This window comes from Apis mellifera, linkage group LG2 (assembly GCF_003254395.2).
Source record: "Apis mellifera strain DH4 linkage group LG2, Amel_HAv3.1, whole genome shotgun sequence".
NCBI lineage: Eukaryota > Metazoa > Arthropoda > Insecta > Hymenoptera > Apidae > Apis > Apis mellifera.
This window is the reverse complement of record NC_037639.1, coordinates 10,707,037-10,828,307: the sequence shown is the minus strand read 5'-3', so window position 1 is coordinate 10,828,307 and position 121,271 is coordinate 10,707,037. Positions and strand designations below refer to the sequence as shown.

At 45.7% G+C, this 121,271-nt stretch overlaps 1 protein-coding gene across 11 annotated transcripts; it reads left to right on the top strand.

The window, feature by feature from the left end:
- Window positions 1–19,481: 19,481 nt before the first annotated feature.
- On the top strand, window positions 19,482–100,186 carry LOC100577827. 11 transcript variants are annotated; one of them, XR_003304112.1, is made up of 4 exons: window positions 19,482–19,677; window positions 29,709–40,446; window positions 62,621–62,854; window positions 90,060–99,884. XR_003304112.1 is itself a non-coding variant. In XM_026438846.1 (3 exons), the coding sequence occupies exons 1-3, from the start codon at window positions 21,237–21,239 to the stop codon at window positions 62,627–62,629; spliced, it is 405 nt and encodes a 134-aa protein (XP_026294631.1). In that variant the 5' UTR covers window positions 21,151–21,236; the 3' UTR covers window positions 62,630–62,853. The 11 variants fall into 11 exon arrangements, 1 of the variants encoding a protein (XP_026294631.1); XR_003304107.1 differs by having other exon boundaries at window positions 19,483–19,677; window positions 27,144–40,446; window positions 90,060–99,881; XR_003304113.1 differs by having other exon boundaries at window positions 19,499–19,677; window positions 40,169–40,446; window positions 90,060–100,186.
- The last annotated feature ends 21,085 nt before the right edge of the window (window positions 100,187–121,271 follow it).

Genomic DNA, 121,271 nt, shown 5'->3' with positions numbered 1-121,271 from the left:
ATTCTCCTGTACACGAAAAAAGAAAAAAACTTATGTTATAAAACTTGTACGACTACGCAATCGTAATATCCCACGTAAGAATAATGACTTTCTGGCGACTCGGCATTTTTCAAATCTCGTCCAACTGGCTACTCGTAAGACCAGCAAGAATGCACATTGCATAAATCGGATTCATCGTCCAATAACGCGATCCAACAATGTACAATTTGAGATTAATTAACGAACAATAACCGCGATACTTAAAATCCATTTAATCATCGAACCCAAATTACTTCAAGAAAAACTTCAAAATACAGTTAAATATCCTCGAGGATACCGGGCTAGAAATTCTTCCACCGATTATTCGTTTATCAGCCATCAAACACCCTCCGTACGCCCCTCATAAATCCCTCAGCTCCTCGCGCCGATTATCCGGCCAATAAACGAATCGACCGGCACGGAATTCCTTCGAAATCGGCAAATTCACTTTCGCAGCCGGAGGAGGAGGTATTTCCTTCGAGGAGGGGAGAAGAAGGATGAGGATTTACAGGCGAGTGGTTGGCGGCATTCGAATAAATTTGGCGAGCGAGATGGTGAAAGAAATTTCGAAGGGATCCTGAGAAGGGAAAATCGTGGCTGGCTAATTGCGAGGCCCCTCGACGAGAGCTGGAAAATCCTCGCCCGCATTCCACACGTGTGGACACGCGTCCTTACCCGGAATGTAATTTCGTGTCGGGCGAAATTCTGGCGCGAGACGCGGCCGGCTCGCCTTATTGGCCCCTTGCGCGGCTGCTGCTGCACCTATAAAACTCGGCCGAGGCCGTTATTGCGACGGGACCTGCCACCACCTAGACGAGGCATTCTGTTTCCCTTGGGCCGAGGAGACAGGGATTAAGGAAAGATGAGTGGAAGATGAGAATTCGAGAGGGGTGGTTTATGAGAAGTCGCAGCGTCCTCCTCCTCCGTTTCTTTCGAGGACGTTGAAAATTTATTGCGGACAAACTCGAAGATGGGAGGAACAGTGTGTGATGATCATCGAGCAGAGATGATCATCGTTGCTTTCGCCGATGTTTGTTGTTGGATCGATGGCAGATGTTCCTTGGAGAGATGATTCCTTGTTCTTTTTTCTAGGAGAGAATCGTTTCGAGAGAATCGATTATAGGATCCGTTATGCGAGATTGCATGTGTAACGATCCAATTATAACGTACAAGGGAACTCGTTTAACCGTATCACTTATCCTTTATTTCCTCTCCCCATCCATTCTTCCTGTTGATTAGAATTTTTCGCACGACTAAATATCCACGATGTTGAGAACGATTACGAGATCGTTTAATCTTTAGGCGGTCTTTAGATAACGAGATTCTGAAATTATTAAGAATTATCGACTTCTTAATGATTCTTCGTCCGTTCGAAATAGATGAAAAGTGTCTAGATTTTGCCCAATGAGCTTTCTCACCGATCACGTTCGTTATCGAGAACGCGAAGTAATCCAGCACGTTGAATTTCAGGGTTGAATCAAGAGCGACGACCCTCGAGGGCGACCTTTTAAGCGCGATGGGGGAGGAGGGGGGGAGCGGTGCGCACGGTTATTTGGCCGCGTCGTCTGGTCATTTCATCAGGGCGAGGCGCGGGGAGGGCCGCGATGACGGGCCACGATGATGACTTTGATTCGCAAACACGCACCCCAATTACACACCGGCTGCTATCCGCGGCTGACGTCCGCCTCGCTGAGCTGACCGTGCATTAGCTCCACCAACAATGCATTATTCAGTGCATACAACGTTCTGTTGACGTATTTGCCTGTTTCGTAATATGATTGCCGCGATATTATTCCCTGTGTATCCTCCACGTGGATGGATAAGTTGCCGTTTTATTACCGATCCCAAATATTAATCCTGCCCGTCTATCCGCTCCTCTGCCCGATCCTTGCCCCCGACCCTCCCCCTCCCCCTCGCCAGATTCTCGTTTACACGAAACATCGTGCGCGGATTACTACATCGATCGCGGAAAATTTATGCTATTATCCGATCGATCGTTGAAATTCTGCTTCTGTGACTCTTGGCCGGCTACTTGTTTGTTTACATAATGGATTATGCAAGCGAGACGAAGAAGAAACTTACGCGCGTGTAATAATTTCTACTATTAATTTCCAAGTACTCGCGCTTACGACTTTCTAGGTTTTCTATTTTCGTGTCTCTCGTTAAAGAGCTCAATTTTTATCCAACCTTGTCGAAGAATAATTCCTGCGTGCTTGTATATCTCTATTTATATATATATATAAATATACACAATCTTCGTATACGCGTTCGTATATATATTCTTCGATCGATCATAAATATTTATCGAAAACACAATGTTCATTTACACGACAATGCGACGCGTACGTACACAGGTGTAATAAAACACACGAAACAAACACATAGGCGGATCGTTAAATCCGCTCGTCAAAGGCCGGAAGAAAATTCGATTAACCCGTTGATGGCTTCGATTCGATCGGCCAACCGTGAGAGAAAAAAGGGGGGAAAAAAGAAACAAACGAACAAACAAACAAACAAATCGTCGAAAACAGAAATGGTCGGGCGGTTCGCAACCGGTTCGAAAACGATCATTGACAGAATTTCTATAACGCGGCCACGACGGCGAGGGGAGGGGAGGAGAGGGAACGCGAACGAACGATTCGCACGTATCCGATCCGTGACCGTCCTACAGATGTACACGTCTCTATTGTATTTTTGCTGCATGTGCCATTTAGCTTGCTATTCTTGGCTGAACTTCCGCGTACCTGCCTTGATTGACACACGCCGCGGAGGCGAGCCACCGAGTGTCTTCTTCTGTCCGCTAAACCGATGCGCCCACCTCTTGCACCGATCGATTCTCCATTTCTTGCCCGCGTCGATTAGACATCCCCCTCCCCCTCCGTGGATGCCGTTACGAGCAGGGATAATCGATCAACTTGTTGTTCGATCGTGAAAGCGGGGAAATTGGCGAATTCGATGGGCGAGTTTCGATCGATCGAGCTTTCCTTTCTCGATTTTTTTCTCTTTCTTTTGATTTGTAGAATTTTAGAATACTTCACTTCACGTTGAGACGAAACGAATTTCTTTTTGAATTCTCGTTTCTTTACGCCGATGATGGTGAGGAAAAAAATCGAAACCCACGTGTCGAGCGTTATCGATATAATTAAATTCGCCGATCTCTCGAGAAAATATTTTCACAGGCTATAAAAAGAGGCATTAAAATGAATCACTGCGTAAAAGACATTAATTTATATCGCGAAACGTATAAATTATTATTAATATAACCGGCACACTCGATTTAACATTGTGATATTTAACGCACGCTTATTGTTGTCGTGCAACGGATATTTATCGCGATTAGAATTTTTCTAGGAGCCGTTAACTAATTCAGAGAGCCTCCCCCCATCAAGCTCATCGAAGGCATCGAATATTCGATTCGAAACGCGATAAAGCTGGGCGGAGATGGAGAAAAAAATTGAGACATGAAAATTGCAAATGGAGCGTGCGCGGTTTTTCGCCCGTCAGAACGCATCGATTCCCATCGGTTAATGCGATTCGAGATCGCGAATCCACCGGTTCGCTCGAGCTTTTCATTTTTCCCTCCCCCACCCCCCGCGTAATTACTTTAGAACGTTCAGTGCGAGAGGATTGCCGGCGAAACGTCGAAATATCGGCGAAATTTCGCATCAGGGGGCGCGACCCCTGATGGTATGAATTTCCCCCCCCCCCCCTCGAATCTGCGACAAACAAATGCGAAAAAAAAGGGAAAAAAAGGAAAAGAGAGAAAAAAGAGGCGTTGGACGCGATGATATTTGCGGGGCCCGGCCGCAAATATTTGCGTTGCGGAGTGGTGGCGTCCCGGCGTGGTAATAACAAAGGAAAATAACACTACGAGTTCGCGCATTCTCGTGACACGCAGAGAGTACGCCCTTTCGATCAAACCACGGCCACGCTTCTCCCAGTTTTTCAGACGACGTGCCACGCGATTACAAACTGGTCGCCGGATACATTGCACGCGAGACATATTTCGCATTTGTTTTTTCTTTTGCGCGTCTCTCTGTTGCGCGTGAAAGAGGAAAAGGAAAAATTAACGCGAGGAAATCGAGGAGATTTATGATTTTTTTTTTTGTGTATTTCGAATTCGGATTGCTCCGTATTTCATTTCATTTTATTTCAAAGAAAATTATTATTGAAAAGAACTACATTTTGATTTTTTAACATTTCGAATTTAATACACGTAATCGTCCACGTTGATTGAACAACCCAACTCGATTCCAAAAAATGGCTATGATCAACGGAGAGAAATTTAATCAATTATGAAAGTAATTTGGAAACAGTTGAAAAAAATGTAGTTAAACTCGCGTGCCTCGAAGCCAGGTCTATTTGCAGCGGTGGTCGCCGCGCGGTCGATTTAAATTAATAAAGCTAATCGAGCCATAATCTATCCGGCAGAGAGAGAAACGGAAAGAGAGAGAGAGAGAGCGCCTAGAGCAGCCGGATCCATTGTTGATCACGCGTGCTTCGAAATATGCAAATGAACGGGGGATGAAAGCGTCCCGACGCGATGTCATCACTCAGCGGAGCGACGACGCCACCGTCCGTCCATGCGTGGGTGTGCGGGCGCGGACACGCCGGTGATAATGAAAATACCGCGATGCCAGCGGGCCCCGGCTATCATTACGGTGATCAGCGGGGACGAGCGGCTCGATAGTCGATCAATTAAATAACCGTGGCCGAGGCGAAATCGATGCCATGCCTGGCTCCGTTCCACGCCCGACAATCCGAGCCCATAACCGGGTTTCTATGGGATTGGGAAATATTTTCCGCTCGCCGATGGGATAATGGGAGAGTAGTTGTTTGCAGGGGGTATTAGCATAGAGACGGAACAGATCTGGGTATGGGACTTTATGCGCTGGAAATTGAAATACGCAACGATCGTGGTGAAAGAAATTTATAGAGTTATAACGCGGTGTTTTATTCGTGGATTTCGCTACCGTAATCTCCAATAAGATAATATCTACAATCTTGGAAGAAAAACTGGTCAAATCTAATTAAAATACTGTAATAGTTTGATCAAATTTCTCGACGAATGGAACGGTTGTAATTCCAACGATTGTTAAAATCGTAAAAAGTAACAAGTTTTTGATTTCGCGGTAATACGGTTCTCGTCCGGGGCGAGGGCCCCGCCTATTCTCGTTAAAGTGGCTTCTTCTATCATTTTCGACGATGATAAGCCGTTCTTACCGTTTCGCCCGCGGAAATCGTGGTAGCGCTTGAACACGATCGAACGCGATACGAACGCTTGTCCGTGAGGAGAGGAGGTTTGCTTGATTTTTATTTAACGACTGGTTGCGAAACCTCGTTGCGAGCGACGATAAATTACCAACCCGACCCGAGCCGAGCTTCCAGTAAATAATGCTTCTTCGAACGTTCGTTTCCATTATAGCGTGGCGCGCGCGCGCGCGTATACTTTTTCGGTGTAAATTATTACGCCCCCCTCCCCTCCACGTAGCCGTGGCTCGATCCTAGGCCATCGGGCCGATTGTAAAAACGGGCAATAAGGGGGCCGGCCAACAGCTATCGCGCTCGTTTCTATGCAACTTCTTCGAGGCATTACCTTGAAATACGAGCGAGCGAAGAAAGAGGAGGAGGAGGAGGGAAGGAGAGGCGAGAAAGCGCCGCAGCGATTGTAACGGGCCACGTGGCCTCTCCTCGCCGTAAATATTACACCCGGTAGGCAAACGGGGCTCGCCTTCCTTCCGCGAATATTCGCCCGTGGAACGCGTCCGTGGATCACCGCGAATTTCGTTCCTTCTCTTTCGCTCTTCTTCATTTAATCCTCCTCTTCAATCTTTAATCCTTCTTCCGCTTTAATCCTACTCCCTTCTTTACGCGTTTTAGACGATTGGCTGGAAGGAAGGGCGATCGAACGAAATAATTACGCGGCCACTCGGAACAGGAATCTTTACGATAAGATCGTTTTATCGCTATGGTTAAATTAAGCTTGGAGATTTACGTTATCGATGTTTATCGCTGTATATCATCCGAATATCGTATATTTCACCCGAGGAAAGTGGAGTTGAGAGCAATCGACGTCTAATAAATTATAATGTCGATACATACACGTATATATATATATATAAAGCGAACGGTAAACCAACTGTACCGCGCGTATTTTCTAAGAGGGAGGAATGTAAACTTCCTCTATGGAAACCGCGCTATTACGAGAAACCTTTCATCCTCGATCTACGCGCATCGAGCTCGGCGTCATTTCATCGCTGAAATTTCCTCGAGAATCGAGGGGAGCAGGTTGGTTATCGCTACGAGGATCCATTCTGTCGTTCGAAGAGCGACGGTTTATCTGGATCGACGTCTAGGCAGGATGTGGATTCCCTCGTCCGGACGAGGGAAATTCGCGGGAAAAGGGATCCGCGTGAAAATCGTCTCTGATGGCGACTACTCCTTCTTTATTCGCCTAATTTAAATAAACCGACGGGAGGGTGGGGGGAAGGGAAAGGGTGGCTGCTACACGCCTCTCTTTCCTATTCGAATATCACGCCGTTTCTTCTCCCCCCCTTTCGCTCGCCTTTTCCCCGGCTGCGCGATGAGCGAAGGATTTACGGTGTTTTATTGCGGCGAGCGTTCATCTCGAGCGAATGCAAATTAAGATCTCGCTGCCCTCCGAGCTCGTAGACACGTACCGTGGCTGGAACGGTGAAAAGGAGCTTTTGTCTTCGGCCCTGGCCCGTTCTTACGTGTACAATGCTCCTCTTTGTGGCGGGTTGTTACCGAGATCTATCCTCCTCCTCCTCCTCCTCTCTTCTCGCGTCTCGCGTTCGTCGATCTTTTGTGGCTTTTTACCCTCGCGTGTGTACTTTCTCTTCGGTAATTTCCAGCTACCGAATCATTCGTCTCTTTCTCTTCTTCTTCTTCTTTTTGTTTATTGACTAGGAGAGTAGTCGAGTCGATCTGCTTCGTTTATCCTTTTTTTAATTTGATGTTGTTTGGTTTATCGTTTATTGATGTATACATAGAAGTTTTGTTTTCGAAGAATTAAAGAATCTTCGTAATAAACGAGGATCTGTCTCGATTTAGAAAACAAAAGTTTTTATATCTTTAAGGATTAATTTCTTTTAAATTTGAAGGATCGTTTGGATTTAGAAAACAATACAATCACGACTTAAGAAAGACAAAGCAAATTTTATCAACGTTGATTGAAGATTAAAAATGTGAGGCTTGTATTTTTTCTTCGAAAAAAAAAGAAAGGAAAAACGAGTTGGACCGAGGTAAAAGCGAATTGAACAGCGGTGAAAAGAGCGTAATATGGTGTGCATATTTCTGGAATCTCCGCCGGCTGAACATCGACCAACCCACTAAACTACGCCCGAGGAAGCAACGGTGCAACGAGTTTCTGCGTTTCTGCGAGATAGACGAATAATTCAGGCTGCAATTTTAGGCTCGACCGAGCCGCGTAATAAACCAGTTTATACGCGTATTAAAGTCGCGCTTTTTCGCCGGCCAAGAATCGCAATATGATAATTGCACGCGAAACGTGCACGCGCGCGCTACCCGACTAGCCTACTTTCTAATTCCGCAACGCCGCGTGCAGAAGCCTCTCAAATTTCCTCTTCGAAGGAAAAAGGAGATTTTCCAAAAATCTCGAGATAAATCTCTCTTATCGAATCGTTTCCAAGATACGAGGGGGAAAAAGAATCGCGAAAATTAATGATCGCGGAGATGAAAGAGGATCTTTGCTCGAGAGAGTTGCTCAGGGAGGAAATTGGAGGTTAAAAAATGTAGAAGGGGTGGATTAAAAAGTCGTGGAAGAGGATGATCGAGGCGTGTGTACACGAAGAATGTAGATTTTTCAAAGAGCCGAGAGAAATTCTGGAGAGGATGTTTAGAGAAGATTACTCGCGAGATCTTCAAAAAAGAAAAAAAAGAAAAACTGAGATGGAAAGGAAGACCTTTTCGGGACGAGAAGCAGAATTTTAAAGACGAGAAAGATCTCCAGGCGTTTTCTTGAAAGATTGAAGAAAAATCTTCCGGGCAAAGGGGCGGGGAAAAGCAGTGGAACTGTCAAGGTTGAGATTCTAGAAAAAAAAACAAGAAAAGAAAAAAATCCTAGAGCGAATCTCCGCAATATCTGTGCAAAAATTGAAAGAAAAAAAAAGAAAACCGGGATCTGGACGATAGAATCGCGGGCGGCGAAAGCGTAAAAAAAGTTTGTCGCGTCGTTTCGATTTCATCAGAAAGCCACTCTTGAAAGGCAGGAATTAGGCCCGTAATTACCCGGTTTCCAGGCGCATGACAATCATAATATATGCATCGCGGTGTTTTTTTTTTTTTCGTGACGCGCTCGTCATGTGTGTTTCCCCGGTTTTTTCGATTCGCGAACTGTGCGCGCACGCCATATGTGCGAAGCCACGGGGCGAGACTCTCTCTATAAATACGGGTGGAACTACGGTGGCCTGCCACTACTACGCTTCGGCACCCTATATTTTCCAAAGGAATGCGTTTCCCAAGTGGCACGTGGCCTCGATTAATCGACGTCGCTGCATATGGAACGAAAGGATTGGCCTAGGAAAATTAAACGCAACTGTCGCGGTGGTGGGCCAGAGGCGGAGGTAATTCGTAGGCCTGGCCCACCGCGGCTCTGTCAACGATCACGTCAGTTTGCCCGGTTTTTCGAAGGGTCGATACGGCATCATACGGAGGATAAATACTCTGGAAAAGGGGTGTCGCGATTAGGGATCGAAGCGAATGTGTCATTCTCGTGCTCGAAACCTTTCGGAGGGATTCTCGACGCTGACCGATCGCTCTTCATGCCCTGATAATCCTGAGCCGGGGACCGAGGGGAGGGTTGAACGGAGCTTCGATTAATGCGTTTCCGTGAACGGCCTGTTGTAATTCCTCGCGACTTAAACTCGTCAAACATCGGTTTAATTAACGGTGGGGAACCTTTCTTGTTTTCGGGGAAATAGTTTTCCAGATGATCTCCGGGGGTCGGTTGTTGTGGGGGATCATCCTGGTCGAGGTTGTTGAATAGTCTTGGAAACGAAGCGACTTTATCGAAATGAATATTTCTATTTTTCTTTTTTTTTAAACTTCTAAAAATTCTGTTAAATACGTTTCCTCAAAAGCAAGAGTAAAAGTTATCCGGATTAAAATTCATATTACTTAGGATTAAAACGCGCAAGTATTAAACTTTACCTGTTTCCATAAATGACGAAAGAAAGGATCCATCCGTTGATCCATCGAGCGGAAATCCTGTTTCGCGATCTTGAAACCCAACACGATTACAACCGTCTCTGACAGTCTCTTCGCTTTTCCCATCAAGTTTTCCCGTCAAGTTGAACACGATCCAAGATACGTTATTTGGAAATCCACGGGCATCGGGCGCGCAATTATCGCGATCGTCGTGGAATTGATAAGCGAGTGCGTGGCGCGAGTTTCGCGGAGGCACGCAATTAACGGGTCCCTTTCCCCCGTGAAACGATTCGCAATAAGAAGGTGGAAGTTACGAGCGTTGCACGCTGAAACAGTTCCACGGAATTCATTGGCTCACCGTCCAGTGTGCTAATGGCTCTAATCCTCCCAACGTGGAGGATTATTACGCGTAGGAAGCGTTGGACCGCGGCGCAACGATCATCTTGGATCGGATGTTAACTGGTGGCGATTAACGTCGCAACAGGGACGTGCGTGCGCGCTTGTTGCTCGTAGGAGGAGGAGGAAACGAGACTCGAAACGAATGACGATTGCACCGGATAACGAACAACGGGGTTTGGAAACGACGACGAAACACGGTTGGTGGAAACGCGATGATTGAGTTGTCGGGGGAAGCGTTGCGGTTTTTTCGACGGTGAAGAAAAAGAGTCGTGAGCCGTACGGCAAGCGTACTTTGAAATCGTACTACTGTAATTTGCATTTATAGTGGTATAATTGGTGTAGGAAAGAAGATGTATGTGTATGTGGAACGTGTCGGAATTACACTTAATACGCTTGAATAATACGAACAATAAGAAAGTGATTTTGTTGATGAAGTTACAGCAAGTGTTTTTTCAAAGCTGTGATTGTAATGACGTAGCGAAAAATGTATATGGAGCGCGTTAATATTATTGTATTAATATTTAAAGAGAGCGATTAAAATGGGAATAAATTTGTATAAAATTATATACGTACGGGAATGAAATTTGGAATTCGGATCGTTTAAATAAATAAATAATTATCGGCATAAATGGAACGGGGAAATGAATTCTCGTGAGGCAAGTGGGTCATTTTATTGTGTTTTCATTATATGGTTAATTTATTCGTACGAGGAGAATTATTCGATCTGTACGTATGCATTTAACACGATTAAATTAACAGAGGCCGGATACGGTGGTGTCGGGTATATCATTAACCGATTTGCACGACCGTGTTCGTGCAAATTTAATATTCACACACGACACACACGCGTGCGACATACGTATTCAATCGCGAATAAAGAATCCCACTCGATGGCTGCTTGTTCGTCAAAGCCATCGATTGAAACCTTCATCGACTTATCAAACCCCCTCCCCCTCCACGGTGGTTAACCCTTTCAGTCTGGCCAAACACAACAGAGAAATCGGTAAGTTAAATCGTTAATTTATATTCATCGGATACAAATTGAATATTGCGTTACACCGCGATAGGGTGGAACGATCCCCGAGGCTCATCCCTCCTCTCTCTCCCCCAACTATCATTTCCATCGCGTGAAATTCTGCCACGAACGACGGACCACAGGAGAGGTTCATCGAGGTGACGAATAGACCGTGTCGCTTCGATAATGCGTTCCACCAGAGAATGGTCGTTTATCGACATTGCGACATCTAAATTGTCATGATAATATATATATATATTACGTATAGAGAATCTGGTCAAATTCTCTCGTCGAAGAGAGGAAAAAATTGCAGACTCTTTTGCAGACAATTGATGTTTATCATTGGGGAAGTTTCAGAGAGTTTCGAAACGATGGAGCGTTTGTCCCTGTCGAACGATTTCTTGCGGTTGTCGTTCCCTTGGGAACGCGTTAAAAAAGAAACGATACCGGCGATATTGTTGTTCGTAGTTTATCGTAATGACGTATCTTTTATGTTCCTTTTCTTTTCTTTTTTTTTTTTTTATAGGAAAGAGATATCGCATGAATCATAATAATAACGTCGTCGTAATATTTTTTTTAAACAACATCCAGCGAATACCTGTTTATCGAGAATCCTCAAGGGTGAGGGAGCCAAAAGAATTATACTTTTGACTCATCGCTCGAATAATTTACCAATTTTCTAAAGATCAATAACAACGAGTACAATTTTTAGGAGATCTCCTTTCGCAAATGTTAAGAAGCTAAATTAAAAAAAAGAAAAAAAGGTTCAAAGATCCTTCTTTTCCATCTTCAACGGATCCCAATACCATAAACCTTATTATACCTTCCGTCGACTTCTGATCGATGACAGACCCCTAATACCACCTCTCTCCACGGTAATCCAATGTCGTAAAACTCAAACAGTAGCTTCAAAGGCAAAACCGGCTCTTCACAACCTCTCTCTTCTCTCTCCCTCTCTCTTTCATTCTCGAGGAACCATCGAGGAGACACGCGAAACGAATCGAAACCAACCCAGAGCCAGAGACCTCGAGGAGAAAGGTGGACGACTTCCTCCTCCTCCTCCTCCTCCCAACGTAAAAAAATGCGATGCTATCAGCCACTGACCCGAGCATCGCGCTTTGATTATACGTTCCTCGACCAAAGAGATCGTAGCACCGATGTTCCAGAAGAGGATGGATCCTCCGCTCTCTCTCTTCCTGGAGTGAAAATTACGGCAATGTACGCGCGAGCGCCTCCCACCTCTTCTCCCCCAATCGTCTTTTGTTGCGGCGAAGGAAAGAAGACGACGGTCGAGTCGTCCACGGATGAGCATAGAGTTCCCGGATAATTTCAGCCCTTTTGTAAGTCGTTGCGTACGGCTTGGTGGGCGTGCGTCACCCTGGCAAGAAGCCACGCGAAGAAGAAGAAGAAGAAGAAGAAGAGACACGCTTGTCGCGTGTGCCCATCCGTGCGACGCAACGTGTTATGAAACGCGGAACGTCACTGCCCTCGCGGACTATCTTGCTAATGAGGGGTTCTTCCGCCTCCTAGCGGCCTCTCTTTCTCTCTTTCTCGTTCGCTTCGAGCCTGGAGCGCGCTTTGTTACGTTTCCTTTTGCTCGCGTTCGACGAATGCAATGGCCGTTTCGCGAAGAATTAAAATGTTCGAAGGGGGAAAAAGTTGGATTAGGAAACGATGATGGTCGAGAGAACTGAAGAATTGTTTCTGAGCTTCGAATGAAGGAATTGTGGGAAACGAGTCGGGACGATGATGATAATTCTTTGATATTCGTATAATATTCGTACGTTATTAGGGTAGATTCTTTTCCAAGGGGAAGAGAAGAATTTGGGAGAAGAGGAATCGTGTTGTACGAACGTTTTTTCGAACGGAGTCGTATTATTTCCCCTGGGAATGAATGTTAAATTCCTGTTTCCTGGTTCTCGAAAGAGGATATACTTCAGGATATACTTCAAAGAATGTTTCGCTGCCTTTGGCGGAGGCAATGCCCTTTTGTTCTGGTTTTCGTCCCATTCAGCGGGGGTCGATGAAAGGATTGAAAGAAAAGAAAGGGCACTGACAAAGGTGGTGGGCGTGCACGGGTCGTATCCGCGTCTTCGTTTTCAATAAGAGCGTAATCAACATTCGTAAACATGCAATCGAAACGAGCGCATTCTGATTCCGTCTCGCGGTCAATGCCCGAAAATCGTGGAACGTGTTCATCACGCGAAATCCATCGCCACCCCTCCTCCTCCCCGATCGTTTAACTTCAACATCGAACGAAAGTACTCGAGTAAAATTTCTACAAAAATTTCAAACAAATTTTCCCATTCGTATCACTCTCTTTCCAATCCAGATCATCCTTTCTAATTAACTTAACCTCAGCTTAAGGTCTCGTCTAAAGAAAGAAGGAAGGAAGAGGAAGAGGAGGAGGAGGAGGAAAGAGGAATTCGATAAAGGAAAAAGCTTTCGTCTTCGCGAAACGAATCGAGATGGTTTACCCAGGTGGCCGTCCAACCTCGAGCCAACCCTAATTGAAGGGAAGTTGCAACCATTGTGGAAATGATTAAACTCTTACCGAGGCGAGTGGAAATACGTGCCACTCCGCTTAATGGAACCACGATGACGTGTTTCCACCTATCCGCTGTAATAATTATCCGACCTTGATGATACCTGTACTCGTCACGCGTTACTGGACGATGACACTCCGCTCTCTCCCTCCCCCTCCACTTCCCTCCCCTGTGTAACGTTAATTACAATGGGTGGCCGGAGTTGTTCTTCGCAGTTTATTCGCGCTCGAAACGATAAACTGTGCGCGCATTGTCGAGCGGCAAATTGTTGTGCATCGATGATGAGAGAGATTCCTTCGTTTGTTTGCGAATAACCGTGACACTTGTCGACGGGGAATTAATGGGAAATTAGGCGTGACGGAAACTGTAATGATTGGATTATTTTGTTCGATTAGTTCGAAGGTCGTGCGAAGTAATTATTATAGAATCATAGAATTCTCTTGGGAAAATTGGCGTTGATTCTATTAGAATCTCTATATCTTCGTTGAGATGGAGAATGAAAAGGAAGGAGGAAGTGGAACGGAGAGAATAGAGACAATTTGATCGAGAATTGATTGTAATATTTCTCTCGGTTAAGGAAAAAGAGGAAATCGTGGAATGTCAAAGAAGGAACGATTATTTAATTTCGCGAGAAAAAACTGTGTCTATAGAATACAAACAGGATACATCCCCGTTTGGGAACACGGATACAAACAGCGGAGGAGAAGGGAGCAAAGGAAGGTAGGAGCGAGATAGATTTTGGATCGACACATCCTATCGTGTTACGATACCAAGTAACGAGATCATCCTTGATCTCGCATCGGCAGGTTGGAGTGAAAGAGAGAGAGAGAAAAGGCCGGAGGCGTCGTCAGTTTCCAGTTGCCAGCTCCGAAGACGAACGACCCCCACGGGAGAGGCGTAATTTCTCCGGATCCGGGGTTGGAAAACGCTACTAATTATAATCGCATTAGGATGGTTGGCGCCGCTACTCGAGTCGAACCGTGTATCCCCCCCGTTCCTCTCTCCGCGTTTCGTACGCCGTGTTTGCTTTATCCGTCTCCCCTCCCTCCAACGCTCTTCGTCTCCTTTCCACGTACCAATTACGTATCACGCGTTCCCGTTTCAAGCAAACACCAGCGGGCTTCTTCCTAGGATTTAACGATTAATGGTAAAACGATCGATATCGGTTGACCAAGAACGATCTCTTCTCGAGCTAAGTCGGTAGAGAGGGGAGGGGAAATGCTTTTGAGGAAGATGGAGCGTTTGCAAATGGATTCTTTTCTTTTTATTTTTTTTTTTTATCGTTGAAAAAATTCAATCGTTCGAGATTCGAGAAATTCTATTCGTTCGTTCCATCTTCCAAAGATAGATTCTCCTCTCCCTCCCCCCTTTATCCTAATAATCTCGAAGCGGCAAACCCCAGGCCGCAAGTAATCCTTCGAGGATCGTTCCGATTTTATTTCACCTTTGCCGTGAAACTCAATCTCGGCCGATTCCCGGCCGATCGAAATCGAAGAAGCAGGCATCCGCGTCTTCTCGCCATCCTCGAGCCCGCTCCGTTTACAGGAGCAACCGAACCGTGTCCCGCGTCCCACCGGCGTCGTTAGTGTTTCGCGTGCGCTTTGACCGTGACCACGAAGCGTGGCGGCCGTGCGTGTGTCACTCGTGGTGACTCCCGGGCCCTGCGGATCGTTCTCCTACTCCGCCCAGAACGTGCACGCTTCGGCTTTGTCCCTACGCGGCCACCGCGGCTTTCCCTCGCGCGGACCACGAAGCGCGCGCTCGCTCCGACCACGTCACAACTGCACCACCACCATCGTTGCTCGCCCGCCTCTCTATCTCTTTCTCTCTCCATCCTGCTCTTCTCCTCGTTTCTCTTTGTCTTCGCCGGGGACAGGTCAGTGGAACGAGGAGGAGCGTTCCTAGTGCGGAGAAAGCTGTATCGTTGTACGAGGACGCGTTCCCTCTAATCTCTTTGTTCGCGCAGCAAGATCCTTTGTGAGATTTCGTTCGTTTCTCGTTCGTTGGTTAATCGAGAGGCGATGACTCGATCGTTTTTCCTTTTTTTCCTATCCTCGCGAGAGAGTGGAATAAATAATCTATCTACACGTATAGTGTAAAAGATACAGCATATTCTTTCTATCTCTCTCTCTCTCTCGAAACGTCCAAACAAATCCGAATAAAAGCATCGCGTTCGATTCGAAGTGGAACACACTTCGAGGGGGAGTCGGAGCGGCGAAGAAAATTAGCTGTCGATTCGTTACTCCCGTTCTTACCGCACCCAATGTTTCTCTTTCGCGGGGCCGCTATTACTACGTGACGCGCCGTCCCTCCCCTCCCCTCCCCTCCTCTCTCGCTCTCGCTTTCTTCCTTTTGCATGGTGCATCAGCTGCACCACGCCGTGTAGCTTTACAGCAGTGTAGCGGTACTGCTAACAGCTACTGACGATTTATTCAAGAGTGAAAATTAGGGTCGGCCTCCCGTCCCTGGCCGAAAGCCCATTACCACCGACGATTCCCGGTCGTCATTAGCCCACCTCCCCCCTCCGCTTCTATCCACAAACTTCACCCGAACCTTCCAACGAATTATTAGGTTTACAATAGCTAGAGAAGGGTTCGAGCGATAACGACACCCCGTTTCTTCTTCGAGAATCTTTTACGAGGAATCCTGGTCAAAACGGATTTTTCCACTTCCACGAGAAATATTCTTCGAACCAAAATCACTGCTAAAAAGAAAGGAGGAAGGAAGAAGAATGTTTCCATCGGCGGAAATCTGGAAGCGAAACAATCCCCAAGTTGGTTCTTGAAGGAAACGGCGGTTACGACACGGCCGGTCGTAACGAGATCGAATTAAAAACGGAGCGAGCTCGGCTCAGAGTCGAGAGATTAGATCTCGACGAGGAAACCTCCTAACCGAGCGGTCGCCTATCATTTAATTTACCATCCAATCCCCTCTGCGAAGTCGCGGCGTTTAACAACCGGTGCATCGACCACAGTGAGAGCGCGCGGCCTGGAGGATGGAGAGGATGGCCGTAACCACGGGTGGGACGAGGAGAACGAAAGGGAAGCAGGCGCGGGTAGAAACGGTAGCAACGACCACGACAAAGACGGCCCGCTGCAACATTTACCGTCGACTTCTATCCTTCCAGGGGTGGATGACTCGAGAGGTCGCCTCCTCCTCGATGCTCGACTACTGTTCGCCACATGGCCTCTCTTCTCTCTATCTTTCTTTCTCTCTCGTACACTCCTACGGTTCTTTTTCCCTTCTTCTGCCTCTTCTTCTTCTTCTTCTTATTCTTCTTCTTCTTCTTCTTCTTCTTCTTCTTCTTCCTCCGCTCGTTCTCGTGTTTTCCATCGTCCCGGCTCGGTGCCGCGAGAGCCGCAATTATTGCCAGTATTCCCGGGCTGACGTGACGTGACACGCTCGGCCCATGTGCGCGGGGTCAGGCGCACGGGGTTAGCTGAAATTACCAGCGACCAGGCGCCTCCAAAGGAGGAACGACGTTGCGTGTACGCGTGCCGCTCTTTCCCGCTACTGCCAAGGACGAGCAATGATTGCTTGCTTGCTTTCTCCATCTCTCGATTTATTATTTTTTTTCTTTTTTTTAAATTGAATTTGTTTATTCGATTCTTGAATCTCTGAATTTTAGATGAGCGAGATATTAAAATGATGAGGTATTTGGTTTTATTTAAAATATTTGGTATTTGGTGATGTAGATAGATAATTTTACTTTTATTATTTTTTCTAATCGATTTATGATAACGTGTTCACTCACTTGACAATTCTTTTCTTAATTTCACTTGATATCATTCGATAATTATCTAGCCAAATTCGATAATAAACTGAATCGAACCGTTGAAAGGAAGGAAAGGAAAGAGGAGATTCTCGGGGCGAAAAAGGTAACGCGAGGCAGGTAAAAAGGGCGGAGGGGGAGAGGGAGCAAGGAAAAGCTGGGAAGCTCGCGGTTTATTTGCCGCGGCGGGAGGGGAAGCGAAGGAGATGGTAGCAGAAGAGGAGGGGACGTCGAGAGGGGTAGAGGACCGTGACTCGGCCGTGACATCGCGATTACGCTCGCACACCTGTGCCCGACCCCGCTTTGACTCCGAGCCCGCCACTTACTTTAGCAATCGTCACGTGCTCCAAGCAGCCAGCCACGCGTCTCCACTCTAAATGCATCGCCAATTAACTTTCTCTTGATATCTCGCCCGGCCTCGGCTTGAACTATGCATGCAATTAACAAAATCGAGGATCAATCGGCGCGAATGAATTAATAAATATCGACACGCAGAAATTATAAATCGTATAAATCTCCTCTTGTCTCCGAACGATAAATATAATATATTACATTTCATGCGAAATCCATTCATCCATCCATCAGAAAAATTGAAACGTTCGAGAGGAAATTTTTCTAAAATAAAATCAACGGAAAACATTGGCAAAGGAACAACTGCATTATATCCCGGCCGCAGAGCGAAACCTCTAAGCGCACCGTGTATCCCGGCATTCTATTAAATTACACACGGTCTCGACTTCATCGTGGAGGCCACGTGGCAGCCGATGTACACGCTAACAGCATCGCGGCGCAACGATTCAATCGGTTTCCCATACAGAGCCGCGACAGAGTCGTTGCAGCAACACGCGTCGTCGTCGTCGTCGTCGTCCACCCTGGTTCTCGCGAGCCGCGGTATAAATTATCCTCCACCCCTCCCCCTCTATTGATTAATTCCAACCGTTAGCAGAGATTAAATCTCGCCATTCGCGGCTCCTTCGTTGTATACACGAGTTGATGCTTATGATCGGCGAGTATCTTTGTTCTCTCGATATCGGGCTCCTTTTTTGAGTTTCGAGTCGAATCACGCGCGCACAAACACGTTCAAAGTAGATTTTTGTAATATTTAAAATATGAATATGATTGAGGAAATGAGATTTAAGTAAAGAGATTTTTCTTTAAATATATGTATAATACTTGTATTATGTTTGAGTACTTTTTGTATTTCTTTTTCTTTTTCTTTGTACATTTTGTAGATTAAAATTTTAATATTGGCAACGAAATGTTAAAAATTGCGGTATTTAAACGTAAATAAAATCTTTGATTTTATTACAGGATCGAGAAGGGTTTAAGGGAACTTTTAATCTACTTGTTTTGAAGACTGTTGTTTGCGTCGCTTGATTTGATACTTTGCACGCTTTTTTGCAGCTTGCCCCAGTTCGTCTGACTAAACTCGTTAATATTCTTGGACAAAGTGTCATTTACTTACTTGTGACGAAATTAAGAGAATCACCACTTTAGCGCGGTCCGGAGACTACAAGCCTTAATCGAGTTAAGGGTTAATTGGCGTTAAAACTCGTCTCAATTTCCCCAAAGACCTTTAATCGAAACGAAACGAAATGGATAAAATATAAAAAAAGAATAACAAAATTATACTTTAAAATTTATAAACGTTAAAAAGATAATTGATAATCAAATTCAACAAACGATTCCAACGTACGAAGCGTCCTCGTCGTCGTCTTCGTCTTCGTCGAGAAGAAAAAACGACGAACGAGGGGTTGGAAGCAAAGAGGGAGAAGGGAGCAGAAGCTGGCGCATGCCACAAGTGTGCCCAGCATCGTATCCTATTGGGTTACAACTCGACAATGTGCTCCTCTTGGTCGGCCGGTTTAGTGTTACAACTTCTACAAGCGAGAAGTTGCGCTATGGAAGCCCTAGGCCCACTGCGAAATGGGTGCACATTCCTGCTACCCTCGAGGGCTTGGGACGCGATCGAACGAGACACCTCGAGACGAATTAATCTCGCTACAACTCGTTCCACCTCGTTGCAGCGCTAATTAACGGCAGCCTTAAAATCCGGGCTCGGGGAAGCGAAAGAACCGAGAGGAGCTTGTGGAAAAAGCTCCTTTTTTCCTTTCTTTCCTGAAAGAAGAAGGAGCGATGCTTGTTGTACGTGGTTGATGAAAAGCGTTCGAGTTGTTGTGATCTGACTAGGGATGGTTTAGTGTTTAAGATTGTAATTTGAAAAGACATAGGTAATTTTTGACGATGTGGTTGATTTTGAGGGTAAAGTCGTGATAAAATTTTAGTTAGATTTGTTTTGTAAAGTTTTTTTTTATGATTCGTTTAAAAAATAAAAGAAAAAAAAATCATATATGTAATAATTTATAATAATTAAAAAAGTATTTTAAAAAAATGTAATAAATAATAAATTTGGCTTTAACAAAATTAAAATTGTTAATAGAAAAAAATTTGTAAAAAAATTGTTCTTTATTAGTAACCGCAATATAAAAATTTATTAGGAAATAATATTAATTAAAGTAGTTAAGAATGATTGAATAAATTACGTATATTTAAACGGAAACATTTGTTCGAACGTAAACATCGATACTGTTCTGTTTACAATGAGTTTAGGCAAGCTATTCTCGGAAATGTTATTCGTTTAGGAAAATATACGCTCGAGGCACAAGAATGTGACGCAGTTTCGTTTCGATTGTCGTACGAATAACATCGCGCTATAATTGCTCCGTAATTATTTCAAAGTACGTATTTTATTTAATATTCTAAATTTTTATCGCGTATGCGTGTGCGTGCGTGTGTGTATGCGTGTGTGCATGTGTGTATGCGTGTGTGTGCGCGTGTGTATGTGTTTCATTAAACTAAATATGCAAATGTATCTTTAAAATGGTATTTTCTTGATCGAAAAAAACACATCAAATAATAATAATTTTGCTATACGTTTTTTCGATTTCTCTTTTCCTTTCGCTTTCCATTCGAGGAATTGTAAATCGATAATACTCTTCAAAGAATCGCCTATATAATAAAATGTTAATTCTCGAATCGTTAATTACAGTCGAGTCACTTTCGATCCATCCATATTTGAATTGATACGTATCATTTTTATCGTAAGAAACACGGATCAGAAAACTTGATCGAGTCGAGAATTAATAATATTTTCTAACGAGACGTCAGAAAAAACGAAAAGAGAAATTTCGAAAAATCGTAATTACATCGAAATTGATCTCGATCTAAATCCAAATGCCTCTCCCCCAATCCGTGTTCCACGGTTAATCGAATTTCGTGAAAAATCATCGTTGCGCCACTCTCCCTTTCAAAACGATCTTGGCTCGATTTCGCGGCGTTACCGTATTATTTCGCCGGTGCTTTAATGCCTCCTGCATCCGTACAATGCAAGTTGGTTACGCAACCGGCCATAAGATAAGAAATCCCGTAGGGCAGTAAAACTCGTAACGTTCCCGATCGCTTTTAGTTTTCCGTTCTTTGGGTTTGCTCGTTTACTACACGCTCGCAAGCACGCTCGACCTCTCTCTCTCTCTCTCTCTCTCTTCTCTCTCAAGGCTTTCGTCGTGAGAGCGTGCCAAAGAGGAGGAGGAAAGGAGGAAAGTCGAAAAAGTGAAAAAGAGAGGGAAAAGGCTATCTAACCTCGCGATATATATGTATATATACGTACGTGGACAAAGACGCGAGAACAATGAAAGAGAAAGATAGAGAGAGAGAGAGAAGGCGTGTTCTTCGGTTCCTATCAGATCACACCGAGTTTGCCTCTCGTAGACGGATAATAGATAGTAGTAGCCAGCGGGAAAAAAGATGGAGCGGAACGAAAAATTTCGACCATTTTTAAGGGTTCTTGATAAGGAAAGTAAGGAAAAGAATTCGTGTCGGGGCAGGGGAGAGGAAAAGGGGGAGAGAAGGACGCAAAAAAAAGAAAACAAAACGAAGAACGAATCTTTTGAAACAGAAACACAGTAGAACGATATAGGTTGAAAAGGATCGAATTTTATTTATTCTCGAAGACAAAGAAAAAGGAAAAGGAAGAAGGGAGATTCGATTTTATATCCGTGATTGAGTTTACTTAGACACTTGTTGTTCGATGAGACGTTCGGATAATCGAAAGCCTGGGAACTTTTTCCTTCTTCTTTTTCCATTATAATATTTCCTTCGATAATTTTCTTCAACTTTTAACGTTTGTAAAAAAAAAATTCATAGGAGGACGATCCACGAAAGAGAAAGAAAAGAGAGAGAGAGAGGAAGGGTCAAGTTATATTTCTCGAAACGGAGAAAAGAAAAGGGAGGAAGGAGGATGGGGATTGGATGGATCTGGACGGCGTGTCGCGTGCAATTGTTACCGAACGGAGGCAGCGTGGCTGCCCTCAACAGAATCGGATCCAATGAAGTCAATACGGACAATAGCCCGATAAGTAGATAATAATGCATAATATAATAAGAGAGCACCGACTGGTTGGTAGCGTACGCGAGCCGTTGTGTTGGTAGCACGCGCCACATTGAGCCGGCAATTCAAGTTGCTTGAGAGCGGTCTTTAACGACTCCTTTCTACGCGGCTAAGACTCCGCCTGCCGCACAATGCCGTTTCTTAAATTTTATCGTTACTCTCGTTGACCGACCGGTGCCAGTGGATTTATGTAACGCGCGGCCTTAACTACGTTTGATAAGCCTAATCGACTCTCGACCTCTGAACCCATTTTCTTTTCTTCCTAATTTCCTTTTCTTTCCTTTCCTTTTTCTTTTTCTTATTCCTCGTTCCCTTTGTTTGACCTTCTTTCGAAAACTTTGAACACTCGATATCTGGGTAATGCAAAAGTAGAAATTTTTCTTCTCTAGTTTTCTCTTTTTTTGCTTTTCATTCGAAAATTTTAACTCGATTTTTCACGAATTCTTTTTGATAAATTTTTCTTTTTTTATTTCTTCGTTTTCGCTTGGAATAATCGTTTCTGAACACACGAATTCTTTCAAGTATTCTCTTTCCATAGAAATTTTCGGATTGTATCACAGTGTAAAGATACGCGAGTGTCCACGAAAGCGTAAACAGTTATTTTTTTAAGCCTCGAGGAGACGAATTTTGGTTAATGAAGGAAGCTTTGACGTGCAGAGTGCGTTAACGGGTAGTTTAATTGGATCATAATCGCGTCTCGTTTGATCACCGAAGTTAAGCTGCGTTCGACACGGCTTTAGCGCTTGCCTTGTGTTGTAAGCTAGTGTCGGATAATTCGTAAGCTTCCTGCAACGGTATCGAGTTTCATCCGGCATCGTAGATACCTGTCTCAATTACCTGAAAATAATTGCATCGAATAGAAATGATGAATTGTTATTCGTAGATTGAAAGAGACGCGGAAAAAATTTATACGCGCTCTGGAAAGAATTCTTGTGTGCCGAAACGAAATGGGACGAGGCTCGAGTTAGATACAAATTCATATAGAAAACGAGGAGTTTCGTTATCGATAGACACGTTCCAGCTCGTCTATCCTCCGTAGACCAGTTCAGTCGCCTCTAACAACCCATAACTCGTCACCCTCGTGTTCTCCTATGTACCGACTTTATTTACATTGCTCCCAGTACATCCATACCCTGTATCTCGTGTATTTTCCCTTCCCTTTCTGCTTGTCCTTCCTCCCACTACGCTCCTCCCTCCTTTTCCTCCACCTTCGCCTTCTTCCTTCGTGTCGCATTATACCGATCGTGTTTCCTTTAAAATCGTACAACCCCTTATCTACTCGAATAAACCTTACTTCGATAGAAATAAATAAATCTTACATATTCTTCTATTTTTATCTCGATGCATCTTCGTATAATTACGTGAATACCTCCGTCAATTTCTTCGTCCCAACCAATCCAAACCGAGATTACTTCGATTGATTGGCCCAATCAATTTTTCCATCTTCGACCTCCTCTCGATCCGAGCAAAGAAATCAGAGTACCAAAAAATAGATCGATGAGACGCGAAAAAACGTGGTGGCAGCCAAGGAAGAAACGCGGAAACGAAAAAAATCGTAGAGAAAGAGAAAAAGGTGATGAAAAGCACGATTAGGGAAAATAGCCAGTAGTCAACTTTTGGATAAGGGATGAAATACGGAAGAAAAGAAGTGGAAGGAAATAAAAAAGAAACGAAACACAGACGGAGAGAGAAACGAAGCTAGATAGATAGAAGGAAAAACGAATAGACTCGGTGGTTGTTCGGAACTAGGCGAGAGGGAAGGAAGGAGATGCAGAGATTACCATATAATGGTGGCCCGAGGGCGCATAAGCTGCGCCACGACGTAATTCCTTCGTCCCTTTTCAACGAACAGTGGCAACCGTACACACGCGTACGTTACACGTAAGAGGATCGTCCCATCCTCGTCCCTCGAGCACGATCATCCCGATTCCCTTATCCCCCTTCCCTGGAGAACTTGTTGCGAGCGTTGCGTTGTCAAGTCAGTCAAACGTAATCCACCTACTTACCCTCCCCCTCTGAGAGATAATTTTCCTACTACGCCGCGTGGGCCACGAATCGAATCGCTACGCATAATCGAGCGCGATATAATATAATCGATTGTGAAGTCGAATCGTTCTTCTCGAAAATTTCGGAAGCGAATGGCGGAAGACGATGAGCATGCAAAGGTGAAGCTCGCGGATACGGATTCCAAGAAGCAGATGATGGACTCGAAGAGGGGAGGGACGAGTGTTATAGTACGCAGCGATCACCGATCGGAGGATCCCGATCGCGTGGGAGTGCAGGCCGGTGCGTCCCCTCCTCGGAGGAGCTTGAGTTACGTCTCACATTTTGACGTGTTGAGGCAGCACGTGACTCGTGTATTTACGAACGGTGGGCAGAGGCGGGCGGAGGCGCGCGAGGAGAGGAAGCCGCGCACACGCACGTGCACGCACATCGGTCGCGAAACGGCGAGGATGCGGCGGTGGCCGGTGCGCCGCGCCACGCATACGAGGAGGCAATGAACTTCACCTCTGTTCGCGTACGACGACGGGCAACGACGACGACGACAACGGCAACGAGGACGATGCGGCTTTTACGTGTGTATAATGGGCCATGTTTATGCCCCTCCGAGCGGTATATACTCCGGTGCACGTGAATATATATATGTGTGTATGTATGTATACGCGTCGCGCGTATCCTGAACGTCGTATACGCGCACTCTTCAACGTTTAACCTGCCCACGAACTTACTATCGACCTGCTATCGAAAGTCTCTTGCGAGATTCTTTCTCCCCTCCTTTCTCTGAAAAGAGTCTCGTTGTAATTTATCTCGAATTAGAAGTACGCGTAATTCGACGGTAATCTTTGTAAAAATCGACGTTTCTTCTCTCGGCGCGAATTGCTTTCGTTCTTTAATTACGCATAGCCCTGGCCACGGATCGGCACCGATTTCGTCGAAATCCTCGAAACCGTGACGAAAATTTTAGGAAGAGGAAGTTGGATTGATTAATTCGCGTCGATCGATTAACCGTCTCTAAAGCGGCGAGCGAACGGTTACAGAGAGAACTCGGTGACTCGGTTGAAATCCATCGAGCGGATGGAAAAGCGCGGGAGGAGGAGGGGGGCGTCGGTCGATCGATCGATAAGAAAAAACAATCGATCAGCTCGTAACTCGCGATCCACCGCGGAACGGTCAGTGGAGCGAGCGTGTTCGCGCACGGTCACACTGCACCGTGCAATTTTCTTAAGTCCGGCCACTTATTCTCATTTACGTTCACGTTTACATCATCGAGGCAGTAAAGTGTTACTGCTAGCGCACAGGTGCGCCCTGCTTTTTCTTTTTATCCTCTCCGTTGGTTGGTTGGTCGGCCGACCGGTCGGTCGATCGGTCGGTCGGTCGGTCGGTGGTTGCTCGCCTCGGTTGCTCGGGCCTTTTTGTTCGTGGTCTACGGGCACCTAACGAGTCAGGGGCCTGTCATTATCCGCTCTTGCTACCTCCCTGGCCCCTAGCTCCTGCTCTCTATCTCTACGCGAGCAGATTATCCTGGAAACTTATTGCGGTAAACTCGGACAATAACGATGGAATCGAATGCGTTTGCTCCATCAGGCCACTGCTCTCTCTCTCTCTCTCTTTCTCTCTCTCTCGGCCTTTTTCGATTCTTCCCGTGCCAATTGCCTCCCTGCGAGGCTCGATTTGTCGCGTGGCCATTCGGGATCCTCGCTCCTTCCCTCCCTTCCCCACGCCCGGTTACCGGGAAACGTTTCAAGAAAGAAGGTAGCAACACGAGAAAGTTCTCCTTCTCAATTTCTTCATCCAGCTTCTGATCGATCCTAGAAACGGTTTCTTCTTCCTCTTCTCTACTCGACCGCGGGCAAAATACGAGTCAATTACGGTTCTTGGATCATCGAATTATAGGATCGTCTAAAATTTACGATTTTTTTTTCCTTTTTTTTTTTTTTAACAATAAAATTTTACGTGCCTTTTGAATACTCGAGAAATCCAATTAAATAATCCGCACATCTGATCACACGCGTCTATTACGAGTCTGTCGAAAAAGATTGATAAGATATACGGAACGATCGGAGCAAGATTACAACGACGTTCAATGATAAAATTTAATCGCCGCTCGTCATCGAACAAGTTTCACGCCTCGTCGCGCGACCGGACCTTGCTCAACATCGAACCTACGTCGAATAAAAGTACAACGTCATCGTGCAACCACTTTTTTTCGCCTCCCCCTTTTTAACGCTAACGCTTTTATTTTACTTTTATTTCTTTTTTCTCTTTTCTCTTTTCTTTTTTCTCTCCTTTTTTTTTTTTTGATCACGGCCGATCGGCTACGCGGAAATAATTACGGTTCGATAAAGCGCGCCGATAAAAATGCACGGTAATAGCCCTAGCTCTCATCTCTAACGGGAACTAGTTTACCAGAGAGGTGTATTTTCCTCGGTGTACCGCGTTATTAATCGGCGCAACTCTGGTACGCGCCAACTCGCCCCTCCCTCCCTCCCTTCGCTCGAGGGAAAAAGGAAAAAAAGAGAAGACGGACGGTTCCTATTTTGCTGAACGTCGTGTAACGTGGAATCGTCGTCCACGGCCGCCTGTCCTTTTTAACGATCTATTAACGTTCGACCCTCGATCGTGGCTTATTTCACAGAAAATTACACGCGACCGGCCGCGCTTCCGCGTGCGCGCTCTTACGCAACGCCGCAGTAAATCCGAATAAATTGCATCGAGAAGGGGAGGGGAGGAGGGGAGGGAGTATCGAGCTCTCGTTTGAAAAGTGGAGAGAGAGAGAGGAGGGGAGGAAAAAGTTAGTACCAATTACTAATCGCTGCTCGGATGTGCACGCACGCGTTCGACCTGTGGCTAATTGTAAATATCATTATCGAGCACCCTTCTTGTTCCCCCTCAGCCGAGGGGGTTATCTAAGGTGGAAACGATCATCGTTGAAGAAAGAAACGGTGAATGGGCTCGTAATTTCGAAAAGTCAGACCCGTTGGATTGAGGCGATGTTGAACTCGTGTACGCGCCTCGAGCGAATCACGACGTCTCTCTCTCTCTCTCTCTGCTTTCTCGTCGTCCAATTATCGCGGCCAAGCGCCAACGTATTCGCGACCAATGGTAAATAATAGTAAATAATGGGAAGGACGGGCATCCACGTGGATCCGATGGAATCACGGTTAGGATTAGACAGGGTTATCTCTGGCTGTCAATCTTCGACAATGGCCAGTCTGTCCAAGGATGTGCGTTTATTGCGTGTTTTCTGCTCGTGGGATAAAGAGCGATGGTTTAAATGGACGCGTTTTTAAGATGGAGATCCAGGGACAGTGTTTAAGTGGAAATTTGAAAGTGAATTGGAGGAGCGTTTGGGGAATTAGTTTGGGGAGAGTGACGTAACGATTATCGAGTAACGTTGCAAAATAGAAGTTCGTTTTATATAAATATCGACGAGGAAGTAGCAATTGGTGTAATTGGTAGGTTTATACGGTAGAAATCCATCAATCATTCCAGCCATTTTTAAATTTCCCTTCAAATAATTCAGATAAATTAACCCGATCATACTCGTGTAACTCTTTCTCATTTATTATTCCTAATGATTGGTTACATTGTACATGTTTTCGTTCTTTTTCTTTGTCATCTTAATTTAACGAGAATCCGTCCCAAATAAACGTTTACGCGTTTAAATGCGTGTATAAAGAGAAGCACGAGATTGTTCGAGGTTAAAATTTTTATTCGATGTTGCTCGTTTATTAACGTTATTAATTAATTAAACAGCAGGCGAGATCCGTTGGGCAACGTTTGAATTTTTGAATCTTGGGTTCTCCGGGAAGGCGAAGAGGATCGGAAGGCCCGCTATTTTTACGGCGAAAACAACATCGAGTCATCGAACCCCGACGTGTACGAAGCAGCCTTGAGACTTTCGTCACCGGGGGGCACGGCCTCTTAATACCTGACGTAACCGCACGAACCGCATCGGAAGGGGGAGGAGGGGCGGCGTGGGTGCACGGTCTGTGCGCGTACACGTGCACGCATACGCGTATTCGAGCGATATTTATGGCGCGAGCGACACGCGGATGGAAACGAATGCCCAGGATTCTCCGATGTTTCCCCGATAATCGTCCATTCGTTGCGTCGAGTCCGCAACGCGCACGTGCGTTCTTACACTCGGATTATCCTCGATCGTAGAAATTTTCCAAGACAAACTTGGTCTCGATATGTTAGATAACATTATCGAACGAGATTTAAGGATTCCACGATGGATTGAAAGTAAAGGGAAAATTTTCTTTTCATCAAAGTTGATCCGAATAAATCGTACGATAAATACATCACGATTACTGAACAAACAGCTTTCCTCAAGCTTTGAAATTCTATTTTATTTTAAAAATCCAAATCCAAACGGGCCAAATTTCCAATCATCCAAGATCGTTCGATAATCTTCATAGAAGCATAAATTTTTGGTCAATCGAAATTTCGTTTCAACGAAAAATCAAACAAAGTTCAAATTGAATCGCAGTCCAAATCGCCTATCATTACATCACGATATTTAAATTATTTAAATCAATAATAATCCACGATCGTTTGATAATCTTCATACAAGCATAAATTTTTGGTGAATCGAAATTTCATTTTCACAAAAAATCAAACAAAGTTCAAATTGAATCGCAGCCCAAGTCATTCAAGATCGCCTATTATTCGTCCAATAATCTCGATACAAATTTTTCGATCGATCAAAATTTCCTTTCGACGGAGAGAAACTAAGTGAACTAACGAATCGAGATGAAAATCGCGGTCCAAAATTGCATCCAAGTGCATCGTCCTCGAAGCGACACCGTACACCTCGCGAGGAGAGATCCGAATCGCGGTTTCGAATCGTCGTGGCGCGATGGGTCGGTCGATAGGTGTGTGATGCGCGCGCGCGTGTGTGTGTGCGTGTGTAACCTCTGCGTTGGATCGCGCGTAACCCCTGCGTGTCCGCGCGGCGGAGAGGCGGGGGAAAGATGGACGAAGAACGAAGGACAGAAGAGCCGCGGTGTTCCCGCCCGGACGATGCGAAGAGGGAGAAGAGGAGGAGGAGGAGGTCTCCTCCTCCCCTCCCCCTGCCCCCGTTCGGTGTTGGAGTCGGTGTCACGGTGTGGTGTTGGTGTCGACGAGCCGCGTGGGTAACCGGTTTGGCGGGTCCTGCAGTTGCAACGCACGCACGTGTACGTATCGGCGCGAGTCGTACACGCACGCACACACACGCACACCTGTAAGGGCAGCAGCGTGTGTCCAGCGGCGGAGAGGATCCACCGAACCCAACGTATTATACAGGCCGAGATACTGGTCTAAATATAGCGACGCATTTACATACCTAAAGACCAGGGCTGGATTAATGTGTAGGCGAAACGGACAGCTGTCCCCTTTCTCCTCGTCTTCACGTCTCCTCCCTCCCTCCTTCGAGAGGGAGGCCGGATCGGGTTTTCGACAATCGAACTGGAGGAGGGGACCATTTTCTTCCTGGCGACAGGTAATTCTGAGTTTCGAAACACGGGTTACTCGATAGGATATAACAGATTTTTAACTTTAGTTAGTTTAATTTTTAAGTTGAGAGCGTAAAAGAAGTTGAGAAGTTAGGGGGAAGATAATATTATTGGTATCGTATTTTGAAGTTATCGTACGACAGAGTTGTTTGGGAATGTAGGGGGAACAGATGGCGATAAGATGCGTAACAAGATTCGTGACGATCGTATCGAATTGAATTTGACGTTGTCGTTTCGTATTCAATTTCTTTCGAATTCGAGGAAACAAGAAGAATATTCTTTTCCTTTCCTTTTTTTTTCTAATATTCGTGATAACTATCGAGCCAAAGCTCGAAATCGAACGATCCATCCGTGTTTCAGACGGATCCTGGTCGGACACGGGATGATCCGGGACGAAACGAGAGATTCTCGAGAGAGATTAGAAGTTCGAGCGATGCTTCTGGAGTTCGGGACCGATCCCTCCCCCCTCGGAACCGGCCCTGTCCATGTCGATACGCCACGCTTCATCCCCCGCGGATAATCGTTCTTGCACGGCCGGATAGAACCGGACGCGCGGCTACCGAATCCATCGATCGGGCCAATCTCTAACGATCGACGCTAAAAACAAAACAAAAAACAAAATCGATATCGAGTCGAAAGATCGAACGAATAATAGTAACCGAATAATTCCCTTGCTAAACAATTTACAATCAACGTCCTCCTCGATCGTCTTTTCTCTCTGATATAAAATCAAATCTCCTCTCGCTCCCTAAAACTATCCCACTTTTCCATTAACCTTCTCCTTAACACAACTTGGTGTGACTCGTACAATTTTCCCCAGATCGAGATGGTGCGCGACACGAACAAGTCTAAGTGGAAGCGGGCTAAGGATTCACTTTCTCGGCCCTCGGAGTCGGGGGAAATAAATGATGAGCTTGACAGGTCCGCTCGTAACAGAGGAGGAGAAGGAGGAAGGAGAGAGGGACGAGAGAGAAGAAGAAGGAAGGCGAGAAGGAAGGTGAGATCGGGACGAGGCGGGCTTCGAACGAGGAGAGCCAGATATCCTCCCTTCCCCACCCTCTCCTTCTTCCCTCCGCCATCCCTCTTCCCATCTCGAAACAAATTATCAACGCATCAAATATAACTTAGCTCGGCTACCGTATTCTTAAGCCGTCCCCCTACCCTCTACCCTCCTACCCCCAACTTCTCCGAGGCCGTCTTTATTATTTCTTATTTACTCGTCAGGTTTTATTGGCGGGAACCAGAGCCCTCTCTCCTCTTTGGCCCGCCACTTTTAATTGGCCGTTCGTACGTGCCACCGATGATTCGGTGCTTCAACGAGTTTACACGCGACTCGATCGTTAACGACATCCTTTCTGCTATTTCGTTCGAACTCGGATATCTTGCAACGGTCTCGGAACAGTTCTCTTCTCCTTCTCCTTCTTTTATCTTTTATCTTTCTTTTTTTCTCTCTCTCTATAGCAAGATCGATCGCAAGAATATTCTATTAGCCTCTGACCCTAAAAAAAACTATTCAAGAAAGTCTTCCTAGAAGTCTCGTCTTGTGATGCACGCGTTGCTCGTTTAACCGATGGCCGCGATCGTTCCACCGTAGGTATACGATCCTAGGTATATACCTTCCTACCGCATCAGTATTCCAGTCCCATTTCTCGTTAACGAATGCTTATCCAGCAGCGATTTTATTTATAACGCGCGGCCGCCATCGAAGCGACCCTGATCTTTGAGCGACAATGAAAATTATCCGCGCACGACTCGCGGATTCCCTGCCTCGTTTTCCCTGTTGCAACCAGATTTATTCGACGCGCGTTGGAAATTAGCCGAGGCAAATCTCGATCCTCCATCCTTTAATAAACCTTCGATCCCCTTTCATCGATCGAACCTGTCCGCTTTCCAGCCGAACGAATACGGAACGAGTCGAGTCGTCGAATTCCCATTCGTGGCGCGCAACGACGGCACCGTTATTTACACCTCCTCCACAACTCGGAACGACAAACGCGCCACGCTTCTCCTCGAGGATGATAATTAAATTTTCCTCCAAGTCGGAAGAAATTATTCCCCGTCGATCGATCCTTCTCGAAGATCTCTTCGACTCATCTTTCCATTCCTCTCTTCCTCCTCCTTCCCTCTTGCGATGCCGTGGAAGAAGGCATCGTGGAAAGATCTTTCGACCGGAGTTGCACGACTCGAGACGGCGATTTCCGCGCCAATAAAAACCTCGCTCGCGCATAATTTAACGCTCTGTAGGGTAATAGCAACCCCACCCAGAGCGGAACCACCGTGCTGCTGCCGCATGCAACCCCGCGCCGTGAAACGCGGCCGAGGAGCAACGATAAACGCTAACTCTATGGATACACTCTGGAACGATGCCAGCCGTGCCTTCGTTCATAAATCCGGGCACGTCTCGCGCCACTACTCAGTCACCGAATGCAATCGTGATTTCGCCTCTCTAAAAAAAAAGAAAAAGAAAAAAAGAAAGAAAGAAAAAAGAGGGAGAAGAGGCGCAACTTGTCGCTTTGGAGTCGGAGTTATAACCTTGGTGTTCCAGGTGACGGTGGAGAGAGATTTTACACAAGTTTAGAGAAGAGATTAGGTGGTTGGAATCGGAGAAAGTTTCGGGCAAAGATTCGGCAGGGAAACGGTGGGGTTTGGGTCTTTTTGGAGATATTTCGGGCGAGAGAAAGGAAGGAAGGGGGAGAACGGGTGCTGGGAGGATGATGGATTAGCAGGCGGATTTAGGGAGAAGATTGTGGCAGGGGGGGAGGGACGAGGGAAAGTTTTGCTATTCGTCGTGTCGTGGCTGAGGAATGGGATTATATTTGGGGATTAGGGTTAACGTGCAGTTATTAACTTTGATATGTAGCTTATTTGTAGTGTGCGCTATTGTTCGTGAATTGCCAAGGTCATTTGTAATCTGAAACACGGCGAATATCGAGTCGAGGGGTTGAGATTTTTGAGAATGATGATATCAGATTGACAATTCTCTTGAAATTCTTTTTATTCTATCCATTGATTTTAAAAATAATTCACTCGCAAAACGCAACGAGATAGCTTTTTATTATCATTCAGAGAACCGATTTTATTATATGGAAATTCGTTGAGTCATTCTATTTATCGTACGAGAATAATCAACTTAATTAAGAAACAACAAGGAACTCTTGGAAAAAGAGAAACCGAGTGTTTCGATTTAACATCGATCGGTCAAACGATTCTCAAAGATTCTCATCTCCATAAAATCGTCGAAAATCTCGAGAAAAAGAGAAAGAAATCGATCTTCGAAAGACAGATCAGATCAACAGAACGCCAAAAAAAAGAAAATCAAGATGAGAGGATTCTCCAGGGGATATTTGGCACGAGGCAAACGATGTCAAGAGCAGAGACGCAGGGCGGTGCGAGAGGAAATTTTCCAGTGGAAATCTTGCTCCGCTCTTGGCAGCCGACCTTTACGAGATTCCTTGCAGCGCGCGAGGTTAATGGCGCAGGAAAGACGCTATAGTCGCCGGCGTCTCCGGCCTCTTTCACGAAGTGGATTACAAGTTCGACGGACACGTTTGGTCGGAACGAAAGCGTGGGCCACGTTTGGCCAACGTCCAAACCCGTATCGCGACGTAGACCTCTCCTTATCTCGATAGCGTTATCGTGGCTCGGCTCGAAAAGTTTGCTTTGCGACGCGCCTTCCACGGAATCGTGTTGGCTTGTCGGGCAAGGCCGAGGTGACGATCGTTTCCGATCCATACGTCGCGTTATTGCGGCCTGCCTAACTGTGCATGGAATATTAAAAGTCCTGTCCCCCGCGTTAGAGCCGCCTTAGAGACGCATGAGACGCATCCTTCGTGGAAGGATTAAACAAGCGGCGGCCATGAACGCTCGACGAACGAGATATTGCGTCTCCCATCTCTGAACAAGTCGCACCGTTCGTTTGCTCGATCGTACGGTGGAAAGTCGATTCGATCGATGTTAGAATGATTGATGAGATATTTTTTTACCCAGAATTGTATTGGATAAATTTGGGGAAAAATTCTTGGAATATTATTTCGACCGAATAAATTTATAAAGAATCTATAATATCGAAAGTAATAGGAATAAGATTTGGAAAAGATCAATTATACATTAAATTTAATTTGTGACAAGACGTTTGTATACATCACTGCATATGGAGATAATAAATTGGCTCGCTTTTTATTTCACCTCAAAACTATTCGAATCAAAATTTTCATACGTACGTACACAATCGTAACGCCGAAAGTTTTGCATTGTAGCAAGAGGATCTTTTCGCCCGACCGCCGCATGGGGTTCCGGTTCTTACGCAATCCGCGCGTGTAGTTTCGCATGCATAAGTCGCGGTGCTCGAACCAGCGCGTGAGAAGGAGGGGAAAGAGGAAAAGGAGGACGGAGGAAGGAAGGAAAGAAAGAAGGAAAGAAAGAAAGAAAGAATCGCATGCACGCACGCGTACCGACGCCAGAAAAGTTTTAATGACGACGGATCTTCTTCCCCATTATGCACGCGATAGTCGCGTTTTTTTTTTCCCCCCCTCTCCACCTCCTTCCCCCTCCCTCCTTACCGATGCTCCTCAAATAGAGAGGGACGCGCAAGAAAAACGATCGAGCTTCTTCATCTTCCCCTTCGTTTCTATTCTCGGACGAAAAATCGGGGGCTACGTTTCGTTCGGGATCGCACTCGTGCATTTCGAAACTCGCAGCGATTATCAGAGCTCGATTGGGACTCGAGAGAGAAAGAGAGAGTTTCGGCTCAATCTTTTTTTTTAATTCAGAAATTTTAATTAATAAATTTTCGTACCGATAATCGATCAATGCCACCGCAAAATACTCGCGGTCCATCGACTCTGCTCCCCCCTCTCTTCCTCCTCCCTCGCAAAGCGAATCTCCGCAACCCCGCATCGTAAACAAAACAATCGAGCCTCGACCAAACCACAATTCGATCGTTCCGCGTCATGGTTGGTGAATCGCGCGACAATATTTGTCCTGGCGCGAAATCCCGGCTTGGGGGGGAGGAGAGGAGGAGAGAGAGAGAAGCGTAATTTTAATCGCGGCCTCGTTTTGTCATCTAATGCCCACCGCGTCTAATTGGTCGATCGGTTTGGGCAAATCGGTTGGTAATCCGGCCGCGTAAGCTCCTTTTCCTCCGCAAAAAAAAAAAAAAAAAAAACGCTTTCCCTCCCTCCCTTCCGAGCATTTGTCCGCGATAAAAATCGCGTCGCGTCGCGTGCGCGTGTTTTTTTTTTACGATTTCCACGATTTCACCGACTTCGAAAAAAACACGCTCGATTCGCGGATTTTGGAAGGGTGGCCGCCCTCCAAATTCCCCGGAACTGTCCACGACGTAATTGTAGAAAAAAGGGGCGAAAAAAAAGGGAGGCAAGGATTGCCGGCGGAAAGAAAAAAAGAGGAAAAAGAAAGGGAGGGCGAGGCGATATCGTCCTCGATCACGATACTCTAGCCAGACGTGCCATCTGATATCCGTCGATCGCGATAAAACAGCGGGCGAACGAAACGAGATCGAATCTCGGATATCGCGCGATTTAATAGCAATTACCGGGCGGGCGTAGCCGACAAATTGGAACAAATACGGGCGAGGGCCGCGGGGGAGAAGGTGTGTACGCGCGTGTGAGACGGCGGCGGGCCGTAATTATGGCGTACGCCGGGGGAGGGGGAAGGGCCTTGAAATTTTTCGATAGCCACCGCCGGTGCCACCGGTAACTCTGGTTTCTGGCTCCCACCCTCCCCTCCTCCCTCCCTCCCTCCCTCCCTCCAGAAGGAGCACGAGACTAGGTCAAGTCTACGTGACTTGACCGCACGAAGGACAAGTCGTACTTGTCCCGCGGCCGACCGCCGACTTACGACTTGCCGCGTTACGACGGCCACGAAAGTAAAAGCCGGGCGGGCGAACGGGCCACCGATCATCTCTCGCGCGACGCGCACCGCCGCCGTCTCCTTCGAGACACCTTTCTCGGGTCGGTCCCTCCCCTCGGTCGTGCGGGACAGGTTCTTGGCGAGGCTCGCGATCGCGATACCGGTCCTCCGGATGGATGAAATATCGAGGCGAACGACGTTGAGCGTCGATTTCGTTTGATAAAATTATGTAAATGGGGGGAGCAGGGGGATGAGGGAGAGAATGAAGAAGAGAATCACGGTTTATGTCGAGAAAGTTTTTTTTTAGAATTGTACCGATAGAATCAAGATAGATTGTTCTTTATCTCGGAAGGCAATTTTCGAGTACAATGCATTTTTAAAAATCGTTCGGATGGATTATTGAAAATAGTTTTCGAGTAGAGATCGAGAAATTGGAATAATTGGTTCATATGATGCTTTTTATTATATATATACGATAATTTCACGTTGGCCTGTTACGTCAGAATGAAAAGAAGTTTTATTATACGTAGTGTGCGTGTATATAGTTGATGCTGAGTTATTCTCGATGACACTGCATAAAAGAAAGATCTTTTCTCGAAAGATTCCGAGTAGCACTTGAGACGTAGTGCAAGTGGACAATGGACTGGAATATGGTTGGATACGAGGAAGAAGTTTGTCGCATTTACGTATGTTCTCTACGTCCAACGGGATCAATTATTCAGCGCGCGTAAACCGTCTCCCACGAAGGTTTCAATTACACGACGATTCGTAACGATATTACACTTAACGTTGGCGAGCAGAACAAAATGCCAGACTGATCTTTTACGAGGACAAGGAGAGCGACGCAACGACGATCGAACGGCATCGTGACTCGATTCGAGCGCGTTTAACAGGTCTAATGAACACTTAGCGTTTAACATAAAACAACAAACGACTCGTGCCTAGATTAGACAAGCAGACCTATACGGCAAATTGCGTTCCCTTGTCTCCCTTCCTCTCCACCACCTGATCTTTTGTTTACGCGGCCTAATGCGATCGGAATGCGAAACTTGTCTATATCCGTTGCCAAAAGTTTTTTACTGCGCGATTTATTTTTCTTTTCTTTTTTTTTCAAATCATCGCGGTTTTTCAAATCTCTTCTTACTCGAGGATTATTCCAAAATCCGATACGATATTTTTCGGAAACGAAATTGACGGAAAATATTAAGAAAAGAATATATACGCGTGTAGAACGAAAAATTTATTAAATATGAAACAAATTTTACCTGGAAGACGGGCGAATCTATGTCAAATAACCTAATTAGAATTTAATAAAGTGTACGTGCAATTATTCGAGTAGAATTAATATCTATCCCGAAGAAACCGGACGATTTATCTCTCGTTGAAGTTGATTAATTCGTCTTCTGCGTGATTTCTGATCTTTCGACTCACTCGATTTCGAAGGGGAGAAAAGAGAAAAAAGAGAAAAAAAAAAATTGAAAGATTTCAAATTCAGATCAATGTTGAAGTTCTTCTATTCAGAATGGAACACGTCGAGGTATCGAAACCTCGGAGGCAGTTAATTAAGATTAGCTCAATTATACGCGTTTAACCCACTTTCGCCTTGGTTGCGCAAAATCGTTCAACGATCTGAAACACTGCGACAGATGCTAATAACGATTTCCACCGGTTTTATAATAAGAGCGGCGGGCAAAAAGCGCGCGCAACCGACGACCGGCTTCGCCGCACACGAACGCTCTCGCGCGGTCTGCCTAATGAGCCGCAATTAATCTCACAATTCGAACGTATATGTATTTATTAAACACAACCTCGGTGACGATCTCGGCGAGGGATCGTTCGTGGCGTTGCGATGACTCATCATCGTGACTTTTATTCCTTTAACGATCCGTCTTATTAACAATCCGTGTTTTCAACCCTTTCGACCGCTTACTCGTATCTCCGACCAATGTTTATTTAACCATCGTGCGGATCGTTTTAATTTCCTCCTCGCCCGTTCGAACGGAATTATTTCGCTTACTTGCAATGCGTACGGAACGTTTGTTTATCGACGCAAGTAGCCAAGTTGTACAATAGAAATGTTATTCTAAAGAAATGATTTGACGAGTGGTAAACAAATGGAAGGATTAATATTTCTTTTCAGATATATATTGTTGCGATAATTACGATCAATCCCCTTTGATTCGAAACTTAACGTTTAATATCGAGCCGCTCGTGAGTGGTCGCAATTTTCAAATGCAGTCAGTCGAAAAAAAAGAAGAAGAAGATGGCCGCGAAAGAGTTGAGAAGGAAGGGACGGTCACGAATCAGCGTGAGAACGCGTTCATTGGAAATGGGGAAGATTACGAAGTGCGGTTCGAGGGCTCGTTGAAATCCCTTCCGAGATCGATGATAGAGAGAGAGAGCAGCGCTGCTTAAAAATAGTCGTTCGAACGCGATAGTCGTTTAAACGAAACAGCAGGGAAGGCTGAAATGAGCCAAGATAACGGTGCATCGGAGACAGTATCTGGTTCAAGGGCTGTGCGCAGTGCGCGCTTTTAAGAAAGTCTTCGACCTCGCGGGCGAGATCGACGAACGTAGAAAGTTCAACGAGACGATACAGCGTGATTCGATCGATCTTTCGCGAGATTTTAATTTTTCACTATCGATTGTTAAGATATTTATTTCCGTTCGAAGAGAGATTAAGAATATTCGAAACTCCAATTCTCTTCCCGTTAAAAGTCGATGACATCTCGAGGAATTATTGCCGAGTCAACGAACGGAGATTGAACGGATAAAAATGGAAGAATTAAATAAAATCGAATCGCGATAACGATCGAAACAAAGCAAAATCGGGATCGAGCGTGATTTTTCTGAAGCAAAAAAAAAAAAAAAGGAAAGGGGAAAAAAAAGAATAAGAAAGAAAGGATCACGTGACTGGTGAAACAAAAACGAAGGCGCATAACCTCGCGACACGAGCACCTCGATGGCACGAGTCCGGCGATCTCGGGTTGGGAGAGGGTGGGAGGACATTGGAGAGGGCACACACGACGTGCAAGCAGGGAAGGAGGAGGAAGGAGGGGCGGCAAGCCCCGACCATACGTTTGAGTTGGTTGACCCGGCTCGGCCACGTTCCTACCTTCATCTCAACTTCGTCCTAAGGAATAGCCTTCACGCTTGCGATTTCATTCCACGCGACCGCGCTGCTTTTATTCCTGAATTGACCCCGCTCGGCCCCCGCTCGTCTCCATTAATTGATAGATCGAAAATAGGGGAAGGGAAATAGGAATCGATCTGTCTCAATCATGAAAATTTATTTATTTATTTATTTATTCATCTTTCTCTCATCCATCCATTCGATTCGCATACAAATACCAAAGCATCGATTATTTTAATAATCGCTATTAATAAAATCTACAAAATAGGATCGATCTTTCACGATTCGCAACGAGAGAAGTTTATGTAAATAATAAAGTTACGAAAGTTTAAACTTTCGAGCGGAGGAGTATCCAAGACGATCGCACGCTTCGATAAAGCTATGACCCTGACACGACGATGATGTAACGAAAGAAACATTATCGAAGGGTTGTGGCCAATCTCGGACTTGGCATAATTCACGGGGAACGGGACATTTTCCGGTTTTCGAGGATCCCGGAGGAAGCGCGTCTTTCGTGCAGTTGTTGGAGAGGCATCGAACGGAACCGTGGATCCGAGTAAAGCCGGTATTACGGAGAGGTAGCGGATCGAAATAGTGCGGGAAAGGGTGGGGAGGGGGGCGGATGGGCCGTTTGCGAGTGACGGAGAAGGAGGGAGAGATTAACAACGGGAGACGGGAGGGGGAAAGAAGAAAGCAAAGGACAAGAAGGGGGGGGAGAGAGAGGGAGGAGAGGGAAGCTCGAGGATTGTGTGCCTCTGGCGCGATGTTCAGCTCGTGGAGGATTACTACCTCTCGAACCGGCGAGGAGGAGGAGAAAAGAGCGGTGGAGGAAGGAAGAGGGGAAGAGGGTAAAGGGAGGGGCAGACATCACGTCGTCAATCATGGTCCAGTTGCTCCTATGTACTACATATCCCCGGCGAGAGGAGGGCGGAGAGGAGGGCAGGGAGGGAGGGCATGTACACGCTACTGCATTGTGGCGCACAATGTTCAATCATCTCTCCGTCGATTCCTTCGGCTTTAATTGAAGAAAGGGTCCCTCGAAACCGCGCGGCCGCGCGGGGAGGAATCTCTCGTCCGTAAGAAGAAGAAGGAGCGCGAGAGGAAGAGTGTGGGGCCGGCGGGGAGAGGAGGAAGAGAGAAAGAGAGAGGAGAGAAAGAAACGGAACGGAAGAGGGGAAAAAAAGAAAGCGCCGCGGGGGTGTCGTTGACCCCACGACGACGACGACGACGACGACGACGACGACGAGGACGACGAGGACGAGGACGAGGACGACGACGATATTGTGTACCACTCGAGTGTTTAAGTCGAGGCGAACTCGAAGGACCCGGGCCTCGAAGGAACAAGGACCTCCTCAGCCACACTCAGCCGAGTCCTTGGGGCCATGGATCATTAACCAGGGCGAACCGCGAAATACGAGATCGCGCCGAAAATCACGGACCTTTTGAATCGTGTGCACGCTCCATCGCCCTATCGTTCCTATCCCTCGTGCCCATCCCTCCCCTCCTCCCTCATTTTTATTTCTCTCGAGGAAGGTTCGAGTGGCGATCCGAGTCGGAGCGAAAGTGCGCGGAACCGAAGGGAAATAAAGAAGAAAGGAGAGAGAGAGAGAGGGAAACGCGAAATTTCACCAATTTGTTGCGAAAAACGCGCTATCGATTCCCGGTGCTCGACCTTTCTTTTTCGAAGTAGGAAATAGGAAGGGGATAGGAGGGAATTCCTCGAGTGTTCCTCTCTGCCGAGAACGACAATGAATTCTCTCCTTCTCTCTCTCTCTCTCTCCTTTTTCTCTTTTTCTGCAGCCTCAATTATGATCCCGCAATAAGGAGAAAAAAATATCACCTAACGACCGCGACATTACTCGTAACAATTAACCCTCTAGAACCTGCGAAGCTGTTCAAGAGATCGGGGACACTTCCTTCTTTCCCTTTTCCCTTTTTTTCTCCCCCCCTCCCTTCCTTAGATATTGCGTCGTTCCGCTCTTTCCACCGATTGCTCCTCGATACTCCCCTTTCTCCACCGTAATGAACCGAGGAAAATTGATCTCGTCGTGCTTGTTACTGTTAGACTTGCTTTATTCGCAATCGACTCGGTGGCGAATTCAATCGTATCTGCATTCCCAATCGTTCGTTCCAATATATCCATATAATACCTGTATAAAAAATCCTTTCCACTCGAGATACAACCGTGTAACCGCAACGAAATCCCCTACGAAATGCAACGTTCCAAAACGGGTAGGCCACGCGTTTCCTATTCCCCGCTCAAATTCCCTTGCTTGCAGGGAGAAAGCGAAGAGGAGGAGGATTTCTGTCTGGAAACAACAGAATCGACGACCAAAAGCAAACTCGGCGTCCATGTTCCGCCACCTTGAGACTTGAGGCGACTTCCGTGCCCTTCGGGTTGCGCGAAATGGGATCCATTTCGCGATTTCCTGCGAACACGATCCGCGGAGTAGAAAAGCTTGGAGGCTGGAGGAAGAGGCTGGAGGAGGAGGAGGATGGAATACAATGGCGCGGATCGTGGCTGCCGCTTATGCCCTTCGGTTATGGGGAACGCACGGTAAGTCGAGGATACGGTGCGTACAGGTATACGCCCTGAGCCGCTTAGGTTACAAAACAGAGGCGGTAATTAGCTCGGTGGCGCCGGCTCATCCCACTTCGCCTCTCCGTTGCGTTTCTTTGTAACGCTTGTGCGCGATGAAACGTGCGCATATGGGGGGATGCACTGTTGCTTGCACGCGGGATACGTTGATGGACAGGGATGGAGGAAAAGAGGATATTCGTGTAATTCCAGCGAGCATCTTTTCATCTTTTCGAATTCGATTCGCATATGCAAGAATAAAATTAGATCCTCTTTTCTTTTCTTTTTTTTGAATATCCCGTAAATTTTATCGTTGCATTCTTCGAAAGAAATATGAATCTTTTAATACAATTTCTCTCCTTCGATAAGGTTAGTTAAAAAATTAATGGGGATAAATAGTAACTAATCGGAATAATAACGAATGTAAATTCAAATGAACGTTTATAATTTTAGCGTAAAATTAAATCGAACCCTCTCGAATATTCGCTTCCCTTTCCCACGTTTCTTTCCTTTCCTTTCCTTTAGCGATCGTAAACGATGTTTATACAAACGTCCATGTTTCTTTCTGTATATCTTTCCTCGCACCTCCCCCTTTTTCTCCGTCTGTTTCTTCTCTCCGCTGTTTACCCTGGAAGTCATACACCGAGCGCGGAATTCGCTCGGCCATATTCCACGGGAGGGGGAACGTTTTCAACCGCCGAAACCACCTTTTAACATCCGCCAGTGACCATAATGGCGAACCACTCCTCTAGGAACGCATCATCGGGCTTTCCAAAAGCATCCACCCTCTTCGATCCACCTCCTCGTATCCATTCTTCCACTCTTCTTCTCGACCACCACCTCCGCACCGTTTACTTTCCATTCTCCTACAGAAAATTTCTATAAAAGTTTCCTCTCGTCTTTAGGAAAAAGAGAGCAACGTATAACGAACAAAGAACGCGAGTCCACATCGCGCGAACATTCGAAAAGGAAACATTCAGAAACGGTCAGTTTGCATTTCCGAGGGTTGGACATCTGAAAACGCTCGCGTTCGAGTATCTTATTAGAGAGTTTGGATGGAAATTCGCTCCCTTGTTCGCGCGTGCACGCACTTTATTTCTCGAAACTGTCCAAGTCCCGAAGCTCTGGCTGCGATGGGCAGCCAAAGTGGATTGCATCGAGGATTATCCCCGTGCATCGTTGACCCTCGGTTCACCTCGGTGCATCGTGAAATCCTGTTTCCACCGGGCCACTGCATTAGGATAATGAACCTCGTAAAGCCATCGAGAAGTTCCAACTTGATGATGCCGAATCGTCGGATGCCGCGGTACACGAATCGGGGGAAGGCGACGCGCCACGTTGCTCGAGCCACGGATTCGAACCGTGCGCATTATCGTACGAGTATTAAGAGTATGGCTCGATCGCGATGGTACTTAAGAGAATACTCGAGTGGAAAATTTTTCGATCGGATACGATGTTTTAAGCTTCCCCCGGATGATAATGCAAAGTGGAATGCTATCTTTTGCCCGGAGTCGGATTGCATTAATATTTTCGATCGAGGATAAAAATTTGTATCTTTGTAATTACGCGAGAGGAATGCTCTCGAGGTAGAAGTTGTACGAGTGATTGTAAATAATCTCTCGTTTGCGTCCCGATCAATTTTAAATACAATCCTTTCGATGGCAAGATGTCATTATCGCAACTCTTACTTTTAATAGAGTCGAAACGTTAGAAGAAACGTTTGCATAAGAGATATAAGGGATCGCCATTAGCCCGTTTACACATTACCGAATCGAAGAAGCGGATCGATCACGAAAACTCATCACGTCGTATCCTATGTCACGTAATTGTCCGCTTCCTCAACCGTGCATCGTAACTCGATAACTCTGCTCCGAATACTAAAGCGAGTTAACTCGTTAATAAATCAAACGAAACATCCCGAGTTCGACAGTTGATGCGCACGGTTCCCACCGAGGAAAATAACGACAAACTTCCCCTTCGATTCCTCCCCTCGTTCGACTCGAATGTTGTCGCCTCGAACGACGCAATGCAGGATACTTCGTTTCCTTTCGATTCTTTTATCCGTTTCGACCAATGTTTTTCTAAAAACATTCAAAATCCCTTTTTTTTTGCGCGCGAATCCCAGTTCGCGCCCTTCGCTCGCTGCGAAGGGAAGAGGCTCTCGCTCCTCGAAAGGAAAGACAATCGAGGAGCGTACGCGCGACGCGTATACGTGACGCGAGGTTGGAAGCTCGTCGCGAGGTACCGTTACGCCGAGTCGTCACGCGCCTCTCGATACGTCACGCCGCCGCGACGAAACCCAGCCGATCATAATGATTCCTCCGGCCGAAGAAAGCTAATCGAGCGGATCGATGAAGCGTGGATCGGCCGCGAAAAACGTTGATGCGAAGTTGTCGCGAAGAAGGAAGATTTTTGCGAAAGAAAGAAGAAAGAGGAACTGATGCTTCGCGATGTACGTGACTCGTTCTAGACTGTCGTCGTCGTAGAGGATGACAAAAATGATTGATACCCGGGTCGAGAAACGTCTTTCTCTTCCGTTGAGAGAAATCTGGAAACGCTCAACATCAACTGTATTACGTGAGAGGAAATAAACGATGAAGCCGCAAACAACAACTCGTTATCGCGGATATAATGATAAACGACAAGCTCGCGAAAGAGATGATTGATCTATTCTTTGTTTCAACAAATATATATATATACGAATTATCGAAATCTTCCTTCCTCCCTTTCTCTTAGTCCGTCACTCCGACGGATCTCTCGATGATCGAAGATTCTCGATCGACAGTTACGTTCGCTACCGAGCGTGCAGAGCGTCGTCGAGATAAAGGCCGCGAGCAGATCGAGCCGTGATAGCGGGCCGCTGCACAACCTCGCAGCGAATGATCCCGTGATGCGAGCGCGCGATCTCTGGATAGACGAGAAGAGAAAGGGAGCGGGGAGACGGGAGGGGAAGGAGAGATAAAGAGACGGCGAGGAGGCACGCTTTGCGCGGATGGGGAATGGAGGGGAAAGGGAGGGAGGGGAAGGATCGGGGAAGCCGAACGAAAGGCGAAGGAAGAGGGAGAGGCGAGAAAAAAGGAGAAGGAGCATCTACGGTCGGCGTCACGCTGTCGGGTACACCGGTTTCTCTCTCTCCCCTCCCCTCTGCGCTCTCCACGGGCAGCGCAGCACACGCAACACACACGCATATACACGCATGTACGTGTACACGTACAGCCGAGAGAAAAGTTCGTGCGTATACGCCGCGCAATATCGCGAAACGCCGCACAGCCACTACCGCGCACTGCGTGTCGGATAATTGTACGTAATTGCCGGCTAAGATAATTAGCGATCAACAATAAACCTCTCTGCCTCTCCCTCCCTCCTCCCGCCTCTTGAACCCGGCAACCGAAGCCGTGCTTCCAGTTGCACGTGTGCACAGGACGGCCGGAATCGGCCTCTTCGTGGCACCTACGCGTTAAACGCTTCCCTCTTCCCACTCCCCGTGTCCACCTCCCTGTCCTTCCCTCTCCTCCTGCCTCTTTCGATCCGAGTCTACCTGCCCGTCCGTTTATCTATTTATCTATTTCTTCGACTCCTCGGAACATTGGTGGACGTTCGGGGGAAGGAGGGGAAGGAGGGGAGTGGGAAGGAGACGGATGGCTGTGCACGGTAGCCTACAGGGTCGATCGGGGATGCTTGCTAATAATATGCTACGCGAGTAGACGCGTTACTCGGCACTGCTACCGGCCACGCTCGAGACTTGGAACGGAGATGGACACGGAGGGAAACGGGAGCTTCAACGTTGAGGAGCTTGGCATTGAGGGGATTGGAACCTTGGCTATCGATCGGAGGAAACGCGATTTTGATCGTCAGAGGAAAGGAAGGTCTGGACGGAGTCTTGGTCGTCAAATTGGAATCCCTTTGTATGCGTGATTTAATTAATCGATCAACAATCGACGAGAAATCTTTTAAAGATTTTGAAAGAAAATTATCGATATTGTCGATGATTTATTCTTTTGGATAAATATAGAGATGCCTTAGCTCGTGAATATTTCTTAATTAACGCCCGACAATGACACGAAAAAGACTTTTTAAAGATCTCGGGAGGAAATGCAGAGCGTTGTGATTCACTTTTCGGATGGATGCACGAGGGAATTTCGTTTCGACGATGGGAAAATCGTTATTTTGGACGATGGTTGGGAGGATGATGGTTCGCGTGGATAGAGGCTAATCGAGGCTGGCACGAGTAGTTTCGAGAGGATCTCGAGGAGAGGGCTCGTGGGAACACGAGACAGTTCGCCTGGATTGTCTGAACACGCCGCGGTTAAGTAGCTACAAGTGCAACAGGAGCTCGGATGATACAATGGTGTCCCAGTTTTTAGAAGTCTGCTCGAGATTCGAGTCGCGACACGTGCGAACGAAATAACTCTCTACATAAATGCACTTTGATCCGCAATATCGTATCTGGCGAATTCTTTAAAAAAGTCATCAAAGAATCCTCCTATAACTCTCATCATCGATCCTTAATTTGATTCGCTTCTACGAAATATCTAATTCGAATAAAACTCTCAATTCTCATGTTGTAACCCTGCGTATCAAAATTGTACAATTTACATTTGTACAATCGACGCTTCCACGATCGTATTCAAAATTGTAATACAAACTTGCAATACCTACGTCATCGGCCATTCCATATTTTCTCATCCAAATTCGACCAAAATTCGACGGTATCGCATTCGTATCAATCCCGTGTACGAGAGTAACTCTCGCCATCGTTTGCCCCGGATCCCCGAGGACAGGAGTCGAAGACGAGCGGATTTCGATCGACTAATCTATCCCCGACGGATACCGAGGCGAGGCGGCCCGTGTTCGCAAGGTATTACGGCCGCGCGTGACTAATCTCCGTCGAGATCCTGTATTGACAAATCGAGCCGAAGATTTTTTTCCCCCCTTTTTTCTTTTCCTTTTTTCCTTTTTCCCCTCCACCGTTTCGATTGTTCCGCGCGCGCACGAGAGAGAGAGAGAGAGAGAGAGAGAGAGAGACACGTCATGGGAGTGCACAGGTGCGCGGCTCGATCGCCTAATTACGCAGACGGCCGCCGCGGCACGTTTAAGACGTCGCTGTCGTGACTGACGTGCAGCGGGGAATTCTACGGCTCGCCTCGAATATTCTACGTTCCTACCACTAGCGGATAATTGGTAGGAATCGGTATAGGTTTAGGGTTTCGAAGTTTGATCCCGTGATTAGAGCGTGTGCAGGCATTCGCGAGAGGGAAAGGGAACGATCCACGTACGAGCGAATGACAAGTTGGCAAGTCGAGGTTGCAACGACGAGGAGGTTGTTGATCGGGAAAACGGAATCGAGATGCGAGAATACGCGTTTGAATATTCGCGTAATCGCGTTACCGGATCGAGAAAGAGACGAACGTGGAACGAATTATGCTTCCGCGCTACCGTACGTTATTAATCGCAACGGCCATCGATTATGGAACGCCGATGCGGGCCGAGATAATCGAACGGTATCGGTGCGAGAGACCGCGAAGAGGGACGAGCGATCCTCGAAGCGAATAGAGCGATCCGTGTATTGGATGTAATTAAAAAATGGAAAAAGGAAAAAAATACTGTTTCAAAGGAAAAAGAAAGAAAGAGATTGGAAATGATAATAGGAAATAGGAAACGGAAGAAAGGACGACAAAAGAGTGGATGGTGTCGGATCACGACCTACGAAGCTTTTCGAGGCGGGCCGGAGCGTGGGTAGCCAGAAATAGAAGGGAAGATACGCGAATTCGTAACCGGCCGGTTCTTAGTCCGGCTCCGGAAAGAAGAAGACGAAGAAGACGAAGAAGAAGAAGAAGAAGAGGACGACACAAGGGCGGAGAGGGAGGGAGAGGGAGGGAGAAGAAGAAGAAGAAAGGAGGACGCGCGGAGCCGGCCCCGCGCGCGGTTTATCAACCTTATCTCCCTCCTTCTCTCGCCCTCCTGCTTCCTCGTGCGCGTCCCGCAGGCGAAAAACAAAGTCAGTAAAGTTACGGCGAAACGCAAGCAACACGAAACAAGGGTCAAAATCCTTGCGCTTCGAAGGATGCTGCTGCCGTTGCCGCTGCTGCTGCTGCTGCTGCTGCCGCCGTACGCTCGAGGGACCGTACGCTCGCTTCGGAAGAAAGGAGAAACGGAGAAGGAGGAGGAGGAGGAGGAGGAGAGGTGGTGATGTTTGCGCCTAGAAGGAGAAAGACGGACGGAGACGAAACGAAGCGCGGGAGAAGAGGAGAGAAGAAAGCGAGTCGAGAGAGAGAAAGAGAGAGATAGGATCGCGAGCGAAAGCGGGATAAATATGTATATACAGAAAGAGAGAGGGAAACGGACGAGGAGGCGAAGGAAGCGAGAGGAGTGTAAAGAGGAGGAGACGGAGAGAGGGAGGCCAAGAGGGAGGGAGCAAAGCTACTGCGCGTTAGCTGTGCCTGTAGTACTCTACCTTCGCGGCCTCTGCCACCTCCACCTCGACCGGCTCACCTGAAGACAAGTTACCCCGCAATAAAAACACCGAGAAAATTATATGCCTCCCGGCCGCGCGCGCCAGCATCGAGCAAAAGGACCACTTGGCTTTCCTACTAACGCGGGGAAAAGGAGAGCAGAGGACAGAGCGGAGGGAGAGGTGGTGGTAGAGGCGAGCGTGCTCTCTGCGAGGGACCCCGGGTATGGAAGGAGAGACGAAAAGGATACGAAAGGGACGAACGGACGGCCGCTATCGGGAAGAGCAGAAAGAGCGAGACGAACGGCCGAGGGAGGAGGGAGGGGAGGGGGAGGGGAGAGAGAGAAATAAAAAAATGGAAAAGAATTAAAAGAAAAAAAAATGGCGACGCGGAGCGAAAGAGAGACGAGGGAGGAGGGAAAAGAAAAGGAAGAACGTTGGATGGAGATGATCGAGACGGGTATATATACGATTCTTCCCTCTTGCTCTCTCGGCCGGGCCCTAAGGCTCGGGGGGCCGGTGAAGGAAAGGAAGGACTGTATAAAGGAAGAAACCGTGCATCGCCACGGAAGCCTCGATCAAGCCACTAGGAGGCTGCTGGCGTCTCCTCTAATACACTGGGTGTTCCAACTCCGGTTGATGCGATCTCCTAAGATCTCTTAAGTTGAGGAACGGTCTATTGTGCCTGGAACCGAGTCTTTTTTACTCGCTCGCCGTCCTGGAAGGATCTCCTCCTTCCGCGTCGCGATGACGTCGCGCGCACCATCATCCTTTCGATCCGCTCGCTTTGCACGCTCGCTCGTTCGCGTGTCACGGGAAGAAGGCGTTATTTCTGGGAAACAAGGGGCAGGACATCGGTTATCCTTGGCCACGATTTATAATCTATTTTTCGCGATTACGATATAATAATAATTCTGTTCAACGTTATCGTTTATCGCTCTCTCTCTCTATCTCTTTGTATCTTTGTATCCCTGTCTTTGCAAAGTATCGATCGAGTCAATACGAGTCAATCGTACGAAAACGCGAACGATCGTTCCAGCATGGATTAAGGCAAGCCCGTTATAAACGATTATTGCACGGGGCGTGAAAGAAGAAGGATGGAGGAACGATAGGCGAGTTCGATCGAGGATCGAGGAAATCAATGGTCGTTTTTACGCGCGAGACGCATCGTCGGGTAAAATCGATACGCGGCCACGATCCGGCCAAGCTGCTCGCCCGTATTCCGAATAAAATTCAGGCCAGTAACAATCTCTCGGTGACGAAGAGAGAAGGAAGGAGCCGTCCGATCGGGAGAGAGCGAGACCCCGACACAACAGACCAGTTCGGCCAGCTGATGAGCCGGTTCTCCGATATACTTTTGTTTCCTCTTATTTCCTCGCTTCTTCTTCTGCCCCCTCCTTTTCCTCTCCTTTTTTTCTCTCCTCCTCCCCCTCTCTCTTTCTCTCTCTCTCTCTTTTTCCTCTTATTGCTAAGGTTCTGGTTCGAGAAGGGACCCGTTCGCGGTATATTTATACCCAACTCTCACTGCTTCTTCCTCCGTTCGCCCGTTTATACGTGACTCCGAATTTAAGGGTCTGCGGCCACCAGTTCCCCGCGGGAGGCGACGCGTACACGCCTCGCGACTTAACGAGCTTTTTGTATATTTCCAATGTATACGAAATGGGCATTTCGAAAAGATGGACGATACTCGTTTATTCCAGACTCGTTCCTCGTCTAATTTCCTTCTCTCTTCTTTCTTCTCCCTTCTCTTTCTTCTTTTCTCTGTCTCTCTTCGAACGGCGAATATCAAGGTAATAACGAGGGTATCGAACACTTGCAATCAAAATATCAATACAAATCGATACAAAGTATTGTACGCGTGCATCTCGATATTCCTCGCCCATCATTTTCCCTCGAATCGCGCGTTTTGTCTTTTCTGGAACTGGGACAACCCAGTAGTGACGAGGCGTAGCGATCGAGCGAAGAAATTACAGGTTTATCGAGGCGAAATGATCTCCTTCGAGCGAGAAACGGGCCAAGTCGAGAAATCTGCCATCTTATCCGGCGATAATTTTCGAAGGAGAAAACACGGCGAAAATCCTTCCTCTGCTGATCGACCAGGTCTCCCCCTTCCCCTTGATCGACGCCCCGATATCAGGCGTAGAGCCGGCAATGAGATCATTGCCTGGAATAAACGAGGCAATAATTTTATGCCACCGCGGCGGCTCAGGCGCGTAGCAGCACCCTCGCGCTCTATCGCCTGTCTCGGCCACGGAGAGCGGTTGCGCAACCATTTATTTTCCGTTGCGATATACGCGCTATACAGCCGAGGACTGTAGTACAACTGGCCTTGGATGAGATAGGCATTACACGATGGCATAATGCACGAGACACGACCAGCCAGCCAGCCAGCCAGCCAGCTGCGTGCTCGAGGGCCCTGCATCATCATCGTCATCCACGTCGTTGTCGTCCTCCTCCTCCTCCTCTTCTTCTTCTTTTCATTTTCTTCCCCACCACGCCAAACTTCTTCTTCTTCTTCTTTCTCCTCCTCCTCCTCCCTTCCCTTTCATTCCTCTTTTTCTCCATCCTCCTCCCGTCCCCCCGTTCATTTCCAGAACGCTACCGTTACACGGTGTAAACGCAGATTGGTGAGACGTCAGAGGGACCGGGCGCAAGATTGCTTCCCCTCGTCGCCGCCGCTCGATTAATCCACGTGCGCCCTCGCTCCGCGCCACAGTTTCGGACGGGAAGAGGGAAAGGGACGGGACGAGAAGGCGAGGCAGAGGCGATGCTATCGGTTATTAGTAACTCGTTTCGCGAGAGGAGGCCCTCTAGCCGCCGGCTACTCGCGCGATCCGCGCGAACGGGAATTAATATCCGACCGCGGCTAAGCGAGGAAACCTCATCCTCTCCTCCTTCCTTCCCTCTCTCTCTCTCTCGTCGTGTTTTATATACTCGTTAGATCGAGAGAAGACGCGGGTACTCGAGGGGAAAACGCGTTGTTTTGCGCGGAACCACGATCGTTGCACCGCGGCGATCATTCGTCTTGGGTCGGGGGGGATTTTTTTTTTTTCGTCCAGCTTCCTCCCAGAAGAAACAGAAGCGGCAACCCGTTAACCCATGCTTCTCCCATTTTTGTTCAACGGACAGCGTTCAAAGAAAATCGCACACATCTGAATACGACCAACCTCGCAATAACGAGGATCGGTCAAGCTTATCAACCTCGAGGAAACCAGGTCACTCACCAGTCTTATTGCTCAATAAGATTCCGATATTTAGATACTAGACAAGCCGGTGGTGGAGCAGCCCGCGCGATCGTAATTACCCAGCCTTATACTCTCTTACGGTAGTCTCTTTACGATCGTACGCCGGGTACCGTACCATAAAATCCGACAACCTGACATTTCTATCCGCAACGCAACCGTTCCCCGTTTCCACCACCGCGTAATTCCATCGGTTAACAAGCATATATATATATATATATATATACCGTTCCACGATTTACCTTGATCCAATTAACCGGCGATTAATCGGGCATCATCGATCCGATAGCCCGAGGTTAGATCGATCGAGATCCTCCTTGGAGAAGTCGACTTTCGGCCGACGGTGATCGCCCCCCCCCATCCACGCGAGGATTGCTCGGTGCTCCTCTGTGTACCTACCATTTGCTACCTAGAAACTACACTGTTTGCTTCGCTAATTAGACACGTAGTACGTACGCATTCTCCATGCTCACGAGACCACACGGGGAAGAGAAGGACAGAAGAGGTGTAGAATCGTGCTGTGAAGAGGAGGGAGAGAGAGAGAGAGTGTGCGTGTACGGTGGTGGGTAAGAGGGAACGGCGAGAAAGACGCGTATCTAACACGGGCTACCAGTATTTGCACGCATTCGAACACGTACACGGAATATTGATCCAGCTACGTGACTCCATAGATCAAGTCAAACATCTCGCGGGATAACTGGCCGCGGCCGGGACGATTACCTTGGTCCATTGCCTTACTGGCTGGCTAAGCGCGAACCAGGAGGGCCGCGTGCTTTGGACCTGTTATCAAAACCCGCTGCGTTTACACTTTAACCGATCTTGCCGGTGCAACGATCGCGTTATCAAGCCTATGTTTCTGCCCTGGATTCCGGGAAGAGAACTGTCTCTATTATGGTCTCTGTCTCTCCGTTAGGATTCACGACACCCAGCTTTTTCATTTTTCAAGTTTTGTTATCGTCGGATGCTTGATTAATTTTAATTCGTCGGAGGAAAAGAGAGAGTAAATCTAGAGATCCATCTGGAGAAGTATTCCACGCTTCTTTTGTTATCGTTTGGAATCTCTGGAAGGCCATTCCAGAGAGGAATGGGAACGCGGAAGCCCCGGGACTCGAATTGCGTCATTTGTCTTAAGTAAAACTCGATCCTCCTCTCCCTCCGCGGGCAAAGGGAAACATTGTATCGTCGCATCGTTTCTCTAAGTAAAACTCAATCTCACCCGGCGTGATTCAACAATCGAGCGATTGGACGATTACAGTTTTGGCGGCTACGTGATGCACCGGCGCGCACCTGCGCCGCCGACATAATCACGCACTTTCCTCTTCCGTGAGAATGGAAGAGACACTTCGTCGGACGGGACGTATATCCTTCTCGAAAGAGAAGCCTGGGAAGATTTCTTCGCGACGCGTGGATCGTTTTCGCAACGAAACGAAATGGTATGAACGGAAAATGGAGTTTCCGCGACGTTTTTTTCCATTTTCTTTTCCTACGACACGCTATTTCCATTTGGGTCCTTCTTGCATTTCGCAAGCTGGCCGATTCAACGATCGTTTCTTCTTTGCTCTTTGTAATTCCCTAGTTTGTAGTTTGTACTAAGGACTTTGTAGTTATCGCAAAACGACGAGCTGGTTAACTGGAACGAACCAGTCCATTTGTCAGTTGCTCTTGAAGATTGATTTTCCGCCGGTGGACACTTCGTTAGGGAGCGACTTTCATTCTCAATGGAACGTCCATTAAGGGAAAATGAGAAGTAGCTCTCGATTATGTTGTCTTCGATGTATATTTGTATCGCTCCGGATATAGTGGATTAAAAAAAATACAAAAATTTCATCCAAATTAACTTTTCCTTCGACAAAGATTTCGAAAAATTTAAATAAATATCGATATCTGATATTTATAATTGAATTTCGTACATCGAAGAATAAGAATCTTTTAATTACGAGTCAAAGTAAAGTCAATTTTCCTGTATTTTACGAACGTTAAATTATTTTATTCTAAATCTTTAATTGCTCGTTTAAGCAATTTATCGTTTACAATGTATAACATTTGACATTTGTTTTCGTTTTATATCCACTCGTAACAAGCTATTAAGAATCAACAACGGGTGAAAGTCAGAATATCCTACCTGTAATCATCATTACGCATCGGCAAGCCATCAGCGAACGACGATCTCACGCACGATAGCCGTACTTACATATACTTCATTCACAACTCGGTTACGATAAATCCATCGATACAGAAGAATTAACATCCAATTTGTTGAAAGAAGAAAAAATTCCTCCCCCATCTTCCATATTTCTCGCGTAACGTAAACGATAGATGATCGTTATTACGAGGACTTTTTATTTAGAATCCGCTTCCATTTTATTCGATAACAACCGTCGCAGTCAATTTCGCGCGGGGAGAGGCGGCGCAACCCGTTTCGAGTATAAGAAGAAAAAAAAAGAAGAAAAGGAGAGAGAGAACACCGCCGTCAACACGCCGCTCTCAGATTTACAACTGCATGTCCGTACAACTGCACGGCTACCGAATTTACCGAATTGCTTTTTTCTCTGGGAGCAACTTTGTTCTTGGCCTGGTTGCGGTCCGCTCCCCGCCCGGTTCCGGGAGCAGCGTTTTGAAAAAAATGATTGGGATGTGATTGCGTTTGGTAACTTGTTCGAATCGGTTTTTGCGCGTGAGATTTATGGAGGGGAAACTGTCATGCTTCATTTTTTCTTTTTTCTTCGTATTCTCCCCCGAATTTCAATCGAGATCTACGGATTTCGAGTTGTTGCATCGAATTATATCTTTATCAGAGTTTAATAAATTTAATAAGGGAAGGATTTGTCGATCTCGAAAGAAAATTCGAAGATCGGTATATGAATACGTAATTGAATCGAGGAGTTGTTGAAATCGTGCAACGGATCTTCGCTCAATCCTTCGAAATGGGTTCAAATACGACGAACGAGACACCGCGTGACACGAAATCGTGACAGGAATTACATCTTATCTATATCGAGAACCAGTTTTATTATACGATTACGCTGCTTGCCGCGTCGCGGCAATTTCAGAAGAAAAAGGGAAGAGAGAGAACATCTTCACGGAAAACCCAGAAACATCTTAACATCGATCGTCAGCGTGGTATATAAATCGAGTCCAGCTCGAAGCTGTAGTAAAACTTGAACTTGGCGTCGAACGGAACCGGCACTAAACCGGCACAATTTTTACACAGATTTCACACGCACAATGTTTATCGTCGGTTATAAGGAGCGGCTGCTCGGGGCGTAACACGGGCCGATACAATCGTCGGTTAAGCAAATCCAAGGTTCGTGACGGAATGGAAACGACGTTGGTCGCCGGCATAAACCGGGTGGACCATCGGCGGAGGCGTAAAAAGTACATTAACGCGGTCGTAGAAGTTTACAAGTATATTCTTTGTACAGGGCGTATTCGTCAGACTGACAGGCATCGATTTACAGAGGAGTGGAGGAAGCTTTCGAGTTATGCGCGTTTAAACGGCCGTTAAGCAGGGCCCCATGCTCGATTTTTTAATGGCCATCGCGCAACTTCACCGTAAAACGAACCGCTTCTCTCTCTCTCTTTCTTCCCTCTTTCTCTCTTTCTCTTCCCACGTGTTACCCTGTTAATGACGTTTCAACGGGCCGTTTGCGGCTACACGAGAATTTCCTAGGAAGTCCACGCAAACTTACCTCCTCGTAATCGTTACTCGGAATACTTTGATATTCCATCGTCGTTTGTTCTTTGTATCTCTTCTTTGTAACATATTTCCAACAGTTGAAAATCTCGCTTTTATAAATCTCGTGTTTTCGAATAATTTTTCTTTTTTCCTTTTTCTTTGATTTATACAAAAATTTCTTAATAAAATCAAATACTAATTCTTCCATCGGATTCTTCAGATTCCAAGATAAAATTGCGAGATAGAAATGGCGTACGTAATATATCTCACGATGCGAGGAGTTAAACGAGAGCCAAATCTCTCCGCAACTCTCCTAAACGCTTCTTCCCTTCGCTTCTGAAAAACCATCCACGACGGTATCGATTTCTTCTTCATAAAATGCATCGATAAAAGATTCCGAGAACCTCACCTCACGCATTCCCCCGACACCTTCTTCTTTCATTTCTCGTCTCCGGGAACAATAAAACGAGGCACAGTATCTCAAAGCTGGGGAAGAGAGAGAGAGAGAGAGGGAGAGAGAGAAAGAGAGAGAGACGATCCATCGAGGCGCATTTTGTCACGCCTCCTCGTCACGTTCGGATCGACAAATTTCGGTCGAAGAGAGGAGACGACGAGAATAAGAGAGAGAGAAAGAGAGATTCGTCGGTTACCACAGGAGTTTCGAATCCTTTCCTTTTGATCGTTTCTCCAGAGAGAGAAAGAGAAAGATAAAGAGAGAAACGGCACGGGGCAAAACGAAACGGGCTGACAAGGGTCCGAACCTTTTTCTCGAATTTCTTCTCCTCCGCTCCTCTTTCTCCGTCTCCGTGTTCGCGTTCTCGTTCGCCCCACAGGCGCATGATTTATTTTCACTGGTACCACGCGACACGTGTTGCCCTGTAACACGTGGCCGTGCTTACATTTCTCGCAGCTCGCGCGTACACGCGCGCGCGCATGTTATATACCCTCATGACACAGGCCGGCTGTTATCTCCCGATGTTATTATTTTAAGGTCACTCAGGCAAGATGCTAAGTGTCGCCTCGCTAAGCTGTCGTGAAATTTTGGGTCGAACGAGATCGTCTCGAGTGCCTCTTCTATCGTCTTCCGTCCACTTAACCTTATTTGAATCGTAGGGGGGAAAAAAAAATGAGAAACGTTCCCTTTGGAACGAAGATTTCGTTGGACGAGAGAGAGAGAGAGAAAGAGAGACAAACAGATTTGAGGTTATCAATTTTTGAATCAAGAATCCGATACAAGATTCATCGACGACTACATCGAGAAGAAGTTTTGTTTGCTGAAGTTTATGATGAGGAAATAACCGTAGTATTGGTCGAGGTATGAAAAGTAAAATAATTTGAATAATTTTATTCGAAATTTTTAACCAGTTACTTCTTCAACAGGTTAATCAACCCAATCTATGATTAATTCTATAATATAATATATGTATAATACACGTGTACTTGGATATAAAAAAGAACACGTTGCTGCGCTTGAAAAATCACAATACGTGTATTAAGTTTATCATAAAACATTGTCGAAAGCAGCATATCTTATAAAATATTGACATCCAAACAACCAATCCACGAATCGACTCGACAGACTTACATCCCCTTCTTAGAAAATCGAGGAATCCTGCGATTCCTTTCGATTCTAATACTTTTCACCTCGAAAATGCTACGTTTCTCACTTTACTCGAAATATTCGAAACGCTGAAACATCGAAGAGCGCGTTAAAATCGTACGTCGGATACGCGGAAATCGATCGTTGTTCCCCGAACCTGAAATTCGAATGAAATTCCCCGAACAGGCTGTGCAAAGCGGAACGCGTTATCGATCGAAGATCGTATCGAGAGACGTATTGTTTCCTCCAACGAGCGCAATCATCGCTCGTTAATTGCGCGTCTCTTAAAATATTATCTCATTCCCGCTCGCTCGGAACATCTGGCGATCGTCCAACGTAACCTCCATCGTCTCCTTCTTCTCCTTTCCCCTTCCCCTCTTCTCTCTCTCTCTGTTCGATCGAGACACGGTCGTCGATTTCGCCGTTTCCATCATAAAACCTAATCATCGATCCTGGAGGAACGAGCGAGGAGGAAGGACGCGCGAGCCTCGTTACGCAATGGCACGCGTGGCTTAGCGTCGAGGGGGTGGGAGGGAGGAAGGAGAAAATAGGCGAGGGGAGGGGAAAAATGCTAATACTCGGTATAATCACTGTAATTTCGAGAACGAATAAGAGGAGAGATAGAGAGAGAAAGAAGGGGAGAACCGCGGAGAGAGGTCTTAATTAAAAAATTACACATCCTTCGCGGCTAATCGCTACAATTTTCTCCGCAGAGGCGTGCATAATGCGACCGATTACGGCCTCTTAATCGCCTCTGAATCATTCCGTGAGATGCACCCCGAGATGATCCCGCCACGTCGATCGTCGCAACTACGACTTTCGCGCGGACGCGTTCCTTTTAGCGTACCCGTTATTATTAACAACCGATCGAGCTCCTTCCAACCGATCCCAGAGACTTGGGTCTAAGATTCTCGAGATCTAGATGCAGCGTGTGGTGGATCCTTGAGCGAGAAGGAGGGGATTCGAGGAGAGGAGAAGGGAAAGGAATAAACAAGTTGCAACTTGTTCGTCGCCTCGTCGCAATATTGTAGAATCCGATTAATTATTTTCACGGTGCACTTGGCGTAATGTATTCAGATCGAGGAGATATAAAAGGGGTTCTTTTAAAATTATTTTTTATATAAAATAATACTATACTATACCATGAACCGCGAATATATTTAATCAAAATGATAATCTGAAAACGGAGAGAAAAAGGAATTACGAATTGTAAAATGGCGACCAGAGACACGGATCCTCCAAGAATTGCCTTCCTCTTCCTCACCCAAAAAAAAGGAATCATCGAGGAAGAGAAATCTCCGTAGATGTTAATGCGGTTACGCAAGGGAATCTAACGAATCGGATCGGTCGAAGGGAATCGTCGTCTTTCCTCGTCCACGCTCGTGCCGCGCGGCATACTCCAGATAAATAATTGCGCGCCATTATGCAAACGAGTCCGGCGAAGGGGGATGATCGCAGGGCGCGTAGCATAAACGAAGCTAATGACACTAGATGGCTGACGATCGTGACGATCGTGGCGAGGATAATCAAACCGTTGGGTAAGGTTACGGTGTCATGGCCGGCGGTGTTTGTATCCCTCCCATCAGCAGCGTGGCGAGAAAGATCCTGGAAGGAAAAAAAAGGACGGAGCGGCCGGGTGCAGCCGCGTTGCTGCCGTTCCTGTTGCACGAACAGCCTCGACACTCGGACAACCTGTAATCTTGGAATTATCTGTTCTCTCTCGGCCCGCGGGGCCAGACAGAGACAGATGGATAGATAGATAGATAGATAGATAGAGAGAGAGAGAGAGAGAGAGACTCGGCAAGGCCAAGTTTAGATCATCGACGAGCGAACATCTCTCGAGAGATGTGGCTATCGTACCGTTTCAAACGCTCGTTCGAAGCGAGGGAGAGATCGCAGGCGATAAAGATGGATCGATCTTTGCTCGCCAGCTTGATGATAACTATTTCATCGCATTACCATCGTATTGACGGATACGTCGGTTGGGATCGGGAGAGATTGAAAGGTGGTTTTAAATATCGTTGTTTAAGCAGGTTTGTTTGACGATGATGATGAGTAACGATCTCCCTTGTTTCGATTGAAATGTTGCGATCGACAGGAGGGATTTAGAAGTTTAATAAAAGAGAGGTTAATAATAGAATTCCATCGTAAGTAACGAATCGTGAATTATTTTTATTCCTTTATTATATATAGATGTTTCCAAGAGATATTGTTGTTCGAACGAGATTTGTTCGCTCGAAACGGGAAATTGCATCTCTGAAACGAATCCTTGTATATACTTTGCCTGGTGAAAAACGTGAAGTTTCAATTATATACGTGGAAATATTATCGTAATATTAAGTTGGAATTCTATGAAGTACGTGTTCCGCGGAATTATGTACGTCACGAGAGGCATCGGTGAGAGGCGCGAGGTGGGAAACGGTTGGATGCGGTTCGAGTACGTATGATCGGCGAACGGCGCAGCGTGATAATGAGCGAATCGTGGACGGGTTATCTATGAGGCGGCCGGCAGGCGAGCGTCGCGGATTATCATTCGCCTAACGAGCGTGCAATGTAAACTGGATCGGGCGGATTGGCTCGATACCGCGAGGATAAGCCACTCGCCACGAGGATGCCTATCATTTGTCATGGTTGGATCGTTGAGAAATTGATCGGGCTCGTTCGAAGTTTCAGCCAGAAAAACTTGGGGCTGCTCCTTCACCTTTCTTTGCCTTGGAACAAGGAGAGCGTAATTAGTTATTGCGTTTCTTTTTTTTTTTTTTGTTTTGTCGTCGTTTAACCGCCTCGTGCTACGATCGTGCCTCGGTTCTAGTATTTAGTTTTCTTCCTTTCTTTTCTTCTTCTGGACGACGGTACAGTTGGAATTCCAGATTTGGGTTGGAAAATAGCGTAACGAGGAGTGGAGGAATTGCGCAAGAAAACTGGCCGGTAATCGTTGAATAATCACCGGTAAATAACTTTTCCGAGAAACGTATGAGCTCCTCCGAGAATTATTTTCTGCTTTGTTGTTCTTGCTTCTTTTGCCCGTTCGCATTCCATTTCTGTTTACGTTGCGTTTCCCCTTTGTTTACATCTCTTTCTTTCGAAATATTCTTTCTTTCCGAATATTTTCCGCGATATTGTATAATTTGTGCCGCAAGAAAGGAACGTATCGGATATCAAACGCAATAACGATCCTCCCTAAGCTAAAAACCATCCGATTTCGATCATTCACCATTCGAAATCATTTACCTAAAGGAAAGGGAAAAAGCACTTAGCAAAGGTCGTGCACGAACCGATCCATCCGCCGATCTCTCTTCCCTCGCGCCACGACTTGCTAGATTTTTGCCCGCCACCGTAATTTCCACGTTCTGCTGGACGATTCCGCGCGGCACCAGTCGGATAATAATTCAACAAAACATCGCTGCTTCGAACGCTCGTGGTGTAAACGTGATTGGCCTACATTACATCGCGGCTTCTGGTTCCAAGAAGATGCGGATCTCTCTCCCTTTCTGCACGGTGTTCCTCCCAACGCTGATGGAGCAACGCAACAACAATCGTAATTCATTCGACGATTACTCTGCGACAAACGTGATGGCGCGTTATTTCTCGATGATTGCAATATAGTTATGAAAAAGTCTTGATCAATTAAAAGCGATTGTTGCACAAATATTTGACAATTCCATCGATGATAAAAATACGAAGATTGAAGTTGTCGAAAGATAAAAAGTTAATGATACACCGAAAAGGATTAATCTTAATGAAAAATATATATGGCCAAGCATAGATGCGCAAGTATGATAAAATACATCTCGTTTGAATGGATAGAAAAAGGCCTTTTCTCGCGTCGTAGAATTTACTTAAAAAAGTCGCCTAATCACCAGTTCCTATCCAAGTTCCTATCAAATTTAATTTATACGCAATTTCGAATCTCTTTCTCTCTCTCTTTCTCTCCACGCTTATTATTACTTTAAATTGCAAATAAAGAAAGGGAGAAGAAGAGGCAAGGAAGAGAAACGGGGACGATTGCGGAGAAAACTCGAGGAGAGTCTCCGGCCGATAAACGGGGAGCACGCGCGCGTGTGTGTCCGTCTTTCCACCATTATTACCATTATGCGAGGCTGAAAGCAGTGGAAGAAGCGTACGTGGGCGAAGCGCGCGCGGCCCCGTTGTAAACCCGTGATTAAAACATAAATCACGCGTAAGTTGGTGGAGCCGTTCCTTACGATCCGGCCATTATGCGGATTTGCCGCGGCGGATCCTACCGTTCCGCGCCGTTTAAGTGATTTCTTGGCGCGGAAGAGACACGCACACAGGCCCTTTTCTCTCCGACCCCTCCCTCCCTCCACTCTTGCTCGCCAATGCTCGGATGATGGATCGTTGAACGCGTCACAAATGGAAGGCTTCCGCGGCAGGTTGTCCCATTGAAAAATCCATTGGAACGCTTTAACCGGGAGGATATACTTGTGAATATACGAGCGAGGGCAGGGCCGAACGAACCATCTTCTCTGGTTGGATCCGCGGCTAATTACGTCGTCCTCTTTGGATCGAATGCGATGAGGAGGACACAAGAAGTCGCAAGAAAAAGAGAGGCAAGGGAAAGTTAAATCTCGATCGACGAGTTTCTTTTTACGTTTGTAAAGTGCGATATCCTTGGTGTTTACGAAAAAGGAAAAAAATGTTTGTATCTCGTTCGATCTGCCTGTCAAAATCTGTCGATCTTTGATCCTTTTAATGAAACTGAAAGGTTCGAGGTCGAAAGTCGTTGAAAATAATCGATGGATGGTGACGTAACATCTATGGTGAGCAATTCGATATTGGAAAAAGTTTCTTCAGTGTAAAGAAGAAAAGAGAGAAGAATATCGGGCGAGGATAGAGTAAGTTCCTCCGTTAATCATCCTGGCTGATTTTTCCTGAAACGGTGACTCAAGTAATAGATAATTGTTGCGGATTAACAGACCGCGACGCGACGTTTCGATCCCTTTCCATTCGTAGTGGGATTTATAGGGATACGGTTTATAGGAATGTTGTTTTGCCGCTCTTTGCTTTTTTCTTTTTTTTCCTCGAAGTGAAAAAGCAACGAGACGATGAATTTTTCTCGATGGGATTACGTGGTGTTTCGCGTCGATAATGTACAATTAAGGTTAACCCTTTCAGCCGAACCAGAGGCACGACATCCCTAGAGAAATTGACATACCTATTCCGCGCGCGTCCATCAAACGTCATCGGCATGACCTATGAATTCGCGTGCCTCAGACACGCAATATCCCGATCCCATATCACGATCAACCAAAGTTTATCGATCTCGCCAAGAAAGGCGACCTACTTCCTGCTAATCCTTCCTCTCGATCAAGATTCTCAAACAATTCTTCTCACTCTGCGTAGATATTTATCTATGCAAGAATAAATCTATATCGGGACAAATATTATCCTCGATTTTTCCTAATTTTTATCCTCGAATTCAGGAAATAAAGTTAACAGAGAAGATCATCGAAGATCTCGAGGAAACGAAAATAACTCGAGTGATTTTTAACTCGATTTCCTAATCTTCAAATTGATTCAGACTAAAGTTAACAGAAAAGATCATTGAAAATCTCAAAGAAATAAAGGATCTTTAATAACTCGATTTCGATAATTGATTCAGATTAAAATTAACAAAGATCATTAAAAATCTCGAAGAAACAAAGGATCCTAGATAACTCGAGTCATTTTTAATTCGATTTCCTAATCTTCAAATTGATTTACATTAAAGTTAACAGGAAGAATCTCAAAGAAAATCTCGAAGAAAAAAGGATTCTTAATAATTCAAATCATTTTTAACTCGATTTCTTAATCTTCAAATTCAGACTAAAATTAACAGAGATCTCAAAGAAACAAAGTATCCTAGATAATTCGAGTCATTTTTAACTCGATTTCCTAATCTTCAAACTGATTCAGACTAAAATTAACAAAAAAAATCATTGAAAATCTCGAAGAAACAAAGGATCCTAGATAACTCGAGTGAATTTTTTAACTCGATCGCGAATCGTTTACGAGGCGGGGAAACAATTGCGCAACGGCATGCAGCGTGGAACAGTGGACGAGTGCAATGAAACGAACTAATCCGGAGACGTCGATTACGCGGGCCGATACGAACGGGTGGAGATTACAGAAGGAGGAGGAGGAGGAGGGGATGGCGGGCGGTGAATAATGCAATTAGCGGCCGCGAAATACATTAATTCCGAATGAACGTGGCGCGTTCCTCTCGCGGCTTTTACTTCCGGCACGGCTCGGTATTAAAGCGGGCGATATTGAGCCGCAATTATCGGACAGAGGGTCGCGATCGACGGCCGCGGCGATCCTGGCCGACTTAATTATTGGCCGGCTCGATCGTTGGCAAGTAGATCGAGCCGCTAATTAGCCGTAAACCTGGCAAAACCCGAGACACGTACCGGCCTATGAATAACGAAAAGGGAAATTAGGCTCTGATCCCGATCAGAAAGCTGTGTCTTTGATTTCATCGCTGCGTAACTCGGTGACGTGATTCGTTACGCAAAGCGAGATAGAATAGAGAAGAATCTTTGTTTCGAAATACTTAATTTAATACCTTCTTTAAACGATATTTATAAAACCGAATTAATTACATCGAGAGACTGTTTACAAAATTTTCCTATAAAAAGTATATCGTTAAAGCATCTTTATATCTGGTGCAAATGTATCTAACTAACTGAATTGCATTGTAAGGAAAATTCGAGCAGACCGTACAATTCCCTGTGAACTAACTTTACGACAGGCACTTGGTCCTTTCGCAACGATCTCCTCGCGAATCCGGAGCCAATCGGTGACATTCAATTTCCCCGGCCACGTTTAACCATCCCCCTGTTCCAGTATATCTCGTATCGGTATCTATTCCGTGGCACAACAGGCGTTAATTATTCATTTCCTAGAACAGCTCTCCGCGAGTAACCTCGTAAGGTCTCTCTCTCTCTCTCTCTTTCTCTCGCTTCGTCGATTGAAAGAGAGAGAGGGAGCTCGGTCGAATCGTCGACTTAATGCGAGAGACACTGACAACGAGGTCTATTGTAGCCGCGCACGCGAGAGGAGCTATTATGGCACGGTGACAGTGTAACGCGTTACACGCACGCACGTACACACTCTTACATATATATATATACGCGAACACGAGTCCGTGGAATAGGTTTGAATACGTTTGAATCGATTTGCAGAATTGTTAGAAACCGTCGTCGCCCTGCTAGGTGCAGCCGAAGGTTCAGCTGGAACCGGGCCAGCGGCAATTCCGGATGGAAATCTCATTCCGAGGCGGATATCTTCGTTGCGTCGAGATTGTATCGACCACGGTAGACAAGGACTAAGGTCGCGTCCGACTCCTACGGATATCGTTTTATACAGGGTGTCCAAGAAGGAATAAATTCAACTTTAATTTCATTTAGTTTGAAAAGGTTGGTCCGAATCAAAAATTCCAATTACATATAGACTTTTTTCATCTATGCGTAATTTAAATGTACTAATAACTCTCTATTTTTCTTTTCTTTCTTTTTTAAATATACGACTAATATTTATGCAACGCGAGTGAGACAGAAGTCAAGAGTGAAATTAGCGAAATATCCAAACAAGGATTGTTTAAAAAGAATTCTCCTCATATAAAAGAAGACTACGTGAAAAATAAAGAGGAACACCCTGTACACCACCTCGATCCTCTCCCTCCCTTATTCTTCTCGAAGAGTCTCATCCTCCAGATCCCTCGATTCGATTCCTTCGATTCCTTCCTCGATTTCGAGCGTTACGTTAAGAGGCCACCGGTCCATTTGTATTCATCGGTTGGTACGCGGGCGCATCTCACGAGCGATGGTTAAGAGGAAATCGTGGCTACCGAGTCGCGAGCGAGCGGTAACTGTTGTTTCGAGAGGTCGAGCCACCGCTCGGGTCCACCCACATATTATTTCGTGTACCGTATATACGCGTGATGAGCGAGAATCGACGAGCCGATAACGGGCCGAATCGCCCGAGGAACACGCGTTTAGATTTATAGGAAACCGAGTATAGAGTCTGCCCTCTCTCTCTCTCTCTCTTTGTTTCTCTTCCTCCCTCCTCCCCTGGTCACACCTTCGAGCGTAAATCCACTCCTCCGTGATGATGTACGGGCCGCGTCTATACGATATTCATCCTGGCTTCTATTGGATATCGAGGAAGATAGAGGATAGGAGGAACTCGTTGTTCCATCTCTCGTCTCTGTCCTTCCTCCCCCCACTCTTCGTGTCTTTAAATCGAATTACGTTCGATTCCGTCCAAGTGGCCGATCGATTTGCATTCTCCCGCTTCTTCCTGGATACTCCAGGTCCCGGTGGATGTCGTCGATAATAATGGAAGCGCGATAAATCGCGGAGTCTTGGAGATAAGATGAAAAGAAGAAAAAAAAATATGTTACACACGGTTTGTTATTTATTCAACGACCTCGAAATCAACGATCCGGGGAATCTTCCGCTTTTTTCCACGATTCGAGAATTTTTTCGCTTCAGGATGCATCTCGATCTCTGATCCGTTCGAAAATTTACAATATTACGATCTTGGAAGAATTCGATTAGAGAAACGTCCTCGAAGAGTTTCAAAAGAAAAAAAAGAAAAAAGAAACGAAACGAGAAAGTTGAAAAAGCTTTCGTTCGAGAATCAAAAATGCGAGAAAAAAGGAAAAAAAAGTAATCAAAGTTCCACCATTGAACTCTATTCTTTTGATCGAAAAGGAGATCAATTCGAAAACGCGAGAAAGTCCGAGCAAGTTGGTCCGGTGGAAGAGGTCTGTAACCCCACGATAGCCGCAAAATAAAGATTGAGAAAGGAGGGGGGGAGGGAGGGTTAGTTTAAAAACACATCGGCTTGGACTATCGTCGCTCGGTCGTCGTGGGGTTTGTGTGGGCAGAAACCTAAGGTTCAGGTTAGTCAACAGGTGGCTAACCTGCCAGGGGAGGCAACCTACACAAACAATACGTCGAATGCACAAATACAAATCTCCCCTTTCGAATATAACTTAGGGGCACACCGGGGTCCGGAGGGTGGCGGAGGAGGGAGAAGGAAGAAGGAAGGCCCGGCTCTGTGCAGGAGGAGGAGGAGGAGGAGGAGGAGGAGGAGGAAGGGAGGAGAGGGAGAGGGAGGGAGCCTCCTATATCTCAACTCACACAAGCGTACGGTACCATCTGAACACGAACACGTTTACAGGGGGGACCTGGACCGTTCGAGACTGCACGTGTTCCTAACGTACCCGAACCCCTGGCTATCGTCGGCCGGTTCTCAGCCGTTGCCTTTCCTTCGGTTATCTCCCGATGGGTGTATATATACGCGCTAACAGTTGCGAGCAGTTGGATCGTGAGATTCGTGTGGCTGTCAACACGGTCAAATATTTGCTTTTCTTCTTAATGGGATGCTTTCTCTTCTCGCGGAGGGACGCATTATCTCGCGGGGATCGTTCGGGATGAATGTAACGACGAAACGACTTTTTCGAGGAAAATCGGAATTTTACGGTTAGTCTTACGTTTTACACGTAAAAGAATACAATTTTTTTTTCCCACATATGTACATATATATATGTACATATATCGAACCGTTATTATTTCGAGATTATTTCGAAAAGATTTCGACGAGGGTGTGGGTGATAGAAGAAGGCTCGTAGATTTGATAAAAGATTTTATTTTATATCGAGAGACGCATTAAAAGTTCGTAAAGTTGGAGAGGTTGAGAACCGGCGGGACCCTCGCCGCGGGGCACCGTCCGTGACTCATCAGGCCCCTCGATTCCCTCTTGTACAGGAGCAGGGCCCAAAAACGAACAAAACCTCATCCACAGCGAGGCGAAGCCAGTGTCTGATCGATTTACGTCCCACTCGCGCTTTGGGGAAATTTACAACGGAAAACGTTGGCTATCGCGCCTCGCCTGGACGAAGAAGGGGGGGTGGGGTTGTCCCTACCGTATTTCCGGCACCTGAGATCACCGCCCACCCTCTCCACCTTTTCCATCCTCTTCCCCCTCCCCTCTCCCCCTTTTAATTCGACCCGGCCCGATCGAGGGAGCTGAAAGGAGCGAGGAGCGTCGCGAGCAAAACTCTCAATCGGGCAAAGTAGAGACTGGCAGGACTCTGTTCTCAAGGTTAAAGCTGTTCTCGTTTCTCTCCTTCGCCACGTAGAGAGAGACTCGTCCCTTCTCCATATATATATATATATATACGCGCTACCAGAACTAAGTGGTCAAGGTCAGAGGAGGCTAAGATCGCTGTCCGATCGGGATCATATCTTGGAAGATATACGGGGGGATCGATCGAGGGATATGCACACGCCGGGGGGATGTATACCTGGCGAGCTTAGAGGGAAAAAGGTTCATCGGCCTCGACTGTGCGACGACTAACTCCCTCCCCTTTATCGTCCCCTTGCATCGTGGCCTTTGGGGAACCCTGTTTTTCGGCAGCAAATTGACGCCCTTTTATTTTCAGAGGATCCGCGCTCCCTTCGCCTCGGAGTATCATTGTATTCGAATGGAGGAAAAATTTGACACGGTCGCTCGCTCTTTCTCAACTTTCGATCCGTGATGCAAGTTACTACAGGGTAATAAGTCGCGTCGAATCGAAGGGAGAACAGAAGAGATTTATATATCGGTACGGAGTCTTGAATTATTCTTGAATTATTTATACGCGTTATCTTTCGCAAATAGGACGTTGAATCGCATCTTATCTCGACCGCCGTTCGATAACTTTGATATATATTTCGAATAATCGTGTCACAATTTTCAAAAGATAAAAATCATTCGGAGTGTTGTACTCTCGCGATCTTCAATTTGCGGCGTCGTATACGCGCTGTATTCGCGTAAGCATCTGATAACGAAGATATATAAAAAAAGAAAAGAAAAAGAGAACCTACGTATAAAAATAGATATGCAAAAGCGTCTAATACTGTTGCTTCGAGGTCGACGAGGAATGAATATTCAACGGAATCGAGCGTGCGTATCCAGAAGAATTTTTAACGCGGTGGCATACCACTCTATCGTTCGTTAATTCGAAATGGATGATCGAGGATCCCGATGACCCATAGGCACGGAAATATCTCGTGATGATAAGGAATCCGGCAAACCTTGTACGGATTTTATGGCGACACTTTTGACCCAAAACACGTTAACTGGCGAGTTCACTGGCCTTCCCATCCACTCGCCATCCTGCGTTCATCCTTCTCCCTCGTCCACAAATCATTCGGGCTATCGGCCCGAATCTCCATTATCGTCGGCTCGATCGTTCGAAAAAATTATCCGATTAAAAATTCGGATCTCTTCCCTCCCTCCCTCTCTCTCTCTCTCTCTATCTTCTATCTTCCTCGACAGAAAAAAAAGAGAAGGAAAAAAAAGAAAATGCACGGTGAGTTGAAGCAACTTTAACACTTTGTGTACAAGCATAGAGCCTTTCACTTCTTTATAGCTCGCCATAATGGTCCCTTTTTCCCTCCCCTCACCCTCTCGCTCACAAGGGAAGAAGGGACTAGAAGACTCGACACAAATAGGCAACCTCTCGACACGTATTTTATCGACGGATGACGCGCGAAGGGATCGATTGAATTTTCTGAACAGTCCGCTCCTGCTTTCGATCCCCGACCCGTGGGACTTTACGATCACGCTACTCTTGACCCATCCATCCTATATATATGGAGAATAGAGTTTCTCGTCCACGCGGTATATTACTCGACCCGGTGAATATATATCGAATTCCCATGCACGTGCGTTCGAGCACTGTCATCACCATCATCGAGCGCAACCATCCTCCCCCCAACCTCTCCTCCAACTTTTTTTCCTCCCGTACGATATTGTGTTTTAATATCACTATTACGGTCAGACAGGCATCCACCTCGTAGAAGAATCACCCTCGAGCAACGAACGAACGAACGAACGATTCATCCAGAAACGAACTTCTCCTCCTCCTCTTCTTTTTTCTTCTCTCTTTCTCTCTTTCTCTTGGAAAACCATACACCTGTGAGATTCCCATACACGAATTCCCCTTCGATAATGCACGCAGACTCTCCCTTCCTCCCTCTCTCTCCCTTTCTCTCTCCCTCTCCTCGTTCCACCCGGTGGACTAAAGGTAACTAAAAAAGAAAAAGAAAAAGAAAAGGAGACGATAGGGTTGGTGGAGAAGAAGAGGTGACGAGGAGGAGGAGGGGAGGGATGCGGAATTATGCGGTGTAACCGTTTCTAGCGGGGCGGCCAGCAGTAACACACTTGTCCCAAAGGTTTGTTCTTTTGTCGTGAATAGGGTGGTACACCTGCGAGCCTGGTAGGGGAGCTATTGATACGGAGATCGGCGGTGTTACGCTACACCGTGGCCGTTCTATGAAAATAAGAAGGGAAAAAAAGACACGGCTTTGTCGGCCCTTTTGGCATGGATTCTCCCTTCCCCTGCTATATGGTCGCTACTCCTTTTTTGCGATCACGTCGGGGATCATTATGAACGCGACACTTGACCGAGGGTAAGCGTAACACGAAAGCTCGTCTTCCCTTCCTTGTGCGCTACGCTTGGGTGTTGTGTTTCGTTTTTTTCTTTTTCTTTTTTCTTTCTTTTTTTTTTTTCTCTTCTTCTTGACGACGATGCGATCAAGACGGTGAATCGCCCCGTGGCGGCGGCGGCGAAGGGAAAGGATTCATTCGAGATATTTTTAGATCTAAATTTGAAACTTAGTAGCGGTTGTCTCCGCTTAAACATCTTCGTCGAACATATTTTTTTCAGAGTTGGCCGGCAAATTGGGTCATTTATTTTCGACCCCTGTTTTTTAGGGTTGTAGGAAAATCTCAGGATATTCTGGGACACTTGTAAACGTCTCTAATATATCGTAGTCTTAAATTGTACATTTATATTGCTTACCATGCGTATTAAATAACATGTTTTTTTTTTTTTTTAATTTCTGTACGTGTCATCTTGTAAAATCGTATCGATCGTTGCACGCGACACTCAAAAGAAAGAAGACAGATCCAGATGTATTTTCGATAAAATTTTGCAAAAAGTACAAATATTGTTCAAAGTTGCATTCCGAAGGGAAAACAAGAAAATAAACGTAGAACGAATTAAAATTCATTTTTAAAAAAGACTTCAAATTATCCATCTTCCCAAAAACGAAAGTTTCGAAACAAAATCCGATTAAAATAAAAAATTATCCAATTATCTATCAATCTCTATCTCTTTCGAATCGAAGTGCAAACGCGATTCGAAATTCCTCTTCGGAACGATTATCCACACCGTCCGATCGATCGATCGATGGAACCGGAACCGCGTTTCGGGTTACGTAACACGCGTGATCCAAGAGACACGTCGAAACACGGGTCTCGATGCTGCCACGGTGATATTTAAAACCGGCACGACCCCCGCTGGCAACGAGAACAAAAGAAAGTGAAGACGAGTGACTCAGGTGGAGTAGCCTCGGGGCCTCGGTGTGCGTAATTATGTCACCGGTCCCCCTTCTCTCTCCCCCTCCCCGTTGGTGGGACGAGGAGGAGGAGAGGAGGTCGATCGTGCGGAAAGAGGAAGAGGATTCCGCTGCGGCGTTGCGAGGGAAAGAGGGAAAAGGGTCGAGGAAGGGTGGCCAGGGGGGAGGGAGGTCCTCTGCAAATAACGTGAATCACACACCGGAGGGGGAGAGGGGAGGCCTGTGTGCCCGGTCTCCTCCGTGTCGGGTAACTTTAGAAGCGGCGAAACAGAGAGAGAGAGAGAGAAGGAGAGAGCTTGAAAGATGAAAAAGCTGCGGAAAGAGGAAGGGGGGAAGTCGAGGCGGCGTAGAGTGAGTTTAGTGAAGGAAGAGGGAAGAAGAGAAAGAGGTGAAAAAGAGGAGGGAAAAAAAAGAGGGAAATACTACTCGACTGTTTGCAAGTTGGCGAGGCGAAATTTTCTCGAGATCCCTGGGCCGGAGAGAGAGCCGGAAATATTTATTAATTATATCGCTAATTGGAGGGTCGACAGAGGTCGGGAGAAAAGACGGGGAGAGAGGGGTTAAAGAGAGAGAGAAAGGAGGCGAAGTTTGTGAAAGGTTGGTGGTGCGTTGGCTCGCGGAGATGGAAGGAAGAGAGAGAGAAAAAACGGAGGCTTTTTACCGTTTACCGATGCCGGTTACGCGTCGCAGCAAAGAAAGCCGCGCGCCGCGTGTTGGGAAAAGCTGTTAAACCCTGGCCTGACAACGTCAAACGTTTTCTGGCGTGCAAACGTTTTCTTTCTCTTTGCTCGCGGAGAAACTACCGCTGTCGGTTTCGTTTGTCGGGAAAATTAACCGGCGAGAGTACGACGAGTACGAGGAGCGGAGAACGAAAATTGGAAAGAAAGAAACAAAGATCGGGAGGGGAGAAGGATTGGCGACGAGCACGGTGGTCGGCGGTGGCCAACTATTCTGTCGTCGCGTTTTAAGACACACGCGGCCCTCGTTTCGTGTGCCCACAAATCGTGTGCTTGCTTAGGACGACCCGGCTAATCCTAGCCACGCATGCACGGACACATTGGCCGACGATCGGCGTTCCCTGGATGGAACATGTTGTTCAATGGGAAACGAGAAACATCTTCCCTATTTCGTGGTCGTAGACCACGCTCGTCCCCCGTTAAAATTCGCCTCGACTCCGGCCGACAGCCGGGCGGATAATTATCGAGCGGTTGGAATATGGGTCGGCCAAGAGGCGCAGCACGGGTCCGAGGGAACGGGCGTGGATTTTGTTTCGAACGGGTAGGTGAAAGAGGAAAGCCGTAAACGCCGTGGTTGGCGACTATTCCTCTTCTGCTATTCCCTCTCCTCGAACAGAATTAGAAGGGCTTTCTACGACGGAATGACGGATCGCTTCCTGCGATTCAGCCTGTTCGAGTCGTGTCGAACACAGTGAAATCGTGGAGCGTGAGCTGCGTCCGTTCCGCGTGGGGACCTCGCCGGGCGAGGGTGCGCTTCGAATTAACGAAGGGCTACCTGAGCCACGATTGATTTAAGAGTGAAAGGTTGCGCGGAAGGTGAGACGGGGTTGCGTGGACAGGTGGCGATGAATTTTCAAGCGACTCCGATGCTAATTCTGCTCACTCTGTCGTTCGCGCAAGTATTCTCGAAATACTCTTGTAAATAAAAGTTTTGCAACAAGTGGTGGCGTCACGCGAAGAAATATAGAAATATTGATGAAAAATGAACGATTCTGATGCCCTATATAAAAGTTTATCGACTATTTTTATGGATCATTAAGAAAATTTTTTCATTTCAAATTAAATTCCATCGATGTCATTTCGATACGAGATCCTGTCGATATTAAAATCGAAGGAGATCGATAATGAAAAATGACAAGCTGGAATCAAAGTGATATGACAATAAAAAAACAACATTACGTTTTCAACACTATATATTATTTACATCCAATAATAATTACAATCATATCGATAATATTATCTTTCGCATATATATGTACATCAAATCACACAAGAAGTACAATTAAAAACGAGAAACTGGAAACCGGATCGATATCCAATCACTTTCCTCCGCGTTGCTCGCCTTCGCCACCTCTGCGCGCAAAAAATCCCGGCGAGATCCCGTTGCAGGCGAAATTAAACTGTCAATTAACAGTCGTCAGGCATCGAGACCAGTTGCACGCGTGTTTTAAGGCGCGAACTCGGTGCACACCCCGAAAACCATCATTCCGACTGCTCGATTTCCGGTTGTAAATCTCCGCGGATCCAAGCGATCTGATTCGAGGATCGTTAACTAGCGCGATTAAGCGTTCGCCACTCCGCTTATCTATCTACTCGCCGCTCTCAATCTCTCTCGCTGACAACATTGACGTTCGACACGGTAGCACGGTAAACCACTCTTTCTCTCGATCCTTCTGTCGATCGGTATCGCGCAGCGTTATCACGGATCGTTATCTGGCCAACCAGCCAGTTCAGAATAACCGATCGAATCAGATCAATAACGGATCATTTACTCGCTTTTGAAACTTTCCTCATTTGTTCGAGACGCTTATATTTTTGTAATGGAAAGAGTTTTGGGAATTTTTTTGCTTCGATCATCGATTCCAGATTGGTTCGGTTTTATTTACGCATACGGAATATTGGAATAAGAGGATCGACTGCTCTCCACTGCGCTCTATCTTATTTGAACTATCATGGTATAGGAATGCTGGAACACGTATCACCGAACGTGATGTCGTTCCCTTCGAGGGGCTGCACACGTGGAGGGCACACTGTTTTAGGCAAACAGCGCCAGATTTTATCAGCGATGAGTAATAATACCAGGAAAATTTCAGGTATTCAAACTCTCTGAGAAGCTGCAACGGCTTTTGTCGTCCGTATCACAATTAAAAAAAACACTTACTTTGGATACAACCTTGTAAAACTATTCCTTCTACGCGAAAAAAAGAAGGAAAAAAAGAAGAATAAGAATAACAAAGAAAACACTTACCGCATGCTTACCTTCTTGCCACTTTGTCACGAATCGGTGAACCGGTGAAAATCAGCGTCCGTCAAACAACCTCGACAATGGATGCTAATGAAACTAGTGCGACTCTCAGTCGAAACGGGTCGATCGATCAGCCTTAATATCCCCTAAATACCGGGACAAGTGACACGCGAGGAGATGGAAAATCTGCTGTTGTTATCGGACGATCGAACCGGTTAGGTTAGCCATGTGCTGAGCGGCTGTAAAAATGACTAACCGACCGGTTAGCCCATCGAAGCGGCGTGCTCGCGAGCTCGAGAGGGAAGCACGCGATATGGGTTCTAGAAAACGGCGCGAGTTTGTCATACTACCACGGCTATGGCCGAGAGGGTCGCGACATCGCTCACCTCTATGACTATTTTATGGTTCGGCCGGTGACTCATACGCACACACGGGCAGGGAGACAATGGTTGGAAGCCCTTCATCATGCGCGAAGCCGCCGCTTCCCCGTATATAATCCCGCCGGTTTGTGTGTATGTGTGTGTGTACGTGCGCGCGTTTCCGTGTGGAAAGCACAGCGGCCCCCGTACCTGTTGAACGTGTCCGCGCATGTACCGAGGACTTGGGTGGACGTGGCGGCGCGCGTATTTCACGCACACCGATCGCACGGGAGCACAGCTCCGCGCAGTAACACGACAGAAGGTGATTCACGTCAAACAAAAGGCCGAACACGGGACAGGCTTAGAACACGTGTACGGGAATTTCAGATAGGGACGGTGCATGTGTACGACACACGTCGGCGCGGGGCTTAGGGGCCGCGCGGGACACGTTGCCTCGATTCTAATGAGAAAGTAACCTTAGCCGGCCTCCAAAACGTCACGCGCTTTTACGCGGAACGCGTGAGAAGATATAGGGGGAAGGATGGGGGGGATGAATCTTTTTGTCACCGCGGGGGTGAGTTTTCCGGAGGAGAAGATGTCTTTCTTCGAGTTCTTCGAGTGTAACAAGTTTTTTCGAGTTTCAGTCGCGTTCATTTGAAATGATTTTGCATCGTAACTGGAATTTTCTTGTCGAGTAATCTCTTCAAGGGAGAAAAATCAATTTGGTATTTTTTTCAATTTTTCGTATAAATTTATTTATTCTGGGAATTCTTTCGAATATTTTTTTTAATTTGGAATTTTGTTTCAAGGAACGAAAATTCATTGATTGATTTTATTATTGATTTTATATTATTGATTTTATCCCCTTAAAAGCAGTTACTTTTATTTTTGCAATTACGAAGAAAAAAGAGTTCTAGTTAAGTACAAACAGCGAAGATATTGTACGTAATTTGTATTTACCGATCCTTATCGTTTGATTGAATACGAATATAATACGTATCAATCTCGGACGAGATCAAGAATCCGAGATTAGTTCGATGAAATTGCAAGAAACCTGTACGGAGAATACGTACGAGTGAAGCAGCTATCTCGTCATTCTTAAAATCTCTCTAATCGTTTCTACAGGATATTCCGCGAAACGTAAAATAACCGTATCGTGAAGATCTTTCAAAGAATACTTATGAAAAAAACAATCGCGACTCTTCTGTACGCGAGTACAGAGGAGAAGGCAGAGAAAAACAGACAGAACAAAATCCGCACGACAATGCGAAACGTTGACGTCTGACAACTAAACGAAGCGGTTTTCGCCAATCGCGTACGCCCGATCTTAAGTAGCTTTTTCGCGAGACGCGAGAGTGCATTCATCGAAATATCGTGGCTCATTCGTACGAAACGAGCGAATACGAGATTGGATACGATCCAGTGAGTCGTCTTCGTCGTCGTCGTAGGTGCTATCTCGCACGATCTTCGAAGCCGCACGTTGAAAAGGTGGCGGCGTACCAAGATTTTTTTACAGTTTACTTACACGCGATACTCCTCCGGTGTGTCGCCGTCCGCTTACGTTTCAGATCCCTGGCTACGCGTAAAACGTCGTCAATTGCCCTTCGTTCCTCCTCCTCCTCCTCCTCCTTCTCCTCGTTCGCTCCCTCTCCTTTTCTCTCTCTCTTTCTCCGGCTGGACCCGGCCGTTTCATTACGCGTAATTGCTATGGTCTGCGGTCTGTCCCCTTGGCTACACAGGTACAGTATCATTTTCATAATGACGCCAGCCATCCCTCGCCTCGTCTCCTCCGCCACCCCTTCCCGCTCCCTCTCTTTTTCTCTCGCTTTGGGACAAGGAGATTAACCCGAAAGAGGTCTCTTCGAAGAAAAAAGAAAAAAGAAAAAAAGAAGGAAAGAAAGGAGGAAGGAACAAAAGAGAGAGAGAGAGAGAGAGAGAGGAAAAAAAAGAGAATGGAAAGAAGTAGCGAACCGTGGCGAGGAGGAAAGGTCGCGATCGACGAAGGAAAAAAAAAAAAAAAGAGAGGGGGCGGTCGAAGAGAAACAATGGAAGATGAGGATCCGACGTGCGAGAAACGTGGCGAAAACGTGGCGGGAGCGTGAGCGGGGCAAAAAAAAAAAAAAAAAAGAAAAAAAAGAAAAGAAAAATACGATCAACCACTTCGGCGTGACCCAGTTCGACGGCGACCGGGGACCGTTGGGACCTACATACAAGAGTCCCTCGCCCGTCCCGGACTAGAAGACCGCCTATTCAAGGGCTGACTTGCACACGCTGCACAATAGACCTGGCCGGGCATTATTCAAGCTGGAAAAAGCGGCATCCTCCTCCCTTCTACGCGCCACTGCAACTATAGGATCGCTATAGGGTGCACGGAGAGATGCACACGTGCATTTCTTTTTTTCTTCCTCTCTCCCTCTTTCCATCTTTCTCTCGCCCCCTTTCATCGGGGAAATTGCCGGCTACTTTTCGCAACAATGGCTCGTCCCGGACCGGCCGCGCCATTCGTTAGCACGCGGATTTAACGAGACGGTTCTCGTGTAACGGTCGAGCGTGTTAATTTGAACGGTTGCGCGTATATATACTGTACGATTCGCGCAACAAGTAGAGGAGCGTGGCGTGTAAGAGTGGCAGCTTCGCCTCGAATTAAAACGATTAAAACTGTATGGAAGATATATATCTTTCTCTAGCGTAACTCTTTTCGGATTAAAAAAAATCCGATCCAGATCGAGGGTCCGCCTCTGCTTCTGTCGACGCACGAAGATCGGGAGAAGCGGTCTCGGATCTCGAGGCAGTGCGTGGCTACGCCAATGGGGCTCAGCTGCACTTTGCCTCCCTCGTGTTTCACTTTTTTTCTCCCTTTGCTCGTTTCGTTTGTATCTCGGCTCGGTCTGGTTCGCCTCGACTCGGCGTTGCTCGGGCCCCAACCGTCTCTCTCTCTCTCTCTATTTCTCTTCCTTCGCTACTCTCCACTACTCCGCCCGTCATCGGTCTTAGCATCGCGAGAGCCCCGTCCCTCCAGCTCTGTCCCTCTTGCACGGGTCCTCCCGCCCCTTCACCCCCCCGCAGGGCCCCGCGGCTATCAGCCACTCGTGTTTACATCGGGCCAGCTCGGTGGGGATTTCGACAAAACGACGAGCAAGTTAAACCCACCCGCCCGCCCCCTCCCCCCGCAAATCCCTCTCGAACCCGCGCTCACGCTCGCAACCGCGACATCGGCCCCGGCCCCGTGCGTGGAAAGAGGACGGAGCGAGCGCAGGGAGCGGCGGGGAGTGCGGAGGGTCGAGGGATCTCCACTCGATCTCCTCTCGCACACAGGGAAGGAGGAAGGCAGAAAAGAAGGTCCATCGACGAGTCGACGCACACGTACAGGAGGATTTGTCAAAACAAAAGCCCGGTCTTTCGTCGAGTCACGTTCTAGGGGCAAGGAGAAAGAGCGGCGAGGGAGGGGGAACGTGGCGGGGAACGTCCGTGGCGGCTGACGGTGGGGCGAGGGAGGGGGCGAAGAGAGAAGGAGATGGATCTATCGTAGCCCTCTCGAAACAAGGAGGTGGAACAAGGAAGACGAAGCTCGTGTTCGTTTCTCCGTTTCTCCGTTTCTTCGTCCCCTTCGTTCGGTTGCCTAGTAATAAACCTCTCCTCGGGGAGAGGAAAAAAAGTGACCTCTCTCTCTCCGGTCCTCCTACACTTCCTTCGATCTTCCGTCTCCACGGATCAAAATCCAAGCAATTACCCGGGGCCGGGGTCTCCGTGGCTGGAAAGGGTTCCTCTCCTAGTCGGCCGAGCGGGACGATCGAGCGAGACCGGCTGTGAGACTCGGGAAAAGAGGAGGGGCAGGGGAGGAGAAGGAGGAAGAAGAAGTGGAGGAGGAGGAGAGAGAGAGAGGAGGTGAAACTTATAGAGTCTCTCCCTCGGATCCACTATCCAGGATTACTCGTTATCCTTGAGAGGAGGTTGCGCTCGCGCGCGACGGCCCTCGATGCGCTCGAGGAATATAAGACGAGGGGGAGTTGGGTGACTACCGCTCTTTCTCTCTTTCCTCCCCCACCCTTCCTCTCCCTCATCGCGAGTCTACGTCTCCCTCTTCCTCCTCTCCCTCCCTCCGCCTATCCACCGCCTCGCTCGATCTATCTTTCTCCCCCTCCCTCCCCACCGGTTGCCTCTTGACACCTGTTCCTCACCGTGGATCCGAATCCTTTTGGGGATTCAGGTATATATCTACGCAGCATAAAGGAGGGTTCGACGTACTTGGAACGATCGCCGGATCCCCGCGTAGTATACCCGAACAGTTTCGATGACGTGAGGAGGATGTGTGCGTGTGTGTGTGTGTATGTGTGTGTGTGTGGAGGATATGTATACACAAAATGACCGCCTCGACCTCGCTTAGTTACGCTCTTAGAAATTGGCTGTTACGTGGCTGGGTTTCGCGAGCGTGCAGTTTCCTATCGGGATCCGCTATTAAGGGCCAACCACTGTGTTGGCTTCTGCCACTTTCCACCGAAGAATTGCCTCGATAGGGGAGGGGAAGGGGGGAGAGGGAGGGAGGGAAGAAGAGAGGTTTGATGTTTTTCCGCAACCGTGGTTGCAATTATCCTTTACCACCGCCGTTTATCGAATTTCCTCTTCCTCCCGTTCGTTAAGCGAACGAGATCCCAGATATCGTCTCGAATCAATCGCGCGATACGTAAGTTCGATCGTTTAGAGATAAAGCTTCATCGAGATAGGCAAATTTCTGTCCCGTTTAATTCATAATCCAATTTATGATCCATTTTTACGAAAAAAGTAGTGACGAGAATCAAAATCGAACGAGAGGGAATTAATCCACCGTTCGATCCATCTTTCGATTTTTCAAATTTAAATCTATTCCGATCTATTCGAGAAAAGAGAAGCTAAAAATTCGAATCCTACTTGTATTGACGCACGTACAAAGAAAAAGAAAGAAAGAAATTTAAAAGACTTCGAAACGTCGAAAAACGTTTAAAATTCCGATCCGAAGCGAGGTAAAGAGCGACCTTGGATGGTATCGGTTCTCGATGCTAATCCCCGGACAATTAACTCGATCGAGCAGCAGGAAAAAGGCATCGGTGGAAAAAAGAAGCGGAACATCTGTCGGCGGAGCGGAGAAAGAAGTGGACGGGCAAGAGAGGAACGCGCGCGCGTTGGCGCCGAGAGACGCGCTACCGACAACTCATTCTTCGATTCGGAGAACCGCGGCCTCAGATTGGACGCGGATTAAACTGGTCCCGGGGTTCACGGAACCGAATTGCACGGGCAACACCGCGACCAGCCACCTATAGCGCACGTCCACGGTTCAAGGAACCCGATCACCCGATTTCTGCGCCGTTCCTCTCCGCGAGATGCCCGCCGTCCTCTCTCTCTCTGCCCACGTGAGGGGAACAGGTCCGCCCCGATACGCCGCGTTTGTTCCGTTAAATCAACACGTCCTCGTGGCGAGGGCCCCCGTGGCGGGAAACAGGATTCGTGTTTTTCGACCGATTTTTCAGCCTCCTCTGTTACGCGAGAACGGAGCCCATTGTTTTGCAAACGGGACGAAGAAAAATCGAATCTTTTCAGAATCTTATTACTCTTCGATAAATACGTAGGAGAACAAATAAGAGATACTATTTCGATTGTTTTTCTTTTTTTTTTTCTCTCTCCGATTCTTGTTGCGTCGTATTTCGACGAATATTCGCACTGTTCGAATTCGTTTTGCTTCAGAATAACATTGCACGAATTTGAATACGAATCAGAAACGGAATCAGAAGAGAATCGAAGCGATGTTGCACGGAGCATTATCAAAATGATGCGAAACAAAGCAGAATTTGTGCAACGCGGAGCGGAACAATATCGATACAGATCGATCTTTGCAATTTCCTCCTCGGATAAAGACGAGTCTCTCGCGGAGAGTTTCGTGCTCGGGGGGGTCGAGAAACAAGTGGATCGAACAGGCCCGTGGAACACGGCCTCGTAAATAAGGATGGTGAAACACGGCCGCGAAATAAATTCACCACCGACTAGGCGAAGCGGTTCGATAAGGGGCCCCGATAATAGATGTGTGGCGATCCTCGGGACGCGGGCCCCGATATAATTCACGCTGCGAAACGTCTTTTGAAAAATCTGTTGATTTACGACTGCGAGTTGACTCGTGGGGGGGGATGCATAATGAATAGAAGTTGTCGAGGCGAGATCAAATTACGATAGTAGGATCGTATTTAACGCGACGATGCTCCAGATATCGATATCCAGGAATTTGAGGATGCCTATGATTTTGCGCTTAGGATTCTCTGAGTGAATCTGGTTTTTCAAGGATGAAAGTCTCGAGACTACTTTATCGATCGTTGAAAGCTATCATGCAAATGGGATAACGGAGCAGCGGTTTATTATTACGCTATTATATTATGAATTATGCTCGGGAAATTAAACGTAACAATATACTCGTTGCTACGTGATAAAGGTTTTTATTCGAGAGTCTTCGTAATCTTTTCAATGAAACGAGTTTAATCGCATCGTGATGTATTATTATCTTGGAAATATCGTTATAATGGAACATTTTTTTGCGATTTAATAAATTAAATCTTCGTTACGAGCGGCGATAATAACAAATTTCAATCTTCGATGATAAGAGTGAATTTTCACTTCTCTTCCACCATCTTCAGAAAATAAAAACATCGAAATAATTCTAGTTTTCCAATTCTATCTACAAATTAATTCAATCATCTTTTCCATCTATTTCTATTCGTTATTAAAATTGTCGAGGAAAATGAAAAATCTCCATCTTTCCCTAAATAATCTCCCGATTCGTATCATAGCGTGCTATGCACCCCGTTTTCAAAACAGAGAAACCTCAAGCTCGACCGGCGCACGGTGAGACGACCGCGCTCCTCCAACTAACGGCTGTTAACATTATTCGCGGTTGGCGTTATCCGCTCGCTGTTGCGCAGGCGCCTTCGCGCCGGTTGTCGCGCTTCGCCTTCACTTAACATACGCACGACGCTCGCGCTCGACACACTCGACACTCGGTGAACCAAAACAAACCAGTGGCCGCGCGCGCGCGCAGCACCACGCTCGAGCGGGACGAGGAAGAGAGCAGGAAGGATGGAAGAGTGGCCGGGACGAGAGGGCGAGACGTGGGGGGATCGAAACGTGGAAAGAGGCGAAACCGAGAAAGAGAGGAGAGAAACCCGCCTCCGTACGCATTAACACCCTCGAAAGGTACGACGACGCATGCACTTTTACAAGCGCGCATACACACACTCCTTCCAGGCCTTCCTTCTCGAGCTCTGGCCTCGCGTCAAATTGTACTACGTAGGTATACGCGGACAAAAGAACGAGTCGACGATCGTTTTTCGGGCAGGGATTCGTTGGACGGCAGGAAGATGGCGAGGGATTTCTTTGACGAACGAGAAGAAATTGGAAAATGGAAATGAAAGAGAAAGAAAGAAAGAAAAATGAGATTGGTGAATAAAGAAATCTTGTACGAGGGAATTTTTGTTATTTAAAAGATTTGATTTGTACGTGATTAAAAAAAAAAATGGAGCTCGGAATATTTTTCTCTATTCTTCGAATATCGTATAAATATTTATGTATTATGGAAGTTTTAATATTGGAAATTTTTATAATTAAAAAAATGTTTCATTCCTCAAAATGTGTAATAATGTACAATATACTATAATATGCGAGTAATTTTTTTTCTTTTTGCATATCACATGCATTATAATAGATTTGCATAAATGCATAAACTTGTGATCTATTCTTAGTTGTTTCAGGAGAAAAAAAGAATCTAGTTGGATGTATAAATTGATTGGAAAAATTAATTTGCATAATTCAATGGTCAATAACAATCTTGTCAATTTTAATATCTTCTCGAAGAAGAAATATAGAAAATGCTTGTACGATTAAATATTTAATGAAATCGCTTAATCTGATAGTTCAAACAGGATAAAGATCTTTGAAAGATATTACAAAATGATTTCTAAATTTTTCATATACTTGTTACGTAATCTTATTACGCAATGCAGTTTAATGGTGAAATCCACTCAAACAAGCGTTGAAAATGAATTGAAAAATCATACGCGGCGAGGAAAATTAAGTAATCTCCTATTGTACGAATGACCCGATTATGCAAACCTGCTTGTCCCCCTACGAAAGGTTCCAAGCAAAAGCTAGGTTCTATCGGCTGATCTTTCGATCAAAGGTTAAAAACTCCGTAACAAACTCCGACGATTAACCCTTTACCGACCGATATTCAATAGTTGCCGTGAAAATAATTCACCGGCTAATTGGTATCGCGAGACAATACACGTTACGATATACGGCTGTTATATAACTCGCTCGTGTTAAAAGACCAAGCCAGGTATCCCCTGCCAGCTCTAACAGTATTCGCACGTTTTATATTTCAATTTTACCAACCCGTCGAGTGACGTGCCCCCCTCTCTTTCTCTCTCTCTCTCTCTCTCCATATGTGTGTACACCTGTGCTTTCCCTCTCCGCTCCGCCCAACCGAACCGAATCCAGCGGATTCGATTTTCCAAAAGACTTTCACCCTTTTCTCGCTTCTACCTCGCTCTTGTCTTATCTTCTTCGACGCCTGCTCCTTCCTCCTCTCCATCCAAACGTAATGTACTACTTACTCTTACGCATCGTCGTTTCGAGTGGCCAAGAACAAGTTCACGCGGACACCAGAGGCAGAAGAAGCGATCGAGAAAGAGAGAGAGAGGGAGAAGGTGGAGAGGCGCCAGTGGTCGAAGCGAGAAAATAGGCGAGAGGAGGGAGCGAGGAAGAGGAGCTAGACTCGGGGAAAAGAAATGGCGTGGAGGGAGGGAAAGGGTTAACGAAAAACGAAGAAAGAAGGAGGAGGGAAGGAGAGAGATCCTTTCCCTCTCCCTCCCCTCCCCTCCCTCGCGCCACGTCGAGAGAGTGCATGCAGTTTAAGACGCACACCGGGGACCGTGTTTCAAGCACGCACACACGTGCGTGAACCAGTCTAACCACCTCATCACGAACAATCTCCTCGTGTTACTCTTTTCCTCTCGTTTTAGCGGCGTCCTCGTCGGGCGTGCGGCGCGAGGCGAGGCCCTCTTTGTTCAAAAGCAATCAGCAGGCCCCGATAACGGGCCTACTCTCTGTCGTAACCCAAGACACGAATACGAATGCATCGACGAAGAGAGCACACGCTAGATACAACGTGGAAGATATAGCGGAGGGAGAGAGGGAGAGAGAGGGAGGGAGAGAGAGAGACGATGCACTCTCTGTATCTCGTGTGCCAGAGGGTACCCAGAGCGCGCGTGTGTGCGTGCACACGGAGGGGAAACCCTGGAGGATCGTGCGATGCGTAAAAGACACTGCGTAATAGAAAAACTAATCTTCTTCTCGATGATTGTGGCCGTGTTATTTTTCACGATATATTCACGGGATGTTATTTGGAAAACGGTTTTATCAATCTTTTCTTCAAGAGGCGTTCGATGAATCGATCACGATCGAGATAACAACGATTGACACGGGAAGAATATCGGACGACTTTGGAGCGTTCGTCGAATTGGCGAAGAGACGTGGATGCAGGCAGACGTGGAGCAGAAGACGGCGTCCGTCTCCGGCGAGGCGTAGCTCGCGACGACGCGGAATCGAATTAGTTGGATCGATGGCTTGTAATCCAATTAACGCTACACAACGCGTCCAGATCAAAGGATTAATTATACCGCGCGAGGTGTCCCGTTATAATTGCCGGCCACGCGGCTTCTGACTAACGTTAACGACATTGCAAATTACCGGGAATTCTGTTTCTGATCGATCAGCTTCGAATCTCTGCTCCCCGACTTCGAGTATATAGATACGTATATATGCTTCTCGAAAGGATGAGATCGGGAGCTTGTCATATGGATAAACACTTATGGATCCACTTTCGTCTAATTCCGTTATTTTTGTTACACGATCAAGTAAAACGATCTTCCCTCGCTAGAATCTCGATTTAATTCGCTTCATCTCGCATAATATTGTCGATGCTTCCAAGATATTTCGTTAAAAATCTCGTCGCAGAATCTCATTACCAACCAAGTATCTTTTACTCAGCCTAATACGAACACCAACTCAAAGATCAACCTAATTCACTGCATCGATTACTCGATCTAATCGTCGCGGAGCACGCGACCGACGCGAAAACATCTAGATCCAATTGGTCCACGATTGCTCCAACTCGAAGGCGTATATATATATATATATAAATATATTTATCGGCGAAGGTTCAGCACACGTCGAAAGAGAGAAAAGATCCAGGTCGTGGCACGCATGAGCGCGCACACAGAGCGCGGAATTGTTACGAAATACGTGTGTTGTCCGCGTAGGACTCGGGACCGGTTGCGATCTAAGATCGCACGAAGAGAAGCGGTGGTCGTCGAGAGCCAAGCCGATCGACAAGTCGCGGGCAAATTATTAATGGGGAAAACTGGACGAGGCGAATATCGTGGCCGCCCACGGACACGGCGTGGCACGTGAACGCAGCCGTATCGGTCCGAGGCGGAGAAAGGCTGCCGGTTGTTTTCATTCGGCCCGGCCTTGACGATGTCGCACCTTCCTTATCGCCAACCCGTCCGCATCTCCGACACGCGTCTGTCCATCCTCCGTCTCCGTCCGTGCAACTGGCGTGTATACGTATATATATATATATATATATATATGTATACACGTATTCGTTTCACGAACATCTCCGCTGCGTCCGTTCGTGACGAAGTTCCTGTTTCCGCGAGAGATACGAGCTTAAGCCAACCGAGACTGTTTTTTGCGCTTGCTCTCCGGCGATGGGCAGTGATGATTTTTTTCGTGACGGAGAATCGTGCGAGTAGAGAAGAAAAGAGAAGAGGGAGAGGGGGGGATTTGATTATATACGTAATTATACTATTATTGAATTACTTTTTAATTAATTAGAATCGGATAAATTTTGAAACGGTGAAAATAATCGATTTGATTTATTTTTAAGTTATTCTCTGTTCAAAGTTTCCTCTAAAATCGTAATTTTTCAATTATTTTAATGGTAGCTTTAATCTTAATTATCCTTGTTTCTCGTATTTGTTAATATGCGCGGTTCTTTTGATCCTTTTCGATTAATAAGTAATCGAGATGAAAATTGTACGGAAAGGTAGAATCATTTTAAGTTTAAATATATTATTTAAGCGGCATACGTATTTTAAAGCGTTTTAAAGTTTCATACGCCCATATATCGTAGCAGAGATAACTTTAATATTCATACGAGGATATGCATTTATAAAAATTATTACGGGCAATCTTGGCATATTGAAAACAAGAATTTCATAAAAAATAGAGATTTTATATTGGCGGGGAGCGTGGCAGAGTCACGGCCCCGATCGCCGGCTTGTGTCGTCCCTACGACCTCGATGAACAGCCCCGGGGGAGGAGAGGAAAGGATCCAGCCGATCGGAGGAGAAGCGATCGACGGCGAAAGGTGCGTCGTCCGCGGCTTTACGCATTCGTAGTAACCTAGAAACGGGCGGCATGGCGTGGTTTCCAGCCCACTCGACGCTAGGATACGGATTTAGATTTTAACCGTATGCAACGACAACGTTCGAACGAACGAACGAACGAACGGCGAGGACGAGGACGACGTGGATCGTACACACGCGGCGGTGTGTATCCATATATACATAGAGTGAATTACTTTCGCCGTTCGGTGCACCGCGTCAATGCCATCAGCCGGCACGACTGGCTGGCCGGCCGCTCGGTTGGTTGGCTGGCTGACTGGCTGAAACCGGCTACGCCGCTGCAAACCCGAACGAACGAACCGAGGGACTGCCCGGAGAGAAACTGGTCAACTGGAACCGGAGTTGTGCTACCGCGGAGCTGGACCTGGACGACGACGTGGGTTCACCTGGACAGCTGGAGAGATACGCCGACCCACGCTGCACGTAAAGTATTGCACTATAAAGTGCAGGACACACCGCAGTCAGTCGATCCCTCCTTATCTCCATGTCCCCTCCCCTATCCCTTTCTCTACAACGGTCGCCTCGCCTTCTCCTTTGCTACTCCGTCCTCTTCTTCTTCTTCTTCTTCTTTTTGCAACTCTCCTCGGCTGCTCCTCGGTTTCTTTAAGGATCCGCTCTGCTGGAAACTTGGTTAGCTCGATCGAGCCTTCGATGCCTTCGCATTGTTGAGTTACGTTTCGAGTCGCAACGCGGGCGTGGAAAAGGATTCATTTCGTGGAAACGCTGTCGAGTGAATTGGCGCGTCCGAAGGAGTCGAATGACGAAGGAGTCGAAGGGGAAAAAAGGGAGAGATGATCTTGGAGATATTGGGATTTATATATCCACGGAGGCTAACCTCGGCACGCGCTCGAGAACCAGTTGATCGTAGATGCTGATCCTATCTGCGAGCGATCTGCCTTTTCGAGGATAGATTGTTTTTCTACGGATAGATCGAGCACGGTTTCCTGGACCCGCGATGATATATGTACGCCTCGCAGGAATCTATCCGAGTACGAATCTTTCCCCATTAGTTCTTTCGATTTATTATGGTATAATATCGTAATAACTTCGTAACGAGGCATCCCGTAATTGACGTACCGTTTAATTTTTTCTCCCCCCCCCCCCTCCTTCCTCGAAAGAAACGCGCCTCGAAAGAAACCACGATAACGAAAGAATGCCGGCGAATCACGAGCCGGCTTCCTGGTTACGCGTTATCGATTCCCGGTAGCTTTCGACGCGTCCAAATGAATCTATAAAACGTCGAGAAACTCATCTTCGATGCAGGAGGATGAACGCTGCGCTCCTCACGGTGGATGGCGCGGTAGAGGAGGGGGCGAAGGGGACGAAGAAGAAGAGGGACAAAGTGCCGGTATATTTAATGGTAGTTAAGAGCGTGAGCTGGTATTGGTACAGTTCTGTCCGTAGAGGGTCAGGGGATTGGTGTTGGTGGCCAAGGTGTAGTGGTGGTGGTGGTGGTGGGGCCTGATGCAGGTGTTGGCCTTGGGCTCCCTAACACCAAGCCTACAATCTCTAAGGCTCTCGCCTATATACGTTTGCCGGTCGATTCTGCGCGCAACCCACCACCTTCCGTTCCTCGATTTTAAAGCCATAACGCAACACCGCCAATCCGTGTCTTTGTTTAGGAATCGAGACGCAGGTCTATTGGCGATAAATAAGTAAATAAGTAAGTAAGTAAAAAAAATATTAGCTGGGGGGAGATAGGATTCGAAGGAAAGAGAGAGGAAAAAGGAAAATATGTGCCTCGTCTGTTTCGTCACCTCGCTCATGGGAATTGAAACGATTTAATTCGTGGAGAAACTTGGTCGAAAGGGTATCCTCCCCGCGACTACGCGATCAAGGACCCGTACGAGATACGATTAGAACGGAGGAGAGGGCAAGGACAGTCGATTCTTTTGATCGCCAGCCAGAGAATTGATTGATTTTAATTCAAAAGACTCTCTCGATCGATCCGTTGCGCGATTTTATCGTTTATCTCGGCGATATTTGTATATGATCGCATTGGTATATACGTGTCTTCGTCTTCTGGGTTGAACGAACTTTCACGTGTATAGATAGTTAGAAACTAATGTTGGAATTATTGAGTCGCAACTTGTACTTACTCACCGGATAGCTATTAGTAGTTTATACATCGAAATCATGTTTCTATCTCGATAAATCAACATGAAAAAATACGCGGTTAGTACGCGTTCAGAATCGAAGAAAAATTCCGATACTTATCATTTTGACAACCGAGAATTTCCGTTCCGCAATGCCGTCCTATTTGTTATTAACGGTATTGAAAAATCTTCCGCTCGGTCAACAAAGATATTTTTTTTTTTTTTTATCAGGAACAGCTTTGTTGCCTGATCACACTCGCCTTTCGACACTCTCGCCAAACGACTCAATTATCTCGTACGATCTCCAACCCCGCGACAGAGTCACCCAACCATCTCGACGGGTACACGATTTCTTACTCTCCCAATTCCTATACAAACAACCGTATGTATTACACCAACTTTTAACCTGATGAGAATGAGCGACTGACATCACGCGTACGCAATGTATGCAGAGCTCGTACGAGCGCATAATAACCGCGAGCGTGTTAGAGATCGTACCAATATTTGTAGAAGCTGCCGAGAATCCTCCAACTTTGGATCTCGAGCGCGAATTTATCCAACGTGCCCAACGTCTATTGGAGTTATCGTAGTTTTCTCGTTATTCACCCAGTCGTTCTCTTATGCAAAATAGACAGAGGAGGATCGATCGGAACAGAGAGGCCTTGGAGAAAGTGGAGAGACGCGCGAGGCTCGCCTGCGAGCAGAGCCAACTCGCGCCTTTCCACCGACCAGGAGAGAATAAATTACCGCGGTACCGTTATTGTCTCAGTCCAGGAGAGCCCGCCGTGTCTTTATTTGTGGAAATTGTACGTTCCAGGTTTATATGTTAGAACGAGGAGAAAATATTATACGTAGAAAGAAGGAAATTGTTGGCAAGTAATCTTTGAATTGAATTTTTTTTTTTACAACTTTTTTTCAAAATTCACTTTCAATAATCTCAAAAACAATTATCCATACTCGTCGCGCTCTACGATTAATATTCTTAGATTTTGGTAAATCTACAATATCGAAACGATAATAGACAACAGTGAACAATATTTTTAATTAAAATCATTGGCATTAATATTATCTCGAAACAGCGTTTAAAGAAACAGAATGCATAAATCCTAAAAGGGATTCTACTATATCCGTCAGCCATCCCAACCGTTTAATAATTTACTGTTGCGTCGCAACACGATCCGAAGAGGAACGTTCCCGGTGGAATCGCGAGGAGCATGCTCGGTGCTCGCGTGAACGTAACTTAAAGATTACCTCCGTGGATCGTGCGATTCGTGACGTCAGCTCCGGCCACGTGTCGAAGAGGGAAGGGGGAGAAGAGGTCGAGGAGGTCCGGCATGACCGGTGGTTCCGCGAACAGATAATTTCAGGATACGGACAAAGAGATGTGGCCGGTGATCGTCGCGCGCATCCTGCGCCACGATACACATCGAGCTTGCACCCGCGAGCGATCCGCGTTTTAAAATTTAATCTCCCAACGGACAACGAACTATCGTTAAAACGAACGACTTCCCTTCTCGTTAAAAGAGAAACTATTCGAGATGTTTTTAAATCGGGTACGAGCCATTATACGATGGAGCGTTTCTTAAAGACGTGGAAGAGGGAACAACGGGGTGGGTAAACAAGCAGACGAATTATCTGAGGCCGTGAACGGGTTGGGCACGAAGCTAATCCCTTGATGGAAGCCTCGATAATTCGTGGTTGGACACGGAGCAAGAGATACGGGTGTCAACGAAGGAACGATCGTGTTCGCGTCGCGCGTCTAATCATTGGTTATCGAGCTAACGACAGTCTAGGAACGGGTAATGATACGAATCGCGCTACAAAGAGTGCACGCGTGCATTAGCGGCGGATCTCTCTCTGACAGCGATGGATGATGCGAGCTAAGTTTTCTGACGCTTCTCTCCTTCCCTTCCTGTTCACGGCCACGGTTATCCAAGAGATATTGAACGTCATTAATAAACGATCACGTATCTTATATACTTTAAATATTCCAAGTTATATAAATCGTTCAACAAACGATCCAACAATATTGAATTTTCCAATAATCAGATTTATCGATATTTTTATAAATTCCAATAATTTCCAGAAAATGAAAAATGAATTCACGTTAATTCACGTCGTATAATCGTCCCTTATTATTAAATTTGATTAGATGATCTATCTATCGATCTATTAGAAATTGCGCGATGTGTACGGGCCCTAAGGTTCTCGTGACGCCGCAGCAGCCTCGGTCTCGGTGCGCGGCTCGTGACGTCAGTGGTGACCACGTGCTGAACAAGAGGGAGAGTCGGCCAGAGAGGAGAAGCCACTCCGTGCCTCTCTCGTATCGTATGGAGCGTGGCCCCGGGGATCAAGGACGGTTTTACTCGCGAGAAGCGGAGAGCCGCGTGTCCCTGCATCTCTCTGGTCGCCGTCGTGTTGTGTGCAGCTGAGAGTGCACACATCGCAGTGGCGGAGGGACGTTGAAGGAGGGCCAAGACCGTGTCACGGGGCGAGGGACGAGGTAGCGGGGGGCGACGAGGGAGGGGAAGGTAGCGGGAGTAGAAAAGTGGCGGAGGAGGAGGAGGAGGAGGTGGAGGGAGGGAGAAAGGTTTGCAACGAGAACGAGTAGGGAGGAAGGGAGGGGGGGAGAGAGAGGGAGAGTTATAATGCTCCTCGCGTCCACTGTCCCTAGGTGGAGGGAGGGAGAGATGGACGAGGCGAGGAAGAGAGAGGCAGGGGTAAAGTACCTCGTTCCCTCTCCCTCCTTCCACCACTCTTCTCTCCCACTCCACCCGTTGCTTGTCATGCCTCATTCTGGCCTCTTTCTCTCGCTCCCTCGCCACCCGATTTCGACCTCTTCGTCTCTTCTCTCGACGGAGATAAAGAGAGTAGAAGCAGGGGAAAAAAAAAAAGAATCGTGCGGCGGAGAGAGGAGAGGGGGTGCATCGGTAGGAGGGAGGGAAGGAGAGGAAGGTTAGGAAAACGTGTCCCAGCCTGCACGACCCGGTACACTCACCTCCAACAATTCTGACCATAACATTAGGAGGAACGAGCCGGAATCGCGAAAACATCGCGCTGAAACACCTGGTTCTTGCTCGCTCGTTACCACGGGGAGCGTGATAAAACGTTACCTGTTGCTGCGCGCGTTTAGAAAAATGTCGTTACCCTTCATTTTTCTTTTCCCTTCCCCCATTTTTCCTCGGGTTTCGCTCGCTGTTCCTCGCTCTGCCTCACTCTTGTCGTTCGTTGTACCTTGAAAGATGTTAACGCTTCGTGGTCGAAACGGATGACGAAACGACATTGAGGAAACGCGTCACCGATGATTACGTATCGCGTAAACGATTACGAATTTACGATCCAATACGTGTTTGTCCTTAGAATTAATATACTAGCGCCTATTAGAATTAATTTTTTTTTTTTATTTTTTTTTTTTCTTCCTTTAAATTAGACCGCGTCGTTTATTTATTTTCTTCTGCTCGAGAGCATTACACGAGAGAGAAGATATAAAGCGAGAAGGCAAAAAAAGAAATGAACATGCGCCATTAAATATTATGTCCCGCTCATCTGGCAGCTAAGTGGCGACCCCATCTGGATGCGATCGTTCGGTTATGCAAAGCTTTCCGTGCGGAATTACGCAAAAAGCGCGGCAACGCTGCGCGCGCTCGATTTGGAACCAAATCCACGAGGCGCCTCGACGCCTCGCGTCCACGCAACGATCTTCTTCCGTCACGAGCCCAGCGGAAGGGGGAAGCTTGATAAAACGTGTACGAACTTGTTCGAACCTGTACAGTCGAGTCAAACGGATGGACGACCGAGGCGACGAGACGCGACAAGGCAGGACGATCCTTCGCATTTAAATACAACGTAGATCGTGATTTAATCGACGTAACATTTAATCAACCAATTCGTGGTAAAAAGTTAGATTCTATACAACACGCGTTAAAATATTCCGACTATCAGGTTTATAAATATTAATCGCTGTAATAAATTATTAACAGTCTGTAGTCGTGTAATTTTATTTGCATATAAGAAAATAAAAAATGATTTAATTGCCAAGTATTAAAAGAATTATTATATAATTGATTTGAAATAAAATCAAGTAATTTAATCGCGGCAGTAAAATTTTTATTAACACAAATCCGGAAAAAAATATGAAAATATTTTTGACAAAATTAATATCGTAATTTATTGAAAAATGCATAACTACACGTATCTATTTTATTTAATTACAATCATTTGTAAAATAGATATTTAATCGATCGAAACGTAATCAGTATCGGTGCATATTTTATATTTCCAGAAGCAAAGGAAAAAGGTAAATTGCGTTCGAAAAAACGGAAGAAAGAACACGTTACCCCATAGACTGTTATTCGCGCGAGGAGAAGAGGTTCGGATCTCGAAGGAAGAAAAAGCAGCGTACAGAGCGAACGAAGAGGACGATGTACACGCACGCTGTGCACCGGCTAAGGAAATAATCCGTTAGTTTATTACGAGGCAGAGAACGAAGCGGCCGCGTGTTGCTCTGTTTTTGCTTAGCCTCGTAAGTAAAACCTGTAACGCGATCCTGTGCAAAATGAATGATGAGTTGCATTCGAGAGTAAAACTCTCGAGAGCAACTCTCGAAACTTCTTTTCCTCCCTTTCCTTCTTTCTCTTCTCCTTCTTTTTCTTCGTCCTCTTGCGATCGTAAGGGGAGAGTAAGTCGAGAGTCGCTCTTGAGACTATTTATCGCAAGTGGACATGGCATTGATAATGACTGTTCGAGAGTAACTTTTCTATCAACGTAGCGTCCATTGGCGAAAAATAATTTTTCGATTTCTATTTTTCTCTCTCACGCGAAATTTTCATTTCATCCTTTAGCGTACGAGAAAATAAATCGAGATTCACCGAGAATATTCTTCCCTAATATAAGATCCAAAATTAAATTTCATTCTATGTAATATCTATGAAAATATATTTTTCAAATCGTATCCTCTACGTAGAATTTTCTTTATCCGCGTATAAAGAAATTTCTCTCGAGAATTATTATTCCTGGCAAGAAAACGTTGCACACGAGGAAAACTTTCATCAGCGACTATCAATATCCACTATATCCGAAAAATAATTCTCAAGATCTCGGCTATTCTATTCTCCTCCTACGAAGAAGAGCGAGAAGAAAGGAGGGGAAAGGAAAAGAAATTTCGGTGTTGAACGGGAAGAAGAAGAAGAAGATAATTGCGGTGACCTTGGACGCCTCGCGCCGCTGCACACCCATAACTGAATCGCGTTTAACCCCGCTTATACTTTCATAACGTAGCCAACGCACGCCTCGATGATAAAGTAAACGGTGGCCGAGACGATGCCACCGTCCCCCAGCTCCCTCGAGTTCTGTTTCTATTCGCTGCAACGCCTCGCCTCCGAGATCCTCTTTCTTCGCCGCGCGGCGAAACTCTCCGTTTTATATCGGCTCGTTCCACCGTTCATTATCTTCGCGGTTTTTCCGCCCGATTCCCTTCGTCGCCCCACTTGGGAATTTTACAATTCGATTCCGTATCGAGTCGAGGTTCGTTACGACCGATTAGAAAAATTTACGATTAACCTGCGTCGTAAATTTGCCGAGCTTTATACTCCCGCCTATTCTCTTTGCCCACCGATTGCGAAAGATTACCGACCATCTAATGGGAATATACGTGAGCGAATCAGTTCCAGATCTTCCTGGTTTTTCCTTTTTTATTTTTCTTTTTTTTTTTTTTGAGGAGAAATATGGAGAAATTAAGCGGCCATTCGAGACCATTTTTTTCGTAGTGAAATATATCGCTAAATTTTTATCTTCTTCTTTTTAATTAGAAAGAAAGATATATCGTGGAATTTGAATACTATTTCTAGTGATGTTATAAATCTAACGGACATAATGAAATTCATCACGAGGCAACGTCACTGTGCAAGGACAGTAAAAGGAACAAGAGCTCGAAGCGTTCGTGAAACTCGACAGCGGAATACAATGAGAAAATATCAGCCCCGTCGAGGAATCTCGATCGTCCTCGAAACGACGAGGATCGTCGAGTTTCCGCCTTTCGCCGTTTGAACGCGATTCTTCAATTTGGAGATAAAACAACAACAAGATGGAAATAAACGTATCGATCTCGTAAATGCTCTAACGTAACACGATACATTTAACTTTTCCAATCAACCATCTCTCATTCACAAAACACAATTCTCAAAACAACAACATCTTCTCTCCAAGATAAAAAATTAATCTAACGACAACTATCAGCCTCGAGAATCTCGGTCGAAACGACGTCTAAGAATCTCCTCGAAACTTTTCCAGTCTCTCAAAGGAGCGAAGAGCTTCGAGGAGGAGGAGGAGGAGGCATCTACTCGTGGAAAATCGGCGACGATCGTCGTTCAGGCGATTGAAATCGCTCGACAGGAAGCGCGTAACGCTCGCGAGAAACGAGGCGGGCAAAACCTTGTCCGAGTTTCGATGTTTGCGCCGGAAGTAGACGGCCGGAAACGGATGGAGAAAAACCGGAGGAAGAATCGGATCGGCCGGATTATTCTGGGAAATAGAGCAAGGAGTGTATATAAGAAAAACTGCTCGATGTAATTTCGCGGAACGTCGAGAGAGCATCGCTCGTATCGTTTCGATCCTCGACGAGGTTGCTCGACCAAGTTTTCCCCGGGGACGAGGAACTTCCTGGTGTGCGCGCGTCGTCGTCCCGGGGATAACGCGGAGGAGCGCCGCCAGGACCTACCACCACATCGCGCCGGTTGCGAATGTGGTGGAGAGAGGGAGGGAGGGAGGAAAGGAGAGGAGGACTCGTATGTGTACGTGAGACCTTTGGTATTACCAAGTCAAATACACGAGGCGAACATTGGCCGGAAAAATGGTGTCGAAGAAGTCAAGGAACCTGCTACGATCCTCCTCCTCCTCCTCCTCCTCCCACGATATCGTTCCACTCGTTTTTCCCCTCCTCACGATGATACCACTCGTCCTGTTTGCCTCAATTTCGAAGAGACGGGATCACGCGACGTGTTCGTGGAAAGAAAATGGGATCGTACCATTTTTCGATTTTGAATTTTTATATTCAAGGATGGAATAAGATGGAAGACTTTGTCGACGTTTTTTGAGATCGTGGTGTACGGTGGGTGGATCGTTACGTTGTTATTAGGTTGGTAGGTGAAGAGAAAGACAACGGTGAAAGAGGTGAAGCAACACGAGGAGGACGCATCTTGCGTCAGAGATCAACGGCTGGTTGGCATTTCTGCTGGAAAGTTTACCGTGCATCTACGATGCTCGATTCCACGCACATGAGAGCGCATAAGAGTGAAACGCGCACGTCCCTCGCGGTTTCCTGGACTCCGAGACCGTTTCTGCGATTATTCACGAGTTTGTTTCGCAAAGCAGGCCGATGAGTCAGATTTCAGCCATCGTCGAAAACCACGGATTTTGCGACGGAGGGGATCGTCGCAAAGGGGATCGATAAGCTTTTGCACTCCGCCTTCTACTCCACTTCGGATACCGGATTAACCAGTTTTCGAGCGCTCGTCCTCCGCTATCGAAATAACTGGAAGAGGAGGAAACGAGGCAAAACGCGGGCCTCGTACTCTCGATCGAAGCCACCTTCTGCCTCCTCCAAGTGTGTGTGTACGCGTTGCGTCCACAAGTTTGCCTCGCGTCCAAATACGGCGAGGAGGGAGAAGCGGAGAAGGGAGGAAAGGAGAGGAGAGGAGAGAAGGACCAAGATCTCGGCGACCGAGTTACGCCGAGAGACGCGTGGCTTTGGATCCTCGAGAGCCGACTCGAAATCGAAAGCGCGGCGAAGCAGGCTTCCGTGACGCAATCGCTGCTCTGTGTTCCTGACCTGCCTTCATTTTTTATCCCCCACCACCCGGGGAGCGTGGCCGACACACAGCCACCGTAGAGCAACCACGAGAGCGCATAGAGGCCTCATAACGACGAACAACCGGTAGATTGTAAAGCCGTCGTAACTCCCGCAGGATAAAAATCCTGGCACACGCTCCACGACCGGCTGTATCCAGCCTGCACATCGACCATCGCCGTCGATGGAGGTGGAGACACGCGGATGCAGTGGGAGAAAAAGGAGAGAGAGAGAGAGAGAGAGAGTGAGATATTTCTCGGCTTGCGACACCCTTGCGGCAAGCGGAGACCAGCGTTTTCCGCTCCTTGGCCTTAATTAACATCTGACACGAGTCCAGCGTACCCCCAACGCCTTTTTTCCTTTTTCCTCCGTTCCTTTCTTCTTCTTTTTCTTCTTCTTCTTCTTCTTCTTCTTCGACTGCCCGCTTGCCATCACGCCACTTAATGCCGTTTAATTGCTCCTCCAGCTGTGGATACGAGGTCGGGAACACCGGTGACCGGTGATGCTTGCTTAACCCTGAAACCACGTCGTTTTGCCAGGTGCAACGCGCGGGGGGGAAACGATAGCATCGCCGACTCTCCCGCGACGTACGGTCACGCCTAAAGAGACACGCTGGTGGCCGCTCACTGACCACGCTTGTGCAAAATTTATTCCCATTTTTTCCCCTCATTTGTGGCCTTTTCATTTCGTTTCGACGGTTAATAATTTTAAAGAAATGTCTTGTCGTATGAAGTACACTCGGATCAAAATTAATAGACGTATATAGACGTTCAAAGATTTTCGTCGAGTTTCATCTGCTCGCCAGAAAAGTATGGATCAGCTTCACTGTCTGATATCCCTGCTATTTCCATAATTAATAATCGGAAATCGAATCGGCTGACGAAATAGAAAATAAATACGATCGAGCGTGATCGGAACAGAACGATGTTTCGTCGATGATGACTTCGTGTGAATTCATCCCCCAATCAAAATGTTAATTATTGATAAAATGTGTCTTCGTGTCTTTAAGAGAATCCTGTTACTATGACAAGCAAAGATTCCCTCCTCCCACTTTCTTCTTGTGGATCCAATAAGATTGTTGCAATTTAAATCTCTCTCATCAGAAGAAACAACAATTCCATCAGATTAAAGTTGGGACACGTAAATCGAACGAATCAATAAACAAGCGCCTCCTTTTCTTTCTCTCGAAACCTATTCGTCATCCTTCCCGTGACATTTTACGCAGGTAATTTGTATGCAAAACCATCGGCAGACGGTTAATTGCGCGTCGCTCGATCGTGATTTATGCGAGCTAATTAGCGACAAAAGTAAGCTCGAAGTAAGCGGCTCGACTTGCTGCATGCGTATTAACGCATGATAAATCCTTATAATATCAGCGATATCGATCTCGGTCTCGGGAAACGCTCCAAGACGCGTCCGTGAATCGCAAACCGTTGCCGTTTTTCCACGCAGGGACGCTCGGTGTGCTCGGCTCGCGTGAAAATTTTCATTGTTCGACGACGGAGGCAACGGTGCAACACACGTAGTAGTAACCTTGGCCCCGATATTATTTGCTAATCTTCGAGTTACGCGCGGGAGTTTTGCGATCGCGCGGACAGATAGCTTTGTGCTCGTCCCTCGAACCAGGAAGGATCCCGCAATTGGAACGAAGCATTCGAAGGAGCCCTCTTTGCGATGCTTGCGAGGTTAATCTTTAAAAAACGGTAATTGAAATTTATCATATAACGAAAACGTGAACGAAACAAATGAATTCATCGTTTCTTGCGAAATTTTTCTCCGGCATTTCGTTTTGAAAAATGGCTCGAGTTTAATTTCTATACCGAGAATGATGTTTGAAGTGTTGTTTTTTTAATTATCAATGAAACTGGAGAATGTATCTCGCACGTATATCGATGATGAATATCGGAAAGATCTAGTTTTGAGTTCAACAATTTCATTCAAACGAATACGGAAAAATAGGTTAATATATATGTAAATACATGGATGTTTCAGATAATGAGTCGTATACATTTCATAGGATGAATGAAAAATTTATTACACGTAATTTTTCTACACGTTTATTTTTAAAAATTAACTCGGATAAATAAAAGCTTTCGAGGAGGAATTTAGACACATCATCCTGCTATCGTGCATCGTGTATGTTTTTGTTTGTTGTCCGTGAGATTGAGCGGCGGTTGTTAATCGGGATCTTTTTACATTAGAGAGATTGATTTTGTGTTTGGATAAGCGGTTACAGGAGTCGAGGGGTGTAATTATTCGCAGGTGGTACGAGGAAGGTTATTGGTATATATGGTCGATAGAGTGAAAGTCGGCGGTGCTGACACCGCGTTTCGTAATGCGCCGTACAATTGAAATAGTCGAAAAACTAAGCTGGAATACGCGTTTACGTAAGTGCGAAGTCGTAAAGCTTGGAACTGTAAAATCGGCGTAAGAAATTGCCGGTAATTAACGTCGCTACCGTCGGCTAGCTGAATAAAGACTGAATAGAGAGACTATTCGAGTTAAGGTCCATTGGACACGGTTGCCAATAAGCGCTTAGAGGCTTAATAATAAAAATATCGGGTATTACTCTCTCAGCGTGCTCTAATCACTTTTTTTTTATAACAATTTAACCCCAGTTTCTGTGAAATCTCTTCGATCCATTCAATTCTCGATAAACCGCTAAAGGAAATTAAAAAAGGAATCAATTTTTTTTAGAAAGAACTTCTCTTCAACGACAAATTGAAAACCATTGAATATTCCAAACATTGTTCACCGAATACACGAACAATCAATTTCACTTTAATAAATAATTACTTTAATTATCGATCTTGCTCGAGCAACAGACACCTATCTGTATCTCCTGTAACTGGCTGATCGATAATTTACTCGAGCAATAACAAATTATTTCTCAATAACCATCCATTTATAACTCTTTCTCTCTCTCTTTCTTTGTTTCTCTTTCTACAAAGAAAACGATCAAATCACACACAGCCTCGAACCCCAGGAGCACAGAGGGCCCACGTAGCACGTGGTTACTCCGGTTTAACATCCCGTCCTCCAATTGCATCCACGAGAGTACGAGCCGCAACGGTACACACGAGCACGGGACAGCAACAACAAGAAGAAGAAAAGGCAGGAGGCGTACGAGGATACTCGAATGAGAGAGAGAGAAAGAGAGAGAGAGAGAGAGAGAAAGGAGGCAGGGTTTTCGAACGATCTTCCACCTTTATTGGGACGAGGAAGGGCGAAGGCGAGGCGAGGCGAGGCGGGAGTGGAAGAAGGCAAGAAGGCGCCTCTCGAGAGGCGATATAAACGAGGCCTGATGCAATTACTTTTACGAGAGACATGGTATATAGGTATATAGGTGGCTACCGTGGCATTAAAGCGCCACTAAGGTAGACATGCTCGCGCTTTAGTGCTTCTCCGCGCGCGAGTCGCGACCGATCGGACTCGGCCACGGGCGGATTTAGCTCAGGGCTAGGCGAAAGTATCGCCACGGCCGATCGCTGCTGATCTCTTCTATCTCTCTCTCTCTCTCTTTTTCTGCGTGTCTCTCGTTCTCGTTCGAAGGGCTGAATGGTGAACGCGACACGCTGAACGGGTCGTCGTGGATCGTGACCCGTTCCTCGAGAGATAGGAAAATTGCCAACGCGTTGGTAAAAGGTTAGGGATAACGTTCGATCGTTACTGTTTCGCGAGGCGATGATTTTTGAGATAATCGAGTTTGTATTTTAAATAAGGATTTTCGAGGTTTCGTTTCGTATTATTGACAAATGTCGAATCGGGAGAAAAAGAACGCAGCTGCATTATGGGTTACGCAACCAACCTTTGTTCCAAGAAAGATTTATTGGGAATAGTTGCGAGGACGAGTTTCTCTCTAGCTCAGCGTAGGTTGCTCGCCTAGCAATTTCAAATCGCACGATTTCGTCAAGCGTTCCGCCGGAGCCGTGCACTTCGAATCGAGGAGATTTCGAATCAAGATTTTCGTGAAATTTGTTTCGATCGTAATCTCGGTTGCGCGAATATATATGAAATTCTCCAAGTTGCAATGAGAACTTCTTCTATTACACTCGGCGAGTCGCTCGAGGATTCTCTGAAAGCTAACGCATTTTCTCGAAAATTTCCTCGGCAAATCTACTCTTCCGAATTCGAACCGGTTATTCCAAATTATTCTCCCGATCCGTTTCAAAGGTTCAAAGGTTTCGTAAACCGCGTAATATTGTCGAGTAGACGAGGGGTTGACGGTAATCGAACAACGGCCGCGAGCGAGCGTGTCATTGAGTGGCACGCTCATACGTAAGCACGCGATGCCGGCGGATCAGACATCACGTCGAGCGGCTCGAAAAGGATGTCGCATGCAAAGCGGATCTTCCTTCCGATTCGACAATGGCCGGCGGCGGCCCGTACGCCGGCTGCACTCGAGATATGCGCGGGACCGATCCATTGTCTACCTGCGGTTTACAATAATGACGACGCGGCATACAGAGAGCTTCATTTCGCGATGCCTTTGACCGACCACCGACTGTGAACGGCTACGTCTCGCGACCTCCTGCCGTGGACACCGCCGATCGTGGTTTCCGTGTCGAACCGGATATCCAATTGCTTTCCGCTACCGTCTTTCCACCTACTCGCCCTATTCTCTTCTCCTCTTCGCGGAGACTTACTCAGATCTTATTCAGATTTACACGAGTACCTTCTTTTTCAATCTCTCGAAGGGTGAGAACGTTCGTATTATCAGCGGGATATCAGCGGTTGTTGTGAATAAATTGGTATTTTTTTTTTCTAATCAAAAATGTAGGAGATGCAAAAATGTAGGAGCGTTAACGTTCGATCGATCGCTGCCCCACTCGGTCATACCGTGCACATGTATCCATGATCTAATTAATATTCGACCACTGGTATCGAAAACTGGGTTAGATAACCGAGTTTCTCTAGTTTATGAATGAAACGTTATCGTGATTTACGCGTACTATGCATGCGAATGAAACGCCCGTAATTCCCACTGTGTCAGGGGGGGATTAACCGTTTGCAGGCCATTGTAACTCTCTGTAACAGAGAGAGAGAGAGAGAGAATCGATGGAACGCGCGAATAGACCGCGAAATTTCAAACCTGCAACCGTTTCAACGCAAAATTCCGTAGAAATTCGATGTAACGGGATCAAAGAGTATCGAAAAAAAGAGAACGAAACATGTGATTATGATTCGACGAAGAGATTGTTTTTTTTAAATCGAGAATAGATTGCTTGCGAGAATATTTCAGGCGGGTGAGTTTCGCGACGAAATTGAATTATCTTCTCTTCCGGGAATTAGATTGATCGAGAATTTCGTGGTATAACGCGATGTATTTGCAATGTGTGGAGGAGAAGGATGATTTTTTTTTTATTGCTCGAGGAAGCGTGACATATTTTTAAGACAGCTGATAATACAGCTGTCTTAATGGATTTAATGGTCGGTAAATATAAAGAAGATTGTATATTTCGACTTTGGGAAATCTTATCTAAGTTCCTTGAACTTCGAGCCGGGTGAAATTAAGGTTTGTCACGTACGTGCAAGCACACTGGGGCTATCAAACCAGTCGATGGTTTTTTTCTTTTCTTGCAAGGTTACGAGGTAACTAGAATTATTATTTTTGTAACCCTATTTTAATCTGTTATTTGTGCTCGTACATCTGGATACGTATTACAAATCGATAGTTTTGAAAATAGTTTAGACAAGAAAGCACAAGTGTTTGACAAATATATTTTGGTTTTTTTTTTGCTACGTCATTACAGGTAGCGCGAATGTTGTTAAACATTTTAAATCCGAATCTCGATTCGGAAGACTAGCTCGCGCACCCGCAAAGACCCCAGCTGATGGCGTCGAAAGTGAAAGTATCGTACACCCGACCCGCAAATGCAACCTTCCTGTAACCATATTTCAATAGAGGCGGGTAAGAAGTACAAATAGCCTCCTAAATAAGCGCAAGAATTAAGAATTATCTATTCCTGCATCCCATGTTTCTTTGGTTTTTCCCTCGATCGCTTGATATTTAGTATCAACCGTTCGATCGAAAGTCGAAACTTTCTCACGGGACAGGAGAAAACTTAATGGTCTAAGAAACGAACCTCTTATCGGACACTATTGCAAGAATATCGAAACGAACCTTCTTCGTATATATATCCATGAATTACACACTCGTGCACACAAAGATCCACGAATAAAAATTGAGTCGTGTAGAAAAATATATAATAATAATATCAAATTTACTTCAATACCAAAAATTTTATATCCTAAACATCGTAATGACGCTTTTCTTCTTTTTTTTAAATCTATTTGACGAAACATTTGCTTCTTTCTCTCGAATCTTTTTCAACCATATATATATATTTTTAAGTAAAAGAGTATAAGGACGAAGATAATCAGAGAGACAAAAAGAATATCAAATTACAATACCAATTAAGAGTCTAACCACTAAATTGTTGTAATCACTGCAAATATAATGGTATAATACGTTTCATCCTTTTCATCCCAAATAAACATCTCTTTCTTCACGGATAGAGCACTCGCTTTTGTTCCTCCTCTTAATCACTCCTCGAGTCAGAAGCTCGTATATACCATACCACTTATCTTCAATATATATATATATATATATACATTATATGAATATACACGCGAAACTTGGAACGTAGATGCGTAGTAACTAAGCAAGTAAGTACGTGCAACCGCAAGAGGAAACAAAAAGATAAAGGATAGCCAGAGACAAAGAGAAGAACAGATTGCGGGGAGTGCACTTACGTGGCGGCGATATCGATAAGTACAGCGCGTAAACTGATTTATGGCCGCTCGAACTTCGCTAAGTAGGTCGGTCCACGTTAATGCACTCGGCTCCGGTGCGCATCGTCTACACGCGCTTCCGCCCGTCCTCGAGCCCGCCTCGAGGAGGAGGTTAAATTCGCTCGAATCCTCCTCCACCTCCTCCACCCGAATATATGTACGGGGTTGTTGGCCGCTGTTAACAATGATATCTCGAGATCCGGGCAAACACCATTATTTCAACCTGTATCTCGGAACAGATATAACGAGTGCAACGAATCTTTCCTTAAAAACGAATTTTTCCCGGAATTCCCGGTTTTATCGCGAGTCCTCCCTCATCTCCTCCCTCCCTCTATTCTGTGGGGATCGTAGATCTCGACGAGCAGGAACAGGACCAGTTCCCCGCATTTTTCTCCCCCCTCTCCTACCTCTGGACGGAAATATGGAATTGGAGTTTGATCAGAGAGGGGGAGAGAGGATAGTTTAGAACTGCGTTTCCTAACGGAACGGAGATCTCCTCGTTGGAGGAAAATAGGTCAAGTTGTCGACACGATGGCAATTCTGTTTTTTTTTTTTCTTGGGAAAATGTAAAGTTTCTCTACTTTAATACGAAAGAATGGGTTATTGAATTTGAAATTTGTGGTTGATTCGGAGAGAAGATTAAGATAAAATTTGTATTTGGATTTTGAGTAGATTTTTAAAATGATGGAGAAATGTGAAATTTGATTAGATTTCTCTCGAGAGGAAATGGTTGTGGGAAATTGTTTTGAGAAGATTCTTTAATAAGGTTATTTTGAATAAATTATCTTAGGCGGGGATCTAAAAGTTAGATTCGAAGTTACTTAAAGTTCAATTAAAGGATTATTCAAGTAGAATCATTGATGCTAATTTAAAGATTATTGAGGGTCATTAAAATCCTTTCATTGGAAGGCTTGTTAGAATCATATAGGGGTTGTTAAGATAGTATCCTTACCATTTAAGGTTGTTCGAAGGTTACTAAGGTCACCGAGGTCATCTGAAAGTCATCGAGCTATTAAAACACAAGATCATTCAGGGCCTATAACGTACCGAGGTTAATATTGAAGGTCTGTTGATGATTACATACTGACTTAAAGTTCGTTAAAATGATTTAATCATCGGATACACGGAATATAATTCTACTTTGAATTGAATCGAAATATCTCGAAAAATTATCCAATAAAAGATTGATCCAGAAAAACACTGTTATTTTCCATTCTTCTCGAAGAGCGTCGTCAAATTTGCCACAACAAAAGCAAAAATCCTTTTGTTGCAAAACTTTCTACAAGATATTCCTATTCGAAACTTTATCAAAGTTATCTCTTTCTCAACAGTTTTCAAACTTATAAATAATAATATCAAATTTTCCTGGAGCGAAAATCGATTCGAATGACGCGATCGTTTCTTGACGCGTACACCTGAGACAGGCAGGCACGGGTCCGAATTTAGGAATCCCGTTACGGCGACCATGGGCTAAATAGGTCGTGTGTATGATAATGCCGCCATTATCGTGCCTTGGTCGGGGCCGTGGAGAAACCGCCAGATTTCGGCGAACACCTGAGTCTTCCAGAAGGACTTAATTAATTAAGGGCCGTCCCTTCGGTTCGTTACGCAAGGGTTGAAAGGGTTACGTCTTAACGTCGAGCAGCTGATGCCACGCCGTGGGACAAAGAAGCCGCAACTTCGTTATTGGACACACCGTCAAACCGGAAACGTTCTGAAAACCACTCGCACGTATGCTATATATATATATATATATACACATTCGATGATAAATGTTCTTCCCCTTGCCAATTACTATCGAGAGCCATTATTATCAACAACTACCAATTAATTTCAAAAAGAATATTCAATTATGGAAAGAAGAATTAAACGAAATTTTCTTCGAGGCTGGATCATGATAGGGAACGGAAATCGAATCGATTTATAATCGATCCAGAAATTGATCGTACACGATAAATTGAGAGAGATTCTTATCGAACAGCTGTGAAATTTCTCAATTCGTATCTAAATATAACATACCTTCCTTCATAGATATCATATTACATTTTTAAATGCGTAATGTATTATTTTCTTATATATTTTCTCAATTAGAAATAGAAATTCGTGAACTTTCATCGATAAAAAGAATCACCAAATCGGTTAATTTCTTTTGCATGTAGGAACAGTTAGCTAATGAGCTAATGGAGGCTTATTCGTAACATGTCTGGAAATTCTGGAAAAGGGGGTGCGTTAACACGCGATTATTGATTTACGGTCTTGCAAAAGTAACTGGAAAAGCCATTACAAATTAAAAAAATTAAATTAAATTACATTTGCTATCTAGATCGCTCGCACGCTCGTGGCCATCTATGATTTACGCGATTATCACGGACGAAAATTAGCGTGCACACTTGAAGCCTTTTCTCGACGTAATAATCGCTCTTAATATCACGGATTTATAGATTATTAAAACGATTGTTCACCGCCTTCGAATTTTGATTAATCGTTTTTCGATCGATCGATCGGTTAAATCGATGGAAAAAGAAGATTTAAGTACGTATTCGTTCGAATTTTATTTTTCAGATTTTTTTATTATATTTATTAAACACATTTATCGATATTTTTTTACGACTACTGACAAACGAATGGTCTGAGCCCGACTCGAAATGCAAAGGGTTAACTTATATATATTGCGTAAATTGCAGTAAATAATATGGATACGTTACATTTTGATTCAACCAACATATGCACATGTGTACATGTTGGTTACATTAATATACCCGCACATAAAGTGGAATACGCCAATATCGTAGTATCTACGTGTTGTAAATCATAAATTTCTGTTGCACAAATTTTCACAATTTTATGTAAAGCGAACCTGTATTGTGCAATCATCCGATTCATATCATATACCTCGTAATATTTACTTATACAATTCTGCATATTTTATCATCGGATTTATTACTGTTATCCAAAAGAATTTATCGGCAACTTGCACAACTCTACAAGAAACTCTCCGGATACCTAGCTATCAATAACGAAAATATAAAAAAAAAAAATACTTTCTCCGCCAAATAATCACGGAGTCTTTACCACAACTCAACCAATATCGTAAATAATTTTCCTTAAATATACGTTATTCCATCGACATCCAGCATCAGAAACGCTCCCTCTCGTGCTCTCAACGCTTCAACGACTCCTTCTTTTACAAATTTCATCGCGCAATCCTCTCATCCACGGCGTTTCACGACGAATGTAGGTCGAGAAACGAAGAGAAGTACTCCTCGCGTGTCTCCTCCCTTTCGCCGCGAGAAAAAGATCGATCTCGAGGTCCTCGAGGTGCATCATATCGATCGTAATCTCTAACTGCATGGATATTTTCCAGTTTAGAATGACGTACGCGTTCGAAGAGCTTGCATCTCGTCGAGTTTTCCCACGGGAGAGAGAGAGAGACTGGCTTGCAATCAAACGTCGCGACGTCGTCGTCGTCGGCTCATGGTGGTCCTGGTGTGTACAGTTGTTCACGGCGGCTTATCACGTTGTAAGACACGTAACACGACAACGTGGATAATGCTCGCCTCGTCTCTTTCTACAAGGCCTGTCTCCCCCTCTTTGTCGCACTCCCCTTGTACCGAATTACGTGGCGCACCGGCCATCGTGAATAGAAATGCACCGTTACACGTTTCAACCATGGCCAAGGACATGGGAGAACTTTCGAATTCCGACCGTGATCCTTCCGCGGCGAAAGGAGAATCCAAGTTTCGAGGAACGATTTAGAGTTATTGGGAATCGGGGATTCTTCCTGGAAGGGATCGCCTTTTTTCGTTCTTTGGAATGGGTACTTTTTTTTTTTTTTGGAAACGATCGAGTCGTGGAATTGGAATATCGACCAAGAAGAGGACCAAATTGAGGAAAAAGTTGTTGGTTTCAAGTTGTTGGTAGAAAGAAAGAAAGGTAAAGTTAATATCGAGAGAAAAATTCGAATAATTCGATCAATATTTTGTGGAATATTCTTGATAAACTGTGAAATGAACGAAGAATTGAAAAGATTGGTTTCGACAACGAGAGGAATTGGAAATAAACATTTTTTTCTCTGGTCTAACACAAGTTTGCTCTTGTGAACATCTATCATGTGCTTTACACGCAAATGTTTTATTTATCTTACGCGACTCGTCGTATCGACTAGATAGATCTTAAACAGCATATATAACAGTATATATTAAACGCAGACGATACCAAGGTTGCTTACGACGATAATTGGATTTAATCCAATAATGGCAAGAGAAAAAAAAAAAAGGAGAGGAGAAAAGGAAAAAAAAGGAATGAAAACTCTTTTTCTCAATTTTATTCAATGATACGATTCCATGGTATGAATGGGATCGCTGTTTTCGGTAAACGGTAAGAGGAGTGAGTTTTAATTAAATTCGTAGGGGGTCCTGTTTTAAGTAAATCTTGTTTATCTTGCTCGCTCAATTACCCGTAGGTCCGTTTTATAGTAGTCTTTATCTATCGTCTCGTACTGGAGCCGGTGGTGCCGATAGAGGGGTACCGTTTTACGATCCTCGTCGCCGAAATCACTGGCGACGTGATAATAAAATAATCTGGGCCTTTCGAGTCATTAGGCCGGCCCTTGTTACTTAGCAAAGTCCACTTAGCTACACGACCAAGCACCGTGTTTCTCCTCGCTCGCTACTCACAGCGACGTACACGAACGCTTCGCGAAACGTGGAACAAATTAACAAATGGTTACAACTATTTCAAAAAAAATCTAAAAAAGACACCTTACCGTGTAAATACACGTTAGAGTAAAATTGAAGAATTGCTCTCAAGAATATCTTTCATGCAAATACAATCTACAGTTTCACTTATTAAGACAAATTACACAAATACACTTGAATACCATAATATACACTAAAATAAAAATTCTTACTTTCGAATATCATATCTTTAATCTCCGACAAAATTTTACAGGATTTAACAAGATACACTTTCGTAATGTTAATGATAAACTTCTACGATATTCTGTTTAAATTCAACGCTTTTGTTTATCGAAATAGTACCATCTATAACAATAATGTCTACGTTGAACGCTGCGAGGCGCGAACAATTGCCTCGGCCTCGAGAGCCGTTCCACTCCATCGCTGTCGTCAGGTTATGGTGGCGCAACGCAACAACACGCTTCGCCATACACCATAGAGCAGTAATGTCGCATGCCGTATACCCCGTTAAGTGGATCCAATCAACTCTCGGTGGCGATGTAACGGACGAACGGAGAGGAGGAACAGAGACGCGGAGATACGGAGAGAGAGAGAGGGGGAGAGAGATACGTAGAATGAGAATCGCGGGCCGGAGAACACCGACTGCATAAACGGGTGGCGCAATCGGGGAGGGGGGGGGTTACAGTTGGCAGAGTGGAGAAAACAGGAGTGGAGACAGAGGGTGGAGAAGGATGACACAGTTATTACGTTACCACGCATCGAGAGATAGCGCGATGCGGAGACGCGGCCAAGGGCGATAGAGCGATGTTTAGGCCCTCGGCCGATAAATCCCTTTGTGCTGCGCGGTTGATTTTCAAACTGCCGTTTGGGAAATTGCCGTCAATCCCGGAAATGAAGTCTCTCCTGACCTCCAGAAGCGGAGGAACCGGTTGAACGCGCGAGATCGACGCGCGAGATTCGCCCAGATAATTTTGCTCACGTTCAAATGATGCCACGCGAATAACTATGGAGTCGTGATGATGAATATGAGATGTAATACGAGATAAGTCGTAAAATGGAAGGAATTCGTGGAGATCAATTGATCAAGTTATGGTTTATTGGAAAAAGATGGAAGGAACGAGAAGGAGAGAAAATTCGAAAAATGTTGATAACGGTGATGAGATCGATTATTAAATGTAATCTTTTTTTTCTGTATTGGTTCTCTGGTTATAAATGAGTATACCATTTGATGTAAAGAGTCGATTTATCAACGTTGTACGATCTTCGTTAATGCTTTTATGATTATGAAATTTGCAATTTCATAATTTAACAATGCCATGTATGGAAACATCAAGTTAAAGTACAATTTTGTTACATATAAAATTCTTCACGAATATTTCTTTGACTAACTCTCCTCGAGATTCCAAACTGATGTTATCTTCGCGTATATGATTCAACCATAATTTTCGAGCCATCTCAAACGAAACATTAAGAGAGAGAGAAAGAGGAAAAAGAAAGAAAGAAAGGAAGGAAGGAAGAAAAAAAGAAAAAGAAGAGTCAATTTGGGAGAAAGAAAAGTTCACGCGACGCCCTCGAACGAACCATGAACTCGGCCGCGAGCAAACTAATAGCTTTTAAGAACACGGAATTATCTTAAGCGCACTTAACCCATTTCGAAATGGACTTTTGGTGGACGAGTGCGTCGCAGCCGAGCACGCGGCCCGCCATTGTTTCTGCTACTCGACCGGTGAACGAACCGCGAGCCACTAATCCTAATGGCAGAAGGTTTCCTCTTTGAAAGATAAAAATAGTAGCCGTCAAGTTGAGATGTCATTCAACCCTAGACCGCCATCTTCACCAAACTAATTCGTCGAAACGAATTTACGATCCTCCTGTTCGTTCTTGAAAAATTTCATTGTTTGATCGATTAAAATTTAGAGATTCAAGAATTTTCTTGAATTTGATCAAAATTTAGATTAAAATTTTCCATCGAAGAATTCTTTTTCCTATTTCTTCTCTAATTTTATCTAATTTTTATAAATACAATCAATTTTCGAAACGATATTTTTCTTCACTGTGGATAATCTATTCTTACACATTTCCTTCATATTAATTCAGAGAACATATAGATAGAAACGAAAGAAAAGATAATCTCTGATACGAACACGATACAAAATTCTATTCCTCCTTCCTCACAAATAATTCCACTGTTTCACCGAACTTTCACCCTTACCTCAATTTACCACTTGGAATCTTATATAAAATTCCAACGAGTCCGCGAACAATTGGAACAAAGGGCGAAAGGAGGAAAGAAGGGAAAAAGAAGTTTCCTCTTTTCCCCTCCCCGAATGTAATAATAATTGCCGGTTAGGTGAAAACGCGGGGGAGGGCTTTTAATCAGGATCGAATCGTCTTGAACTGCCGGCTGCTTTCTCCGGGGGTAATCAGGGTTAGAGTCGGGATTATAGGCTGATTGAATTAACCCCGTGTTGGCGGCCCTCGTAAACTCTTACTAAAGTCAAGCCCGGGCTCCTCCCGTCTCGTGTATTCGCATTACGACCGAAAGTCTGTAGCCGAGTAACGGCTCGTTACGGTCCTTTCGGAAGTACACTATCGAATTTCCGGTTTCTTCCATTATTCCGCACGGTTTATGTAACGTCTTACGGGCCTCGTTCTCCGGCCCACGTAATTCCCTGCTTTTACCGGGATACACGACAATGACGACATCAAAGTTTCAGTTTCATTTCGCTGCTTCAGACTCCTCTAATTATCTCTTTATTTTGTACGATATTACAATATTTTATACAATAATATTTTATTCAATATTAAAAATACCTGTCACTGTAGCTATTTCGTAAAAATTATTTCAATAACTTTTCCTTTATAAAATATCATTTTCAATATCGAAGAGAAATTGTTCCGTTTTTGGGCGCGATTGCGACGTGATCTTATTTGTATTAGAGGTGAGCGTAGATAGGATCGAAATAACGCAACGAGAGGAATATAAAGCGGTCGATTCATCATTCCCAGTGTTATTTTCATCTCGACGCCTATCGCCGCACTTGCCTCTTCTTTTACAATGTAAATTAAATTGGAATCCTAGTTTGACGTTTCACTGTTTACGCTCGAAATAATACGATCCATTCATCGAGCGCCGATAATAAATCCAACTTTCCTCTGTCTGGGGAAGAAAAAGGAGGAAAACGGAATGGCGCGATAAAAAACGAACCTTGAAAAATCAATTATTTATACGTAATATAAATGATGCATCTTGCATCATTTATAATATTCTTTAGAAATAATAACATTGTGTGAACTTCTAATGGATATATTTCTATTAAAAACTTCGTATTCACTTCGCGATTCAATAATACAAACGTCTAAATTAACAATTCAACGTACAATGTACATCGAATTATCTCGAATTAGCTTCCTTAAAATTCAAGAAAAAATCCTCCAACAAATTTACTTTCAAGAAATGAAACGAACATTTCAACTAAGGAGACCGGACAACTCCTACAGAGAGAGAGAAATCCAGGGGAAAAAAAAGAAACGAATAAAAAAAGCACGGATTAACACGTAGGCAGCTCGCGCGTTTATTATTCCCGATCGCGCGCGTGCCACCACATCTCTCGAATGTGGTACGTTCACCGTCGTTTTATCCCGGCGTAACGAATATGTATATCCCGTGTTAACCTCCGCCGTACACCCGATCATACACACGTACGTGGAATCGTACACATACCGCCCTCCCCTTCCCTATGTTTATCTATTTAATTCCTACGTTACGCCGGCTGAACCTGTCGAGAGAGAAAGCTGTTTTTCCATAGCCGACGATCTCGTCATAGTTGCACAGATCGTTGGTTGCGTTATGCACAACCAACCGCCTGACCTACGCGCTTACGTTTCTTCCAGTGCGCGCGTATCGTTGGCCGCGAAGCCTCGCCGAGGAAAATATTATATTATATCGTATGTGAAACGCATACGCGCCAAGTTCCAAGCGTACCGTTCCAATAACACGAAATCCTAACGGTCGTCGGGAGTAATTAACGCCCGTGTGTTATTCGCCTGTCGGTGTGTATACAAGGGGAGGAGAGAGAGAGAGAGAGAGGTGAAGAGATCGGGGAGAATGCAGCTCCGGTCTTCTCGTCTTTCTTTGATGCATCGGGCGGGGAGGTGGGGCGACAAAGAGGGAGAGGACAGGAGCGATCGATAAAAAGATCGCGATTATATGCTCCGCCGAGCCTCGATTAATTCGAGGCTCGATCGTGATTTACGATCCATAGGAGAGGAGAGAGAAACTGGTCGAACGTGACGAATGAATTCAAGTTTAGCGGGGAGGGGGAAGGAAAAAAAAGAAAAGGAAAAAAAAAATAGGTTTCGTTTCGATGAAAGGATGTGGGCTGGTTTGATATTTTGCTCGTCCGGGATTTTTGCGCTGTTCGATCGGATTTTAGAGATTCGTTTGATGCGTCTTTTTTTTCTTCTCGATGCAGTTGTTTACGCGGTGGATTGGAAAGGAAGGTTAAGATATGTATAATAAATGGAACGGTACAAAATCTAGCGTACGCAAAAATAATAATATTTTCTATGAATAAAAATTAATCTCGTTTGAAATCTCATAAATATGAACCAAGGCGAAAGCATCGTCTTCTTTTCTATTGTAATCGCATCATTCGTATCATTGAGAGTGGAAAAATATTCTGCTCTAACCACCGGTTAAATATCGAATAAATAGACATGCAAATTAACCGCATAATCCACCCGTTTCTACATCTGTATTGATTATCATAAGAAACGCATTATCGTCGCCTTACAAGTTAGTTGCAATCGACTGAGACGCGGTGAATGATTATTAAAATGATCATCGAGCGTATCATCTTGTAAATATTATATACTTTCGAACGGTGAACGAAACGGGGGAGGGCGTTCTCACCTCAGATGTGAAAAATTTTAATTAATTAAAGCCAAACTGTCGGGATTCATCGCGAGTCCTCGTTCTCGCCTTAATGCGCGTTGCACCTTGCCGTGACACGAAATACGTAACGAAGCGTGAAATGGGAGAGAAACGAAACAGGCGGGTGGCGTATTATCAGGCGCGATAAGCGCGTAATTAAATACGAAAACACGCCAGAAATCGAATCTCGTTTACTAATGTCCAGTCGAGTATTCTATTGATAACGACGACGCCTCGTTCGAAAAAAATCGCGTGACTTTGTCCGCTTCGATATTTCACTTGGGTTTAAGATGGTAAACCGAGACACTCCTCCGCCTCTATATTTCATATTCAACTCGTGTACACAGTGACGAAAAATATAGATAAAAATAATTCTTCGCCTCCATATAACAGGATAAAGAGAATTTTTATATCTCGCGAATATATAGATTTTACTCCTGAAATGTATTGGAAATCTTATTCTCGTGCAATCGATATCACTTTTACACATCGAACTGTGTATATATACATATTTCGTCGACAAATTTACCTCAAGGCCTCGAATCATTGAAAAAAAAAAGAAACGAGAGATCGAGGGAAGGGAAAGCGAAGCGGATCGTTCGATAATCGATAAACAATGGAACCAAAGGTTAATGAGAGGGATAATTTTTGAAACGCGGACGACTAGTAAAACGGAACGGTTTCAATCAGCAACGGGCTGCCCACGAGTGCGCGCGTGCCCGCGTATCTTCCACACACTTGCATAAGTCCAAGGTAATCGCGTATGTCACAATGTCGCGCGCACGTGTGCGAGACCAGTCGTGCGTAGAAGCGAGAGGCTGAATCTCGAGTCATTGATCAGGATAGAAAACGCGGGAAAACCTCGTCTCGAGCTGAGGAACTGGACGATAGTTTCGCGACGAAGAGATAAATAAGAGACGAATAAGCGGAGGACCTCGTATAAGGCGAAACAGGCGTTTTTGCCTGTCGATGGAATCGATGAATGACGGGGAAGACTGTACAGCGTGGCGAGATTCGTGGGACGTCGTCCCACTGAGACATTTCTGACGACGATTCCGAGACGCGTTCGTTGGTGGAATCGATGATGCGTGAGTTTCCTGAAGAGATTCATCGTCTGAAGGAATTCCGCCATTTCCCACGGATTTTGCCTTTTTTTTTCGGATCGAGAAGCGTGCGTGGGCTACGAGAAGGAGGAGGAGCACGTTGTAAAACGGCCTTGTCGGTCTTCCGCGTAAAGTGACAGGTTGCGTTACACTTGTTGCGCGATTGATCTTGCGCGTCACCAGGTGTTTAGATCATCGATGGAACAACAGATTTGCAAGAGCTAGGATTCCAATTGAAGAAGAGTTCCAATTTGTTCAACATCCCTCGTATCATTGATATCACGTAATAAAAAAAAAAGAAGGAGAAGAAGAAACGTGAACGAACTCTTGACTCAAAATTACCCTCTGCACAATTACCCTGCTCGCACCGAATCAAAATTCAAATGCCAAGACCGTGGCATTCCATCAGTGCGCGCCCCTTCCTGTTTGTTTTCCACCCTCGCCCAAGGAATCCCATTCACGCGGCTATCTGCCGCATCTCAAAGCGCTCGACCGACCTTCCGACAAGTAAGACGTACCGAATCTCGAATCGGTTGAAAAAAAAAACAGGTATTTTTTCCTTTTCCACGCTAAAAGCTTTCCCCCGAAAATTTTCGGGGCGGAACGCGATCGACGATCGGGGCGCGCAAATTGGTCACGATTTCCTTTCTCTTTTATCCCGAACTTGTTCGCCCCCACGAGATCGATCGTGGGTGGTCCAGCTTGTAAACTGTCCTCGTGGCTTTCGCCACGGGACGCTGGGGACGGCCATCAATACCGATAATCCACACGAAACCTACACAAGGCTTCCGACTCGCGGGGTAATTGGGAGCCAAAAGGTTGGGGCGCAACTTTGTGCAACATGGTCGATTCAAAAGCCGGCCATTATGGACGCTAAGGCGGCCGTAAAAGTCTGAACAACCCGTGACGGACGCTTTGTAGCCAAAATACTGTTTCTCGGCCGACACGCAGATCCGCTGAGGTCTTCCTCGAGGCAATACCGAGGGATATCGGACGTCACGGTTCTAAAAGTCGAAAGTCTCCCGGAAGAGAGAGATCGTATATATAGGTATATGTACTTTGAAGTACGAAAAAGGAGTTAGCAAAAAAACATAGAGAGAATAATGAGACAATATACAATAAATTTTTTAGAATTATTAATTGTTGGGATGAAAAAAGTAGTAATAGACAATCTCTTGAAAATTCCTCGAAAACTTGTATAACTCATACATTTCTATAACTTTGAAAACTTCCTCGAGAATAGTATCGATAATCATTTCAAATTATTACAAAAAAGTTTTCTTCTCGCATTTTACCCGTTGATATAAATCTACATCAATCGCAATATATTAATCCAACGAAATCGCCGCTGACACGACTTCTTTAACTCGAAATTGTATTCGTCTTTAGAATATCTCCTTCCAATATCTAAAGAGAGACGAAATGTCCAGCGAGAGAAGAAAAAGAAGAAAAGGGAAGGAAAGAAAGAAAGAAAGAAAAAAAAGACTAGGAGTGGAGCGAAAGGGCGGAGAAGGGACAGGTCCTTTCTTGTTTGCTCGATCCCACCCGCGATGGGGTCAGAGGCGAATTGACTGCCGTGTCATTTGTAACAATAAAGGTGGGAGTCCCTATGTCTGGACCTCTGGACCTCTCCTCCAATACCGACTCCTTTCTTTCCTTTTCTTTCTTTCCTTTCTTTCATTTTTTTCCTCTCTTCCATCCCTCCTCCTCCTCCTCCTCCTCCCTCCCCGAGAAGGACGAATACGAATACGGCTTCGATATCGTCTCTCGTGTGTACGCAATGAAATTGAATAATAGGATACGAAGCATTTTTATCGAGGATGGACACAATGGGAACGGGGTCCGCGCTCGGCCCGGTGACTGATGTACCAATTTATTTCACGGCGTCGTCCTGATATTTTCCCGGACTACGCTGTTCGAAAACGGTTTCGATGCTTCACAACGATGTCCCCCCGATTGTCCTAAATAAATAAGCGTTACCGAGCGCCACAGGCAGCCATTTTTCATAAGGCTGATTGCCTCGCTTTTTCCATACCCATCTCCACTTCCCTCTGTATTCCAGTTTTTAAGGGTTGATCTCGTTATCCACAGTATTCTTTGCGGCACGAGAGCCCCCCTCCGGTATTTATTGGACTCATCAATTCAGTTAGCTAATTTGAAGGACGTTTCGGGGCCGACATTCGAGTTCGAACACTCATCTCGATTTTTTTAACGATTGATTTCATTATCCTCGTCGATACTCTCCAGCATTGTTTCTTCTATTAATTTTATCCCAGGTTCATAGGACGCGTAACTTTCTGTAAGGTTGATGCATTATTTCTTCGTAAACTATCTTTTTCTTTATTTCTTTCGATTTTTTTTTAAAGGATTGATGTCATTATCTCTTGCACCACGATCGTCTCCAACAATTGGCGTTGATTTATTAGAGCCATCGGTTCACTGTTAATTCCGTCGACGTTTTTCAGAAGGCACCATTCAAGAAGACACCGTTTCCTCGTGAATTAACTATCCTTTAACTCTTTTTTTCCTCCTCCTCCTCTTCTTTCCTTTCTCTTATTTCCTTTTGCTACGATCATCGAACGGTCGTCGAAAGCATCTCGCGAAGCCAGTTAAGCGATCAAAGGATACAAGAAGGCTCGAGGCGACTATTACAATGGGCCTTGACGTATGGACGACATAAGTCAGCGGACAAAGACCGGCCTGAAAATTCGGCTCCTCACGGATGACAAAGGGGAAGAGGTGGGGGAGAGGGGGCCGTGACCGATTCGGCCAACGATTCGTCACGGAGCGGGCCCAAGTTTTGGAAACATTCTGCCCTCCTCGACGGGATCAGGAGGTCGGGGCGCGTGTCTCAATATTTTCTCCCGGCACAGAACAACGCTTTTCACAGTTTAAGCAAGACGTATGGTGTCGTTCTTTGTTCGACCTGGAAACGGATGATCAATCTTGAAAAGGTTTGTCTCCATCTCTTGGTCTCGTTTCCGTCTCTATTACACGGGGGGGAGGGGGGAGAGGACGCGAAATTGTTGGAAAGCGTTGCATTCGGGGAGGGGGTGGGAAAAAACGGCATGGTTAATTGCTCGTTTCGGGGGATGGGATCAAAGAAGCCGATTTGCTGCCTCCTCGTCACGCTTTTTGGCTATTTACTTCTGCGACTTTGGAATCTGGGAATCGATGGATCGCCAGTAGAGTCGAGTATAGAAAAGAAATCTTCTTCCTTCGTAATTTTTATTGTAAAAATGTCTGTTAATATGAAAAATATTTAGAGTGTTGCAGAATCTTGAATTAAACACGCATTGTCGATGCGGTAAAAATAGGAGATAAAAAGAACAATTCTAAGGCGAAAAATTCAAGATAAAATTCGATATTGATTGAATGATTTTCATGAAAATCCTAAAAACTAATTTTAATCGAAGCAAATAAAAACGTACATAAATTACATTCAACAATATCGCGAATCGATTCTCCTTTCGTCTCGTTCAAAAAATTGAAATATTCTTATTCCAACGTTGTTATTCCGTTTCGAGCATCCACACGCGTGCAGATACATCCGCCAAATACAATACCAAGCGACGATTCCGTTTCATCGCAATTTTTCCAATACACCTCTTCTCTCCGTGCTATTTTTCCAGAGCGAAGGAACGAAACGAAAGGCGTCAAGGGCCACTTTTCTTATTCCTCGCATCACGAACGTGAAACTGTCGTTTCGTATCGTGTGTGTTTCTCTCTCGTAGCTTCGCCCCGCGACCGCAAATATTCGTATCGCCGGCGAAATAGTCGGTCGTCAAAGGGTTTCTGCCTATGCTGCCTATGCGGTCGTTCGAGCGTCACGTAACGATTAACGAACAAATGGCGGGTAGTTTACCGGTAATTGTAATAATTGTAGAGCGGGCCGCGCGGTTTTCTTCTTCCTACGCCTTCTTCCCTTCCCGATCCCCTTCGATGAAAGAAAACGAGAGAGGAGAGAGACGCGCCATGTGTCGCAGTGGGAAAGTAATTGTACAACAGCCAACAGAAGAAGAAGAAGAAGGAGAAGGAGAAGGAGGAGGATAGGAGAAACGTTCCGTGCACCGTTCCTTCATTGTTTTCCGGCATTATCGAAGTACGGTGGAGAGGAATCGCGGTTTAGATTCCTTGGGCACTGTCATTAAACCGTTTCTTCGAGGGTGTCCCTCTTGATTTCCGTTCCGTAGCCGAGGAAAAGTTGCACCGTGAGAAAATTGCACCGATATATCTTGGAGAGAAGTACGGTTTGAAGTAGCGTTTATTCCTTTCCTTTCCTTTTACCCTTCTTTTACTTATTTTTTTCGTTAATTGCGATACGTACATATATATAGGAGATACGCGGTTTCGCGTGCCGGTTTCCCGTCTGTGGGAAGCCGGGACAACGGTCGATGAATATATTTACACCTGTTTCCACTTGTCGAACAGGCATCACGGTGGAATGATTTCCTTTGAAATATTTTGTCCAGAGTCTTTCTCGGAGACACCGCGTGATCGCGTGCGGGATAGAGATTGGGATCGTTGCTGTGTGCGTGGTTGCTCGCTTTGAGTTGAGAAAAAAGATGATATTTCAAGGAGATATTCGAATTATATTTTTAAAAAGAAAATGTATAGCTTTCAAAAAAAATTATACTTCTCTTGTTATATCCATATTCGGAAAATTTCCATCCGATCGAAGAAATATCTCCGGTCAAGAAAATTGGAAAAATTGAAAGATCGAAAGATTTCGATGATTGTTGGGACGCGTACCGTATATTTCGTCCCGTCGCTAATCTCGCATGATCCCGGCTACGCGGAGGGAATAAGGAAGAAGGAAACGCGAGGGATTTGGTGGCTCGTAAAACCGGGGGCCAACTCCTTCCCTCCGGTTTTATCGGTAATAAATATTTTTAAAGTTCCCAGACATGATAACAAATATGTTCATCGTAAAAACTGTCTCACTTTTCCGTGCTCTCCCGTACGAAACGGCGAGCGCCTCGAAATTTCTCTTGTTGAACGTTGGCGACGGGTTGGCGCGAGGATCGAAAGATGGGGGCGCGGGAAAGGAGGGGGGAGGAGAGGGAAAAAAATCGGAGGAAGAAAATTCCTGCGACCGACGTGTGAGGTATAATAGCTAGTTAGGGTTCATTGTATCGGTAACTCGTGTATACAGGCGCTCATATGCATGACAATGCTCGTCCTAGAGCGTTGCGCGGCCGCGGTGCTGTTTAACCGACGCTGTTTTACGCCGCATTCCGCCGCGCCGTTGATGCCCCCGTAATTCTTTAAAAAAAAAAAAGAAGAAGGAAGAAGAAGAAAAAAAAACGCGCATCGAATCGAAATTTCGAATCGTGAAACGAAATTTTAGTCAAGCCGCATCCGTCATATCACGGCGACGTGCGGTGAGATCGGTCGCCCGGCCCGATGTGAGATTAGAATCAGGGAAAAAGGGAGGAGGGGGGAACACGGGTTTGGTCGTTGGCCGCTTTTCACCCAACTTTTTATCCACGCTTCGTGGATCTTCCCTTTCGATTCACAGGTTAGTTTTTTCTTTTTTTTTTTTATCTGCCTCATTATCGTTATCCAGATATTCGATAGAGAAGGAAGGCTCGATGTGATCGATAAGGTTTGATGTTTAAAAGAAAACCGTGTCATTTTCGTTTTACAAGAGGATTATTCCAATGCCTTCAACGTTTCAAAATGATTTATGTGGCCCGTAGAAAATGGAGAAAAAATTGTTTAAAATTATTTATTCTTGGAGGGTAACGTTTGTATATTCTTCGTTCACTTTTTTCTTCTTTAAAATTAATTTGCTAATAATTCGTAAAATAATCGCACTTAAAAAAAACGAACGTGACGTTTCCTCTATTGTTTCGAAAGAAAACAACTCTTTTCCCGCGGGACATAATTCACGCATGTATCGTTCGACTAAAACTAACTTGCTAGTTAATTTTGTATAGTCGATGTCCCACTTACGAAACAATGTTACACGTTTCGAGAAAATGACTCTTTCTAGCGCCTTTTACGCGTCTCTTTTACGAACGTTTAAAGCACCGTTTCAAAAGATTTCCTACTCCCGACCGAAACCGAAAAAAAAAAAAAAATTCCACCTCGACCGTTACCATCGAATTTTCCACTCCTCGTTGATTGACGTTTATCGACGATAACGGTTGGCCAGGGCGAAGGTAGGAGCCCGCGACAGAGTTAGAGTTGGCGCAGCTGGAAGCCAATCGCCACTCGGACGTTTTTACGTTCCAACACCGAGATCCATCGCCGATTCGTGGAACATGCGAAAGATATTCGTCGCGGTCCCGAATGCTCTTCTTCTTCTTTTTCTTTTTCTTTTTTTCCCTCCCCTCTCCCACTTTGTACCCGGTATAAACTCCCTGGCCGTGGTGGTTTCGTCGACTAAAGGCAAGACAGAGACAGAGAGAGAGAGAGGGAGACGCAACAAGCATCCGGGAGACTTTCGACTTTTAGAACCGTGACGTCCGATATCCCTCGGTTATTGCCTCGAGGAAGACCTCAGCGGATCTGCGTGTCGGCCGAGAAACAGTATTTTGGCTACAAAGCGTCCGTCACGGGTGTTCAGACTTTTACGGCCGCCTTAGCGCTTCCATAATGGCCGGCTTTGAATCGACCATGTTGCACAAAGTTGCGCCCCAACCTTTTGGCTCCCAATTACCCCGCGAGTCGGAAGCCTTGTGTAGGTTTCGTGTGGATTATCGGTATTGATGGCCGTCCCCAGCGTCCCGTGGCGAAAGCCACGAGGACAGTTTACAAGCTGGACCACCCACGATCGATCTCGTGGGGGCGAACAAGTTCGGGATAAAAGAGAAAGGAAATCGTGACCAATTTGCGCGCCCCGATCGTCGATCGCGTTCCGCCCCGAAAATTTTCGGGGGAAAGCTTTTAGCGTGGAAAAGGAAAAAATACCTGTTTTTTTTTTCAACCGATTCGAGATTCGGTACGTCTTACTTGTCGGAAGGTCGGTCGAGCGCTTTGAGATGCGGCAGATAGCCGCGTGAATGGGATTCCTTGGGCGAGGGTGGAAAACAAACAGGAAGGGGCGCGCACTGATGGAATGCCACGGTCTTGGCATTTGAATTTTGATTCGGTGCGAGCAGGGTAATTGTGCAGAGGGTAATTTTGAGTCAAGAGTTCGTTCACGTTTCTTCTTCTCCTTCTTTTTTTTTTATTACGTGATATCAATGATACGAGGGATGTTGAACAAATTGGAACTCTTCTTCAATTGGAATCCTAGCTCTTGCAAATCTGTTGTTCCATCGATGATCTAAACACCTGGTGACGCGCAAGATCAATCGCGCAACAAGTGTAACGCAACCTGTCACTTTACGCGGAAGACCGACAAGGCCGTTTTACAACGTGCTCCTCCTCCTTCTCGTAGCCCACGCACGCTTCTCGATCCGAAAAAAAAAGGCAAAATCCGTGGGAAATGGCGGAATTCCTTCAGACGATGAATCTCTTCAGGAAACTCACGCATCATCGATTCCACCAACGAACGCGTCTCGGAATCGTCGTCAGAAATGTCTCAGTGGGACGACGTCCCACGAATCTCGCCACGCTGTACAGTCTTCCCCGTCATTCATCGATTCCATCGACAGGCAAAAACGCCTGTTTCGCCTTATACGAGGTCCTCCGCTTATTCGTCTCTTATTTATCTCTTCGTCGCGAAACTATCGTCCAGTTCCTCAGCTCGAGACGAGGTTTTCCCGCGTTTTCTATCCTGATCAATGACTCGAGATTCAGCCTCTCGCTTCTACGCACGACTGGTCTCGCACACGTGCGCGCGACATTGTGACATACGCGATTACCTTGGACTTATGCAAGTGTGTGGAAGATACGCGGGCACGCGCGCACTCGTGGGCAGCCCGTTGCTGATTGAAACCGTTCCGTTTTACTAGTCGTCCGCGTTTCAAAAAATTATCCCTCTCATTAACCTTTGGTTCCATTGTTTATCGATTATCGAACGATCCGCTTCGCTTTCCCTTCCCTCGATCTCTCGTTTCTTTTTTTTTTCAATGATTCGAGGCCTTGAGGTAAATTTGTCGACGAAATATGTATATATACACAGTTCGATGTGTAAAAGTGATATCGATTGCACGAGAATAAGATTTCCAATACATTTCAGGAGTAAAATCTATATATTCGCGAGATATAAAAATTCTCTTTATCCTGTTATATGGAGGCGAAGAATTATTTTTATCTATATTTTTCGTCACTGTGTACACGAGTTGAATATGAAATATAGAGGCGGAGGAGTGTCTCGGTTTACCATCTTAAACCCAAGTGAAATATCGAAGCGGACAAAGTCACGCGATTTTTTTCGAACGAGGCGTCGTCGTTATCAATAGAATACTCGACTGGACATTAGTAAACGAGATTCGATTTCTGGCGTGTTTTCGTATTTAATTACGCGCTTATCGCGCCTGATAATACGCCACCCGCCTGTTTCGTTTCTCTCCCATTTCACGCTTCGTTACGTATTTCGTGTCACGGCAAGGTGCAACGCGCATTAAGGCGAGAACGAGGACTCGCGATGAATCCCGACAGTTTGGCTTTAATTAATTAAAATTTTTCACATCTGAGGTGAGAACGCCCTCCCCCGTTTCGTTCACCGTTCGAAAGTATATAATATTTACAAGATGATACGCTCGATGATCATTTTAATAATCATTCACCGCGTCTCAGTCGATTGCAACTAACTTGTAAGGCGACGATAATGCGTTTCTTATGATAATCAATACAGATGTAGAAACGGGTGGATTATGCGGTTAATTTGCATGTCTATTTATTCGATATTTAACCGGTGGTTAGAGCAGAATATTTTTCCACTCTCAATGATACGAATGATGCGATTACAATAGAAAAGAAGACGATGCTTTCGCCTTGGTTCATATTTATGAGATTTCAAACGAGATTAATTTTTATTCATAGAAAATATTATTATTTTTGCGTACGCTAGATTTTGTACCGTTCCATTTATTATACATATCTTAACCTTCCTTTCCAATCCACCGCGTAAACAACTGCATCGAGAAGAAAAAAAAGACGCATCAAACGAATCTCTAAAATCCGATCGAACAGCGCAAAAATCCCGGACGAGCAAAATATCAAACCAGCCCACATCCTTTCATCGAAACGAAACCTATTTTTTTTTTCCTTTTCTTTTTTTTCCTTCCCCCTCCCCGCTAAACTTGAATTCATTCGTCACGTTCGACCAGTTTCTCTCTCCTCTCCTATGGATCGTAAATCACGATCGAGCCTCGAATTAATCGAGGCTCGGCGGAGCATATAATCGCGATCTTTTTATCGATCGCTCCTGTCCTCTCCCTCTTTGTCGCCCCACCTCCCCGCCCGATGCATCAAAGAAAGACGAGAAGACCGGAGCTGCATTCTCCCCGATCTCTTCACCTCTCTCTCTCTCTCTCTCCTCCCCTTGTATACACACCGACAGGCGAATAACACACGGGCGTTAATTACTCCCGACGACCGTTAGGATTTCGTGTTATTGGAACGGTACGCTTGGAACTTGGCGCGTATGCGTTTCACATACGATATAATATAATATTTTCCTCGGCGAGGCTTCGCGGCCAACGATACGCGCGCACTGGAAGAAACGTAAGCGCGTAGGTCAGGCGGTTGGTTGTGCATAACGCAACCAACGATCTGTGCAACTATGACGAGATCGTCGGCTATGGAAAAACAGCTTTCTCTCTCGACAGGTTCAGCCGGCGTAACGTAGGAATTAAATAGATAAACATAGGGAAGGGGAGGGCGGTATGTGTACGATTCCACGTACGTGTGTATGATCGGGTGTACGGCGGAGGTTAACACGGGATATACATATTCGTTACGCCGGGATAAAACGACGGTGAACGTACCACATTCGAGAGATGTGGTGGCACGCGCGCGATCGGGAATAATAAACGCGCGAGCTGCCTACGTGTTAATCCGTGCTTTTTTTATTCGTTTCTTTTTTTTCCCCTGGATTTCTCTCTCTCTGTAGGAGTTGTCCGGTCTCCTTAGTTGAAATGTTCGTTTCATTTCTTGAAAGTAAATTTGTTGGAGGATTTTTTCTTGAATTTTAAGGAAGCTAATTCGAGATAATTCGATG

Excerpts from the sequence above, each read along its gene's own strand:
- LOC100577827 (XM_026438846.1), top strand. The coding sequence starts at position 21,237 with ATGGGGATTGGATGGATCTGGACGGCGTGTCGCGTGCAATTGTTACCG. Across the intron at positions 21,355-40,168 it reads TACGGACAATAGCCCGATAA|GGAGAAAGCGAAGAGGAGGA; the intron begins GTAGATAATAAT and ends CCTTGCTTGCAG.